This window comes from Tribolium madens, unplaced genomic scaffold (genome assembly GCF_015345945.1).
Source record: "Tribolium madens isolate multiple individuals breed KSU strain unplaced genomic scaffold, Tmad_KSU_1.1 Scaffold_19;HRSCAF=116;Tcas5.2_LG9, whole genome shotgun sequence".
Lineage (NCBI taxonomy): Eukaryota > Metazoa > Arthropoda > Insecta > Coleoptera > Tenebrionidae > Tribolium > Tribolium madens.
In genome coordinates, this window is record NW_025400983.1 from 16723719 (window position 1) to 16829580 (window position 105862).

The following is a 105862-nucleotide window of genomic DNA, read 5'->3' on the forward strand; positions in this document are numbered from 1 at the left end:
CTAGCGACTAAAAGATGAATTCCAAAATGTATTTTATGTTGGTTTTGAATTCTCCCATCGCAACCCAAATTGACATATTTTTTATTTAACTTAAATTAAGTTGAATCAAAGGCTACTTGGACTAAAAATTTCAAGAATTAAACCACCCCTAACTGAAAAACAAATCGCCAAAAATTTTTTTTTTGACATTTAGGTACGCTGACTTTTTCTCCTTCCAAAAACGTTTTAAAAAGTACGGGGTGCCATTTAAAATTTCAAAGTATTGGTGGCTAGCGACTAGGATGAAACTTACAATGTAACTAATGTTGGTTTTGAACTTCCCCCTCGCGATCCTAATCGACCTGTTTTTGCTGGAAAATTTATTTACTCAATGTCAAAAGTTATTGAGACTGGCTCCTTTTGAAATGAAAGCCCTGTATATACTACAAAGTTTGTTTAAAGTACCTACATTTCAGAATCCAAAATAAAATAATCTAATCTAGCTTGTAGCAGTTCAGAAAAATTGTATATAATATACAGAGAGATTCAGATAAGATAATGAGCCCGACGTTCTAGCGATGCAACTCAAAAAACAAATTTCATTTACGTCTTGATCTAAATTTAATTACGATTTGCATTTGCAATCCAAGTTTCCTTATGTTGGCTCTGACAGTGCTTTGACAAGCAATTTTTGATTTATAAAAACTTATAAAAACTGTTTGCCTACCTTTAATGTTTCATTCTTTCATACTTTTTGTATTGGTACTAATGATCGTTCTTTGCGCTGATAACTTGGATTCAACTTGCAAGTCTTAATTTAAATTGGATCAAAGGCGTAAATAAAATTGTTTTTTGGATTGCATCGCCAGATCGTCAGGCAAATTATAGCTCTGTATACAATTATTCACATATTATGTAAATATTTTTTTCTATTCCCACATCTAAAACTGGTATTATCGTATACAAGGTGATTCTTTTAGGGCATACATTAAAAACTTTTTATCCACAATCACCCTATAAAAAGACTTTAATCCACACTTTAGATACGTATCAACTATCAGTTTATCCACTAGTGGAATAAAGTAACTTTATTTCACTGTTAGTAACCAGCGCACCGCATAACAGCTTACTACGTTTAACCGAAATCACATTTGGCGTGACGTTTAAATGTCAGTTTAATTTTTAATTAAGTTTGGAATAATTTGGGCCTGTGATAGTGGATAAAATGTTATATTGCAGTCGTGTGTTAGTCGCGTTTTATCCATTTAAAAAAAACATTCTTGCTTGGATAAAACGCTACCTAACACACTCTTACCATAAATAACTATTAACTTCTAATGCAGATACGAATTTGAAATTTTGTACACAACCCAAATCGACCAGTCTGAGTTCAACTAAATTGTTTTCAAAATGGCTGAACTTCCGGAACTACGAGAAATTGGCGCCAACTTTGAAATTTTAAATGGTAACCACATATTTTTATTGCATTTTTGAATTCTCCTCTTTACACTGAGTAAAATGTACCTAATTGTTAGTACTTATCTGTCATAGTTTTTGATATACAAGGTGAATAAAAAGTATGGAACCAAGCGTTTCTTTCGTAAACTAAGCACTTTACAAAAAAAATAATTAGTGTAGCGTAAAGTCCAATTAAAATGTGACCATTTATCAAGAATAACATTTTTAGAAATTTCTTTTAGTTTTCGAGTTTGGAATTTTTTTTTTAATGGCAACCCACTATGGTAATTTTTTTAATTAAAGATTATGATCTAAAAATGACCTCTAATTAAACAGAATTGTTTTCTAATCAGTACTTTTTTTTAATAAATTGTTAAAGTTGCGTTCCGAGCCCATCACGAAGATTTTCCGAACTTGAACGAGAGAGTCGTTCATGACTTTGGTCGTTGGAGAGCCCGGTTTTTGGTGCAGGTGCTTTGGGGTGGTTCCGGATGGATCAAAAAATGTAAAAACAAATCATTTTCTTCTATTTTTAGTCCATTCGAAACCACCCCAAAGCACCTGCATAGAAATCAGCGCTCTCCCATGATGAAAAGCATGAAACAACCACTTCGGTTAAGTTCGGAAAATCTTCGTGATGAGCTCGGAACGCAACTTTAACAATTAATTAAAAAAAAGCACTGGCTAAAAAACAATTTTATTTAATTAGAGGTCATTTTTAGATCATAATCTTTAATTAAAAAAATTACCATGGTGGGTTGCCATTTAAAAAAAAAAAAAATTTCCAGAACTCGAAAACTAAAAAAAATTTCGAAAAATGTTATTCTTGATAAATGGTCACATTTTAATTGTACTTTACGCTACACTAATAATTTTTTTCGTAAAGTGCTTAATTTACGAAAAAAACCGCTTGGTTCCATACTTTTTATTCACCTGGTATGTCAATTTTTTGGTCGAAATTTTCGTTTGCAGAGGTTTATTTAAAACATCACAGCTTTTCAACCCTTTGCGATAAGTGAATATTTTTTTTACAATCGATAACCAAAGTTTCGAAAAGTTTTCTAGAATTTTCAAAATTGTCAACTGTGAAATTGCAAGGCTAGTATGATTTTTTGAAAATGATCATTAATAAACAGCTATAACTCAGTTTTTTTAGACACTGACAAAATTTACGGTTTGTCTTCTGTGTAAGGAAGTTTTGCATTTCTCAATACGAAACGTCAGATTATTTTTAACAGATTTAAAGCAAGTTTAAGACTTGTTGAGTCTAATTTGGAGAATAAAATGTTGTATTCAACTCGTATTCGTGTAAATCGGTTCATTTATTCCACCTCCTGGATGATAAACCACTCGTTAACACTTGTGGTTTAAAAATCCACTCGTGATATAAAGCGTACGATTTACACTCAAACTCATCGAACAAATAACTATTTGACTATGCATTTGCAAAACATACAGGCTGAACAAAAAGTGTAGAACTAAGCCTTCAGAAAATAATAATTAATAAAAATTTGTAATTATTATTAAGTGATATAACAAAATTTGTTATCACATTTAATGTGATCGTGTTTTGAAAATGAAATTTTGATTTTCTTTTTAAATTATGTAATTTTTTTAAATGGCAACTTATGTAAAGAAAAAATTGATAAAACTAAAATGGAGATTGTTGTAATCTTTAGATTGTAAATTCAAATACAAAAAAAAAAAACAAAAAAATTGTATTCCTAAGAAATGTCACATTTTCGTAATACTTTATCATTCATCCAATAATTAAAAAAACAAGAAATAAATAGTTTAAGCAAGCAAAAAATGTTTGTTCTCATATTGCCTGTTCACCTAGTATGAGTAATTTTTAAAGAGGTACATACAAATTAGCTCACTGTGCAAACAGACTAAAACTGCTAACAACAATCGCTACTAAAGAATAAAGTTTTGAGAAAAAGATAAATAGAAATTAAATACTTGATAAAGTGAAGGACATACATAGCAGGTTACTTATTAAATGCACTACACAGAACACACTTTCTAACCAAGTACTGGCAAGCAGCCTTTACTAATAACACAGATAAACATTGAACATATCGTAAAAGCTATTGTTTATCAAAGAGATGCATTAAATTTACTTTATCATAAAACTAAACTAAAGGTATAGTAAGTATGCCCGAATTCAGTGGTGAATTCCAAAACTCGTTTTAATTAAAAAAAAAATTAGCAGTGGATTCTTTAAAGGTTTTTGCGCTCTTTCGATCTGTAAAATTAAAAATGTAGCAAACTAAAAAGGCCAAACAATCAAAACTTGTTCGTTTGATATCTACTAGACCCAAAAATTCAAAACTTTTTCTTTTCACAAAAAAGTAGCAAAATTCGTTCTTTAGAAAATTCAAAAGATTTTGTTCTTTTAAAACTTAACAAAATTAGTGCATGTTTAGACTCTTTTTATGGTCATCACATGAAATAAAAAAGCAAAGCAGCAAAAATACATTTATATATTTACATCTTACTACTTTACAGGGTGAATAAAAAGTATGGAACTAAGCGTTTTTTTTTTTAATTAATTACCCCAAGAAAATAATGATTAATAAAAATTAAAGTACTATAAAAAATGTGATCGTGTTTTAAAAATGAAATTTTGTTTTGTTATTGAGTTTTGCCATTTTGCCAAAAAAACATATATTTTTTTTGAATAAAAAGTACATAGTTGTAATTCTTAAATTGTAGCCTTTATAAAAAAAAGGTTTTATAAAAAAAATTCTAAAAATTTTATTTTAAAAAACCTTACATTTTTATAATACATACTTACTTTATTTATTCATGAATTAGTTTTTCCAAAAAAATATACCGGGTGTCCCAGGCAGGTTTGGATATAGGAAATTAACATGGGAAATTAGTTTTTATTTTTTCCGACTGCAGGAGTAAAAAAATTAAAATCTGACTAATGGAGCTTGTAGTGCTCGAAAAGGACTATCTTATTGATATTTTTGTGGATTTTGTGGATTGCCGGGTTAGCGTTACCAAGAAACGAACTATCAAGTCAAATTGTGACAAATTCTCCTTTGGCAACAATGACTTGATAGTTCGTTTCTTAGTAACGCTAACCCGGCAAATTCAAATTTCGATTTTTCGACGGTCGTTTTCGCCCATATGGAGTTAATTGGAGAATCGACAAAAATATCGATAAGATAGCCCTCTTCAAGCACTACAAACTTCATCAGTCAGATTTTGATTTCTGTTACTCCTGCAGCCGGAAAAAAATTAAAACTAATTTTCCATGTTAATTTCCTATATCCAAGCCTGCCTGGGACACCCGGTATATTTTTATTCACCTGGTACCCGTAAAATTCTTAATAATATTACTGTTCACCAGTTACCTTACTTCTAACTTTCCTATTACTATTTTAAATGATTTTAACAAAAAAAATCTATTGCCAACATTAATTTACTACAAAGTAGTTAAATCATAATATTATAGACGACGACTCTGTCGCCGACAAAAATTACAATATTTTACAGTCACCTGGTATTTTCAAATGTTGCTGATGAAGTTGTAAATTTTTATAATCTTATTTTAAATTTTGCCTGACTTTTGTTTGTTTAAATTGCATGAAAAAACAGTAACATAAGTAGGTAATCTACAATACGCCAAAAATAAATCAAAAAATTCTTCCGTCTAGTTTTTTTACAAAAAAATAAAATGACCAAAAATAGAGGTTTTTTTTAAATTATTTTTAAACGGCACTGACAAAAAAAATTAAATTAATATTCAGGGTGCGCCAAAACTCGCGCCCCAGAAAAAAATTTCAAGTAAGATAATATAACCGGAACATGGAAAAAATCTTTAAAAAATTCTGTCAAAAAATTTTGACATTTATTTTTTGACATTTGACATTTTTTTATGTCTATTTAATGATACTGATGATCTTGTACATGTTTTTTTACAATTATTTAGTAAAGGTACAAAAATTTTGCCAATAAAAGCCACAAATAACATTAAACAGAGCTTCCTTGTAGGATACAGCTTCCTTGTTTGTAGCAAAAAAAACTTGGAAAATTCTTTTTTTAACAGAAATAAATAGAGTCAAAGTGAAAAGTTTAATTCATTTTATCTTTTAAATTTTTATAGATACAATTTTTTTAACATTTTTTCTATGTTCCTGGTATCCTACTTTATATGGCATTTTTATTTGGGGCGCGAGTTCTGGCGCATACTGTATATTGCTGCTACAGCCATCAAAAAGTTATATATATATATATTTTTTTTTCAGAATTTTTAAATACCTTAAGCTCTTACGTTGCCCTTAAAATACGCTTCATCTTAAAGTACGACGGCAATAGAAACGTATCTTATGAATTTATAAAATACGCTGATGTATATTTTTTGTCAATTTTGACATACTACTTCATAATAATTTCTGAATTTAATAAAATTTCTGATTCAATATTAGTGTTGCAAAAAATCTTGAAGACAATACGAGTTTTATAGTTTACAGCTGTAGTTGTCTTAATGGCTATATTATAGTGTCACGAACTTTTTTAAAATAAATTTAATTCTCTACAACTTTGTTCTTTACACTTCTTTTCTATCTTTAGTCGTATGTATAGCGTTTACAAAAAAAGTTAAAAACATGAGGCGAAGCAAAAATTTCTGTTCCGTTTATTATTATAAATTACGGTTTTCAGCAAAATTTTTGTTATATCATCTTTTCTTACTGTGAAGTATTTAATATTTAATATTTGCCTGTAATTTTTCTGTTTGTGTTGTCATCATCTTTATTTCAAATAAAACCATTTTTTTCGTTTGCTCCTAAATTGTAAACTCGCTACTGAGACTCTATCTATTTATCTGTGCTTTTTTAAACCAAACATAGGACTATGACCAAATTTAAAAAAAAAATCCCTGTATATTACAAAAACAAAGTGTTACAAACACTCTCATTGTGATGAGTAGTCGTCTGTAATGCACGAGTATAAACGTGTTTTTTATACTATTTTTTCTATTGAGTGCTTTTTAAATTGACGACATAAGACGTATGTTGTATCCAAGTCGCTTGAAAATAGCTCAAATTCGATAAAACATGTTGATCTACAATAATTTCTAACTAATAACAATTGTATGCAGTCAGGCCAAAACCAGTGTTACAAATTGCATTTTGTAGCGGAAGATTGGATTCATAACTCATAAGAATGTTAAAATTAGCAAACAGAAACAAATAAAGATTGTATTTTCGCATAATTTTATATTACGATAGTTGTCAAGTCCTTGAGTTGATTTCAACTTCACTTTTTGATTTCAATTTCTTGGTGACATTAATATTTAATAATTTTAATCCTCCAAAAGTCCTATCTCTCGATGAAAAAATTATAAACGAAAACCATATCATATTTAAAAAATTGTATTGATTAGGTGTTGTTTACAGATATGGACCTAAAGTCAAAATTCCACTTTAATAGTCTTTAAAGTACTTTTCACTTTACACATTTGGTAATTGCGTATAATAGTATCAACATCCTAAATTTGTTTTACTATATACCAAGCTTACAAACTAAAATTAGAAATTAAGTATGTTTAAATTTTACTTTACAAAATTGAGAAAAAAACTACTCCTATGACTTATTAATATTTTAATTCGTTTATTTTATTATACGAGTATATGCTTTTTCTGTTGCTATTTTTATCATTTGTTATTACTACAAAACCGACCACCTTCATAATCCATGCAGACTGGCGCAACAGGTACGCAACAAAGTAGATGCGAGCGACCACTCACCTTTTCCCTCAGTTTTTAGTGCTGATTGTTATTGCGAAACGGGAAGCCCATGTTGATGATAACACTTTTTGATTGTCCTTTTTTCTTAGATCTAAAATACTGAATTTAGAATTTTTAATCACACGTTTCACTCTCAAATTTCAGATCACGGAATATCACCATTACACCACGATGAGCTTCCACGATTCCCGATGAACGAAGCTACCGTTTCCCGGGAATATTTCCTGTGCGATACGCTTGCGTAGCAAATATACCAGAGCGTCCCCATTCCCGGATTTTCCCAAGCATGTAATACTAATTACCTGATGAAATAAGTAGGTAGGCAATCTTTATTAATTCCTTACTCTGTAATTGCTTGCAAGTAATAAGAGGTAACAGCAATCTTACTTCATATAACTAACTATTGATTACTACTTTTATTAAATTATAAATAAATAAAAATCAATACACAAGAAAAGTTTGTTTACGTTTTTTTTTTAGTATTTCGCTTGGATAAACTTTATTTCATTTAAACGGAAATTACCAAGTAAAAATTCTGATGAGAAAACTGGTAACATCTTATTTACATCGTTACAAATTTTGATTCTTCTTTGCTTGTTACCCTAAAAAATTTATTAAAAATTTATGCTTAGTCAAAATGTCAAAATTTTAGACGTTGTGGATTTTGTGAATACTTTTCGAAAAGCCAAATTATCGAATACCTGGAGATATACCAAGTGCCCACAAAAAACTATATCAAGTGTGCTGTGGAATTGTGTCGCTCTATATCAAATATCGTCGATTTGTCAATTCAAATATAAAATGTCAATTATTCTGGTTATTGAGTGTTGTCTTTGTTGTTTTAGATTCAGTTTTTCTTATTACATTTACTTTTCATCAACAGTCTTCATCAAGAATCAAACTATTTTCGCAAATATCACAGTTTGTCCACGAATAGGTGAAACGACTCTTGTAAAAAAATTCTCGATTTAAATTTTTATTTTCTTGGTTTCAGCCCTGCTTATTGGGTAAAAAGTAATTTCTAATACAGGCTAGGCTGTATTATAGAAATTTTACATGCCATTTCATTTACAATTTCATTTCTTTTAAAGACGTTATAATACTTTTTTGTTCAAAGTTGAACAGTTTTTCGTTATCAATCGTTTGCTTGTCTTAGATAAAATGAATAAATTTTTTTGATTCTTTTCACAGCCAACTTTATTTAATTCAATTTTCAAATTGCCTAAAATTAAAAGTTAGAGATAAATAATAGTAAGTGAGCTTGTTGAAAGACAATTTAATGAGAAATGTAAAAATAAAGAAATATACAGAGTGTTATATTTAAAAAAACTGAAATAAATGTCACTTCCGGTGAAACAGGAAGCAGCGCTGATTAAGGCTGTCCGGGAGTGAACGGGCAAGTCGGTTTTCAGCACTTATTATTCTTTTTCAAAAGCAACCAGCAATACACCCTAGGCAGGGTCCAAACTCAGTCTTTACCTGCGTTCAGGGGTTGGGTTAGAAGGGTAATAAATTGTATAATTATTCTATCTACCTGATAGGTTGTACATATTTACTAATTATAAAGCTCACAGGTTCCATTTCCAATGGAAATTAAATTTTTGTATGGGGTAACAAGACATATAATTCCATAAATTAAAATTTTTTCAATCGGAAAAATTACAAATTTATGCAATTGTGAACTCAAAATTTTGGACATCAAGTTATGTCAGTTCAAAAAATATCAACGTAAGCCACGCTTTAGTGTCATTATGATTGACGTTTGCATCTAAAACTTGAAAGTTTTAGTTGAAATTTATTTTTGGCGTCTATTTCCTAATACATACAATAATGCCAGCAGTTGCAGTACGTTTTTTACATAGTTATTGTTTTTTATTATTATTTTGATATATTGGCATTTTTATTTAGCAGTCAGCATAAAAACTACAAAAATCAAAAAAAAATTGCACATAAAGTCAGTTTTACCAAATGACAAATCGTCCAAAATTCCGTATCCATACATCTAAATATCAAATTTACAATGCGCACTATAGAATTCATATTCTTTGGAGGGGCATTTATGATTTTTTTTAGCTAGGTGTTTTTAATTTAAAAGTGTTCTTGTTTTCCATTACAATTTTTTACCATTGACCACATTTATGGGTACCACTAACCGTAGAAAAATGCGAAGTTTTCATTTATAGTGTTATGTCTTGTAAAAAAAAAAGATTGTGATAGGCCGAATCATTTTTTATGAAGAACAACGATAAATTAAAAAACAAAAACGATCTCTTCAATGATTTTTTTTCATAGTTGTCCCGCTAAAAAACTATATGTTTTAGACTTCTGGCGAGCATTCGCTTAAAAGTAATAATTTTTTTGTATGCGCCTCGAAACAAGCTGAGTCTTTGCTGGACCCAATAAAATAGTATGAAAAATGGTTATATTAATTTCAGAACGGATAAGTCAATTTAGTTACTATGGTGGCGAAATTTGTTTAAAGAATAATAGGTGTAAATTTGTTGTATAATAAATTATTTTGTCTGATTATTGTTGCACTTTATTAAAACTCTCATAGATAATAAATAATCTTAGATCCCCACAAGGCACACATTTTTTTCGAAAAAAAATGGTCAGGTCTACTAAACACGGGAGATTCGATAGAAGTACAATTCCAACAAAATTAGCTTGTTTTTTCATTTCACGTCAAATGTTTCTGCTTCTAATTTTCTAATAATAATAAGTGAACATTATTATGCTAATTACATGATAAAGATGACCATAATCCGTCCTTTGCTTGGGTTGGTACACCCGGGGAAAAAACTATTCACCAGTCTAACTTTTTGCTCACACTGCGCTTTGTTGCAATAGTGTTTCCGACTAACTAGTTGAGGAACAGGTAATATGTCGAAAGATCCTTATTTAGGAAGTTGATCCGGACTCGGAGATACACGTTTCTTCAAAACGTGAAAATTTCTTTAATGAGTATAAATTATTAAATGGTGATTATAATAATTTGCAAAATGACACTAACCAAATTTTAGAGAAAAAAATGCATGCCTATGTATTTCATTACCTTAACAAAATTTTTGTGATTTACTTTTAATTTTATTAACAAATAGCTAGTTTTTTCCCTTTTTTACATTTATTTTTATTACTTCTAAACAAAGCAAAAAACCCAAAGTGGTAAATTAAATGCCATAATAATAATAATAACTAATATTATACAGTATGTCCCCGGATTTTCTTATTTTACGCTAACACTGCAAAAGAAAAACATTTTTTGTTTCACCTGAAACCAGTAAGTCTGTCATTTTAAAAGTTCATTATTTTCACTCAGTGGAAAAATTTAATTTTTCTCTTGATTATGAGCTTGTAATAACTAATAACACTATAGTCTACAAACAATAACATGTTTAATATACCTTTAATCGAATTATTATTTTTATGTTAACTTACCTTTAATTAAACAAAAATAATTGTTAAATTTATCTATTACGTCACAATTTTTTTGTTACAGACGATAATTTTTCTGCTTTCTGCACAAATGCCTCCGATTTAAAATTTATTTAAATTCAAATTGTTGCTGAATTATTGCAAAATTATTACTATATAGGTCTAAATAGGTCTTAAAGACATTTCACTCGCATTTGGACTTCTTTTCTTAAAATTTAGGGAGCATGAGTGACAAACAAGACGAGCGTTTTCATCAAGATCTAAAGGGTTTTCAAAGATCGACACGAAGGTTTTTGAAAATACGAGTATGTTAGTTAGATATAAAGAATACTGATCCAAGAAGTATAATAAAACCAAGTAAAATAACTTACTTTTAATATGTTTTTTGGCGGTTTTTGTATTTTTGTTAATTACATATTTCTTAAACGTAACGTGGTGGATTTTTTTAAATAAGTTTTTTTGAACTCAGTGCCTTAAAATCTATAAGAAATTAAATTTCAGCTAAGGTATAAAAATCGTATAAACTAGTGTAATTTTTTCTCTGCGTTTTAAATCCCATCACATTGGCGTTTCATTTTTTTAACAACGATGTCGTTTTGACAAATGAGTTAACGCAAGTTAAATAACAAAAATGTTTGCAAAAAAACATAACTTTAATACATGGCAAGTCAAAAAAAACAGCTTCTAAAAAACAGTCATTTTTAACAAAAACAATCATTATTCAATTAATTAATTAATTGTCAAATTGACATCGTTGTCAAAAAAATAAAGTCGCCAATGTGATGGGACTTGAAAAGCAAAGAAAGATTATTTTTACAAGTCTGAAAGTAAGAAAAAAACTTTTTTTTTAACCCTTCTTTCCACTGAGTCAGAATAATGAAGTTTTGATTACAGATTTGCTCGTTTCAGATAAAGCAAAAATAACCCTTGCTGTTAAAGTGTTATTTTATCTACTCAAAAGAGTTTTTAAAGAAATAGTTTAACATCTGCTATAGAAAAAAAAAGTATTTATTTCCTTTGCTTTTTTGGCGTAAAATCAAAGGTAAAAATTTGTTTCTTTTTGACTGGCTATTATAAAATGTATTATTAAGTTCAGAATTTTGATTATAAAGAAATAACGTGATAGAAATTGGCAAAATTCACAGTTTATTAAAAAATTCTGGCATTTAAAACTAGTCCTACAATCTAGATTTTTGAAAGCTGTAGATAAAGAACCTTAAAAGTCAAGTCAACGGCAGGTAGAGACCCTCCATCCTCCAACGCCTCTAGTGGTAAAAGCAATGAACTAGGAGGCATTTTTGGGCAAAATATATTTAGTAATAATTTAAAAACAACAGTGTTTTATTACATGGTGTTTGTTGAATTTGTTAAGAATTAATATTTTGTAATAAATACCAAAACCCTAAAACGAATCTTTAGGTCTACCGTTAAATATTGTGACTTTTACATCAATCACAATATCTCAAAAACTAAACACTTTTTTAAAAAAAGGCCAACGTATCGGCCTATAGAATATTCTTTTAAATTATCTTACAAAAACCAAAATTCATTACTTGAAAAATGACTGAGTAAAGTTGTTTTCAAGTTCACCATTTATGCATTTTTGTTATTTTTTTAAAAGTATTGATTTTTTTTTTAAAAATCTCAACGTATTGGCCTGCAGATTTAAAAAAACCTTTATTCTGATGTATAATACATGAAATTCTGTTGCATATTAAGAGAGTAATCTTGTTTTCAATATACTATCGAATCGTTGGTCGCGTACACCCTAGCATATATGCATTATTTGGCAGATGACAAGAAACTGTTCAACTTTGTTTGAAGAAGTAATGTCATAAAATAAAATTAATGGAGTTATGGCTTGGGGCGTTTTTATAATACAGCCTGTATAATTTTAGTTTTAAAAAATAAGTACGAGGAGCACTAGAAAAGTTATCTACCTAGCCATGAAAGAAACAATTAAGGGCGAGAATCCGTCGAAGACGATCCTCGAAGTGAAAGTCTTTTTTCGGGACATCAGGGGCATCTTTCTCATTAAATGTATGCGAAAAAAGACAGCAATAAATGCGGACATCTATGCAAACACGTTGAAAATTTACGTAAAGCAATTTATCAGAAAAGACTAATTTTTTATAATTGAGAAGTGTTTGTTCTGCATGACAGTGCGAATGTGCATAGCTTCGTTAAGTAAGATAAATCATCCTTCCTATAGTCCGGACTTGGTTCTGTTTAACATTTATCTTTTTCGATAACAAAAAAAAAATTCGACGACGGCGTTTTGACTCTGATGATGGCCTAAAAGTAGCCGACGACGAATTTTTTGAGAGTCGAGAGAAAACATTTTTTATAAAGGTAAACGTTTACTGGAGGAGAAATAGCGCAAGTGTATTCATGTAGAGGGTAATTATATTGAAAAATAAAATTATCAAAAAAATTGTACGTCTTTTGTTTCATTTCTAGGTAGATTACTTTTCTAGTGTCTCTTGTATATGCCTTGGAGATTTTCAAAAAAATATATATTTCTGCAGAGTAAAGCGCCTTTTAAGTTGCAAATACGACAAAAAGTTGTTTAGAATCAATGTCTAGGGTCCTTACACGAAATTTCAAAATCATCGGCCAATAATGATTTTTCATTTTCTTTTATAAAAATTTGTAAAACTTTGGTGTTAGAAATTAGTCTTTAACCAAGCAAAGCTAAATCCCAAAAAATGAAAATTTACGAGGTCGCAAACTTTTATAAATATGAACTTTCAAAAAAAAATTACACTCTTATCCCTAAGGTAATTTAATCTTATAATCCATATTCACAGGATCAACTTAAATCGAGATTTTTTTTATCTTTTACAAGAATCGTTTCACCTATCCGGGACACATTATGTGTATGTAAATTTTTTTTATCAAAAATATATGAAAAAAGAATAGGGTGTGTGTTAAAATGTTTCGAACTAAAAATAAATAATAAATAATATTTTTATAAAAATCTTTAAAATTACACTTTTTAAATTTGTGTTCTTCGTCTATTTTTTAGATATGTCCTGTAATTGCACTTCCCTTGCAAAACATATTATGAGTTTAACTTACAATAATACATTATTGTGCCAAAAAAAAGTTCTCTTTTACCTGCCTGTCGTTTTATACAGAATGTTTGCAGTCTTGGATAGAGAGAGATAAAAGCAAATTGTCAGAATATTGTAGGTAACGAAGAAAAAACTCATTGAATTGTTATTATTTTAAGAATATTATTTAATTTAAAAATATTGGTACAGTTTCGGCCGTTGGAAACTAAGACTCTTCAAATCCAAAATTTTGTTGTAAAATGCCCTGAACCCGAAATTTCTAAAATGTTATTGAAATAAATCTCCATGAAATAAGCTACAGATCTTAGCCACAGATTCTTTACGTAGAAGAATATGAATATTCGTACAAAAATTTTTTAAATCAGTGTCGTAGAGTAGAAAACTTTACATCAAAATAATGACTTTTGTAGACAGAAATATTTTATTGCAACACCATTCAAATCCAAAAAATTGAAACTGACATATTCATTCTTGCTAAAAACATAATTTTTATTTTGTACACAATGTTAAAGGGTGCTTTTATCAACTAATTTTAGAATAATCTTTTATCGTCTAGTGAAATAAAGTAATTTTTATTTACTGTTTATATTCAAGAAATTCTGGTAGGTGATGAGCACAAAATAAAACGAAATATTATACACGACGATAAAGATAAGACATTTAATTTGTGCTTTAATTTTTATCAAAATTTAAATTCAAGATATTCTGTTTGTGATCACTTCAAAAAACGTTCTTGCTAGGTTTGATTTATTTTTTCTTCAAATTTATGGACATAGATCACAAATGTTAAAACAATAAATTGGTTGTCATCGTTATGATTTACGGTGACGCACAAAGTGATGGCCACGATCATTGTTGTAGCCGAAGCAGCAGAGCAAATAATTTAAAATGAATTATTTATTTTGATAACATGAAATTTTGCTTTCTATTCTACATCGTATTGGTTTTCTTCTACCGTGCACATCATCTTAAAATTTCAACTTCAAGACCCTAAACACCTAAATCCGTTTCCAATTTTTATTAGTATTTAATTGGTCAAGAACGTAAAATATACTAGGTTATTAACAAACACACTAAGAAACTGTTAATAGTGTTAATGCACCCAAACGAGTTCGTTAATAGTTACTACGTTTCCATGAGAAATTGAATTCGAATTGAAAACGGTATTGAGATTCAATACTGCCCTGGAAACACTTTAAAATCGATATTGAAATCGATTTGAATCTCAAGGTCGATACGACAAATTCTGGGATCGTATTGGGATTGAAAGTACAATTTTTGCATGGAAACAGTATCGTATATACTGGTACTTTGCAGGGCTTGTGTCAAAAAGTTGACGTTGAAAAGCTGTTGTTGTTGTGTGACGTCATTTCGGTTTCATTTTGCTTTAAAAAAAAAGATTCCAAACTAATTCATGGAAACACACACGGACTCAATTCCAATACCGTTTTCAATTCGAATTCAATTCCTCATGGAAACGTAGTAAGTGTTATTAAAAACGCAATATACAAGATGCGCCAGAGAAAAATGCCATATAAGGTAAGATACCAGGAACATGAAAAAAATGTTAAAAAAATTTTATCTGTAAAAATTTCGAGGTTATGAGGGTTTAAAGTTCTCAATTTAACTCTATTTATTCCTGTTGGAAAAATAATTTTCCAAGTTTTTTTGCTATAGGCTATTAAAAGAGGAAACAAGGAAGTTGTATCCTAAATTGTAACTCTGTTCAATGTTATWTGTGGCTTTTATTGGCAAAGTTTTTGTCCCTTTACTAAATAATTGTAAAACAACATATACAAGATCATCCAAATAGATATATAAAAAAAAATGTCAAATGTCAAAAAATAAATGTCAAAATTTTTTGACAGATAGAATTTTTTAAACATTTTTTCATGTTCCTGGTATCTTATCTTACTTGAAATTTTTCTCTCGGTGCTAGTTCTGACACATCCTGTATAATAGTCACGTGCTATAATTGGTTATAATAATATCAGTGAAAGAATTAAAAAAAAACTCCATAACTTTTTTTCTATCCAAGTTATCGACAAGATTTTTTTAGGCGATATATCCAACAATAAGGCACATTATGAAAATATTTTTGTTCATATACAGAATGTCCCAAAATAAGATACACAACTAAGTTCTGTTTTTTTAAATAAAAACCGCAAATTTTCGTTACATTTTTTATTTGCCACTAATAAAGTTACTTTATTCCACTAGTGGATAAACTGGTACTTGATACGCATCTAAAGTGTGGAATAAAATCTCTTTATAGAGTGATTGTGGATAAAAAAATATCAGTTTTTTTTACAGAATTCTGTTTTTTAACGTAATAATATGTTTGGTTGCATATCCTATTTTTGAACAACCACTCCAGTGACGTTACGTGATTGGTGCAAACATTGAACTCGTATTACAACGAGACGAGTTCAGTGGGTGCAAAGTTATGAGGCAACCTTTTTACTTTATAAATCTTGAGTTTAAAGAGTAAAATTATTTTAACTAAAAATAAATACTTTTTGGATTTACCCTTAATTTTTTTACAATTTCATTATATTAAGTTTTAATACTGTATAAAAACAAAGATTACTTTTAAATAAAAATTTGTTGGAAGAAAAAATTTTTAGCGTTTGTCGGAAGAGGCGCACGCGATCAAATCATTGTTTGACGTTTGACAGTTGAGACATAACCTATTTTTAATTGTTTACAAACCTTGTATTTAATAAAGTGGCATCGAAATTAGTTATACAAAGCTTTCAAAGACTTATAATTATGTCGTATTTGGGATCTCCGTACTCTAATTCGTATAACCAAGACTACGAATATGAAGATGATAATTTTGACGACGAAGATGATCGAGAAAACGAAGATCCTCATGATGATAGTGACGAAGGTATCAATTTTATAAAACTAATTTTGTCTTTTAATTGCTTTGGTTTAAACTTTTAGATACTGAAGATGCCAGTGAAACAGATACTGGTCGTCATGAAGAGCCCCTTGAAATTAAAGAACAAATGTATCAAATACAATTAGCTAGTCTTAAAAAGAAACTCCAACAGCTCAATGATGGTACTCATCACGACTATAACAGAAAAGTTAAGAAACTTGAGAGTCAGTACAGAGAACGAATAAGAGTCAATATCTTGTATAGAGACTACAGAATTGAATGTGTGGAGCGTGAATATATAGCTGAAAAAAAAGCTGCAGCTAAAGACTTTGAAGACAAAAAGATTGATTTGCGAGAAAATTTAATCTCAGATTTAGAAGACAAGAAAAGAACAATTGAAGCTGAACGTTATTCAATTGAATTAACTGGAGATTCCATGGAAGTAAAACCAGTAATGACAAGGAAATTACGTCGTAGACCAAACGATCCGATTCCTGTGCCTGAAAAACGACGAAAAGCGCCCACAGCACAAATAACCTATCTTTTAGATGAGAAAGAGATTGAAAATGACTTAAAAATAATCAATAGGGGGAAAGTCCTCGCCCCTGTAAGGAAACCGAGTATTGGTTGTTTCTTTTACTTTTTTTTGTATCTCTGATTATTGGCGATTTTTATTTTAGATGATAATATTTCACTATCTTCTGGCAATCTTCAGAATCCTTTGACTGTTTCACCAGGTCTTAATGATATACCTTTAATTGAGACGAGAATAGAGGACGGGAAACTCTTGTATGAAAAGCGTTGGTTTCATCGAGGTCAGAGTGTTTTTGTTGAAGGAAGGGATTTGCCCAAATTCCCTGCAAATATTTCTGCAATAGGCAACGATATGGTACGTACTCACCTAAAATTGATCATAATTTCGTTTAGTACAATAAAAAATTTAAATTATTAATGTAAATCTTTTATTTCCATCTTTACGAATTGACAGACTATTGATATTATTGTGTACTGTTTTGTTTCAGATTTGGGTGAAAAGATCGGATGGTAATAAAGTTAAAATCTACTTATCAAGTTTGTCTCGGGGCAAGATATCAGTCAAACGAAGAGCGTCGTAAATTGTTATACAAATATTTATAACTACAGTTAAATATCCCAATATTTTCACGCCAATGAGTGGAAGAAAATATTTTGCATTTAAATTATAACTATGTAGTCTGTAAACAATAAAAAAGTTAAAAAAGTCCAATGTTAATTAGTTAATTTTAATTTATCACATTGTATAGTTTCGAAGTTTTCCAAACCTAATGAATATGATTTGATTTTTAAGTTGGGTTGAGCTCTTTAAGGATTGTTTTTTAAACGCTTTTTGTTTTTTAAGCAAACATTACAAACAGATGTCTTTAAATGCTTTAGTGGATTTGCAATTATAAAAACAGCCTTTTTATTTTGTCTATAATTCGAACGTGAATTGTCATAAAAAGTCATTGCTGATTATGACAAAATTATGATTTTCTTGCTTTATACAGGGTGAGTCATATACATATGGTGTAGGAAATCTTCCAAGACACCTATAAAAAATTTATTAAGAAATTTATTGTTATATTCAACAAATTTATTAACCCAAAACTGTATGGTAAAATTGACAACATTGTAAATATTTCAGTATACAGATTTATGAACAATAAATTACCATCTAGGATTTGAACTTTTAGAAAAATTCCGTTTTTCATGTTGTTTGTAACGAAAACCGCGGTCAATTCATAGTAATTTATTGCAAAGTTGGCGGCCCTTAGCCCGCCACCTCTAGTGTGTGGGTTTTCTCTATGTTGGCAGCAGAAGTAACTAAATTATGTTAACAATTGTGACAGGTCCAATTTTTTCGATGCAATTTATACTTTTTGAGTAAAATATATGTTACAGGACCCTGCACAGCATAAAAATTTAAAATTACTCTAAACTCCTTTAATTTAGAACACCCCTGAATAATTATTTCGACATTTGATCTTTGAATTCGTTCAGGTGTATCAGCTGTACCAACTTTTGTAATTTTATCTATTCTTAAATAGTGGGAAAACCCCATTTAAAAACGCACCCCTTTCTGAGGGTGTAGGGTTATTCCCGCTATCCTCAACGTGATAGAAATTCACCCAAAATGTAATAACCCATAACCAATTTCCGTAATCCCAGTTTCAACTCATCGTTTACAGAGACTATTCAAAATTAAACAAATAATTAGTATACAAGTAAACTATATTGACGGTGATCGTTTGTAGTTTCACAGCCTTTGATAATACTTACCTTTAAAGCAGCGGTCGGCAACCTTTTAGTAGGCAAGGGCCACATAGTGGCAAAAAGAAATAAAGGCGGGCCGCACTTGTTCATACTTTTGTTAATAGGTATGTATGTACCTATATCGATGATATTAAAAATGCAAAAACACAAATATTTACTTTTACTTTATTCATCAACATTTTATATAAATTTTATTAATAAGTAGAAACAATAATAAGAAAATGAGAAAAAACAGACAAATTAAGTCAAAACTTCGAAATAAATATGCTATATATGCGAGTCGAATCAAAATTTAATGCGATTTTTGAGGCTGTATTTGACTGGCTATTTGTGGAATGTTTGCTTTCATGCCTGTCGTAGAAATTCGTAAAATGGCACTCAAATGCTCATTTGTGAGACGAGAACAATATTTATTCTTTCTGTAATTGAGGATTGAAAATGTTTGTTCGCATAAGTAGGTGCTGCCAAAAATTGTAATTAATTGCTGAGCAAACCTTTTCAATTCGTCAAAATTAGATGGCAAACTGCCATAAAATTTAATAATATCATTGATTTCATAGAAGGAGTTTTTGAAAGTGTCATTAGATTGAAGATCAATCACATTCATTTGTAAATTACTCGGTACGTCGTCAATATCACATGAAAAAGGGTTTGCAAAAATCTTCAGTTTGCCAGAAACCTTCTCGAAGTCACAAAATCTGTCGTTGAACTGATTTTGTAGCTGCATTAACATGCATTTCATTTTATCATTTTTCCAATGAAAATTCTTTCCAACTTCTTCGACAGCTTTTTTACAATTCGGAAAATGGTCCAGTTTTTTCTCGTCGATATGTTTTATAAAGAGCTTGTTTTTCATTTGGAATGCCTTTACATCTGTGTGCATATGAGAGACTAATTTGTTTTTTCCTTGAAGCTTCATGTTCAGTATATTTAACTCATGAGTTAAATCTGTCAAAAAACCAAGGTCTATTAACCATTGAGGATCTGTAAGTTCTGGAACAGATTTACTTTTTTCGATCAAAAAAGTGTTGATTTCTTTTCGTAGATCAAAAAATCTTTTCAGTACTGCACCTCTACTTAACCATCTCACTTCAGAATAATACAGGACATCTCGGTGATCAGCTTCCACATCCGACAGAAACTGTTGAAATTGGCGATGTGTCAGCCCATTTTTTCTGATGGAATTTACTGTCGATATTACGATGTCCATTACTTCTTTCCATGCAAGAACTTTGCAGCATAACGCTTCTTGGTGGACAATACAATGGAAAAATAATGGCATATCGCAACCTATCTCTGCCAGTTTTGTTTTAATCCTACCCACCAGGCCCTTGTTTTGTCCACTCATGTTTCTGCCTCCATCAGTTGTAACGCTTACCAATTTTGCCCATGGTAATTGCATTGACACTAACGCTTGTTCTAAGTGGCGAAATAAATCTTCCCCTGTAGTCGTTCCTTTCAAACTGCATAACTGTAAAAGCTCCTCAAAAACATTAATGTTCTCATCAATACCGCGCACAAATATTAGTAGCTGCACAGTATCCGAAACGTCATCACTTTCATCGGTGGCTAAAGAGAACCATTCAAACATTTGTGCCTTTTCCTGAAGTTGCTCGCATAAATTATTGCCCAAATCTTCAGTACGCCGGGTGCAGGTTCTGGCAGATAGACAAATATCATCAAATATTTTTTTTTTGCTCTGGACACACCTCCTCAGCCATAACTAAAGCACATTGTTTTACTAGTTCGCTGTCAGTAAACGGTCGGCCAGACTTCGCAAGTATTTCTGCTACCCTCAAACTCGCACGTACACCCGACTCGTTACTTTGAATTTGAACCTTAAAAACATTTTGTTGGTTCTTTACTGACGATTTCAATGCGTTAATTTTATTTTTCCGTAAATCACCCACAAGAAATGCAAATTTAGTTTTATGCTCGCTATCGTAATGGCGTTTGAGATTATATTCTTTTTTAACAGCAATAGTTTTTTGGCATATTAAACATAGGGGTTTTCCCTTACAATCAATAAAAAAGTATAAATCTGTCCATGCATCGTTAAATACTCTATTTTCTTCTAATAACTTCCTTTTTTTTGAAGCCATCACTGAAAGTTATTACGCACACAACCGGGAGTAAATGCTGCAACAATAGAAGTACTTATTATTGTATTGAATACGTATACACGCTATTTAGTTTTGTRAACTCAAGTGTGTCAAATAAAAAAAGAACTCTCACACTTACCGAAATTCAAAACAAAACAGGTAGTTGTTGGTTTCGTACGGCGCCGTGGATCCAATTATATATGTAACTATAACTCGTTTTACTCGATCAGCCAGCACAGTTGGTACACGGGCGGCAATCGTCATCGCACTGGACGTTTCTTTCGATTGCCACCAAAACGGCGAGGCGAGGGCGGGGACGAGTCATCACGTTCGCCGCTTGCTTTCGCGGATGTTGCAGATTTCAGTTTTGGCGCGCAATTAAAATAATTCCGAATGAAAAGACATTTATTTACAAAACAATCGCGGGCCGCAAGGTGGAGGCTCACGGGCCGCATGCGGCCCGCGGGCCGCGGCTTGCCGACCGCTGCTTTAAAGGGTTGGTTTAAGGTAAAATAAACCGCAAAGTTGAAGAAAAAATTAGAAGAATCAGTTAACACATAATTTCCATATGGTGCAAATATAGTTAGAGGAATTAGAGTAATAAGGTGTTGACGTAATACAAAAAAGAATATAAATGAAACAGACTATGTGGGTACTAAAATATGTATATACAATAAGATAGTAATTTATACAGGAAACAGAAATAATTCGGGTGCATGAAGCACTTTATATTTGTTATTTAAATACGTAAAAATTAATACAATATGTTGGTACAAATAAATAATACTCGTGTTTACGGATAGTACACGTTTTGATAAAAAAAATTTAAAACGATAAGTGTACATTTGTCTGAAAAACTAAATAATAAATTGATCTATAAATAAATATAAAAGGTATTGGTTATAGAGAATTTTTGCAAACTAACAGTACGAAAAGTCAGTTTATTTAAAATGAACTAAGAAAAAATTTGTTATTGTCCTGCTCTAACAGTCGATTCCTTTTACTATGACCTCTTTCATGTTTGTCAAGATTAACAAAACCAATTATGCCTACAGCTAATACGATACATAAAATTGTTGACAGAACACCAGCAAACTAAAAATGATTAAATAAAATTAACACAAAAAAATCTTCTCTACTTACCGTTAAAAGAAAAGTTTTATTGTCAGTTTTAGCACAAATACACCCAACAACAGCCATGATCAAACTTAATGATCCTAAAATTATCAATAAAATGGGAAACTCTATAAACTCTAAACCAACAAATCTTCTAGGCCACCATAATTCGTCAATGTAGATGGCGCCCAGTGTAATGAGAGATATACTTAAAATCTAAAAAAGATAATGACAATAATTTTATTAATTACGTTTTGGGGGTTGTACTTACTCCAAACAAAACACTGAATGCAGTTAAAGCAATTCTTAAAATATTGTCATTTGGTTTAAACTTCATTGTGTTCACTTGTTGGATGTCATATTTCAAGTACAAAAATTTATCTATATCTGATTATAAAAACCTGTTACACACAAACACATGACATCCTGTTATCAGCATCTTCAAAACCTAATAATACTTAACCGCAGTTTGTGTACATTCATCGCAAATGTAAACAAATAAATTAATTTACGCATTTATCCTAACATTATTTCAAGGCTACCAAGGTGCAAATTATAGCTTCAAATTCTTGAAAAAAAAGGCTGCAAGGAACAAATAAAAGACGTTTTTTAATGTCTTGTCTATTTGGAAGACATTTCTTGTTATTAAAACCAGTATAAATTGATTGAGTATGAATACAATTTCTTACAGTATACATAGAGCATATTGCCTTTAGAAGCGAAGGAAACTATGTTACAAGCTAGACCAACAGTTCCTCTTTTGCCAAGGTTTCTAATTTTACAACTTTGATTTGCTACTACAATAAAAATAATTTTTCCAACAATGTCCCACGTTTTGTCCAAACGAAATCAAACAATATTTAAAACGTGTCGTATGATATAAAATAATGTATGTCAATGTTACATAGTACGCTTCAAAAATATTAAATTACGTTGCAACTCAACAAAATTTCTACATTAACAAATACATCTATGGTTGCACACACTGTAATATCAGTGATGCAACTTTTAAATTAAAAACTGCACTATAATTACATAAAATATTTACAACTTGATCAAGTGCTTCAAACAAAAAATTTACACATATTATTTATAATAATTAATTATCGATAAAAACTTTGTGTATTAAAAAATCACGTATGTACAAAACAATTATACAGTTATAATCCTGTGCAATATCCTACACAAACTCAGCCAGATTTAACACCCTGACTCAATAAGCGAATACGGGAAAGTTAATTTCTACGGCTATGTCCATCACAGTTTTTAGTTTTTGTTTTAATAAACTCTGGAATTGTCAAGGCCTATGAAACCTAAAAAAAAAAAACACAATCATAAACAATTATAATAAGAGTAACTATACTAGCGCCGTTATAACATTTGATCTGCCCCATCAACATAAAATAACTTATCACAGTTTACACAACAAAAAAAATCGAAAATAAAATTTAATCCAAATCTTCAAAATTAATGTGAAAATCACTCTCATGATCACTTTCTCACAAATTTACAAATCAAATCTTCCAAGACATTTTATAAAACTATCAGAATGCAAACATCAAAAATTTATAAAATTTTTCAGATAAAATCTGACATATTTATTGGTTACTAAGAAAACCAAATGGGCGGGGCAGATAAAAAGTAATCGCGGGTTCAATATAGATCGCCAGTTTCTGATAATTAGCAATTAGATTATCGACGAGTACATGAACATTACATTTATGAAATTTTACAATATTATCTTTTTTAGATTATGGAAACTGACAATCAATATAAGATTAAAATACAAGATACAGAAGGCAAAAAATTTTGTTGTAAATTTTGTACCCACCTCGTTAAATGGCGGCTGCCTTCATGTACCGCCATCTCTGAACTTTTAAACTCATTTAATTCTTTCCTAATAGCAGCTTTGTCTTTTGGTGTTAACCTAGTCCAAGGTTTGTCTGCCCTACGATCATAATCATGTGCTTGCGTTACTTCAATGTAATCATTAAATCTGATAATCTTTTTTTCCTTTAATTCTTCAACAGTCGGCCGGAAACTTAATTTTCGCAACAAAAATCGTTTTTTCTCTTCTTTTTGTTTCTTTTCTTCGGCTGGACTTTGTTCTATAAAATATCAACAATTGTAATATTAGTAAAAAAAACAAAATGTTTAACATACTTTTCAGAATATTTCTCTCCTCCAACTCTTCTTGAGTTGGTCTCATACTTAACCTCCTTATCAATCTGGCGCCTATTGCTTCCTTGGCTTCTTGTCGCTCATTTTCTGATTGTATTTGTAAAATATTTCTATTAATCAACTCCTGACGGTCTGGTCTCAACGATAATTTCAACGAGAGACTTTCCTTTCGAGCAATCTTAAGAGCCAATCTGTTCTCTTCAGACAATTCGCCATCTTCATCTCTGTAATTGATTGGACCGTCATTAGAGTCGCTGTCACTATCGACCTCGTTGATTACATACGGTCTGGCATTTTCTTTGTTTTCTAAAGTACATGGCAAACCTATGCCAAACCTAACGGGCTTCGAGCTGAAAATAATATCATAATTTAATATTGAAGATTAAATATTACTATACAGGGTGCGCCAGAACTCGTGCCCGAGAAAAATTTCAAGTAAATAAGATACCAGGAACATGAAAAAAATGTTAAAAAAATGTTATTTGTCAAAAAAATTTTGACATTTATTTTTTGACATTTGACATTTTTTTATGTCTATTTAATGATACTGATGATCTTGTATATGTTTTTTTTACGATTATTTAATAAAAGTACAAAAATTTTGCCAATAAAAGCCAGAGATAAGCTTATACAGTTGCAATTTAGGATACAGCTTCCTTGTTTCCTCTTCTAATAGCCTGTAGCAAAAAAACTTGGAAAATTATTTTTCCAACAGAAATAAATAGAGTCAAAGTGAATAATTTAAACTCTCATAATTTCGAAATTATGACCTTATATGGCCTTTTTCTCTGGGGCGCGAGTTCTGGCGCACCCTGTATACTTGTTTTTTATACTACGTTTTCTCTTGAATTTATGTTACGCTCCCATTATTTTATGTATCAAGAGAATAAACAAATAAACAAAGAATGCTCGAGGGATTAACAATGTATATTCCAGAGATGAATACAAAACTTTCCTCCCAACAGGCTATATTAATTAATAATATAAGAATATTATATATTTGGCAAATATCAAATGTTTTGTCAAAATATTCAATTCATTAAATTACAATTTTAAGTGTAATCAATTCCAGTTTACTTTAAGTGTAAAAATAATTTTTTCATTTATTTTATTATTAGTCAAAAAACGGAGGAATAAAGCTTCACTTTATTCCCTATTGGGAGGAAAAGATGTGTATTCATCCGAAAATCAAAACATAAAGCAACCAACACTAAAATCTGTGTTTTTTCAAACGGAAATCTCAAATAGTGTTAACGTTGGTATTACTGCAAATTCATTCATAGTAATTTTAATAAAGGAAGTTGGCTGTACCGGTTTTTGATATAATTTGAAAACAATGACATTAATGTCACTGGAAAAATTGTCTAAGAAAGACTTGAGATAAAACACAATTTTATAATAATTTATTCAAACAAATATTATCTCGTATGAGAGCTAGGCTAAAATGAACGCGTTATCGTATTAATTTCGTAATAGTTCCGTTCCAAAAGGTCTTTGTTCGGGGCAGCGTATTCCCGCCATCCGCAATGTCACAGAAATAATTGTAATATGTACCATCCATTTTTTGTGCTCTTTACGTTGTACTTTTTATTTTAAATTTAAAAACCGCTGATATACAATTGACATTTTACGATGACAACGTAATAACATCAAATAACTAGTGGCTGATACCAACATGACAACACTTTGACAATTGTTTTTAAAAAAATGGACTGAAACAAAATTCATAAAGATCAAAATTTTGACAACTTCCAATATGAAAACATAATATAATTTTTAACAAAAAGTAAACAAAATTTGTGGCTATGGAGATAAGCTACCAATTTTGTCGCCACAATTTTGACTTGGTGATTTCTATTAAAAAAAAAACAGACTTTAATTGTCTCAAAACGAAAGTGTTTTTTTATAAACAATAATGTAAGTAAAAATTTGCTTTATACATTGTTTGGTTGCTTAACGTCAAGCAAAGCAAAGAAAATATTTATGATAAGAAATGATGATGAGATGAATTATGGTAACAATAATAATGTACACACTAATAATTACCATATTTTTATCCGAGGCCTCATATGGGGCCTTCTGAATGAACAAAGTAAAATGAAAAAAAAAAAGTTAGTTTAGACGCAAGACGATAACAAATTAGAAACATATTTATAACTTACTTAAAACTTGAATTATTTTCCATTTGAGCTTGTCGTATTGTTAATGGTCGATTTTCTTGTGTTGGTGTATTTTGCGGTGTTCCAGGACCACTACCACCACTGCTTTTCTTTTTCAAAGCTGATTTCAGAGGCATAGCATTAAATTTGGGCTCTTTAGCGGGAATCTCATCAATTCGACTTGTGTCGATAGTGGGATCCGGCTGAGGCATGCGAAACATGTATGAGTTTTCGTCCAAATTTTCAAAATCGACTTCTTCACCGTCATCGTCTTCGTTTTCTACCATTAGAGTTAAAGTTTAATTTACGTTTTTAATTTAGTTATGTGTGTGCATACCTTCGTATTCATAATCACCAATATGCGTCATTGGTGGCGATTGCCGATTCGGCACTGGACTAGGAGAGCTAAACATCGGCGGTGGAGGGATAGGCCCGATTTCTGATAAGGGAATAGGCGGCTCTGGCAAATCAGAGAGCATGAGACCAGTATCGGACATAGGGGGCGGAGGTACATTCTGGTTTTCTTTCTCAGATGGAGGAGGAGGTGGCGGTGTGTTACTGAGAAGACTTGGCTGTCCATCATTAACTGAAAATATTTTCGTAAATTGAAATATTTCAATACGGTTTAGTAACAACACTCACAATGTTCACTGTGATAGCACAATAGTCGTCTCGTCAACCTCCCATGACCCAAAGTGTTTGGTCTTTCCGGTTTTCCCGCTTCACTTCCGGGAGGAGGCTGGGTAACTTGTGAAGGTGTGTCTCCGTTTGGAGAAACAGCGCCGTTATGTGTCGCTCCATCAGTCTTTTCTTTTTTTGGCTCTGAAAAAATACTCCAATATAAGAAAAACATATTTTTTTAAGAAATATAAATAAACAACAAAAGGAATACTTATGTTATAATACAAATTTATAGGCAAGGAAAGGTTCGGTAAATCGCATCTACGGAGACAAAATGAGATACAAAAAACCCGATTTTCTATACCCAAAAAATATAGTACGGCAGAGTAAAAATAAAGGTACTTCGAGCGTTATACAATGCTACAATGCTTACAATGTTAAGCTCTATTTCATTCTTAATAGGCTGAGAAAAAATAACCACTAAATTTTTTACGAGAAAGATGAGAAAAAAATATTAAAAATGTAAAATTTGTGCTCTGTCCCATATTTTTGAAAATGCTATGAATATGGTTAAAGATACAAGAAAAATGTAAGAAAGAATGTTGTGGAAAATAAAATTTCCTTCTAAAAAAGTCTAACGGTCGCCGACTAACAGGTGGGTGCACCCATTGAAAATAATGTACTCTTGCTCAAGGTAAAAAAATTACAATAATAATATTTGAAACTTCGTATTTATTCTAATCTTTTTTAAGTAACGTTGCATTCTTTAAAATCACCTTTTATGCCAAGATGTTTATAACAAGATGTTTCTGACGATTAAAAAAAAATCACTCTCAATATTGATTTAAAGAAAAAAGTAACTTTTTTGTTGCTTTAGTAAATCTCCCACGTATTCACAAATTTGATGGGAAGATTAATGTGTCAAGTTTTTTTTACAGCTTAGTGTATCCCCAATAGCTCTGGAAAATGTTAAATCGATCCATCAAATCGTTTTTTCGGACCGATTAATCAAAGTTTTACAAAAGAATTGAAGGAATTAATTGTTTTTGAACATTGTGTAATCTTCATCAAAATGAAAAAAACATTTTTTTTTCAATTTTGCATCTAACTTGAAAATTTGTAAAAAAAAATCAAGAAAGAATACTGACTAATTTTTGGACACCATTTAGCTATTGCATACCCTAATTTTACTAATCCCAAATTAATTGCATTAATTAAAAGTTATATTTATTCCGCACTCGATTTACGAACATTCATGTAAATTTTCACAAAAAAGTCAAATTGTTTTCAATCTTTTTTCAAATTTAACAGTAGTGTATAATTTTTTAAAACTCAACAACACAAATGATTTTGCAACTTTGAACATGTAATATTTTCTTTACACTTTTTATTGTATACGTTAACATACATTAACCACTTTTGTATTTTTTTATTGTTGTTACTGATTGTTTTTTTTTGTACTTTACAAAAAATTATATTGTTTTTAAATGTTCTAACATTAAATACATGAATTCAGCAAAAATAGAGAAAAAGAAATTGATATATACCGGGTGTCCCACGCAGGTTTGTATATAGGAAATTAACATGGGAAATTAATTTTTATTTTTTTCAGGTTGCAGGAGCAACAGTAATCAAAATCTTATTGATTGAGCTTATAGTGCTCGAAAAGGGCTATCTTATCGATGTTTTTGTCAGTTCTCCAATTAACTCTATTTTAGCGAAAACGGCCCTCGAAAAATCGAAATTTGAATTTGCCGGGTTAGCGTTACTAAGAAACGAACTATCAAGTCATTGATAAAAACGTAAAATTTGAGAGACATATTCCTTAGAGGGTGTAGAGGTCCACTTAGAAATAATAATTTTTCAAAAACCAATCTCTAAAGACATGAAATAGGGTGTAAACGTTTACACAAAAATAGAAACAGAAAATGCGTCTTTTAGATAAATGATCAAACTAGAGTTAGACGATATTCCTGATTTGCAATGTTATCATTAAAAAAGTATAAGCAGTATTTTGGAAGTTACACAAAAAAGTTCCGGTTTATGCACGGCCTCATTTGAACCCTATTCCATAAAAATTTGGGAATTTCTTACGTGGTTGTCTCAAACTTCCCCCTTAACAATTAAATAACCAATATATCGGTTATGTTGAGAAAAAGCTTTGACTTGTATCCGGAAGAGGGCACGGCAAAATTTGGATTGTTAAATAAATTTAAGAAATAATAATATTATACTATAGAGGTATCCTTAAACAACAAACCTCGAGGTAAAAATTGTAAGTAAATAAATTTGTACACTTAACGCAGCACTTAGATTTCAAAAATGTGACAGCTGTCAATGAAATGAAATGAAATGACATGACACAAATGGTAAATAGGTTATCGATAAATGCATTTTTCTTCAATTTAAATGGCGCTACCTTTGTTTCAGTGGTACATAGAACAAAGCAAATTTGTTTTTTTTTGTTGAAAATTTTTTATAGCAAGTAGGGCCCCTCTTAACGGTTTAGATCCCAAAGACGTTTAAGTCGCTCAAACGATGGATTCGTTGAAAATAGATATGGTCTCGCAGACTTTTTTAAAAGAAATTTAACTCTTTCCAACTTTTTTTCTTCAACTGTATTCGCAGTGATTTAAAAAATATGTGCGCAAATTGGTAAAAGTAGAATTTTTTAAAATAGTTTTCTATGAAATTTTTGCGTTTTTATTGAAAATTAAATGCGCTATCTGTCTGTAATTTTTTCTTTGCGTTGTGGTCACTGTTATTAAATACAACCATTTTTTTAAATTTTATTGCTCTTAAAACTTAGACAGGAAAGAAACAACTGCACTATCTGGAGGCACTAACGGAACTATCGAAATGATCATTTTCATTGTATGTCGTGTCGTATCCTAATCTTTAGATATCCGTAAACACTAGGGAACATTTTTATGTAAACTTTATGTTTTCGAGATAGACAAAATTTTCATAATTAATGAAATTAAAACGTGTTCCAACTTCGCAATTAGCACCCCAAAAAAACATAAAGTAGGTACATTCCCTTATGTCTTAAATGTTATTCGAACAAAAAAAACTCAAGAAACCTTACTGTTGCACGATTTATAAATTAACAAGGAATGTGGTTTCTAAGAGTTGTAACAACTACTTTTCAGCTTAGATGTAGCACTTGAAGATTACTATTTATTACTTTTCCCTAAGTTGAAAATAATGTGAAAACTGCCACTAATGGTTATTTTGAGAAGTTAACGATGATGCAAGTGGTATAATCTTTAAAACATTTTTTTTTACTTATCTATCATATGAGCAACGGAATTTTGATCCTGATTCAGGGAGGGCCTTGAAAAATTTCTCGTATGTCTCCTATTAATTTTAAGTAACTGAACTACTCGCAGTTAGTAAACGTGAGACAACTTTTAAGCAATTTACGAGCACGAAAATTCCGTATGAGCTCAAAAATATTTGAAGTGTGGGTATAAATTACATTTCTGTTTAACTTGACAGTGATCGTTGCAGTATCCTAAAAAATCTTGTACCGTGCGATCAAAAAAAAATAAATAAATTAGAGTAGGCGATGGTTAATACTCTACAGTTGGCAACACATTGGCTGAGAATCTGGGCTGGAAATTTTCCACACAAACTGAAAGTGAAAATGACCAGTCACTGTTTTCGTCTTGTACAGCAAAAAAAATTTCCACTCTAAAGTGAATATTATTTCACTCAAAATGAATAAAACTTGTCAAAGTTTCCGCTGACATTTGATGTCAAAAATCAGGATTGCCATCTGAAGGACTTTTATCACAGCCTACACGAATTAATTTTTTTTTGATCGCACGGTACAATATACGACCGGTAACATTTTTATGGCCTTGGTAAACATACAGGTCTCGCCCTACGGATCGACCTGTAAAGTATTGGCGCGGCCATAGAAATGTTGCTACCGTTCTAATACCGTAAATAGCTATTTTGAGATAGTACAGTCAATTATAATAAACATAAAAGTTAAATACATTTATTGGGAGCTGAAAGCTAAAAATAAATGTGACATTTTTATTTCTACATAACCTAAAATACTTTTATTTTGCGTACAGGGTGATTTTAATAGTTATACAGAAATGTTCAGAGAGAACAAAAGATTCAAAAATAAATTACCTTGTGGAACGTTTTACTTTTTGGGATATAAAGGGTTTAGCCGCGGATTAAATTTAAATTTGGCACGCAACCTTAAACTTCACAAAAATTTAAACGAATATAATCTGTGAGGTTTAGTTATTCAAAATCTATAACAGTGTTCTAAAAAAATTGGGTTAAAATTAGCAAAAACAGCCACAGAAAAAGTGTTCTCGTATTGATACTTTACATAGTTTTAAATATCGTAAAAATACAATAATAAATAGTAAGAGATTCGTTCGTTCGTAAAAGCACTATTTTTCTGAGTTATTTATGGCCACTTTAATGTTGAAAAAAGCCCAATTACTGTAAGAGCTCTTTACCTGCTAAATCTGCTCTTAAGTTTGTTTTTTAATCCAATAATAATAAATCGTCATCAAAAAATACATAGTTAGTTTTAAAAAGTTGCTACGAAAACTCAAATTTATACAACAAACTTTGAATACATTTAAAAATAAACTCCACTGATGGATTTTCAACAATTTCATAGATACTTTTTGTTTAAGAAAAAGTAAACGTAAATTGCTTTATTTTTTCTTTAGTGTTGGAATATACCGAATACTTATTAATTGCAACAAATTCAATTCAATCAGAAATCTTCTAGGCGTTCTTTGTATCAACAACACCTTAGAAATAGTTTCAATATCGACTAGTTGATTCTCTCACCACGACCAGTTGATCTTTTATATCCCGGTGGAAGAAATGCTGCTGGCGGCGTAATAGGGGCGACGGTGTCCCAAAAAGGGACAACGTCAGGCTGACATTGAACGTATCCCGGGAGTTCCAATTTATGTTGTTGCTTTTCACATCTTTTCCTTCTTCGACCGCCAGGCGTAAACGTTTTCACCAAAAAGCCCACACCACTCATTTTACTGCTACATCACATTAAACGCTTTTGTTTCTTTAATTCTTTGTTTTATGTATATTTTCAACAACAAAAGAAAATCAACATTTCTCTACGGACGGTCAGCTATGACTGGCGTCGCGGTGCGCTGGTCAAACTAATGTGCGTGGGCGTCGGAACGCCCAGTCGGATCGTTACCATCCTGCAGCATCAGTGACGTCACAACGCCTTACACCAACATCCAGAGATTTTGGCTGGGGCGCTGTGACCTTGATTCTTATAAGAACGAACGATTGACACCTATATTAAAGAGGCACGAAAACGACAATTTTTCTTTTACTTATAATAGCTATAGGATAAAAAATTTAATACTCCTATACAAGATTTAAAAATGATAATATAGTATGTTTGCGAATTACGGGCAAATATTCTAACCACTAAAAGAATTCGTTATGAAAAGTCAATTTGAAAATATCAATAAAAATAATTTACATTAATCTTGACCGTGAAAGTTCTTATGCACAAAAAATGGATAACTGTGCACAAAAAAATTATCAGGTGTTTACACGTGTCAGTTTAGTCAGTCGTAAAAGCACTTTAGGGTGGACTGTATGTGCACATCGATTTGAAATCAAATTGTAACACAAGTCATTATGGCCAACTACTCAAACGCCGAATTGACTAGTGTATGGACATTACTTCCAAGACCGATTTGCACTAAATGTTTGGGCAGATTCATTGAAGATCACCTAATTAGACCTCATATTTTATGTCAACGAAGGACCACATTTTGAGCAACGACAAGTTGATCCATTAACAATGACATTGATCTACCTTAATGTTGCGATATTTTTTTGTCCTAAGCTGTTTACGTTCCATAGTTTTTTTCTTTTAAAACCAATGTAAATATGGTATTAAGAAATAGGCGGAAACGGGTTTTCAGCCTCAAACTATTTTTAATTTTAACTCAGACCTGACGTGTTTTCGGCATAAATTGAAAATAAAAAAGTTGTTTATCTTGAGGAGTTCTATTAGAGGTTAAAATATGTGCTCATAATCCGCAAACACCCTGTATAAATAGAGTCTTTGTTTTGATTTAAGAGTCAACTTCATCAACCCTTATACAGGGTGCGCCAGAACTCGCGCCCCAGAGAAAAATCCCATACAAGGTAAGATACCAGGAACATGGAAAAAATGTTAAAAAAAAAAATTATCTATAAAAATTTCGAAGTTATGAGGGTTTAAAGTTTGCACTTGGAAAAATAATTTTCCAAGTTTTTTTGCTATAGGCTATTAAAAGAGGAAACTAGGAAGCTGTATCCTAAATTGTAACTATGTTCAATGTTATTTGTGGCTTTTATTGTCAAAATTTTTGTCCCTTTACTAAATAATTGTAAAAAAACATATGCAAGATCATCAGCATCATTAAATAGAGAAAAAATTTCAAATGTCAAAAAGTAAATGTCAAAATTTTTAAACATTTTTTTCATGTTCCTGGTATCTTACCTTACTTGAAAATTTTCTCTGGGGCGCGAGTTCTGGCGCATCCTGTGTAAGCTTCTTAAACCAATAAAAAAAATTCTCTACTTACTTTAATTTACAAATTGTATTAAAAAATATACTCATAATATGAAACCAAAAAGAAAAGTAAGTCGGCTTCGGTTGGCTTCTTACGTTTTCAGTTTGACCTTACAAAAACTGAACGTGTCTCCACCTGTTATCAAATTTTATTTTTAAATTCTTTGTTGAGGAGAATTTTCACTTTTGGAAGTTGCTCGTCTAGAAATACACTGACCGAATTATCACATTACATGAGAAGTGATTTTTTATTGAACTAATGCTTAAAATCAAAAATAAATGAATCAAAAATTAATTAATTAACTCATTAACGTTAAGTTAAACTAAAATTACGAGTTAAACTTCAACAATTAAACAACAACTTAATGATTGTCAAAAGAAACACAAGTGCGGATCACTTCTTTAACTTTGATAAGTTTTTCTTACATTCGAAGGCAACCATAAATACCTAGTATTGCCTCCTCGAGCCTGAAAAGAAGCTCAGTTTTTTATTGTTGTCTCTCGGAAATTAGCGCTGATTTGATAATTTGACATTTATTCAGTAAACAATGAATCTACACAACTGTTTTTGAAAATTTTATAGTCGACTGAGTTACTTGATAATGCTACTATCCTATTTCATCAATTTTAGTACTATTTTCAACACCATTTATCCATTTTAAATCTTAAAATTTAAGTGATGCGATAATTATGCCGGTCAGTGTAGTATAAAAACATAAGTTGAAAAAACGCTTTTCTTCTTTTTTATGTCGAAAAGAGTTTCCTTAAAAGACTCTAGCTTTCTCATATTACTGTTGTTATGTATGTAGTGGTTGCGATCGATCCATAGATTTTACCCTTCACAGTTCAAAGAGAATATAGACTTTCAGGTTCATTAGAGCGACGTAATCAAAACTGTTGTCAAGAAGAGAAATTAGTTAAAGCGTAAACAAATTATAATCCTCTATTTTTATTTCGTTACAGTATTATGCGTATACAGGGTGTTTCACATAATTTTACGAGGCCTGCGCCTGTAAGATGCAATCAATAATACATATTTCGATACGAACTCGATTACAAATTTTGAAAATTTGGATAATCTTCTCTAGTTTGTTCACCCTTTCAAAATTACAACATTTTTAGTTAGTTAGTGATTAAGACAGATAAATTAGAATCATATTTATGCCGTCTCTTGATAGAACAAATGATAATTGTTTCTGAAAAACTGCAGTTTATGACTATTAATGAAACAGTGATTAGTTTGACAACTACTGTCATGGGTTTCCAAAAATTAAATAATCAAATGTGTATTTTTTGTATCTAGTGTTTTGTGAATTTTGTATATTTAGGTGCGTACATTAGGCGCAAGCCTCGTAAAGTTATGTGAAACACCCTGTATTAATAAAATATACCAGTTCAATTCTAATTTTTACACATTTAGTAATTGAAGTGCAAAATTACCTAAATGCTGGAAAGGACAAAACTGGTACTTGATACGCATCTAAAGTGTGGAATAGTCTCTTTATAGAGTGATTGTGGATAAAATATTTTTACTTTTCTCTAACATCCGGTACATGTACTTAAAGTGCGCCCATTAAAAATATTTTTTTTTATTTACAGGGTATTGTATACAGAGTGGTGAATCAAAATTATATTTTTAATAAATAATTAATTAATAAAGCACCCTATATGTTTTCACATTATTAGTTTCTACGTAAAAAAAATAATGGTACCTACTCTCGAGAAATATTCCAAATTTACTATACAAACCGCATATTGTTGAAAAACTTGTTAAGAATGCTATTAATACGTAAAAACAAATACAGGTTATTAAAAAATGAATTATTAAACTTTTTGCGTGTTCGTACTCTCTGTAAAGTGTCTGTTTGCTTGAGCTAAAAGTCGATGATTATCTAAAACTACAAGCTAGTTCTAAGTTTTTCTTTTGCAATTTAAGTAGATCTACCGGATGTTAAAAACGGTATGTCAATATATCAAGTAACTAAAAAGTTATGAACTGATAATACACCCCTGTCAAAAAATTATTTTATAAAAACTAAAATATTGATCTAAACAAATTGAATTACTATATGAAACGTCTTAAAAAACCCTAAAATGAGATGTAGTTGGAGTTTATTCATACAAATCGTTAACCACGATCTGTTGTTACATTTTACAAAAAAAAATATTTTGACATTTTCTATTTACCATTGTGACATTTTATCTTCCGCAGACACACGTTTTCAATTTCTAGGCTTGCTTGATAGATAAACTTTTTGATCGCACTGTATAATAACTATATTCTTTTTTATATTAATGTGCATCAAGTAGATTGTAGAAGTTTAAATGTAATTTTTTATTTAAAGGCCGATTCACACAAAAAGTGTCATTAATGTCAATCAGAACAAAGTCTACCCTTTGTTAATTAAGCAGTTAATTTTAATTATTTGTTTCTACCTGGGATACACATTTATTTGAAAAAATAATTTGTAGGAAAGATTGAGGTTAGGATTGTTTGAATTTTTGCATGGTTGCCAGCTTAAAATGATCCCTTTCAACGACTACTTCGATGCATATTAATATGAAAACGAGTAGCAGTCTAGTAGAATAAGGGTGTCCCAGCAAGTTGGTAAAGTCCTTCAATGGTAAAATTTAAAAAAATATATAGGACATTGATAGATACTAATCTAGTCCATCGTCGTAAATTATTTTCAGCTATACAGCGTGTCCCAAAAATTAGTTACAATACAGGGTGCGTCAGAACTCGCGCCCCAGAGAAAAATTTCAAGTAAGATAAGATACCAGGAACATGAAAAAAATGTTTAAAAAATTCTATCTGTCAAAAAATTTTGACATATATTCTTTGACATTTGACATTTTTTTATGTCTATTTAATGATACTGATGATCTTGTACATGTTTTTTACAATTATTTAATAAAGGTACAAAAATTTTGCCAATAAAAGCCACAAATAACATTGAACAGAGTTACAATTTAAGATACAGCTTCCTTGTTTCCTCTTCTAATCGCCTGTAGCAAAAAAACTTGGAAAATAATTTTTTCAACAGAAATAAATACAGTCAAAGTGCAAAATTTAAACTCTTATAACTTCGAAATTTTTATAGATAAAAAAACATAAAAACATTGTCTTAAAAGGCTACATTCAAAAATGCCAAGAAACATATTTAAAAAAGCACAAGTTTGTATTGTTTTGGGACATGCTGTATGGTTGAAAATAATTTTAGGTGATGCACTAAATTCATATCTATCAATTTTCTATATACATCTTTTAAAATTTTATAATTTAAAGGTCAATATTGGACTTTACCAACTCAATGGGACACCCTGTATAAATAAAGTTCGCTTTAAAGCTTTTGAAAATTTATAACAGTTACAAGGTTGGATAAACTGCCACAAAAATGACAACAGAAGAGTGACAAAAAATTTTTTTTAAGTAATTTCACAGATACCTACAACATTAGTATTATTTGATTCTTAATTTATTTGTGATTTTTTTGAATATGTAAAAAACTAAAATACGATAATTTTCATTATTGATCAATTCCTGTGGAACATTAAAATTTTTCTGAGGCGACTAGAATAATGAGAAAATAATTTTACAAAATTTAAAGATCACTGTAGTTGGCATTGTCGACTATGTCTTTGAGAAAATGCATCAACAGCTAAGTTAGTAAAAAAGAACATTTAATAACACTTAAATATTACAATGAAATGACATCCAACGGTAGGTGATTATGATCACGGTTCGTAATAAAGCGTTTTTCACAAAATGCATAACAAGAAAGACACAAATGGTGGATGCGCCAGGTTAACTTACAATTTGCATTTAGATATTGTAAACAAGGGAGGAACCAATAACTGGGTTAGTATAAATAGTGCACGCAAGGTTACGTTTTCAATATTAAATCTCGTACCTTTAAAGCAAGTAAGCATCACAAAAAAGTCCAAGATCACGTCGGCGATACCTGTATAATACACAAAATCAAAAAAGTAAAAAAAAAATACTATGAAAAGTCGTAATTCATTGAATTTAATTTGTAGAAGAATCAAGTATTTCATAAACCGACCCTGTTCTATTTGTTTTTTTTTACCTTTAAAGCAAGTACAGCCCATGATGTAGCCCATCATCGATAGCCGGGCGGCCTTGCCGCAACCACACCACACTTGCAGGACTTAAAACTTTGAGGGCCAAATAACAAACATAAGTGTCGCCACATACACAACACAGTCCGCTAGTAACACAAACATCCCCGAACCACTAAAATAGATAGGAAAAAAATCGACAGCAGAGGGAACTTGGAGCGCCACCACTAGTAGTATAACCGACGAATGAGTGAGACAGCAATGTTCGGCGCCTGGCGTCTACGTCGCCGTGTCCTTTCCTCATACCCGAACTTGCGTAATGTGGAAATGGTTTTCCAAGGTGCAACAAGACACACAAACGTTTAGAGCGAGTTTGAATTTGAATAGGGGAAGACAGAAAACTTGGAAGCCAAATAGAGAACTATGATTCCTTATCGAGCCACTCCGTTACTATTCGATTACAAACGGCCAGAATTTTAAATAAAGAAACCGGAAGTAAATACGGGTTATGCGAGTCGAAGTGAAGAAGTCGACGACTTACAATAACTTTAAAGTTGTTGCAAAATCTAGAGCTCCGACTCTTCAATCGAAATTCATTTTAGACAGATTAACTACTGATAACCTCATGACTGAAAAAATTGATCGGATTTGTCAGGTCGATGACTTATCAAAAAGTTAAAAATTAAGTAATACAATTTTCCAGGAAAACTAATTTTGTGAGGAGCAACCTTAAATTTTTATGAATAAAAATTATCTAAGCAGAATTATAATACAATTTTTTTCCAAAAAAATTTTCAAAGTTAAGCTCTGAGAACTAAACGAAGTTTTTCTATATCTGCTGGTAAATGCTAATACTACCAGACAATTAAAGAGTTGAAAGGTCTTGGAATGAGTTTTTTACTTATAAATGTCAATTGGAAAAAAAAACCTTTTTACAATAGTTCTAAATATTGCTGTTGGAAAATAATTTTCTAAGTTTTTTTGCTACAGGTTATTAGAAGAGGAAACAAGAAGACCGTATCATAAACTATGTTTAACGTTATTTGTGTCTTTTATAGGCAAAATTTTTGTACCTTTACAAAATGATTTAAAAAAAACATAAACATCAGTAACAGTAGATAGTCGCCTTGTAACTATTAAGACATCGCACATGATGACGTCGTGTTCTTTAATATGTCTATTAGAGAATCAAAATGGACTTATTCTAACACCGAAATAGAAAAAATCATTTCTAATACCGTAAAATACAGGGTACCCAGTTAGTTGGTAAAGTAAAAATTATTTCAAAAATTCACAGATATTAACGCCTTGTATTACATTCAAAAATACGTTGCCACACAAACTTATGTTTTTTTTTAATAAAACACTCTTTTTTTAATTGAAGTCACAAATGAGACTTCAGAGAAAACGACCTGTTTTTGTACAATCGACTGAATTTTGTGGTTGTAAATTGTCCGTATGGTACAAAAATGCAACAGATACTATTCTGAAATGAAAAGATATTTAACATTAACATAGCAAAAATAACTGTTGTTTCAGTAGCCAAAAAGTTCACAAGATATGAAAGAATCACATTTGACAAAAATATCGTAGACCGAAAGTTTAAAGTTTCTTCTTTAGAGTTGTGAAAATGTTGTTTTTCTCAGAATCTTAGTTTTTGTATATTAAGTCTTAAAACATACATAGTGTGTTTCTGTAAAAGTTTCAAAAACTAAGAAAAATCGACAAATAAAAGTTTATTTTAGAATCATTGAAATTAAAATCTACATTAAAAAATGCAAAAAAACTCGGAAACACGAAAAAAATTGTTCAGTGTAATTTTTGCCCAGATACGACTGGTTTGCTAGTTGTTAATAATTTAAAATAGGCGCAACATTCATCTTCTTACACTTTATAGACTATAACTGAAAAAAAAAGTTAATTCGATAATAGGTTCCACTGTAAAATAAAATCTTCGTCTGCAGTATCAACAATAAAGTTTAGAAACACTTTTGTTTCTTAATTTAGTGTTATTTCACACATTGCAAAAAACGCAAAAAACGAAATTAGAAACAATTGTATGTTGTTATTTTTATTTCGAAATTCATACTCGTGAGTGTTAATAAGCCTAAAAGTAATCGTAAGCAAAGATTTTGTATTTGAGATTCCAATGCCATCTCTGTTACAGTGACATAATAAAGCGTGTAGCATGAAAAGAAAACTGAACAGCTGTATCTTTTAGGAAAATTCTGTAAACACATACCGGCTTGATTATTGTTGGCATTGGCTTGGTTAAAGTGTGGATTTCGAAGAAGTTGTTGCTGTAGCAATGCCGGATTAATGGGCATATGCTGCATCTGTGGAAGCGTTGGATATAGGGGTGGTGGTCCCTGTGGTGTTTGTTTTTCTATCAATTGCTGACACCCGCTGGGAGGAAGTGGTGATGATACGGTTTCACCTAAACCCACCAAAGATATCTTCTATTAACAATAACGATGCATTGCCACTAGATGGCAATTCATTATAAGCCAACTAAATAATTACCTGGCTCGGATATAGGCGGAGTTAAAGGACTTTCTGGCGGAAGGATACCTTTCTGTACTAATTCGTCTCTATTAGCACGGACTGAAATTTTTCTTTCTAACGCTGATAATTTAAATGAGAATTAATAAATGTATAAATAATTACTATCAACTTACTTCTCGACACTGCTTCCAATTTATCCGACTTCTTTTTTCTTTTCCATTTCCATGGTCTAAGTAATTTTCCTATCGAGAATTTACTTTTTCGTTCTAAGGACGGAGTCCTAGTTCCACTACCCAAACTGTTTGTTCGAAATACAGAACCATTTTGTTTTTTCGCTGAAAATCAAATGGCATGTAAGTAATTTAAACTCGTTCAAGTCGAAAATATTATAGAAGGTGTTTTAGAACCCGCACCCCAGAGAAAAATGCCAAGTAAGACATCAGGATCATGAGAAAAAAACGTAGAAAATTATTTTTCCCACCCAAATAAACAGGATCAAAGTAAAATAGTAAAGGTACAAAAACTACATGTATAAAAGCCACAAAGTGCAAAACTTAAACCTCTATAATTCCGAAATTTTTATAGAAAGAACTGTTTTACCATTTTTTCCATGTACCTGGCATCTTATCTTACAGGCATTTTACTTTGAGGTGCGAGTTCTGAAACGCCCCATATAAACAAGGCATCAATGTTAAATGTTTTATCACGAATATAAAGTTAATTCACGGAAACGATAACCAAAAAGTTAAAAAAAAAACTTTGAATGCTGAGGTGAAGATTACATTTTTTCTGAAATCACAATTATTTGAGTTAGTTAGAAAAGTTAAAAAGATAGAATAGTTAGAAAAGATAAAAATTTGAAATTTTATGCAACTAACAATACACGCGTGCACACTTCACGAACTACTTGGTCGATTTTGAATAATGACATATGAGTTCTAAAAAGTAGTTCATTACGGACTAATTTTACTTTACGGATAATTTCGAAAAATTAATGTTTTACGTCCAAAATGTATCAAATGCTAAACTGTTTCATTATGTAAAGTTTAAGGTTAAAACGTTTATTAGTTAAAAACAAAATAAGAAAAAAACTGCTTCAAGCGTTAAAATCACAGATAATTAAAACGTGTCCTAGTTTATATAAATTATTACTGAATTTGCGCATAGAAGCATACAAAAAGTACGTATGTACAGTATGTATGTATGTAATGTACAGTAACGGACAGTAAATTTCGTCCGACGTTTTCCCGTGAATTCCTTAAGCAATGTAAGACAAAGCACAGGTAAAAAATAACAAAGAACCATCGAGCATTCTGTCAACATGACAAACGTTAATCAAAATTCTAAAACAAGGTTAGATAAACCTAAAGACTAATTTACACTTTTATAAGTCTATCATGGAAATTGGGCGGACAAAATTCACTGTCCGTCACTGTACATATTTATACTCAAAATATGAATAACTAATAATTTTTTTGATTTAAATACAATTTAAATACAGGGTGATTCAGCTTAAATGACCCACCTGACCCCTCTTGGCAGACAACACATAATACATTATGCACTTATTCCTTTATACAAAATTAAATTTTCAAAATATCGAGAATCAAAGAACGATATTTTTCGATTCATGAAACTTTCAAAATTCGAATATGAATCAAGGAATAATTACTTTGTGTATTATAGGTTGTCTGTCAAGAGGAGTCTAATGGGTCATTTAAGCTGAATCACCCTGTATAAAAAGAACAGAGTAACCTATTAAATGTTAAATCAAATAAAAGCTAGTGCCATTCAAATGAGGTGTGTCGTGATAAAGAGTGCTCTAAAAAATTTATGAATAAATAATAATGTCAATAAGTAGATACATCTTAAATAATTTGATATATTATTAAACATAACAATTTAAGCAAGACATACCATGAAAATTTCACAGCACTCTTGACCACATCATTCTTTAATTAGACACATGTTATAACATATAATGGGATGTTATTTAAAGTACCACAAATAAAATTAAAGCCTTCAAAATAAATAAAATCGTATCATTATAGACAATTTTGTTTTCAAACAAAGTTAGCATTTTATCAAAAAAATACAACAAATATTGTGATATTTTCAAACAAAATAATATCTCTCAATCAATTCGACTAGGAGAATTTTAGTGTTTATGACTAAAAAATCTACTGGCAACACAGAATTATTAGTAATCCTTTTAATTTGTTATATTAAGATGACGGCTAAGTTAGTAGGCGTTCGTCACAAATAAATGATAATTGCCTATAAAAGTTTGTCAAATTAATTTTGATACAAACTTGAGGAGAAAAATCACAGACACTTACAGTCACGTGGTAGTTTTAAGATACTACAAAAAATTGTCAAGACCGCCTAGTTATTATTCCACCTACGCACAATTGTGACTAATTGACCCACAAATGATGGCATTTGCACTCTAGAGTAATTAAAAGTACAACTCTACATTACAATTCATTTAATCACCTTGTCAAATGTTAATCAAGTTAGTGAGTAAGTATTAAACCTACTACTAATATCCAAAATGTTGTAAAAAATTAAATTTCGTGCCCATACGAGCATGTTCAGTAATTATTTTATTTTTCGAGCCACTCAACAAGAGAATCACTAAACATACTTGTACCAAATCAGAAAAATACTGTCGTAAAAAATGCTATTTAGTTTCACTTCTTATTTTGTAAAAAACTAAACCTATTTAAGATTAAAAAGTTAATACAATTATAGTATATTACAAACCACATGAGAAACGTGTCATTAACCCGAGAACTCAAGTGCGAGGGTGTATGACATTTCGTTTAAATAACAAAATTTCTATGTTTCTGTTAAACTGCCTTTTTGACATTTTATAGATTTGTAACCTTGGTAATCCTATATAAATTACTCCTTGACCAAAGGATGAAACGACATATTTTCCGAATACATACATATAGTAGAAATTGGAATATTCGTACAGGTCTAGTGAGTGTCTGTCTACAATATTACGATAATATGATATTTTATCGAAATGTTCGTAATAAGTGTTTTCGTCAAAATACACAGCAAAAAAAAACACAAATTGCAGATGTGCCACTTTACTTTAAATTTAGACGTATTTTAATGCCCAAAATTAGAAAAAAATTCATTGGTTGATCAATGCTATAAAAATGAAACCTTTCAGCGAGAAGATAATTGTTTTGTCTTCATGTAGCTTCTTGGTGTATTTAAATGTTTCATTCAAAGATTATTATAAATTACCTACGAGTACATTATTATAATTTTTTTTTAAAAAGCTTTGAAATACTCGGAGTTTTCCTCAAAAATCAATATTACCATTGAGGTAGATATGTAGTTATATAGAGTGGTTAAAAAGTAGTAGTAAGATAAAGTGAAATTTTAAAAAGAGTTTACCAGATTTATAACTTCTGTGATAGTTCTCAAATTTCTACTCTCATTTGTCTTAGAGATAAAAAACTAACTTGATTTTTTATTCTACAAAACATATTAGGAGAATTTTTGACAATTAATTTAGATACTTTCTAACAAATCTGTATACCTTTGTATCACATCCACTATTTCTAAATTGAATTAATATAATTTCTCAACATCTTGTATAATTCCCTTTCAGTTTTCCCACCAACTTTCTATTCAGTACGATTGTATTTGATTCGTCTAAAAATGTGCACTAGATAATAGAATCCGATTATTAAGCGTAAGTAGGAAGTACATGATTGACACAAACGGTAACCGTCTATTTATATCCACACAACTTGAATGACATTTAAATACTTAAACGATTTTTTTATTTCAATTTTCATTGTTTTGCTATCTATTTATTTGAAGTTTTTGCTGGAATTTACTTTCAAATATGTTTTTTTATAACCCCCTGACCTCACAATAGCCCTCCATGCTATAATTAAACGTCAAACAACGATATCTTGACCATAATAGTTATTTGTTTACTAAACGGATAATCAAAGCTTATAGTTGAGAGAATGTTTAGTCATAATCACTAATTATGTTCGTGATACATAGAATTTATACATATTTTATTTTAACCCCAATATAATTAAAATCTCTCAATTCAAATATGTTGACAGGATTTATAGTAATACATATACTGGGTGTGTCAGAACTCGCGCCCCAGAGAAAAATTTCAAATAAGATACCAGGAACATAAAAAAATCTTTAAAAAATTCGATCTGTCAAAATTTTTTTTAATGATACTGATGATCTTGTATATGATTTTCTTATAATTATTTAGCAAAGGTATAAAAATTTTACCAATAAAAGCCACAAATAACATTAAACAGAGTTAGAATTTAAGATACAGTTTCTTTGTTTCCTCTTCTAATAGCCTGTAACAAAAAAGCTTGGAAAATTATTTTTCCAACAGAAACAAATAGAGTCAAAATCAAAATTTAAACTCTTATAACTTTTTATAGATAGAATTTGTTTTCCATGTTCCTAGTATCTTACCTTACATGACATTTTTCTCTGAGGCGTGAGTTCTGGCGCACCTCTACAGTGAGCAGCATTATGAAATAAATTTATTAAAACTAAAAATATTTTGTTTTGGCAAAAATGCTCAAACAGGTCAATTTTGTTTTTAAAAAATACACAATTTTCAACTTAATTTAAAATTTTACACCTTTTGGTTTTTGAGTAATGACGTCATCGGCATTTTTAAAAAATAAAAACCCCCAATTTTTTTAGCCAATTCGATAGATCGTTTAATTGTCAAAATGATAACATCAAAATATTAAAATAGTACATAAACTTTTCAAAAAAAAATCATCCAAAAGGCAAAAAGTAAAATAAACAAAAAACAAACATACATAAGTTGAGAATTTTGTATTTTTTAAAAAGAAAATTGACCTGTTCAAGCATTTTTCTCAAAACAAAATATTTTTAATTCTAATAAGTAAATAAATTTGCCGCTTACTGTATAAGAAATGCACGAATTATTGCTTTTCTTCTAAAAATTTATGCTGTTTTAATGTAAAAATTTAGATTGTGAAATTAATTATTTTGCTTTTGGAAAGCGAAATTATCGAATACCTGAGGATATTCATCGTTATCCTCATTCCTTATCGTACTACTGATAAAAGAAACACGAGCTGAAATAAATACAAATTAGAGCTTGTCACTAAAAAAAAATTGAAAAAAAGAGTGCCCATACATAGTTATTCAAAAAATTGTACAATCACTCGGGTGGTTTTTAGAACCATCATATTACAACCTTTTCAGAAATGCAACTGTAATATTAATTCTCTATTAAATTTTAGAAGTAATTTTATTTTTAATTAATAAGAGACGTTAAACATGTATTTAATTCTAGAATATTAAAATATAAAAAAAGAACAATAAGTAAAACATAAGTAAAGTACAAAAGCAATTTTGAGCTTCAATGAACGTTTTCTATTACCAAATAAGAAATTGTCCTACTCCTTTGAATTACGGCGTATGTTTCGAGTTTGGTTTTTTAAATGCAACTGAGATCATTTATTTGGTCATACATGAATAATTAACATCACAATCTACTGACTGTAGAATATAAATAAAAATCTGTTTTAATTATTATGAATTTATTATTGTATACAGGGTGAATATAAAGAACCAAGCGTTTTTTTTAAATCATTTGGCTCCAGAAATAATAATTAATGTAAATTAAAGTAGTAATATAAAAAATGTGATCGTATTTTAAAAACAAATTTTGTATTGTCTTTAAGTTATGTATTTTTTTTTGTCAAAATTGCAATTTATGTAAAAATTTTGTTTTTGAAAAAATTAAATATAAAGTAGATAGTTGTAATCCTTAGATCATAAACTTCATGAGAAAAATATTTTTATAGAGGGTTGCCGTTTTAAAAATATTAAATCTTGCAGAACTCCAAAACAAAAGAAAATTTCGAAAATTTTTATTCTTAATAAAACATCACACTTTTATAGTACTTTATCATTCCACAATTAGTTTTTCCAAAAAATAAATAGTTTAAGCACAAAACGTTTGGTTCCATACTTTTTATTCACCTGGTATGTTTGGTTCAATATTATGCCAAGTACATCAAATTGTGCCGAAATAAAAATGGTATTGATTCAGACACTTGATCATAAATTAGTTACGACGGGCATGTAACAGTTACCTACTTTTACGAAATTACATCATATGTATGCAAATTAGAAAAAACTTTCGTTGAAATACTTGATCAGGTTTTTATTACGAGTAATTACTCTCTTCTCTTTTAACATGTTTGTAACAGTTATTTATTTACCAAAAACATAATTATGCCACATTATACAGGGTATTCAGTTTTTATTGTTACAAACTTAAACAGGTGATATTCAATTTTAAGACAAAAGTTTCCTATGAACTTGCATCAAAAACACATCCCCTGAAAGAGATGCGTTTTTAATGGGGTTTTCCCACTATTGCAGAATAGATAAAATTACAAGAGTTGGTACAGCTGATTACTTTTAAACACCTGAACTAATTTAAAGGTGATAAACGGTGATACAAATTTAATTTTTAATTTTTATCCTCTTTATGGTCTGTAAGACAAATTGTAAACTGATTTTACTCAAAAAAAAAAAACTATGAAATTTAGAATTTTGTGGCTGAAAGTGGCAAAAACCAACCGCCAAAACAGTTTGGGTACTTTTTACCCTTAACCCCCCCAGTTTAGAACGCCCCTGAGTAAAAATTTCGACATTTTATCTTTGAATTCATTTGGGTGTATATTTGGGTTATCAGTTGTACCAAATTTTGTAATTTTATCCACGATGGTTTCTGAAATATTGGAAAAAATCTATTAAAAGATGCACCCCTTTCAGGGGATGTGGCTCCCTTATATAAAATTTTTCGATAAATGTTTATAGGAAACTTTTATCTTAAAATTGAATATTCTGTCACCTGGTTAAATTTGTAACAATAAAAAAAGAACACCCTCTATAATTTTATTCAATTTTAACTCAAATTGTAATAAATTCATAATAAGATATAAAAAATTCTTTTCAACTATTTTTGTTTATTGTTCAGTGACTTGTAGTATTTAAAATTTCATTGTTTTAGAAACGGTGGTGTTATTTTAAATTAGATATTTTTATTTTTATAAATAAACACTAATAAGCGAATTCTGTATTAAAAATAGAAAACTATTTGCTGAGAACTATTTTCATATGTAATGTATTATGTATGCCGAGACATTTTTCTAACATTATCCTGACGTTATTTTTAACAATTTTTACCAATTATACCACAAATGCCAAGCAAGATGATTCAAATAAATTCATTTCATTTTCAAAGTCATGTCCTCAAGACACACTATCGACCCAAATAACAAACGTTTATTTAACAAATAAGCGAAATGGTCATTCTTAGGATCATAGGTAAGAATTAAAACTAATTCTTGTGTATGTTATTTAATTCGTGGCGGCATAACACCAAGAAATCCAGATTTTAGAATTGCAAGTTTCATTTATATTTCAACTATTAGTTAAATTCTAAATATTATCTCGACTATATAAAACAAAAAAATTATCACATCAAATAAAACAATTGAAGAAAACTTTCTCAGATTTATTTATTTTAATTTAAATTTTGCTTCATGCGTTATAATCTAAAAGGGGGGTGATACAATTACGCACATAAAATTTTGAACGATTTGTCATTCGACTGACATAAAAATGTAAAACAGGCCTTATGCAACTAACCTCACTTTCGGTTTTGTAATTTATATCCTGACAGCTAGAGAAAAACTAACAAATCAAAATAATTTATTGAACTTAAATAAAAACACGTATTGCTGGCATTATTGTTTCGGAAAATCCACGCCAAAAATAAATTTCTACTAAAACCTTAATTATATTGACAATAAAGCGTGGCTTACAAAGACATTTTTTGAACTGTAATAAATTTGTTGTCTAAAATTCCGTGTCCGGTACGAATATGTAAGCACAGAATTAAACAAAAATAACTTTTTATGATTAACCATCTCGAATCATGGGAAAATCTAAGAATTACTTGTCACCAGCACAATCGAGTGCCCTTGCCAGAAGCGGAGGCACTGCCTTTAATATTTCTAATCCTAGGTTAGTTATGCAACCGATAACACCACCATGTTTGTGTTGTAACTAATTTTTGAGACACGATGTATACATACAGTGGGTGTTCTCTAAGGCTTTTGTATACTAATTTCTAGATATTTTAACATTCAAAGGTCAATAATAGGTTTACCAATAATAATAATATCTTCAACTTATAAACCTCCACATTCAAAACAAAATGTCAATCGCACACATTTCATATTAAAAATACCCTTATTTGAAGTTTCAAGGTTACATTCCTGAAGTAGGGATTGGTATGCGACTCGTTAACAAACATTTGAGCACGTGCTTTGTGTCATAGTCATACGTTGTTATTAGAAAATGAAGTCACTCTATGCTCACCAGTAACAACCTCCTTGACCTCTTTAGTGGTATTATTTCCTGCATTAAGAAAATCCGAAAGGGATAAAGAGGATGCAATCAAACGCCTTTTTTCCTCAAAATTAAGATAATCCAAACTATTACTCCTCTGAGGCGCCACTATGGCGACAGTCCTCGTCTTGGTGGTGGTGATCGTATTTCCATTCTTTTCAGGCTTGGTCTGCGACGGCGCCAACATCACTTCACTCACCACGACACAACAATAACCAAAACAACTTGGAGCAGGTCCGACACAATTCACCACATACCTGTACTCCAGGTAGGGTCATTATTATTATTACTACACGTTTGGCCCTTAACAGGTAGTTTCCCCGTTAAACTGTAGCAACGTTGCATGTTCTCTCATTTACAACGTTTAATTTCATTTGGATTCACTGGAAATCCAACTAATAGTACACCAAAAAAACTCTCTCACACACACACACATGCAAACGTGTTACACACAACACCACACTCACTGCTCTGCCACTGGCATTCATGTTCCCGAACAGAAACGAAACGATCGCCCACCAAACGAATATTGATCTCTCTCGCTTTGTTCAACACACTTTAAATGACAAAGACAAAAGATGAATTGAGATGGGGAGAACCAGACGGAGCGTGGAGTAACTATGGTGATATGCACCGGCTCGATGACTTACTCGGACAACCTGCAGAATAAAGGGTCCAAGAGAGAGGCCTCAAATAACTAAACAGACTGGTGAAACTCACATCAATTACATGGAATGTGTTACAAAATTATTAGAATTGTTTTATTAAAAATATATACTATACAGGTGTGTTTGAACTCGCACCAAGTAAGATAAGATACCAGGAACATGGAAAAATTATTTTTCTACTTTGCGTTCGTACATACTAAGGCCCAGTATGAAACTGTTTTGGGTTTCGTACTGAACAAAAACAGTGCTATAAAAATTATACTAAAAAGAAGGAAATTTAGTCTTATAATGTTGGCGACCTAACCATTTTTTTAACGAACTGTCATTGTCAATCAGCCTAACGCAAATCAAAATATAAAATACGAAATTTTTGCTGTGTTTAGTTTAATTAATCATCGCAAAAAATATTTAGAATGAACATTATGATTATGGTGGTGCTTACGCATTCCTTTAGGACATAGGACAAAGGTTTTGCCGTCAACTTACTGAACAAACAATATTGACGTGATTTCACAGAGAGTAAATTTTTCATTGTATTTGCCGTCAAGGCCCGTATTTCTGCAAAACGTCTTCGTTTGGAGAAAAGATTAAAAAAAATTATCTATAAAAATTTCGAAGTTATGTGAGTTTAAATTTTGCACTTTGACACTATTTATTTTTGTTCGAAAAATAATTTTACAAGTTTTTTTGCTACAGGCTATTAGCAGAGGATCCTTGTTTCCTCTTGTATACTAAATTGTAACTCTGTTTAATGTTATTTGTGGCTTTTATTGGCAAAATTTGTGTACCTTTACTAAATAATTTTAAAAAACATATACAAAATAATCAGTTTCATTAAATAGACATCAAAAATTGTCAAAAGTCAAAAAAAACTCAAAGTTTTTTGACAGATGGAATTTTTTAATAGTATATTATGATACGAGTTTTATGGTCGCACGCACGGGTTTAGGACACGACGAGCGCAGCGAGGAGTGCCATCAAGCAGTAAGTGGGACAAAATGCCTCATAAAATAAATTAATTTGAAACGTCATTATTTTATTCGTAAAAATGAATTTCGAAGGTGTCGAAGACGTTTTGCAATGTACGCCTCTAGAAATACGGACCTTAGCGGCAAATACGATAAAAAATTTACTCCCAGTGAAATCACGCCAATATTGTTCAGTAAGTTGACGGCAAAGCCTACCTAACCACAAAAGTCTCAAAAGTAACAGTAATTATTTTACTTTGTCCCATGACCTAAAGGTATGCATGCGTAAGCATTAATTAATTAATCATAATGTTCATTCTAAATATTTTTTGCTATGATTAATTAAACCAAACACAGCAAAAATTTCGTATTTGAATAATTTGATTTGCCTTAGGCCGATTGACACTGACAGTTCGTTAGAAAAATGGTTAGGTCGCCAACATTACAAGACTAAATTTCCCTCTTTTTAGTATAATTATTAAAGCACTGTTTTTGTTCAGTACGAAACCCAAAACAGTTTCGTACTGGGTCTTAGTACGAACGCAAAGTAGAAAATAGTATATTATGATACGAGTTTTATAAGAAGCATTTTGTCGCACGCACGTGTTTAGAACACGACGAGCGCAGCGAGGAGTGTCATAAAGCAGTAAGTGCGACAAAATGCCTTATAAACGAGATATCATACAGTATTTTTTCTACTTTGCACTTTTTTAAAGAAAAAAAATAAAAATTTTGGAATGTAGGGAATTTTGCGGCAGTTGTCGACATTGCGTGGTGGCTAGGTGGCTATGAAATAAATTAATTTGAAACATCATTATTTTATTCGTAAAAATGAATTTCGAAGGTGTCGATGACGTTTTGTAATGTACGGCGTTAAAAGTACCGACCTTGACGGCAAATACGATGAACAGTTTACTCCCTGTGAGATCACACGCCAATATTGTTCAGTAAGTTGACGGCGAAACCTAGCTAACCACAAAAGTCTCAAAAGTAACAGGAAGTACCTTTTATTTTACTTTGTCCTATGATCTAAAGGTATGCGTAAGCACCACTATAATCATGTTCATTCGGAATATTTTTTGCGATGATTAATTAAACCAAACACAGCAAAAATTTCGTATTTGAATAATTTCATTTACGTTAGACCGATTGACACTGACAGTTCGATGGGAAAACGGTTAGTTAGGTCGCCAACATTATAAGACTAAATTTCCCTCTTTTTAGTATAATTTTTATAGCACTGTTTTCATTACATAATCTAAGAAAATGTATATCTTCGTTGTTTAGGAGATATGGATTTGAAATATACAGGATGTTCCGTTTTTATTGTTACAAATTTAAACACGTGATAGAAAATTCAATTTTACGACAAAAGTTTCCTATGAACATGTATCAAAAACTGTTACACGTAAGCGAGTTACACCCCCTGAAAGAGATGCGTTTCTTAATAGGGTTTTCCAACTATTGCAGAATAGATAAAATTACAAAAGTTGGTACAGCTGATAACTTTTAAACACCTGAACAAATTCAAAGATCAGTTGTCGAAATGTTTAATCACGGGCGTCTTAAACGGTCAAACAAAGTTTTTTTTTTGTTTTTAGCCTCTTAATTGTCTGTAAGACAAATTGTAAACTGATTTTACTCAAAAACGGTAAGTTGTATCGAAAAAACGCAAAAGACTCCTTTTTTTGTGAAAAACTATGGAATTTAGAATTTTGTGGCTGAAAGTTGCAAGAACCCAATGATGGTAGACATAGAGGATTGCTCAGGCCCTATGCTGCAATGTTAGCAGTATTTCATCATCCCCACCACATTGCGTGACGTCACAACTGGCCAACATTGTTTGTTTACATCAGCTGTGCTTCGTGTTTTTTGGTGTTTTAATGATATTAGAGCATATTAAGATCCTACAAAAGAAAATTGTAGTATGAAATAATGCAAATTTTAGTATATTTAAAGTAATTCCAATAATTTTAAATAGGTAGTGCATACATCTTCACTATATGCCTGGTAGATGGTATGCTGTATATGGTTGTAACAGCAGCCAAATAAAACCAAAACAAATGGGTGACAATCTCATTTTTTATTCTTATCGGCAACAATATGGTCTCATCAACGATGAGAAAGGAATGGGTCAACAGGTGCAGACGAGCGGATAAGTTCAACTCGATTCATAGCTCAATTTGCTCCATTTCACAAACAATGATTATCAACGTGATCTAAGGAACAAATTGTTATAATGCATTCATTTTTAGTTTAGACTAGAGTAAGCTATTTTATTGTCATACAGCTACAGTCGCCAAATTTCCATAGCCTATTCTCATCTAAAACAGAAATGAATGTATTATAAGTAGATACATATTTTATAAACTTGCATCGCTAACATTACACCAGATACAATGTGTTTCAGTATAATTTCCCAAGCATATTTCTGATCTTGTAACCCCCAGAAATTCTGTAGTGTTTGTATTAAAATTATAAACGTGGTGTGTTATAAAATTCTTAATTGATTTTTAATTTATGTGATCTCTTTATTTTTCAATAATTTTAGAATTACAAAATTATTTTATTACTATTGTATTATTTTTATAATCTCTAAGTCATGTGGACAAATAGAGAAAGCAAATATTATTAATTTAATCTTTGTTTAATTTTTGGGATATCATTTAACTGAATTTTGATTGAACCTACGCTGGTTTCAAAATTCAAGTTTAGTGCAGCTACCAAATGTTTTTATTTGAAGAAATAAAATTTATATTGTGTTGAAAGTCGTTTTGCTCATTTCTTTCTTCTTTAAAGTCTTAAAGTTATTATAAAAATGGTTTATTTTGTTTTACATTTTTTTACCTATTATCCATTATTAAATTTTGTATTATTATTTATCAACAAAATTTATTGCATATAAAATTGTCAAAAATAAAACCCGTTTCTATTTTGTATGTATACCTAGGAATATTATTGATATTTTCACGAGTTTTGTGACCAAAAAATTTCAATGGCAATTTATTTATTACCTAAATCATTTTTGTTTGAGCATTTTAAAACGTAAAGAATACTCGTCAATATAAAAAGTAAAAAATTTGTTCCTATTCTTAATGTCTTATATATCATTAAAATGGAGAACAATGAATTATTGGAATTATTGCGTCTGATTACCCCGATTAGAAAACAGATTTACTCAATTTTTGGACACAAATAAACAGAAAATTCTATTTTGTATTACCTCAAATTATAACTACAATAATTTCATTATAAATTCAAAAGCGATTTTAACAAATTAATGTCATAATTCACTTTTATTTGCATTATTTGGTATTTGCTCCTATTAACTCCCATGTATTTGACGCGATTAAAGACCAGTTGTGACGTCACAGCATGTCTATGGACCACGTGACGCCGGCTGACAGATTCGTGAGCCTGAGCAATCCTTTACCACAGATTAGCTCGCAAGCAACTAATCTGTGCCTTTACGTCTACCATCCTTCGCAAGAACCAACAGCCAAAATAGTTAGGGTACTTTTAACCTAAACATGTCAAATGTCAAAAAAATAAATGTCAAAATTTTTTGACAGATAGAATTTTTTAAACATTCTTTTCATGTTCCTGGTATCTTACCTTACTTGAAAATTTTCTCTGGGGCGCGAGTTCTGGCGCACCCTGTATGTGGAAGTCGAATTAAATATTTGGTTGCAATTAAATTTAATTTGTTACGTGATTGGTTGACTTTTGATGAACAACCAATCAGATTTCAGGATTTTGATTACCTTAATTTTGATTTAATTCACTATCTGTAAACCCACCCATAAACTTTTAAATGTCTAGAATTAATTAAGAAAAAGATATTTAACTTTAAAAGTTAATTGTATCAACAATGCCTACCAATTACTACCGTTAAAGTTGAGACCTAATTTTGTAATGCAGGTTTGCTAATCACTCTATTTTTTTACAACGCTAGACTGGGTTTTTCAAATGTTAAAAAAAGACCTTCTTGGTCATGTTGGCTTCATACATCATACATCATTTGTAAACATCCTCCGATTTCGCGCTCTTTCATTTTTTCCATTTACTTATAATTTATGTTCAAATTGTGTTCCGCATAAACCTATGAAACAAGACCAATGAAGAAGGTGGTGTCTGATTCCACCATAATGGATTGAAAGAAAATCAATTTTAGGTAAATTTTGAAATTGAAGCTAAAGAATAGCTCAGTTTCCCCCTGTTCAAAAAATAATAATAAATAAAAAATAATAAATAAATAAACTATCAGTAGCACAAAGTCTATCTGTTTTTGGACCCGAGGTACATACTCAATACACTAAACACATTAAACTAAAATTTTGATACAACCATAAATTTCTGATTTATTTTCTTCTGGAACTCTTGGTGTCGTGTGTTTATTTTCTCCTGCTTATCTTAATTTTAACGGGCTTTCAAATAAAAATGCAACAAATATCAATAAATTACTTGAATCTCACTTATGTGATCCATCAACTTTATTTTTTGACAATTTCTCCAGTTTTAATTGAATGAAATAATGTCAGAATGTCTCTTAAAGCTTCATCACTTATTTAATCAACATAATTAGATCATACGTGTACGTAGTATTTGCCACTTACCGTTTTCAGAATGTTCTTCGTGATCGTGAGTACCTGTAAAAGACAAACATACAGTCAGTTAATTGTTATTGCTATTCCTGTAACTTGTGCAACTATGTTCTCCTTCTCATTACAATTTGTCATCATTTTCTATCTATACAATTTTTTTTAGATGAAATAATTCAAAAAAATGATTTCTGTTAAAAAAGTATCTGAATCTGGATTGGACTCTTGAGCCAAGAAACGACATTGTACAGAAAAAAATATGAAAAGCAACGATTTTTTTTCATAGAAATGTTATTAATTATATAGAAAATACTGCCAGCATAATGAAAAATGTCTTTATTTATACAGGGTGTTAAAAAAGATTGTAAAATATTTCAGGAGGTAACAGTATAAACCAAAGTAAACAAAAAAGTCGTAATAAACATAAGTCTGCAAAGTAAGGGTTTCGGAGATATGAAATGTGAATATTTTTAGAATTTTCCCAAGAAGCTTCTTTTTTTTTTGTTTTTTACAGATTGAAAAAACGAATAAGTAATCTTCGATATCTCCGAAACCGTTACTTTGCGAACCCATGTTTATTAAGACTTTTTTGTTTGTTTTGGTCCATACTGTTTCCTAAAATATTTTACAATCTTTATTTAACACCCTGTATTTATTTATATTTATTTTGTCGGGATTTACTTTAGTAACAGTGATACATAATCATCTCAGACATTAAAACACTAACAAAATTTTTGATAAATGCTTAGGGCAATCTCAAACATAATTTGCAATTTCTAAAACTGACCTTTTATATCCATTTTAAAAAACATTCCATATAACGTAAAAACTTTAAAAATTCTCACAAAATTTACAACTAAAATGTCAGAAACCCAAAAAATTTCGCAACTACGTAACAATTTACGAGTACATCTCAGACTGCGATAAATTCGGTCAAGATTTTACTTTTAAAGAGCTTGAAATATTTTGTGGCCAAAGTTAAATAAACTGTTGTATGAATCACAGGCATAATTAAAGATTATGGGTTATGCCCTTGATACTACACAAATAGTTATTATAAGACTAAATTTGAAAACACCAATTTTTCTAGTAGGTTGCACCTTGTATTGTAAGTACCGTGCGATCAAAAAATAATAATAAATTAAAGTAGGCGGTGATTAAAGTCCTTCAGATGGCAATCCTGATTTTTTACAAGTTATTATTACAAAAATGCGAAAACTGTGACTGGTCATTTTCCTTTCAGTTTGTGTGGAAAATTTCCAGCCCAAATTCTCAGCCAATGTGTTGCCAACTGTAGAGTATTAAACATCGCCTACTCTAATTTATTTATTTTTTTTTGATCGCACGGTACCTATTATATACAGGTTGATTCAAAAGTGTCGGACCATCTCTCTAGCAACATCGGAAACAAAAAAAATTAAGATGCCTACATGATAACATGAAAATTGCCAGTTGTTTTTTTCCAAAAAAAGCTTGAAACAAAAATCTGAATTCATTTTTATGCTTAGCTGAAAGTCTTCTATCACCGTTCAAGAGTTCGTCCGACACTTTTGAATCATCCTGTATGTATACAAAGCGATAAATTGATCAATTCGGTATTTTCTAAGGATTTCTAAGAATCTTCATTTGTTATATCCCATGGTTAATTTTTAGTTAAAATAAACAGACATTGATTATTTGTTTAAAACTGTTTTGATATCTGTAAAAACTTAATGAATAATGTGACACAGTAATATCGCTGTGAATGATAACACAAAAAATACCGTGCGATCAAATAAAAAATAAATTAGAGTAGACGTCGAATAAATTCTACAATTGGCAATACATTGGCTGAGAAACTGGGCTGGAAATTTTCCACACAAACTAAAAGTGAAAATGACCATCCACCGTTTTCCTCTTGTACAGCAGTAAAAATTTTCTGTTCTAAAGTGAACATTATTTCACACAAAAGGAATAAAACGCAAACTTGTCAAAGTTTCCGCTGACATTTGATGTCAAAAATCAGGATTGCCATCTGAAGGACTTTAATCACTTTTTTTTGATCGCACGGTATAAGAAAACACGACAATTTAGTCCAATGGAATAGCAAATACCACTCAAAACGAAAACTGATAATTGTAAAATTTCAACTATAAATGATTAAGAACAAAATAATTACCTCCATCATCTGCATTCTCCACATCTTTCGAACTTTTACTATTTTTCTTGCTTTTACTTTTCGAAAATTTTCTTATAAGAGACATTTTAGTTCACATCACAAAAATAATTAACGACGGGGAATAACAACGAGCCCACACCTTACGCGAAAACTTCTACACCAATATAATCTTATCTTATCTAAGTAGATGTGATATATTAGTAGTGTAACAAATTTTAACTAAAAAAAGATTTGATCAATGTTTGTATTACGACTGTAAGTAGGTTGATGCACATTACTTATTGTAGGGCTTCTTTTTATTAAAGGTGATGTACAAATACAACAAATGTAAATTAATAATCCTTTGAGTCACTCATAAAGTCTGCAAAGATATTAATTTCGATTACAAAATAGTAAAAATAAATGTCTCATTTCATATCGGATTCTCTTTATGACAACTATTAATTGGAATTTTATTTTAAAACCGATGTAATGAAGTTAAAGTTAGCGTAATTAAAAAAAATGTGTAAAATAAATACTCGTACTCACCGAAATCATTGGAATTTCTACCTATGATATCAAAATGTTTCGTTTCAGTTGTAGGGGATGGTTCTGAAAGTCCACTTTCTGAAACTAAAAAGAACATTATTTATGTCATTAAATCTAAAATATTTTAAGAGCTTTAAATTCCAAAACGAGCCACGTAGCGGCGAGTTGATGAACAAACGATAGCTTGAATGGCTATATACTATTCAATACTATTTTTGTATTTGTGTTTTTATACTGTTTAAAAAAAAAGGAAAATTTTTAAATTGAGGGCATTTTGTGTCAGTTATTGGTGACTTATAGCAGCCAACTCGAACGACTCGAATTAACATTTGTCAATGTGTGTAATCTGAAACTGAATTCTCAAGATTTTACACGTTCGTTTATTGATAGTAATTTACTTCCAACGGCATTGTCACCAACATTAAAAAAATAAATACACTAGGCTAGTAACACACCCAAACGAGTTTGATACTAGCCTTCTTAAAGGCATAAATTAGATAAATAGTTATTTACATTCGCGTATGATAACTGACATTTTACAAGGCGAAATTAATTTGACAGCTACGCGTCGTGTGTTAATAATTGAACCCTTTAATATGATTAACACACAAGACATGTGTTAAAGTTTTTGGCCACAGAGTTTTATTAAAAATTAAAATAAAAAAATGTCAGTGACAAGGACACGTCAGAATAATCGTAATGGCTAACACGCACCACTAAAAGGCGCTATTCCAATTAGAATTAAATATATTTCAGTCATTCAGTAATTAAAAAGTTGTATAAAATGGAATTTCAATAAATAAAGTTTCGTTATGCAAAAGGATATATTTTATAAATGTGCCTAAACGCTGATGTTTTTTGAAAGTTTTTACTGCATACTATGCGTCAAACACGAATTTGACGTTTACAAGTTAGGAGACAAAAAGATCTTTAAAGGCATGTCCAGGAAAAAACAAAGAGGCGACAATTTGAAACAATTTTCCAACTTTTTTCTTTTTCCCAATGAATTGATAAATTGGCCGAAAATATACACTGTGTCAATTTTAAAACTTGCAATCGGCAATTTCTCTTAACTGAAAAAGTTATTAATAATCACTCAAAACCGTTTTGGTGGTTCCTAGGGGGAATTAAAATGACATGATAAGTGACACACCTCCACCCACCCTTGAATATAAAAAAAAATGAAAATTTAACGTCTTGGTTTTTGAATAATTGGAAAAATGGCTTTATCAAATAGGCTGTTGTATGACATTTTTGAAAAGCMCTTGTTATGGGCTTTCCAACGATGTATCACAAGTAGGGTCGTGCCATTTCATTTTCAACTTAAGGTGGCTGTGGCTTGAAGGGTGGGGGAGGAGCGTCACTTGCCATGCCATTTTGATTCCCCCTAAAAACCACCGAAACGGTTTTCAGTGATTCTGAATAACTTTTATAGTTCTAGAGATATTGCCGATTGCAAGTTTTAAAATTGACACCCAGTATATAAAATATTGGAATTTTTTTTGTCTATTAAAAAATAAAAATGCCAAAAATTTTCGTAAAATGAATAACCATTACTTGTTTTGAATTCAATTAAAAAGATGAAAAAAAAACTAGGTTGAGCGCAATACACAAGACAAAAAAGCGACAAAAATGAAATACTTAATCAAATCTAAAATTTAATGCAACTTTGAAAATGTAACTAAAAATAATTTAGGTTAAGTACACACTGTATTCTCCGAAATTCATACCATACCAACAGTGGCAAATTTAGATACAGACCGACTAGGCTAAAGCCTACACCAGTAAATCAACATTAAAAACGCAGAAAAACAGACATAGAAAATAATATAAAAGAAAAAAAGGTTTTTTTGTTGTTGCGTTGTTATATTTAGGTAAGGATAGTTTAACTGTAACCGGTCTAAGAGAAATGAATTATTTTACTACTTTTTCTTTTCCTATTATGAACCTGAGATGACAGTGTTGCCAATAGATTTTTAGTAACAATCATTTACAGTCACCTGATATTAGTGCATTTAAAAAAGCGTAAGTTTTGTATCAAGTTCGTTTTAATTACTCTATTGATGTAAAATTCACTGTTTTGAGATCATTTCATTATAAGAATTAGACATTTTTAGACCATCCTCTCTAGAACACATTACCAAGTACAAGCAAATGAAAACTAAGTAATTTTTTTGGTAAATAAAAGGGCATGTTCTAATTATACACCAATATCAAATGTTCTAAAATTCGTTTAAAACTTAGCACTTAAAGACTGTCAAAACAACAAATCGGCCTTAAAAATAAATGTAGAAGAGTTTTGTACAAAAATATCGTTTATTCTTTAAAATTGGAGATTTTAAGTATTTTGACAGTCAAATCAGGTATAAACTAATAAAAACACCTCTTCCATTATTAACATATATTTTGATAACAGAATGATTACACAAAAAATTATAAATTACTCGTATTTAAGTCAATAGGTCCCTGAACCATAATTTTACTTAATTCTCTAGCGTACTTAATTTCATACAAGAACTTTAATTCTTCGTAGGTTTTAACAATATTCTTCTTTTTAAAATCACAGTCAAGGAGTTTAACCCATAATGCAGAATCTTGTGATTTTTGACATAAACTTATACTCGTTTTAGCTAAAGCCAATACATCAGAAATTTTCAAATAAGACATAATTCTAATTAGAATTTCATATGGCAAATGTTGCAAACAAATGCATATTCCTCCAGTTGTCTCAATGACAGCGACTTTTGCAGGAAAAGCCACCGAGTCTTTAAAACTACGAGACAAGTGGTCCAAATTTTGAAATAAAAAATCTTTGAATTGTACTTTTGACGTTATGAAATACATTAAAGGATCTACAAGAAAGCTAAAATTGCCTACATCTTTTATTGTACAATTAATCAAAAGATCATCTGACACCGACATGCAAGTGAGTCTACACACCAGATAAGGATTTGATTTCAAAATAAAATTCAACTGATAACTACTATCTTTCTTCCAAGCTTCAGGAAGTGTTTTAGAATGTTGTAGCAGTCTCTTGTAGTTAAAATTGTAATCCTCGATTATTTCCGTACAGTTCATTTCGACAAATCCACATTCTAGCATTAATATATAGAGAAATCCAACAATTATATCGTTTTTATCAGGTGCCAATTTATTTCGGTCAAAAAACTCCAAAATGTTAACAATACTCCTGGGCGTTTGTCCATATTTATACTCCTCCAAGAGCATGGGGTCCATAACTGAAATAAAACTCGTGTCACTGTCTTGACTTGCGTGAATTAAACCAATAATAAACAGAAGCCTGTTGATTCACTTTATAGGAATCACAAAAATTTCAAAACTGAACTTGAGTCAAAAATAAATTTCTCGTAACTGGTGTTGGCGTTAGCAAACATAATTTAAAACATTTTATCTCTGATACTAATCAAAGAATGTCAACAATCAACATTGATGAGTGACCACAACATAACCTATAAACTTTCTAAACTTTAGTTTCTCGCTATAATATTTGTTCAATAAGCATTTCATACATACTGATGTGTTATTTCAATTCCGAATTATTTAATTCTCGATAGGAGTGTAATTTAAAGCCACCACATGTTTCGTTACGTCAAATACATACATCTGGATATTTGAATTTTGAGGTTATGTTCCTACCTTGATGGGTCTCGTCTTCTTCCTCGTTTTTGTCAATGGTCATCTGCACAACACTAACATGATTATGAGTACTCGGACTGTTTGACTTAACACTACATCCACTTTCGGCCATTTTACATGATTAACTTCCTTATTTAGCTACCGTTTGTCCCATGTTTAAATGGGTTTATTCGTTTATTTGAGGCACATCATAGAGTGCAGCACCTGTCGGAATTACAACCAACAAACCCATTAGCCAACCCACTACTAATAAAGAAAAATGGACCACCGACTCGCTCTACAGACCATGGTTTTTTCAATATCTACAATTCAATCTCTCACACCTTTAATTGAGAAGAATAATACATCAAGACTACCAGTAGGTAGCATATTTGCTACAATTTTTAACAATTATAAATTCACTAAATTAAATCAATTATGAAAAATAAAAACCAAAAATTAACATGTTAATTTAACATTTTATAAAAACTTTGTTGATTATATAATTTTGAATTCTAATACCAAGCATCGACTCAGTTTTTACCTAAACGAAACACGTGAAAACTTATTTACCTAATTGTCTACTTGTATGAGACTTTCAGAGAATACTTGTCTCCAACAAAAAATTCTTTACTTTTTTTCAAAGACACTCATTTTTAATCATAACTGATAGTACGGTCACTATTATTAGATACAAACTTAATCTTAATATCAATGTTTGTAATTTAATTATATTTTTCATCTAAATAAAAAAAATCTTGTATAAAATATGGTGTAACAATTTTTACGCTTTGTGGTAAAAACACCAAGGTTTTATAACTTTTTGGACGTACAAAAATATTACAAAGTTCATCAATGAATGTTTTCTGCAAGATTATCCATTGTAGATGTTTTCCTGGAATAAATGGAGATGTCGTTTAAAACCACAGTTGGAGACAAATGATAATGACTTTATTTAATTTTTAAAATCAAAATAAATTTAGTTATTTAAAATGGAAACATCAAACAAAGAAAGCACTACTATAAATGACAATTTATTTAACCAAAAAAGTACAAGAAAGTAGGGGCTTCATTCGTGTTTGAACAAATCCCGTTAGAAGTTCCTGTAACAAAACAAAAACAGAACATTAGAACAGATTCAACGATTTTAAAAAAACATGTACATTGTAATAATGACCTACACTAAACCAAAAGGATCTTTAAAATAATCACAATGTTCTTCGTATGTATATTTATTCTAACATCAGAAAATTGGATAAAATATGCTTTAAAAGATATTCTGTCTCGACGGTATAGATTTTTTAAGTACATACCAATATTTTATAAAAAATAAATATAAACAAGTTATTAGAAATTATTTTACTTAGAATCTACAAACTATACTTTTTTAGTGGTAGTAATACAAAAAGTGATTTCTATTTCGATAAAAACGTTACCTACACTAACGCTTTTTTTCAAAACGTTTGCTTTTAAACTTGTAAGAGGACATACTATTCTGTAAAAAAAGTATCGGGAATTTTCGATTTAAAGAGTTCACGTAGAAGATATCTTAATAATTCTTGTCTATTATATTGGTACAACCATACTCTCTTACCAAGCCAAAATTTACCGCTATAGGTCAAGTGGTTTGTTTAAAATTGTTTTTACCATAACTTGTGGTTAAGTCAGATTTGCGCTTTTTGTCATGACTTCCATTAGCGACCTGAGAATTTGTTTGAAATTTTGTGTTGCTAACGAAAATTCGTGTAGTGAATCTCTGTTTTGCGAAAAACCTTTGGGGACTCAAAAACACAAGCATATGAGTGGTACAAAACATTTCAACTGGGCCAGAAAGAGGTTACCAACTTTCCTCGTTCTGGACGATCGTCAACAGCAAAGACGGTAGAAAATGTTACTTATGTTTGAGAGTAAAATTATTTAGCCGTGTTGGAAATCATTTTAAGTAACTGTACATTTAATTTTTATATAAATAAAAACCGTAAATTTGATAAATTATTTGACATTTCTTACCGGCCGTGGTGTAAAATAAAACTGTCTAGGCCATAAACATGTGGCTACCGGACTCGTCATCAAGACTGTAGACACGTGTTATCAGTACAGTATACTAAAAAGTTTTTATAATTTTTTGAGAATGTTATAAATCTGCGTAGATGTTTGTATTTTTTAAAACAATATCATTTCAAATTACATGTTTCAAATTCTTAGAACACATGTAATTTACGTCCATAGTGCACCTATTTGTAACGATTATTTAAAAAACAATTCGTTTTAATATGATGATTTATTTTTGAGATACAATTTTTTCTTATTACGAAGTAGTTAACTTTGTACAGTGATGGACAGTGAATTTCGTCCACCCAATTTTCATGAATTCACAAAAATTCACTGTACTCTGTGCTTTATTGTCGTGATAACTGACCTTCAAATACGTATTGTCAAATTTAATCAAATTTGAACATGTCAGCAGTAAGTGCGTTATGTGTTTAATAAAATAAAAGTTATCTCCTTGGTACAAGAAGGTATGTCTCAAAGACGTGTCTCTATACTTTTTTCAAAGGACAAAGGTAAAAAGTAGCAAGGAGCATCGGGCATTCTGTCAACATGACAAACGTTAATCAAAATTCTGAAACAAGGTTAGAAAAACCTAAAGAATAATCTTTTAATCTGTCAGGGAAATTGGGTGGACGAAATTCACTGTCCATCACTGTCCTGCTTCTCTACCATACATCAAAAAAACAGTGAAATACTCGCATTATTTCACTTTTACACGTCCTTTAACATTTATCTCAACTTTACAAAAATTTAAAGACAAGTTTGACATTTACCATGGACGTTTGAATCAAGACTGCCAAATTAAGATTTCAAATTTGATGTTAACCGGAGAATGAGAGGAAGTAATATTTTCCTCTTAACACTGTACTAGGGTTTTTTTAAACAGAAATGTCAAACAGTCTTAACGTTGACACCACTAGCAAATTCATTTATGGTAATTTTAATAAAGAAAGTTGACAGTTCCAGTTTTTGATTCACGTTTACTTAGCGTCATCAAAATAAATCGTCTAAGAAAAATTGTAGACGAAAAAAGTGCAAACAGAAATCAGAAAAAGACCAATGTCAAGATTTAGATGCAATTTATAATGCAGGCTTGCTTAACATTTTCCAATTTTTAGCAAAAAATTGACGAAAACATTAAATAAACATAAATGAAAAAGAACACAATTAAATTAGTGTCAGTTTTTTGAGGAACGAGTTGAAAAAGTAACAATTTTAAAATTAAAGCTGAAGAAAAATTTAGAAAATTACATAAAATTTATTGCCAGTCTTCATAATACCTGCTTGTAACTTTTGCACAATAATTAAATAATAAATAATAACCTGGACATTGATAAGGTACATTTCATAATTTTTCATTTACAAAGCCAAAAAAAAAAATAATAAAAAGTAATTTTCTCCCAAAAAGTTAAATTCTAATTTTTATACTGACACACAGATTCACTTCCTGTAATTGTTTACAAAATCAGAAGAAAAAAAAACAATTAGATTCTGAATTAAACGCAATTTTCCATCTTTTTTATTTATGACCTGCTACTTAGGCCATCGTAAATTTAGGTGACAAATGGGAAGTAAGATTTCAAGATTTACTACAACAGGAGACTTCAAACTGGTCGGCTACTAGTAAATCATTCTTTTGTTAGCAAATTATACCATTTAGTCCTAAATCAACCAAATCTGGTTTGTGTTTAAGTAAAAAAAAGCGATTATTTAGCTAACCAAGTCAAAAGTAATTGTGATATTAAAGTTTGATGCCTGCCCTAGCAGGTTAAGATTCATTTAGTGTAAAAACTTTATAGGTAAATTAATAAAAAGTATTCATAAAACACACAAAACTGTTATGATTAACAAAAAAAATTAGAAAAACTCTCAAATAAACCCTATCAATAATTACTCAGGTGTATGAAATATCGAAAGTTTTAATTAATTAGAAGTCGCAATTTATCAAGTATGCGTAACCTATGTCCCTCCCGGTATAGAATCAGTTTTCAGAAACGAATTTGCTTTGTCATGGGCTGCCCATTTAACTCTGAATCTCTGTTTCGTCCAGAAAATGAGCCAGAGAGTTTCAGGAAACGTTATAATATAATTTTTAATAGGTAATCTTTTTCTGAAAATGAAATTTTGTCCAAAACATGTATTTTGATTTTAACAAAAATAAAGAAAGAAGACTCAAAATTGCGGTTCATTCTAGTTTTTGGTCCGGTTGAAGAATGATGCCACACAGAAACTTTTAAAAACCATTGAGTAGGCGTTCTGTGCACTTTATTACTTACTTTGCAAGAATCCCATCTTTCTTCGTTAATCTAACGATACAGTCGTCAGATTCCCCCATTCTTCGGATAGCCCCACACAAAGCGTAACTTTTAGTGGTGTCAGTCATCCTTCCTGTCTGAGGATCAACCTCAGCAATGCTCAATTGGATCGAAGCATGATCCTTGGCATGAATAATTCGGTTACTTGCTGAACTGAAACATCAGAACCAAATTAAATCGGGTCACAAAGCGGAAGCCACACAGCAAGTGAGGTTACAGGTTAACAAACACGTGGCCATAAAAACATACCATTTCCTTGGGCAATACAAGTCAACGAATTCACCTGCGTCGTTTTCCATTTTGAGTTGCCTAAAATTAACAAAAATACTCCAAAAGCAATAACAAACTCGTAAAACTTACAAAGAATACCACTCGGTAGATCAATGTCAATGAAAAGGAAGCTTTAGAAAATGACCGTAAGTGGCGCTATAATTGTTTGACATAAGGTGGCGCCAAATTTAAAATAATTAAAATGGCGCGTGCGCTTATTGATTTAAAAACAAGTGTGTTCAATATTTGAGCAAATTCTCCAAGTTCAAGTAAAACACGTCAACGTATAACCAACAATGTTTTCTCACCTGAACGATTACGTAACCGTAACACGAGGATATAACACACTTATACGAATTCCGACGCAGTCTGTCTTGGAAAGTTGAACTGGTTAGAACGTACGAGAGTAAACACGGTGATTTTTGGATACGATTTTGGGTCAGCATGTCGTTGAAGGTTGGTGATTGTTGTCTTAAAACTAGGTATTTTCTTATTTACATTAATTAATTTTAAGACGACTGCGATTGTATATTTTTTAGGTGATATAAATAACCACAGGCGTGCTAGTTTTCTAAAAAGCATCGTCGAATATTCTCAAACTTTAATATTTTGCTCTCTGCTTTATAAATAAACATTATTTCTGTTTATTTACAGAAAGAATCGTTGTCAGATGTTCAACTACATCTAGCGGCCCTAAATGGAGATTTGCCTTTACTCAAAAAAATTCTAGATAGCGGCAAGGTTCATGTAGATTCCAGAGACAAGGTAGTGAAAATTTTGGTATAAATATTACTGTATTAATATTTGTGACTAGACGTTCATATAAAAATCGTTTGTCAAGTGGAGCGTGGAAGTAGGTCAATTCTACTATAAAAAAAGGCGTGCAGAAATTGTTCAGTTACCACTATTAATTTTTTAACAAAAAAATTTTAAGATGTTTTTGTTTTATCTCTATTATTATAATTTTTTGGTAGGAAGGGACAACTCCTCTCATTTTAGCCTCAGCCAATGGTCACTTGGACTGTGTCCATGAACTTTTAGAGCAAGGCGCCGATCCTAGATCTAAACGAATTGTAAGAAACAATAATTTGTTATTTTTCTTAAAAGTAAAATTGCAGACGGGAACAACTCCACTGTTTTTTGCTGCTCAAGGAGGTCATTTAGATGTTGTTAACATTCTACTGGACAAAGGAGCACCTTTGGATTCAACCAGTGTTGTAAGTGTACCGCTACAACTGTAATAAAAAGACAGTTGTTGCAGAGATGAAATTTACGTAAATAGAAGCAGTAAATGAATGTAATTAAGAACCGTATGATTGTATAGGATGGAGGAAGTGCGTTGTTTGTGGCATGCCAGTGTGGACATATGGATGTGGTTAAAGAATTGGTTAAAAGAGGTGCTAAAATTAATACACATATGAAGGTAAGTAAGACTTTTTCTACGAATTTCATGATGCAGTTTTATCTAATTGCAGGATAAAGCAACACCACTTTTTATTGCTGCTCAAAATGGACATTATAAAGTTCTGGTATTTTTGTTAGCACAAGGAGCCAATGTGGATGCAAGTAGAACAGACGGTGCGACGCCTTTGTGGATTGCAGCCCAAATGGGCCATGATCATATTGTAGCACAATTATTAAAAGCTGGAGCTAAAGTAGACGCAGCTCGATATGTAAAAGACATTTTTTTATCAATACATTTTTTACCATGATTTTTACAGGATGGAGCTACAGCCATATTTAAAGCTTCTCACAAAGGCCATTCTGCGGTTATTGGGGAATTACTGAAATATAAGCCCTCACTTGCTCTTTTATCGGTAAGTGAATTTCATAATAAAATTTTACAAAACTGTCAAAAGGAAAAAAATTTCGATTAAAAACTTGTGCTGTTTTGTCTAAATTTAATCAATTTCTTCCTAAATTCGCTTGAGTTATTTACATTGATCTTGATTTATTTTTTCCACAGAATGGCGAAAGCGCCTTACATGCTGCTGCTTTATCCGGAAGCCTTCCAGTTTGTAAACAACTCATCGCTGCAGGCGCTGATCCTTCCTTGAAAAACCAAGAGGGTTTTACTCCTCTAGAAGTGGCACAAAAACATAAACATAATATCGTCAGTGATTATCTAAGAAATTGTGCAAATCGACAGTTATTACCGAATAAATGATAATTCTAGAGTCTAGTATTTGTTATTATAATTTAATACCTATGTTAAGCAAAGTTTGTTATTTTTGTTGTTTTTTTATAATACATAATTATATGGCCATTTACATAAAAAATATATTTTTGCGTTTTCTTTTTTGTAAATTTAAACAGACAACCTGACTACCATGCAGTAATTTACTTAGATGTTTATAGTAGTACTAAAAGAGGCAGAGACCAATAATTAGAAAAAAACGTTTGGTTCTATAGGGTGCGCCAGAACTCGCGCCCCAGAGAAAAATGTCATATAAGATAAGATACCAGGAACATGGAAAAAATGTTATTTATAAAAATTTCGAAGGGTTTAAAGTTTGCACTTTGACGCTATTTATTTCTATTGGAAAAATAATTTTCCAAGTTTTTTTGCTACAGGCTATTAAAAGAGGAAACAAGGAAGCTGTATCCTAAATTGTAACTCTGTTAAATGTTATTTGTGGCTTTTATTGGCAAATTTTTTGTCCCTTTACTAAATAATTGTAAAAAAAACATATACAAGATCATCAGTATCATTAAATAGATATAAAAAAAAATTAAATGTCAAAAAATAAATGTCAAAATTTTTTGACTAGATAGAATTTTTTAAACATTTTTTTCATGTTCCTGGTATCTTACCTTACTTGAAAATTTTCTCTGGGGCGCGAGTTCTGGCGCATCCTGTATACTTTTTATTCACCTGGTATGTCTTTTTATTTTCACTTATTTCAACGTTTTTGATAATTTTCCAAACTTTATTAGCTTTGGCCATCTTAGAGTCGTGCAGCAGTAAGCAAAATATGTAATTGAATAGCTAAGTGGAAAACGGTAACAATTACTTACAAAATCTTACATTAAAATTAAAAGTTTATTACTTTTACCTAATCACTAATACAAGCTGGATTATAAAAAAACGCCCCAAGTCAAAATTTCATTATTTGATCAAAATTGAACAGTTTTTTGTTATCAGTCGATTGCTTGTCTTAAAATGAAAAAAAAATGTTTTTGTTTTTCCAAAACTTTAAAGAACTTTTAACAACTCTTTTAAATTTTTCGATTTTTTTTTCTTTTTCAAAAGTACTATTTTTTGCATTTTACTCATTATCAATTATAACTTTTTTTTTCATTGTCACTTTCGAATGTTAAATTAAGTAAGTCGAATACCACGCTAGGTCAAAATAATGATAGCCTTGGTAGGTATTATTTAAAGCTTAAAAGTTGAGTAGTGCTTTTTCAGACAATATCTGGGTAACTAAAAAACTTTTATCCGCAAACGTCACAAAAGTGATGACTTTTATTACTAAATGTTACAAATAAAAATTGAGTGGTGTAAAAATTCTAATTTTACGCTTAAGCAAACTTGTGGAATATTGTAGATCATCAGCATTCCACATTTTGCACTACTAACTGCACTAGTCATCCACTAATTAAATTAATAAACACTTTCAAAAATCTCAACACACATTTTGATACTGACGCGTGATGTTTGTTTATAAGCGTTGATTTCATTAGTTGCAAAGCGTCCTGATTATTTTGTTCATTTACTTGCTGATTATAAAGTTGCTCTTTACTCTCGATCTGAAATCGTTTGCGAATAAAATAATATGTCTTATTCAAAATAGAAGTCAATTTATGTGGCTCAGCTAAAATAAATGTTTAGCTTCGCCACATAAAATATCCACTACTTTTACTCCTAATAACATAATGTGCTATGTACTATCCGTTATTATTGAGCAAAGATTATCATTCTCTATTTTTCTGTATGTGTATCAATAAGGCTGACCCTGTATTATAAATTATAAGTTATAAGTACGGATACCTAAAGACTAGGATACGACACGATGTAAAACAAAACGTCCCCGTTCTCGTTAGTTCCGTTAGCGAGGCCAGATAGCGCAGTTGTTCCTTTCCCGTTTAAGTTTTAAGAGCAATGAAATAAAAAAATGGCTGTATTTACATAATGGTGAGCAAAACGCAAATAAAAAAATATAGACATATAGAGCATTTAATTCTTAATAAAAAGATATAAAGGCAATGCAAAAATTTTATTGAAAACTATATTTAAAAAAATTTCAAACATTTAGCAATTTGCGCCTTTTCTCATATTTTTGAAAATGCTGCGAATACGGTTAAAGATACAAGAAAAATATAAAAAAGAAAGTTGTAGACAATCAAATTTTCAAGAAAAAAGACCGCGAGATGATGCCTTTATCTTCAATGGTTTAGGTCCTAAAGGCGTTCAAAGATGCTCGGGTCATTTTTACATGTGGTCAAGAGACAGAAAATTAATTTAAATCTAAACGGTTGAAGATAGAGATATGGTCTCGCGGACTTTTTTGTGGGAAATTTAATTCTCTACAACTTTGTTCCCTACGCTTTTTTGTTTCTTCAACCGTATTCGCAGCGTTCTCAAAAATATCGAAAACAGTGTTAAAAATAAATTATAAACAATTATCAGATTGCGTTCCGCCCAATATTTTTAAGAACGCTGCGAATGTGGTTAAAGATACAAAAGAAGTGTAAGAAACAAAATTGAAGAGAATAAAACTTGCTATAAAAAAGTCCGCGACACCAGATTTCTATCTTCAACAGTTTAGGTTTAAATTGCTTTAAAATGTTCCTCTGGCACTGAATCACCAGTAAAAATGCAACGAATCCGTCGCTTGAGCGGCTTTGAAAGTCTTTGAGGCCTAAACCATTAAAGATAGAAGTATGGTGTCGCGGACTTTTTACTAGAAAATTTTATTTTCTACAACTTTTATTCTTACATTTTTCTTGTATCTTTAACCGTATTCGCAGCATTTTGAAAAACATGAAGCGGAGCACAGATTTTAAATTTTAAATATTTTTTTTCTCATATTTCCCGTGACAAATTTAATCGTTTGATTTTCACAGCTTATTAAGAATATAAATATCAACAGTTTTGCCTTTTTTCCAAGCAATCAGTAAAGTGGTTGAATTTAAATTAATTAAAAACGATTTGAAACTGAGACGGTAAAACGCTCTAAGCGCCCTCATTTTTACTCCGCCGTACTACTTTTTTTGGGTCCAGAAAATCAAGCAATTCTGTATCTCGTTTCGTCTCCTAATATGTAGTTATAAGCAATTTTATAATTCGTACAAATGTTTTTCTTGCATGTCTCAAAACTTGGTTATAAAAAGTCGTTTTTTTTCATACCTATAACTTTTGCTCTTTTGTCTTGGATAATTACATACATATTGTCGAATTATACAAGATATTTTTATCCGGATAAAAGTGAATGTTTTTACGAGAATTTGGTTGCTTGGTAAATTGACGACACAAACCGTCTGCGATAAAAAACGAGTGCGAATCACGAGTTTTTTTGTCTGGTGGTTTGTGGAGTCAATTTACTCAAAAGAAATTAAATTAGAGTTAAAAAAAATAAATGAATAAAAAATGTTAGAAAAATATCGTTGTTAAAACTCCCAGTACTTCTAACGTGCGGTTTAGTTGGAACACTCTGTATGTTATGTACTAAAATTCTATTCTTCTTAATAAACTAAATAAAAAAAACACACCGCAAAATGCGTGATCAAGAATAGACTATAGCTTGGAAGCTTTTGTTCCAGATGTGTTTTCTGCTTTTATTCAATTTTTATGTCATTCGGTATATAGAGTGAAATTTATAACTGGGATAAAATTTATAATTTGAATATAAACAATTTTTGTAAAATTTTTTGAAACAGGTCGATTTTTTTTGCGCATCATTTGTCACATATGGTTTTTGTTTATCTGCTCTCTGAAATGCACAGCCACCTATAACTTTTTTTTTAATGTAATGGTATGACAAGTGATACCTCATTTGAGAGCCCACATCACAAGCAACACAACGCACTATTTGTTTTCTGAATATGTTCAAAGCCTAGGTAAGAAAAAAATAAGAACAAATTCTTAAGTAGAATACTATTGATGCAATAAATGTTCAAAATGGGCACCGTTTCTTTCCGGGCAAATTGCAAATCAAAAGTAACATGCATTTCTTATCTTTTGCAACATTTCGGGTGATTTGCCTAATTTTATTCCTAATACGTTCCTTAAAATCTTCAAGGTTATTCGATTTTGTCGCAAATCACATTCGAAATGTTGCAAAACGTAAGGAATACATGTTACGATCGTTTTACAGTTTGTCAGGAAAGAAACAATATCCATTTTAAATATTATTAGATTGGTTTTATTTATTATTGCGAAGCTTTTGAAAATATTTAGAAAATAAATAGTACATTGTATTCCATGCAAAACGATTTTTCAAACGAGGTGCCATTTATCATACCATTTCATTTGAAAAAAAAAGTTATAGGTGGCTGTGTATTTCAGAAAGCAGATAAACAATAACTATATGCGTCAAATGATGCGCTAAGAAAAATCTTTTTTTTACAAAAATCGCTTATATTCAAATTATGAATTTTATTCCAGTTAAAAATTCCACTCTGTATGTAAGATGTTTCCAATTAAAAAATAAAATAAGTGTTGAGTTGTAATAACTGATGACTAAAAAAAACTAAAAAACAAGAACCTCTCATTAATTTTACTATAAAAAGATTTTGAAATTTTTGAACTATTGACACTTGATTTTTTAAAGACAATATTAGCAATTTCTTAGCTCTAATTTCGTGTCAGCGGAATAAGTAATTATGCGTTCATTGAGCCGAAATTTTTCGGCGAAACTAAATAAATGGTACTGTGAGGCGGAAGTGATAGGGGATCGTAGCAGAATTCCTTCAAGGATATGCTGATGTGGAATTCAAGGCAATTATCCCTTTCGGCGAGCGAGCTGTATTAGCATTAAGGAATGTAATTACCAAGTGTCTATTCTACTTAACCCTTCACCCTTAACGTGAATGTGTTTCAAGTTGCTTTTCAATAGCCAGAGTAAAAAATTAATAATAAGCAAAATATAAAACATTTGCTCTTTTAAGGAAAAAAATTAAGTAAGGTTTAGCTGATTTTTAATTGAAATGAAGAAAAGTTTTGACTCAATAAAAAATAAACATATTGCTCCTTGGCTGTAACAATGGCTAAATTCAAACTTTTTGAAAAAAAATGTTTAACCGCATATTACTTTTAACGTTTTCTGTTTATGTTAATGTTGTGTTGTGTTGTTTAAATCAACTGACATAAAAAACTTACGTCATTTTTAATTTTTATTTTTTTTTGAGATTTGGGAACTATAAATAATGTGCTATATTTTTTCTGAATCATCTAACTACGTATTAAGAGAAATTATTAAACTCTATTTTAATGGCTATATTACACAAATTATTTTAATATACCTACGATGTGTAAGCTAATAATATAAGTGGTTACGTTTTATGTAATTCTAAACAAGAAACTATCTTTATTTTGTACTCAATGTTAAAGAATGCTTTTATCAACTAATTTTAGTAGAAAAAGTAGTTTTTTATCGTCTAGTGAAATAAAGTAGTTTTTATTTAATTTTTATAATTTATCAACTAATTTCAGTAGATAAAGTAGTTTTTTATCGTTTAGTGAAATAAAGTAGTTTTTATTTAATTTTTATAATTTATCAACTAATTTCAGTAGATAAAGTAGTCTTTTATCACCCAGTGAAATTTAGTAATTTTTATCTACAGTTTATATTTAAGAAATTCTGATACGTGAGTACAAAATAAAACGACGATAAAGATTGTTTATCTACTTGTGAAAAAAGTCCACTCGTTTTAACCTTTTCACTCGTAGGTAAACAATTTCTTTATCGTGTTGTATAGTAAATAACTATTTCATGTTGTTCAAACAATTTTTTTTTTATTTTTAATAATTTTTAACGATATTTTTTGCAATTTTGCAACAGTTTAACGTTACAAAAGAGTGCAATCTATCAATAATATTCACTACTTCCTTTCATTCCGCAAGCAGTCATTAAAACACCGGACATCAGCAAAATTATTCGACTGATTAGTGTTCTGATCAGAGACCACAACAATTGTCACAATTATCTTTACAGTTCCTCAATAAAAGCGTTAAGAAGTTTGATAGTCTGCTTCGCCAAACACGAAATTTAAACATCAAGATACTTATTAAAAAACCATTGAAAAATTGCGGTGTAATTTTTATTTTAACACTGAGACTCTGGTCTAATCGCTTGTTAAATATCCAGTTTTGAATGCAAAAGTTATGCTAATGTGATACAAGATAAGATAGATCTAAAAGATAAGATGTGCTACTCGTATACAGGGTGCACCAGAACTCGCGCCCCAGAGAAAAATGCTATGTAAGGAAACATGGAAAAAATGTTAAAAAAATTTTATCTATAAAAATTTCAAAGTTATGAGGGTTTAAAGTTTGCACTATAACTATTTATTTCTGTTGGAAAAATAATTTTTCAAGTTTTTTTGCTATAGGCTATTAAAAGAAGAAACAAGGAAGCTTTATCCTAAATTGTAACTCTGTTCAATGTTATTTGTGGCTTTTATTGGCAAAATTTTGATCCCTTTACTAAATAATTGTAAAAAAACATACACAAGATCATTAGTGTCATTAAATAGCTATAAAAAAAATGTCAAATGTCAAAAAATAAATATCAAAATTTTTTGACAGATAAAATTTTTGAAATATTTTTTTCATGTTTCTGGTATCTTACCTTACTTGAAAATTTTCTCTGGGGCGCAAGTTCTGGCGCACCCTGTATACATAAAATAAAAAATATGAATTTCTGTTGCAAAAATTTGTAAAATCTGAGTTTCCTAAATGATTGCATTTTTTAAATATACAACAAGTTATTATAATATTTTCTGTAAATACTATTTTCAATTCAAACGTTCTCAAACGCAAAATTTCATTATACGATTCTTGATGCAATGAAGCAATTATCAACTTAACTGACAGTTGTTTTTATATATTACAAAAAAAAATCAAAAAGCAATAAAGTTGTACTCGTAGTCATCAATAAATATTTTTGTATTTAAACAATTGCCGATATTACATAACTTTAAACAGTTTTGCCTAAGCTTCTTTTGTGGAAATATAAATTATTTGTTTTAATATACAGGGAGTTTGCACTAAAATAATTTGTTATGAGAAGGCAATTTGAAGACCAAACAAATATTCTATCTAATTTTTTTTGTATTTTTTTCTTTCCTCCTCATGATTTTCACGAGCCGTTCAGTGTGTCTGTGTGACTATTATCTAAGACTATTACAGGGGGTATGCCAGAACTCGCGCCCCAGAGAAAAATGCCATGTAAGGTAAGATACCAGAAACATGGAATAAATGTTAAATTCTATCTTTTTAAAGTTATGAGATTTTCAATTTTGCACTTTGACTTTGTTTATTTTTATTGAAATAGTTATTTTTGTTACAAGTACCTAAAACACAGTTCTTGCGGACGAAATGTTGCTGTTTCCGGACGAGGTGAAACAGAGTCTGGAATAGTAGATGAGTCCGCACTTCACATCACTTACTAATTAAAGAAAATTTCGTTACCATAGTAACTAATTTTATTTTTTAGTCCAGAAAAACTGTTTTTGAGGATTGAGTACCTAAAATAACCATTTTACGTACTATTTTATAGAGTGCGGAAAAGACTTATTTTAGGGACTCAAATGAGTCACTAAAACAGCTATTTTCGGGAGCGTATATAAAAAAGGGCATTATCAAATTTCAAAATTGTTGGCTATTGATTTTGCCATGCTCAATATAAAAATTAAACTTTTGCTACGATAAAATGTTTTTTTTGTATACGGTTCCAAAAATAGCTATTTTACGAACCCTTTGAGTCCCCAAAATGAATTTTTTGTATACGCTGTTTTCGGGAGCGTATTATAGAAAAAAAATAATTTTCCAGGATTTTTTTGCTACAGGATACTAGAAGAGAAAACAAGGAAGCTGTATTGTAACTCTGTTTAAGGTTTTTGTGGTTTTTATTGGGAAAATTTCTGTACCTTTACTACATAATTATAAAAAACATATACAGGATGTTCCGTGTAAACCACACATTAAAAGTACTGTGACTTCGAATAATCATATTAATTTGAAAATTGATACATAGCCATAATTCATTAAGTTCAGGCCCGTGGTAAGATAGATGGCCGCCTTTGTAAAAATTTGAAATTGCCGCCCCTAAACATAATAGTATATTATAATACTAGTTTATAAGCAAGCCTTTAAAACACGCACGACGGGTTTAAGAGCACGACGCGTGAGCGGAGTGTAAGTGTTTTAAAGGCGCTTATAAACGAGTGTTATACGCTATTTTTTATTATACCTGCCCATTTACGATCTTTTATGACCATTGAAAAAATGTGAATTCACACAATAAAATTATCAAAGGTTGTTTGTGAATCGTTTTCGTAGAGACGGTTACTAGTTTACGTTGTTATGTACATTTTTCGACGTTTGTAAAAATCAGTTCAGAAAATGAGTGAAGATATTAAAAGGCTAGCAGAACAAGCAGAACTGCGATTAATTCCGGAAAAATCAAAATTTGCGTAGTGCAAGTACGTAGTGGCTAGTGGCAAGTGGCGTAGTGGCTATATTGAAGAATCCATTTCAATCAAAATAGTTGTTTGGTCAATGTCCGTCTTTTGTTGCGACCTATCTAAAGCTTCCAGATGCTAAAAAATACACAGGCCACGCGTTTCGACGGACTTCTGCAACAATCATCTCAAATATTGGAATGAGTGTGGATGAACTTAAACGACAAGTTGGGTGGAAGCCTTCAACGGTGGCAAATTCGTATGTTGAAGAGTCTACCACGAATAAACTTTGTGTGTCAAGGCGCATTATTGGGGCAGTAAGTGGAAGTAATACTATTACATCTGTGGCTCCAAGAAGGAATGTATGTGAAACAGCGCAATGGGAGGAGTCTTCTACTAGTTTAAATAATAACGATGTAATTAAACGTTCCGGGTTACAATTTTCAAACAACAGTAATTGTACGATTCATGTGTATTTCAATAAATAAATAAATTCGTTCGTGTTAGCATTATCTAAATTTCTAAATTTATTGTTACCATGGCCACTTTAAAGCACTAGAGCTTTAAAGGAAGGCCCCTTTATGCACGCTTTTGCGTGTTTTAATCAGTGATTATGATGCAGGTATAATAAAAACGAGTTTTTTTTTTGTAATACATGGTGATTCACGAGGAATAATGAGCCTGACCAAACTCTCGATGCAACCACCATTACTTTTCACAAGTTGCTTTGCGACAAATGTAATGTTGGTTGCATCGAGAATTTGTTCAGGCTCATTATTCCTCGTGAATCACCCCGTATGTACGTATGTACCTTATTTCTATTTATACCTAAATCTATATACACGGTGAATAAAAAGCCGGAGACTAGAGGTTTTTTTTTTCGTAAACTAACCACTCCCGTGATTAAATGCATGAAACAACCACTTCGGTTTAGTTAGGAAAATCTTCTTGATGAGCTCGAAACGCAACATCAAAAATTTATTTAAAAAAACTACTTGTTAAAAAATAATTAGAAGTTATTTTGGATAATACTCTTTAATTAGATTTTTTTTTGATTTTTTTTGATTTTTTTTTCTTTTTAACACCTAGCAGAAAATAATATTTAATACGTAATTAAAAAAAAATATAGAGTATGTCCCCGGATTTAGTTTACAAGAGGAGAAAAAAATCTTTGATTTATGTCAAAACTGAAAAGGAAAAACATTTTTTGCTTCATCTGAAACGAGCAAATATGTAATTGAAACTTTATTATTCTAATTAAGTAGGAACAATAATTATTTATTCGACGAGTTTGAGTGTAAATCGGACGCTTTATTTAACGATAACGAGTGGTTTATAGTCAACGAGGTGGAATAAATAAACCGATTTACACAAAGACGAGTTGAAAATATCCGGCGTAACCGGAAATGCTGCCATCTTGAAAATATTGAGCAGGATCTAAACGATTATGCCTATAATCAAAATTTCTGATAAATATGATTGTTAGAACTTCCAATACTTCTAATGTGGGTTTAGCCGGAACAGCCTGTATACAGACTGCGCCAGAACTCGCGCCCCAGAGAAAAATGCCATATAAGGTAAGATCCCAGGAACATGGAAAAACTGTTAAAAAAATTTTATCTATAAAAATTTTGAAAAGTTTTAAAATAAATAGTTAAAGTGCAAAATTTAAACTCTCGTAACTTCGGAAATTTTATAGATAAAATTCTTTTAACATATTTTTCATGTTCTTGGTATGTAATGCACACATGGCATTTTTCTCTGAAGCGTGAATTCTGGCGCACCTGTATAGTAAAAAGTGAAGTACCTAGTTTTCGACAGATTAGTCTCAAAAAAATACTTGATAAAATACCGATCATTGCACTAATTTGAATTATAATTTTTGATTAAAGATTTTATTTTAAATTTTTTACTCAATGTTTTATGGTCTTGGAATGACAACAATGTTTTTGAAAAAAGGTGTACCTAGTTTGTAAAGTAGTCGATTAAGTATTTCCAAAACTCTTTATTTAAACATTTAACGTCAAATAGCAAATTTGTTGTTAATCTCATTTTATACAGATTTTAAATAAAAAAGCCTCATTTTTCTTACAAATCTAGCAAAAAAATCGTAGAACTAAGTTGCCTCAAAGAAGTAATAGTACAGTACAGATCTAAAGAAGTTAAAATAACTAAATTTGCCTTATTCGAAAATTTACAGTTTCTGAGATATAAAAAGTGCAATCTCTATTTTAACGTCAAAAAATTTCTCAAAAAATACAATACAAATAAAATTTACATTTTTTGAGTATTTTTTTTTAAATTGACATTGCTAATAAGAGGTGACATATAATGGTAGTCATGCTGAATGTTAAATTTATAATTTTCAAATAACTAGGATATTTCAATTGTTTTTATTTTATTTAATTTGTGTTATTACTGTATTTTGCAAGAGTGGCGAGCAATTTTATCAAAATGTTAGGAAATTTTTTTTTTCAAATAATGTAATCGATTTTGAGATTAGAGATTGTGTCCGATTTTTGTAAGTGATTGGTTTAAGGCTGCGCGCCAAATTTAAATTTATTAAACTAAATTAAACCCTCTATAATTCCGAAACTATGAACATTCGGATGAGGCAAGTTGAGTTATTCTTGCATCTTTTGTCTTCCACTATTAGACTATTACCTACCTCTTAAAATTTCTTTCTGTACAACTATCTAAATGTTAATAAAGGATATCCATTTACTTGATTTGAGTAGTTTTACAATACCTATTTCTTAATCACTTTTTCTCTTAATTTAAAGAAAAGKTGKGGTAGGTATTTCTCTAATTCCTACTCTATTTCCCCCTCTTCAAAAAAACATCTCAGCGATGAGTTGCGGGGAGAGTGTTCGCGAAGTTTGAAAGTTTCGAAGCGCGCCATTATGATTGGTTTATTTTTAGTATTCACGTTTTCATAATAATTGTTAAAGAAGGGTAGGAATTAATATGGAGTGTGGTTTTTAAATAGTACATTATTGAATTGCATCATACAACAACCAATTCATTGTAAGTATGAAGAAAATTATAAGCAAGTCGGTGGATTATTGATTTTGTAGCGCGCTGCGCACTGACACTTTTATAACTAAAGTACTACCATATTGGATCATGCCCGTAAGAGTCCGGGACTAAAAGTTTTTTCCACGCGTTTAACTACCCCTTCTCTCGGACAACTTCTTATCAACTTATTAAAAGTCTGATGATTTTTGTCAAGTGCTTATGTAACAAGTTTCAGTGATTTTTCAGCATACGTCGGTTCTAAAATCGCAGGTTAGTCCAAGTTTCAAACTTGTAACTTGCATGCGTGTTTACTTGCTGTGTTTATGATTCATGTTAGGTTAGGTCTGTGACGTGTGCCGACGTAGAGAACATCAATTTCTGTCTCTTAGACTTTTCTTTACATAATTCAATGGATCTCAGATTTGTTCCGCACCAGAGATATAACTTCCGTTTCGATCACAAGTGATAGTCTTTACGAGCCAAATCCCCGATCGAAATAAATGTTTCAAAGCAATAAAAGCGAAAACTTTGCGTCTGTCTTTTTTCAGACACCTGTTAATAAGTGTAGAACAGAGAACGGTATAATGAAATCCTATTTTCGTTTTATTGTGTTCAAGTTTGTTACTTTTACGACATCCTGAACTTGGAAAAAGTTACAAAGTTTTTCGTATATATTAATTAAATCGTAACTTTTCAAACGGTGAAGATTATTAATCATAGATAGACAAAGTTTACAATAGCGTAAACCACTGTGAGACGAAACTAAGAAGAAAACAGAGTTACCTCGTCGGTTCGAAGGTAAACACGGTAAGAAAAATGGCTGGAGAAAGTTTGGCGGCGCCGTTCAGACGGAGAAAGTTTTGAAGTTACGCGTGGGGAAAATAGAAGTCTATAAGAAGAAGTATTAAAAGGTGTTTTTAAACTCGATCAATAAGAAGTACACGCAAAATATACCTATAAAAGAAAAAATAAATTCTCTTCTTTACGGTTACTGAGAACGATGAGTTGGCTAATACCACCAAACTTATGGAGTTTATTTGAAATATTAGTAGCTAATTGTTCTTTAAGTACGGTAGGTATAATTTTACAGCGTAAAGTCTTCATATTGACGCACAAACTAAAACTGAGTGCGTTAAATGCTGTAAAATACCTAACTAACAAAAATTTTGACTCAAGTTAGTTCATCAATTAATTCGTATTTCGATTTGTCAACACTGAATAGATATGACGGGTCTATGCGTTTACAACTTTCATTACAAGAAGGCATTGAATAGAATTCTGTTTTTTTTTTGGTATTAATTAATCATAAAGTATTGTTATTTTTTCGGGGTCTCTAAACACATGAAGTGATCATGTTCATGTTAATTATCATCTGAAATAATTTTTTGGCGCTGAATTTACTAATTCAAAATTGTGTACCTTAATTAAGAAGCACAGTGATCAACCTATTTAAGACAAAAAAAAATTGTTTTGGATTAACCTTCTTGTATTACTTTTGTATGACTCACCGTTTTCGTTAAAAACGAGGTTTTCTTAAACCCTACATTTTTGTATAAGGTAGAGTTTCTTAGGAAGCACTTTTGGACATAGATCTATAATAAATTTTTTTCTGTATTGATTTAAAAAATTACTTTTCAAAATTCTTTAAAGTTTTTTGCAAAAATCCTTTATTTAACACGAAAAAAAAAACATTTTTGTATTTTTTTTTATAAAGTGTATTGTCAAAAAGAGAACTTACAATTTATTTTAAATTAATCAACAAAATTATATGCATACCAGATTGTTGAGACAACAGAAATTTGATTACATTTAAATCAAGAGAATGTTATTTTTTTTTCAGCCAAATTAAAATATGTCAATTTTAATGTTACTTATGAAAGATAAAATTATCGTTTTTATAATTAGGAAAAAAAATTGATACCATGAAGACAAGTCTCACTTTTTAATCCTACCTTTACAAATTTAGTATGTTGTTTTAATTTCAATTTTGATGCAGAGGGTTTTCTGATAAAGATGCTAATGATGATATAGGCGTAAAAGTAAAATTAATATCAATTAGTTTACATCTTTTATGCATGCATAAAAATATAGCTATTAAAAATTAATAAACCATTGTTAAGAGTTTAAATTTTTGTGACGAGCACGTATCCTCTGATCAGTATTCAGTTGTTTACTGCGATATCAAACTCCCATTGTTTATAAAACTTTCCAAACTACTCCGAAAGTTCTCTAATAAGATATCGATTTTGTCCAACACATCGTACAAAGTTCTGTCTGCTACCGACTTAAAAGCGTATATTTTGTTTCTTGCAGTGAAACTATGGCTGGCAAACAGAAGAAAGGCAGTCACTGCATTGAGAATCTTCTTGAAATTGCGTCCACGTCGAAAACATCGGCCAGAAGGACACATTCAGGACCTCCGAAAAAGGTGAGTTTTTAAAGACGACATCTTGCTTCGCTTTGCGCTAAATATAACATGTTTATTACAATTCCTAATGTATTGAATGCGCAAGCAGATTCCGATTATCGCTCACTATTAGTTTGGCTACTGTAAACCAGAGGGCTCATGAGTTCTAATAGCTTTTTTAAATAACTGTAAAAAAATTAGTTACTTTATTAAGAGCTGCGAGCTGATTTTCAATTTTTGTATAAATTTATTTTGGGAATAAATATGACATACGCATTGAGACAATAGTAATTATATTAAATATAAATTATATTATTAATAACTTTTTGGAGGTTTATAGAGCAATTCTACCCTAATGTTATACTATAATAATTATATCCCTAAATGCAAATAAGTAGATATGGATACAGCTGAATCTAATTACTACCTGTTCCTAAAATTTTTGTTTATTTACATAATTTTGTTTAACATATTTGTTATTCCTAAACAGCGGTGCCCTAGACAACAAGAAAAATGTTTAAAAAATCTAGCCATAAAAATTTAGAAGTTATGAGAGTTTAAATTTTGCACTTTGACTCTATTTATTTCTGTTGGAAAAATAATTTTCCAAGTTTTTTTGCCACAGGCTATTGGAAGAGGAAACAAAGAAGCTGTATCCTAAATTGTAACTCTGTTTAATGTTATTTGTGGCTTTTATTGACAAAATTCTTACACCTTTAGTAAATAAAAATCATAAAAAAAGAACATACATAAATAAGATCATTAAGTAGACTTAAAAAAATCTCAAATGTAAAAAATAAGTCAAAATTTTTTAACATAGAATTTTTAAAAAATTTTTTTAGTACTCTGGGGGACTACCCAATTACTCCCTTTCACCGAAGTGCGCGACTTTGCAGACACTTGGTTGCAAAAAATCGGAAAATGTCAAAGCATTAAAATCTCAGATTTTTATATTTATTCATAGTTTGAACATGGCTTAATTCTAAAAGGTTAAGTTAGAACTGACAGTTAATCTGTAGTACTCACTACTCATTGGGTTTTCACGTAAGTACTCAACTAATTGATTATCTTGATTTGCATTTGATGCTCTCGGCATTTAAATGCGGCTTACAGAAAAAAATATTTGGATGCGACAGATGAAACTAAATTGACAAGGGTAAAACCTGATTCAATCTAAAGAAAATTCTATTTTCCGTTTTTATTGCAACCAACTGTACTAAATTTGACTATTATTACTAGCTTTGTATCTGTTAATCTCCAAAAAACCACATAAATGTGAAAATTTGAAAAATATTTTACATTACAGATTTTTGAAAGGTACATTTAACCATGTACCAAATTTCAAATTAATTTGGTAAACCGTCTTTAAAATAATGGACTAATGTCTATTTTTTCAGTTATAATACCACGAATAGTCAAAAATATTCGACAATCGTTGACTACGAATGGTATTCAACAGATTATTCAATTTACCTCTCTTTTTTTAAATTTTAACCAACAAAATAGCAGAGATTTACTTTCGTATCCTAGCACCAGCAAATTCCAGCGTGGTAAAATATAACTGGATATTCCACGAGTGGTTGTAGTGAATATTTTGAACCAACTTGATTATTATTTTTATTACTTTTTTACAAAATTAACTGAATAATTTGAAATATAAACATTTCTGCAATTTTTCGAAATTCCTCCTTCTTAGAACGAATGTTCAACATCACAAATTTCATCTTTTCCACTGTTGCTCAATTTAGTCGCCACTGTTGTCGATGTAGTAGTTTTTTTTCAACAATTGTCCTGTGGTGTTTGTTGTCCATTTGCAAATAAGGATAAATAACTCTGCGGATGAGGTAGATGATGTCAAAGAGTAGCCTTTTTCTTCCAAAAACTGAGAAAACTGACGCCATACCGACTTTCGTGACTTCCGTGTATTTTCCTGGACCTTTCTTTCAATATCTACATTGATTTCTGCGTCAAATGTCTCTCCAAATCTTTTGCACACACTTTTCATTGCAAATAACACGTAAATAGCAAATGGTAATAATTATTACCTGTAAATTAAGTTGTGAAACTCATTTTCAAATAACAAAAATTTATTTACCGGGTGCTAAAAATGAAATCATGTGTAATGCAAATTTGCCAACTACCTTTTGATATTTTATGGGAGTATTTTTTTAATCATTGATTTGGTTCATTGAATAGTTTGTTGAATACCATTTGTAGTCAAAAATTGTAGCATATTTTTATTCATGGTCATTATGCTTGCGAACACCATTCGTGCTACGCACTCATGGTGTTCATAAGCGAATATCCAAATATATTTTTTCTATTTCAAGTCGTTGGCGTTAATTTAATTTTAGTGACGGACTTTCTTCACAATTCATTTACAAATGTGAAAATAAAAATTATTTTAATTTTTTACAGCCGCCTAAAATTATTCCACATAAATGTCGCCAACCGCCACAAAATTCTCTAGAAAAAAAAATAATTAAAATTTTCGTTTTTTAATTTATAAAATGATATAAAGCGGCAAAATAGAAAAAATAGTATAAAGCACTTGTTGCAGAAGGTTCTTCAAGCACTTACTTGTTCCTCAACTCGCCGCTAGGCGGCTCGTTTCGAAATTTCAAATTTGTGCTTGAATAGATACCTTCTGCAACTTGTACGTTAATATACTATTCCAGCACCCAAATGACATCATTTGAGTGCTGGAATAAGTCGTTCGCGGTAATTTCATTTTAGTGACGGACTTTCTTCACAATTCATTTTCAAATGTGAAAATAAGAATAATTTTTATTTTTTACAGTCGCCTAAAATTATTCCACACATAAATGTCGCCAACCATCGCAAAATTCTCTAGAAAAAAAAATTAAATTTTCGTTTTTTAATTTATAAAATGATATAAAGCGGCGAAATAGAAAAAAATAGTATAAAGCACTTGTTGCAGAAGGTTCTTCAAGCACTCATTTGTTCCTCAACTCGCCGCTAGGCGGCTCGTTTCGAAATTTCAAATTTCTGCAACTTGTACTTTAATATACAGAGTGGTTATAAATGATTTTCATCTAGCCAGCTTTGGAATTTTTTTGCATGTAACTTTATTTGTGCCGCTCTACTTTTTTGAAAGCTCTAGTTCTGTCATTAGTGTCACTTATTAATTAATAATAAATTGTTGTTAATTAAATTTTTATTGTTTCAACTAGTTTCCAATAATAATTGATAATAATGTATACTTTGGAAAAAAACAAGTTTATAATTGAAGTCTATTTTCAAAGTAGACGCTTAGTAAACGGCGAGTTTTTAATTTTGAGTTACAACAAGTAGGTACCCCTATTTTCGTAAGGCGGCATTTTTTATTTTACATGGAAAATTCACAGCTGGCTAGATGAAAATCATTTATAACCACTCTATACTATTACCACGAGTGAAATATTCGCTGGAATTTGCTGTTGCTAGGATACGAAAGTAAATCTCTGCTATTTTATTGGTTAATATTTTAAAAAAGAGAGGTGAATTGAATAGTCTTTTATATTTTACAGCTAATTAATTAATTTATTTTGCATAATTATAAATTTGTGACATTTAAATTGTTTAAAATTATTTGGTACCTACTTAGATTTAACAATTAATTAATTTTGTCTAGAATAGTGCTAAACTTGTTTGACAAAGAAAATTTGATTTTTTGGTAAATCCACAAAACCTTTTATTATTATTAGGTACTACTTTTCAAATTAAACTTAACTTTGATTTATTAAAGTTAAAACATTTAGTTTTTTTGTTTTTTCCAAATTTTGAAATGATTATGTACAGTCGAACAAAATGAAAATGACGCCTCAATAAACCAGCCCCTGCTATATGCCGACCCTTCTAACTACAAGCAGACAGGGTCGTAAATTATCGGATTGCAGTTTTAACATAAATTCCTCTTGGAGCTGGTTTACAAAAAGCCAAATTAATTTAATTATTTAATTCAGAATTAAACTAATTCGAATTAATTTGCCATTTACTTTGCATTGACAAACGTCAAATTAATTAAATGAAAATATTGAATTTTTTTAATGAAAAATTTAACAAACCATTTCTTAAAGAAAATTATGCATTAATAATGACATTGACGAAAAAACAAATCCTTCTTAACTTAATATTTTTTTAACTGTTTTTTCAAAATAAAATTAATTAACATAATTTTTGAACGAAATAGGTTTTCTCTATTTTAAACTGGATTTTATGTAAAACAACAAATGAATTAAACTATTGTTTATTTGCGGGAAGAAAAATTAATTCCATGTGTGCCTTTACCACGAGTGGTGTAATTCTTTGAGTAGAAGCGAAATTAAAATTTAATTCAGAATTAGGTAAACTAATTCGAATTAAGTTGCCATTTATTTTGCATTGACAAACGTCAACTTTAAAATTTAATTGCGATTAACACGTTCTGTAAACCGGCCCTAAGTTTTCTATTAGTTTTGCAATTGTCATTGAAAAACGAATAAAAATTATTTATTTAATTAAACCAGGAAATAAACGGCAAAATTATTTCAAATATTTTAGTTCTGCTTTTATTTTTTGATAATTGTAATACTTTTAAATCAAATAAAAACGTTTAATTTTATAAAAACAGAATTTAACAAAAACCAGTTCTTAAAGAAAATTATGCATTAAAAACAAAATTAAATTAAGTAACATAATTTTTGTACGAAATAGGCTTTCTCTTTTTTAAACTTGATTTTATGTAAAATAAATAATTTATAAAATAATTTTATTTTGAAACAGTTAAAAAAATATTAAATAAATAATGATTTGTTTTTTCGTCAATGTCATCATTAATGTATAATTTTCTTCAAGAAATGGTTTGTTAAATTTTTCATTAAAAAAATTACATTTTTATTTAACTTGACGTTTGTCAATGCAAAATAAATGGCGACTTAATTCGAATTAGTTTGATAATTGTGAACTAAATTTTCATTTCGCTTTCTGTAAACCGGCTCCTAAAGGAATTTATTTTGAAACTACGTCAAGTTTGCAATCTGATAATTTACGATCCTGCCTGCTTGCGGTTAAAAGGGTCGGCATCCACAGCAGGGGCTGGTTTATTGAAGCGTCATTTTCACTTTGTTCGACTGTACCTTTCATTTCACTTTATACAAATACTGTTTTACGAGTAAATTTTTACACTTTCAAAAATTTGAACCCAAAAACTGTCATTTTGCATTTTTGAGACAATTCTGAATCAGATATAAATAATTCCTGTGATTTTGAAAAAATTACATATTTCTTATTTTTTTAAATTTAAGTCTGGAACCACAGGTCGAAGTTATTTGATTTTGAATCCATTTTTTATTTCTCCTTTACAGAAAGAAATATTTTCATTCTGCAACTAATATAGTTACCTAGAAAGGGGCAGATATAGGCAAAAATAGACTTTACTTATTAGTTAATAACTAAACTAGTCGGAATTTTCCGATTATGATTTTTCGTCAAGTCAAAATTTTCGTATTAAATAGTTATGTATTTTTGTTGCAAGATCTAAAATACAGTACAAAAATTGGTAAAAAAATGTATAGACGAACCAACAAAAACGGAAACAAATTGGCTAACAGTTTGTGGAAATTTGGAGACGAAAACTATGCTAGCAGAAGTTAGAAAAAACCACCATTTAATTTTTGGACGCAATTTGTAATGCAGGTTTGTTAAACATTTTTATTATCTCACCGAGTGGTTTATCATCCACGAGGTGGAATAAAGCGTCCGATTTACACTCAAACGAGTTGAATACAACATTTTATTTTTCATTTTAGACTCAATAAGGCTTAAACTTACTTTAAATCTGTTAAAAATAATCTGACATTTCGTATTGAGAAATGCCAAACAGTTGTCAAAACTTCCTTACACGGGAGAAAAACCGTAAATTTTGACAGTGTCGAAGAATAAATTATTTTTTCTTGTATAGACATTATTTTTTATCAAAGATTTTTCAACAAAAAGCTTATTTCTGTCTTTAGACATTACGTTTGGCTAGTAGTTTTCTTCAAATTGACAAAATAAAAAGTTTAAATTTTTGTACATTTTTTTCATGTTAGTAGGGCATTTTTAACATTTCAGAAATACTATTAAAAAATTTATTTCACTTTTGAGAGGCCAAAACTTCGCAAGTTTTTTTTTGAAATTTATTTCTCACATCCAATTAAAATTTTAATCAATCAATCAATGAAAGAACGGGCTATGAAGGGTCATAATTAGTGATATTTTTTTCTATTTTTTTTGGAATATTTTGTATAGTGGCTGTGAAATTATCCAAATTATAACGGGTGTTTTTTAAATTGGGCGTCATAGTTGGCAGTAATGATTGTGTTGTGAACGGACCACAATTTTTATATGTATAACTTTCAATACGATGGTTTGTTTACAATAAAATTTTCGTGAATAGCTTTGAGGCCAAATTGAAAAAAATTGAATTTTACTATTGACTAAAATAAGTAATTATGCTTAAAACACCGCTTTATTTATAATAAAATGTGATTAATAAGTTAAAACATTTTTTGGTTTAGTGCTTACAGAGATATCTTTCTTAAAGATCTAAGGACTCTGAGATAGATATCGTTTGCGTGGTATTATGATAACTTAATTTATTTGTTCGCATTTCGAAGGAAACAGGAAATTGTTCTTCAAATTCATTTGAATGATGTTAATTATATTCCCGCGACTGGAATTAAAGCAGTAATAAGTGGGTCCAACGTCTATTAATCACGAACGGGATTCAAATGGCTTACTCCAGGGTATAAATCTCAAGATGTCCGTACCATAATGTAAACAATAGAGGTGAAGAACCCAGGCCACGGAGACTATCATAAATATCTTGAATTTGTAATCTGGCACTTTGCTTAGTTCGCCTTCCGCTCGAGCGCCTACATTCCTTCTATTATCATCTCTTGCACGAAACTTTATACTGTTTCAATAACGGTGATCATTGGCATCGAAAGGTATGCATAGACACCAACTGCTAATATTTCGATCAAAACTTCCATTTTTTTCTTTTATTTAATAGAATGTTTTGTTATGTCTGAGAAAACCGGCTTATAGAATCCTGTAGCGGATTTAGAGAATTGAAATTTATCAATGGTGTGTGTCAGCTTAGGTGGTAAAACATGATCTTTTTGGCTAATTGAGAATTGGAACAATAGCAGTTTGGGTAAACCCTTCGGTAGGCATCCTCAAATAGCGTCTTGCGTTAAATCCTCAGGAATGTACTCTGTGACTATTAAGTGCAACCAACGTGAGGGGAACATTTGTACAGTCAGGTTAGGACCTCTCCAGTGTGAATTGCTAGCTAATTCCCGCTGACTTATTATCTTGGCCTGTCTCTCCGCTCCTGGCACCAAGCAGCACTCGTGTCTTCAGTGAAGCTTGCATTTTATACCGCCCTCCAGCGATGCTAACTAACCCTTACTTTACAGCCTACATCTCTGCTCCTCTACCTCTACCACCGTGGCCACTCTAATGAACAAGCCACCGGAAACACTACGAGGTAGCCGTGACGGGAATTAAATTATTAAATATTTACCCCGTTAAAAACTACTTAATTAACGGGCTTTTGTTCAGAGAAAATTGCCTTTTAATATTCATTTTATTTTGTTGTAGAATAGACGCGTCGCGAATTTCTCAAATGCAGACAACGAACGACGATTTCGATTTATTTTCGGTATTATACACAATAATCCTGTTATTCCTTACTAAAACGTGATAGCTTGAACACTCTTACACCCGTGTAAAACGTTAATTTAACTATCTTTGTCGCGCGATAGCAATTGTTTTTTCCTGAAGATTGCTGGGAAATTTGGAAGCACCAAAAGTAGAAAACGGTAAAAGATGGAGATTGAGTGGAGGTAAGAAACACATATTTCTACAAAGTAGTAGAGTTTCATAGCGAAAAAAAATCTAAAAGCGCCTAAATTAACGTTTTAAAGAAAAATATCACTAAGAGTGCGTTGGATTCCAATCATTCTGACAATTGTTAATATTTTCGTCAACGTGGCTCACAGTTTTTAAGAAAATCAAACGAAAACGATAGAAAAATGGAAGTATACGTTACTGGTGATTTGAAAAAAGCAAAACGGTGACGTAAATAGTCTTTGTGCAAAGATCGGTGTTTTTTTTAAGTGCGAGTTGATGCAATTGGTGCACATCGCGACTGTGCGAGCCGTCGAAATGCCGTTGTTTCTATAAAATAACACATATCCTAAATTTACAGAGGTAGGTAATCAATCGTGAACTTTTAATTGAGGTCTAAAAATTATTTCCAGTGTTTTGATGAAATATAAACATTGCGCATGTTTTCGAAATCTGATAATTGAGAAATTTGTGTCTCTCGAAAAAATCAAATGACGAAAAGACGGTGATAAAAATGATTTAAAAGTACAAAGGGGGGATGTATGGGACGTACGAAAATATATATTCTAGTCCATTTAAGGAAAATGTAAAAATTCAGGTTATAGTTTCCAAGTCAGACAAATATTCCTACAAAGTACAGCGGCTGTCCCAATGACTACTTTACAAAACATTTGCGAATTCGATCAAAATTGTTCTAAAAAAAAACTAAATTACTAATTTTAGTGTTTTATTATTTTGTTAGCTTCGAGTTTTCTGTTCGTTATGGCCCAGAGTAAATTTAATTAAAATAACGTTAGCAATTCGTTGAAAATGTCGCCGTAGATCAAAGAAAAATCGGGAATGAAGCGGTGAGTACACGTATTAAGTAAGAGAACGCGTCCTGGTTTAATATTAACTTGATCCGCCTGTGAAGGCTTAAAGGCGAAACCAGAGAAAAACATAAAGTCGAAAGCCTCACACGTTTTAACCTTATTAACTGTACACACACACATCTGAAGAACAAAAAGGGAATCAAATCTCTCTCAGAGGCAAAAACAAATCCCTGAATTTAATTAATGACGTTTTGAGAAGGAATGCTTTGTGCTGGGCCGAGTCCGAGTTGCTGCTACTGCTTTCTGCCTTTGAGAGCGTTTGTCTAAGCAATCAATTCAATTACAACGAAGAATGATTGTGAAACGATTCGTTTGACATAGACTCACATACCTCGGACTCTGGTCTTTTGCTAAGCATTCCTCTCGAAGCGTTGCTTGCATATTTTATACCAAAAGGCTTATGTGTATGTGTGGGGTAAGTTTGCAAGAAAAGCAAACAACCCTCGTTTTAACTTGCGGGATGCCAATATTCTCACGCTTTAATCGCGTGACAATATTACCGTTTCCAGTATAAAAATCGGGAGAGGATGATGAACTGGATGAATTTTTTCATAACTTCACCGCTGATTATAGCTTTGTGAAATATAAAAATTTCTGCCACTTTGTCAATATTACAGTGTTTTGTGAAACAACGTTGTTTTAACGAAATAACTAAATTATATGTTATACACAGTAAGACTTCCCACACCGAAATTATTCTATTCCACCCACAAAGTTATATCTCTTTATTTACCTATAATTTAATCGAAGAAAATAAGTGTTTTATATTAACTATTTATAGTATATTAAATCAGAATAAAAACAAAGCAAAGTGATTTGTTTTTTATTTCATCTAATCTAACTTTTATAATTGACCTACCTATTACTGTTTTTTCTGCTGTTTTTAGGGATACTTTGTATATATAGTTTTCAACTGGTTGCTAGGAGCTTACGATTTGAAATTCTGTCTAAGAAGCTTTTCGAAATTGTCGATTTAATTTTCATTTGTTGGGGTTTAGCCTAAAAGTCATAGTTGGCCGATGATTTTGAAATTTGGCGGTCAAAAATTGCGTCTTTGAGTATGCCTTTAAAAACGGTTGAACTGACCTGACCGGAATTGAAATACTTCAAGTCAGAGAGGCGATTCGACCGGGTCGAATATGAGGTCATAAGAAGGACTTTACATGATGAAATTATGATTTTTTATCAACAGTTATTTATTAATTATTTAATAATTAAATTATCTCTATTAAAAAAAAAAAACTCTAAAAAATCGAGATTACAAAATTATTACTCACTATTTAACCGGTGCTACTTATGTGCTTGGATGTCATATGTCAAAACTAACATTGCAAGATGGTCGTTAAAACATAAAAATCTATTTGTAAAAATTTCGAAGTTATGAGAGATTAAGTTTTAACATTGTTTCAGTACGCTGGAAGACTACCTAATTACTCAATTACTCTCTTTCAAGGAGGTGCGCAACTTTCCGGACATTCTGTATATCATTCAGAGAGTCTTTTTGTGCTTCGCCCAGTTGCCGGCATCTCTTTGCTCGACCTTTAATCTCTGGACTTAACACAAAAATACGCACTTCTATTCTTTTCTATGATATACAATCTACTTTTCTTAATAACCTTTTGTCGTATTTGTCACATTATTTTACAATTTACTTCTTAATCAAGCAGGGCTGAACCCCAAAGAATGAAAATTTAAATCAAATTTTTTTTTATCTTTTACAAATGCCGTTTTACCTATTCGGGGACATACTGTACATTTTTGAACAGTTTCTAGATGAACCAAAAATGAACGTTTTATACATGTACTTTTGCCCAGAATATTATTGTTATTTTTTTTCTACCAAACGGTGTTAAAAATAGTGAAAATAAACTTGTCATTAACAAGAGTAAACAGGCGTATTTTTTTGAAACCGTTATCTTTAACTATAAAAATTTGAAAAACTATGGAATTAACATTACACAACATTCACACTTTACGAATTATTTTGTGTTACTTTATGAACTATTTCAAAAGTTACTTTTTAGTAAGTTTCAAAGTGTATATGGACAAACCACTTGAAGAATAAATATTGTTTACAATTGACTGACGTGATGACTTTTGTTCGTATTAAGAAAATTAAATTCAAATTTTAAATTTGTATCTTTTTTATTGATGAAAGTGCGAATGAGCACTGAAATAATTTATAATTAGTTTTTACATTTAACTAAAAAATATCTTAATCGAAGATTTTGATCTACAAAGCATTTAGTGGTCTAATCAAAGATATCTGGGTACGCCGAAGAAATTCGTTTAACCGCACTGAGAACACTTTTTATATATTCCGTGCGCATATTTAATTATGTATAGATATTCGCGGGCCATCAATATCTTAATAATGCAGGGCATCTATATTCAGAGGAAGCGGCATACTTTACTTTTGTTTTTGTTTAACCGCGCCGTCGAGGTTTGTAAGTTGCACGTCAGATTAAAACTTTAAGTTGATCCAAGGTTTTGGAGTTTGAAATCAATGGGTTTTAAATTTAAAGTTGACGGAACATTAATCAATGTGGAACGCATAATATTGTGATAAAAAGTTTGGATTTACCTAAAAATTAATACCACATCCAATAAAATAAAATTGTTATTTTTCAGCAATACCGGCTTTTATTCAAATTAATATTCATTTTACATAAATGGGACATAAATTAAATATTGACAACGTATTTAATTTTTTTGTTTACTTTTTGGACTCTTTTCTATGATATACGATGTGTTTTTTTAACATCGGTAGACAGGAATTTGTAAATATTTTATATATATTTCGTCCCATATACAGTATGTCCTTGGATTGAGTTTACAAGAGGAAAATATTTTTTATCTTTGACTTTACACCAAAACTGGAAAGGAAAAACATTTTTTGCTTCACCTGAAACGAGCAAATTTGTAATTAAAACTTTATTATTCTGATTCAAATCGGTTTGTTCTAATTTACAAACGAAAGACCATAAATTTGTTTTTTTAATTTCTAAAAATAAAGAATTCGAATTAAAATCACAACGTATTAGTTCACTTTTTTTGTAATGTACAAGTGTGCCAAAAATAGTTCAAGAAACTTTAAAAATTAGTGCAACCATGAAAAACACAAAATGTCTTGTAATAAGACTGTGGTTAAGAGCAGGTGACGAAATTTTTACCTAAAAATATTACAAAGTTTACGTATATAAATCTTTTATCACAACACAATTTTGCCTTTGAGATGTAACTCAAACGAATGAACAGACTTTTATCTTTAGTTGAAACCTGGAGGTCACCTAGTTTGCTCGACACACCATGGGTAGTATGTATAAAATGTAGCAAAAGCTTTTGCTATAGTTTCATCTCTTTCTTTCTTATAAAATCTAAATTACGTCTATCTTTTACTATTACAAGTAGAAGCATTTACTTACGGCCCCATGATTCCTGAGGTATTGCAGTACTGCACTGTACATTTCTTGACACCGATGTCCTCATACTCGTTCTCAAATATGTTTTAAAAAACGTTGTTTCTATTGCGGTATAATTGTCTAGTATTAAATATTTGTATAATTTAATTATTCCATGTGACAGCTGTTGCAAACTGAGAGTCGTGGCCGGTATAAGCGTAATCTTCTACTATTCTTTTGTAGGTGCGGGGGTTTTGAAGTAGATGGCAAAATAGTGCTAGCTTATTGTAGTAGGGAAAGGGGTTGTAAATAGCCAATAGGACCGAAGTACTCTCTTCGTGCCATTGTACTACCATCTAATAGATATTTGATTACGTTTCAAAAAAATATATTCACATTTAGTCGACCGCAGCGCTACGGAATTTTTAACAAGCTACTTCAAGGCTCTATGTTTGATTCCGCGCTCTTAATATAGATATAAAGTTTAATATTACTGATATTAGTTAACGATATTGTGATTATGAATAATTCTGCGAAATACTGAAACTTTGGTTTCACAAAACCAGCATTCGGCTGATAATTTGGGTCTCGGCTGACGTCTTGTCAAACTCAGTAATGCATTATTTTGTCTTGCTACCAGTTGTATTTTTTTAGAAACTAAAGTGGCTCAGTCGGTAGGATTTACAGAAGTATATATTTTGTGATAGCACTTTGGTTTTAACGTTCAATGTGCAACTGCGAGAAATTTTAAAGACATTAGCCTGTTAGAAATAGTTTTATTTTTTGAGTCTTTCAGGCGACAGTGTTAATAATACTTTATTCTACTGATTGGAAGCAAAAAAGTGCCGGTTAGATGCGTCACTGATTTAAGTTTTCATAGAGCCAACTCATTCAATAAAAAATTTAGTATCACTTGGTGAAAAAAATTAGAAAACATTAAACAGTTTGTAATAAATTGATTAGTAATCAAATATTTATTTGTGTAAATGGATTTTTTTTTTGTAATGTGAATGATGTTGGTTTGGTTTCAAGCATATATTATTAAATGTGGTGGTTGGGTTTGAATTATTACTTTCCATTGAAAGCGTCGGTCTCCTTAGAGATACACAAAATGCGTCGTCCACGTACGGTCGAGGGGTCCTTCATCCAGCAAACGGCCACCCGGAGCCGCATATGCTTTCGTTTGCTTCGCATTTAATCACTCCCAACTCCGGCGAGTGCCCGGAAGTCAAGTAGCCATTGTCGGACCGGCACAAAGCCGCTATTTGTCACCAAAGCCACGGCTGTTCGATGAAGAGGGATGACGGATGAGGTTTCGGCACCCGTCTCTACTTGGTTTGTTTTCCTTTTCTAATTATCACAGATGCATGTAGACATTTTTATCACGAAAAGACATTTAACAGTAATAAAAAGGCAAGTCAGGTGTTTGAATCCAATTGAAATGTCACCTGGTGAGACGCACAGCACTGCAATAACTTTGGGGCGATGGCCAGAATAGCTCTATATATTACCTTCGTTTCTCCATAAATCCAGAAAATGATCGCATTCTTACCAACTGCAAAGTGAAACTTCCAAGCAATTTGCGGAAATGTTTTCATTGAAACGTCTCATGAGACTTGGAAGATACGTGAGACTGCAGTGCTTTGTAACTAGTTTCATTAACACTATTTAATTGTGTCCAAAACTTTTACTTTAAGTATATTTTTAATTAATACAATTTCACATTCAAATGTTGTGGATGTAAAAAATTCATTTAGAAATCAGTCATGAATAAGATTGCGTTAATAATCACTTCATAAAGACGCAGCCAGACATCGTGACAAATGGGGCAAAAACAATGCCATCCGCTTAACGAATGATCAAAACATCTTATTATGCGTCTTCTAACTGACTCCGACACGACCAGACAATACCCTAAAATCTTTTCCTCAACTGCTTACACAAGTCCACTATTACCTCCCATAGCCTAAACTTCCTATATAAATCATCTTTTGTGTAATTTTACAAAATAATTTATTACAACTACCGATTTGTAGATACGCGATGAAGGAAGTGATTTTATCGCTCGCTTTAATTTGAGAGATTCGGATGGAACGTTTAAAAATAATTGGACGAAATAACTGAACAAGTGGGATTGATTCATTGAATGCAGCTAGACGACTTCCATTACTTCCAATAATTAAACGTTTTAACCCGAGGTATTGTGTATTTATCAGTTCCAAACAGACATTTTCTCTTTTATACTACCTCGACATCTTCGAAAATTAAAACGACTTAAATGAGAATGCACAGGCATACTTAAAAAGTGACATTGAGGACTCGGTAGTGTAACAGAGAAGAGATTATTATTAACCATGCTTGACAAATTTCTACTTTTTATTTCTTTTTGACGAAAAAAGGCGTTCTTGATGTTTTTTAGTGTGAAACTTGTTTTAATTTTTATTGAAAGATTTTTGTAAAAATTGCACACAAAATTTTGGAATTGTTTTTTTTTGTATTTTTTTTTTAATTTTCTGTTTTGAAAAAAAGCAAAAGGAGGTTGTTTCTAATTTATTTTCTTTTCATGCTCACGCAGAAACCTTTGTAACTGTTTGTTTTATACAGGTGAACCAAAAGTAACGTACAAAATTCATAATTTTATGGGTCATTTTTTAAAAAAGTTCCTGAACAGGTCGATTTTAGTTTGTATACAGGTGAACCGAAAGTAGCGTACAAAATTAATAATTTTATGAGTCATTTTTTGAAAAAGTTTCTGAACAGGTCGATTTACAAAACTAAGTAAATGATACATTTTTATTTAACTATTATTTATAATTTTTATTTTTAAGTAATAAAGTTATCAATATTTTTTTAAATAGCAAACAACATTTTTTTTACTGTTTTTGGTAATATTTTTTTTTAAAGATAGAAGAATGTACCTATTACCAAAAAAACAGTCAACAAATTGTTGGTGCCATTCAAAAAAAAAGATGATGTCATTACTCAAAATCCAATGACGTCATAAATGTTACAATACTGACAAAATGTAGCATGCGTTACTACTTGCTTCACTCTGTAATCACTTTTCTTCAAGTACTATATTTCAAAGGTTTGATCTGTTTAAAGTTCTAGGTGCTCTGGTCCTAATATACAATATTGATCTCAAATGGTGTTTAAATAACTTGTTGCTGGATATAAAATATGACAATTAACTTGTGTATGTTATGACAGTTTAGTTGTTTTAATCGGGTTTTCGAAAATATCTTATAAGCTATATATTTACAATCTAAAGTTCGTTTTTTTACTTTATGCGCATGGATTAATTAATGATTCGAAAGACGTACCAAATCGTTATTTCTTTTTAACATTTGTAAACAACCTTGTTGGTCTCTTGCTATGTATTTGCGTAAGGTCGGCCACGCTATTTATCTCACTTTAACAAATGTGTTATTTTTAACGCAGAGCTAGTGAAGTACGTCAAAAGTGTGTCTTACCGTTACATAGGTTATTTGTAATTTAATTTTTAGTGGGGAAAACTGTTCTGAGGCTAATATTTATACCCTTTACATCATCGTAACAATCGTAATTCAAGCCCTATAAAAATCCTAATGCCAGAGAGAAACTTTAATTTTTGACTTTATTACCAAAATTTTAAAAGCTGTCAAAAGTCAAAAGCAGGCGGAGGTCATGTCATTTTCTCGATTCACACTACCCCCACCAGCAGTTTGTTGAAAAATAAACTTTAGTTGGGCGAATACAGCAAATTGTTGCAATTTATAGAGATCAAAATATTTCTGTAACAACAATTTATTGGACTATAAAGGAATTTGAAGAGGGGGATCTTGTGTTAATTCGTTCAAAAGTCGTTGACTTAAAATTAATTATTAATTGATAATTAAAATATTAAAAAGTTGGGGCCACAGATAAAATTTTTGAAGACGCTACTTGAAAAATGTGATTATACAAAAGGGTGAAACTAATAGAATCGAATTGGTTCTAAATTTTAGTTCTGCATGAATAAATCAATACAAACCTTTTACTTCTAATCTTTTTTCTGAACAATAAGGTGCCAATAAAAACACTTGAAAATAGACGAAAAATGCTACTTTCAGAACAGATTTTTTTAACATTTTTCTAATAAAATGTTTTTAAAATTTTTATTTAATATTCTAAAAAACCAAAAGTACTTTTTATGGCGTGGGACAGTGTAATTTGCTTAGGATATAAATAATTTTTTAAAACTCTTCACATAAATAAATAATTATTACAAGCACTTCTGTTTTTTTAATTGAAGAAATTTTAACAATTGGTGCATAACATTACAAAATCAGATCATAAGAATGTTAATTATCCCGGCGCATTCACCAATTTTCAAAAAAAAAGTAACATAACGCACCAGCTAAATAGGTTTTTTTATTGAGAAAATTTGAGTTTAGTTACATTATAAGTTTGGAATGTGAATCTTTAGTTTGGATTGTATTTTTATTGTTAAAAAAAATTGTAATTCTGTGATAGACCAGTGCGGTGGGAGATGTTATTAAGATGAAAATGTCTACTAAATAAATAAACATGAGAGCATTGTTTCATACTATTTGCTTAAACTAATATAAAAAAATTTAATATATAAAAATGAACGATTATTATTTATTTTTAAGTGAATTACGTATTTATTATAAATATGTTTATCTTCAACCGGTCGAAAATTGCACTTTTGTGTATTTTTATAGAAAAAGCTGAGGTGGCTTATTTTTTTGTAACCAGTGTTGAAAAGTCAAGTCCTAGGAGTTGAAGTGTCCACAGGGGCGGCTCAATCAAGTCAAATATGAGGTTATTTGAAGCATTTCCCTCGACGAAATGACGATTTATTTGTCAAAATTTACACAAATTATTTAATAATAAAATTATCTTTATTAAAAAAGCTTCGAAAAAAAGTGAAAAACAAAATTTTTATATATCATTCAGAATAGAAGGTTTTTTGTGCTTCGCCCAGTTGCTGGCGTCGTTTCACTCGGCTTTCAATCTTTGTACTTAGCACAAAAAGACTCACTTCTCTTCTTAATGATATAATAATCTCCTGTTTTTTTAACTTGATACTAGAAACTAGAACTTAAATCAAATTTTTAATGAAATTTTACTTAAAGCTTATTGTTTTTCTAATTTATCTTAATGGTATTGTCTAACACCAAACACACTGCAATGCATTTTTGATTTAAGTGAAAAACATTTTGAAACACTTATATGGAATGTCGTTTAACTTAAGGGCCATTTTCGGGATTTGAAGATACGAAAACTACAATTAAATATGGATTTAATTTGAAGAATTTTGTTTCATAAATAATAAAGTTGGTAATGTGTTGTAATAGTGCACAATAATACGAGAATAAATTGAATTAATAAATATCGTTTCGTTAGCCATACCTCATTAATATGTTTCTCACGGGCCTTTTTGTAGAAATAGTGTCGTCTCAGTTGTAGATCGTCGTCTCATATTCCCGACATGCGTTGATGTTGTCCACGTATAAGAAATCAGGGGCCGCTGAAATACACAAACTTGGTTAAGACGTTCGTTGGTCGGGCGGGCGGGCGTCGGCAACTTGTTCAAAGGAAGAGTTTTACTTAAGAGAAGACGTTACCTGATCACAATTCCGACCGCAGCTCCTTTGGCCGCCGTCTTAACTCGCTAAGACGGTGGTTTGCGGCGGCTGCGGAGGCCGCGCAAGACGTGCCTCGACATACTGCATAAATACATTCGGGATGTGCCCTTCTATTCTCAACCCTTCGGGCCGCAACAAGCATTAACAACTTCCTCTTAAGAACACTGCCAAATGACTTATTCACAGGGCAAGAGTTTAGACTCGCAAAGTGGTCCTTATTAAATTGCGAACAACGTGCGTTTTTTCTGTTAGTATTCATAGAGTTGGTAAGTGGTTTCTTTAAAATGCAAATGTTGGGGCTAATAAATGAAAACACGGAAAACGGAATATTCGCAGACTATATTAACTCATTACAAATTGCATTTTGTAATACAAAACATTTCTTATTTATATTATTGGGAAGATAGAATGGCAATGTACTTTTAAAGAAATGATAGTACAGGGTATTCCAAGTTTTTGGGCCGGCGCAAAAATAAATATTTAATTTGATGCTTTAATATTGTTCAAAATTTTTACTGAGAACTTAAAAACCAGATTTGGAAAAAAAATAATTAATATCAAGCTTTTCTACATGTTAAAATTATTTGATTTTTTCTATGGCAAATTTTCTATGAAAATTGAATAATGTAAAAGTTGATAGATTTTGAGTAATTAACATTTCAAAATTAAAAACTAAATGTCATTGCGGACGTTTTTCTTTTATCAAGAAATTCTGGTCTGAACACCAATTACCGCAAACCCCCTATAAATTATTCCAAGTTTCAGATTTTCAATATTAAAATGTTAATTATTCAAAACCTATCAACTTTTTTATTATTTTATTTTCATAAATACTATATAAAAAAAATCAAAGAATTTTATCATGTAGAAAAGATTCCAGTTAATTGTTTTTTTTTTTCTCCAAATTGTACAATATCAAAACATCAAATTAAAATGTATTTACACTATCAAAATTCTCTTTTAATCAATTACAAATAATCTATTTTTGCGCCGCCCCTAAAACTTGAGACATCCTGTACAATACAATACAGGATGTTCCAATGAATACGAGCCACCTCGAATATCTCAGGAACTAAAAAGATTTTGCAAAAACGCCGAAACAGGTCGATTTTGTTTTCCAGGGGGACATTTCTTGACGTAATTTTTAAAGCACCCCCCAGTGACCCCCTAACCTTACACTCCCCAACTTTAAACATTTAAATAGCATTACTCTACTTGAGACACATCAAATGAATGCTATTTTAACAAGCTTTTCAAAACTAAAATTGAATCAGACCATCCATTCATAGGATACAGGGTGTTCTAATAAAAACGAATGAGAAAAAATTTGCAAAAAAAACATAACATATTTTTGATTTTTAAAAAAGACATTTTTTGACTCAATTTTAAAAGCACCCTCATTAACCCTTTAACTTTTCCCACCTCAATTTCGGAATTTCATATAACATATTTTTGATTTTTAAAAAAGACATTTTTTGACTCAATTTTAAAAGCACCCTCATTAACCCTTTAACTTTTCCCACCTCAATTTCGGAATTTCAAATGACACCGACTCACTTGCGACAGATCAAATAAAAGTGTTTTTAAAATGTTCTTTGAACCTCTTTTCTAAAGTTGAATGGGATTATCTACTCATAAGATATTCGCAATTATTATATATTCTAATTAGTAAAACTATTAAAATAAATTACAAGAAACACACTAATATTGTTATAAGTATTATTGAAGCTGTAACAAACTTATTTTTATTTCTTTATTTTATTGTCAAACTAATCGGACTAAAGGACAGGGGGTAATAAAGTTTCTTATAATTTAATGTAAGTATTTAAAAAATAGCAATATGTATAGTTCTTAAGTTCCTTTATATAGACTGACTGCTGAAAGATTAATTTTTTGCCGATATTTTATGAATGTATAAAAATCATTTAATTTTGGAAAAAAAGCTTTTAAAGAGCATTTTAAAAGTGTTTTCATTTTTGTATTACTAGTGGTTGGTGCTATTTGACATTTTACAAAAATGTCCTTTTTAAAAACAAAATTAATCTGTTTCGGTTGTTTTTTGCAAATTTTTTTCTGAGATGGTTCGTTTTTATTAGAACACTCTGTATTTCATGAATGGATGGTCTCATTAAATTTTGGTAAAAAGTTTTGGAAACCTTGCTAAAATAGCTTTTATTTGATGTGCCACAAGTAGGGTAATGCCATTTAAATTTTTAAATTTGGGGTGTGTGGGGGTTAAGGGGTTGCTGGGGTGCTTTAAAAATTACGTCAAAAATTGTCCCCCTGGAAAACAAAATCGACCTGTTTCGGCGTTTTTACAAAGTCCTTTTAATTTCTGAGATATTTGGGGTGGCTCGTTTTCATTGGAACACTCTTTATAATATAAAAGCTTTGTTTACCAAATGCATTTTATTTTTTCAATAGTTTTTTTAGTCTTCTAACCAGTAAACGTCAAATTAACATATGTTTGACAACTAAGAAAGAACGTTTTTCACGCACGGTGTGCGAAAAAGCCTCTTAAAAAACACTAGCCTTCAGACACATTTATAAAATTTGTTTTTTCGTATATCAAAAACTAGCACAACTTTTTAATTACTGAATGACTCAAATATTTTTTTGAGTATTTAAGTCTAATTGGAATAGCGCTATTCAGTGGAGTGTTGTAGCCGTCATGATACTTTTGACGTGTCCTTATCATTGTCATTGAAGTCTAATGAAAAATTTGTTTCTAATTTTTTAATAAAAACCTTTGGATAAAACATTTAATACAAATCTTGTGTACAAAGCTCAATTATTTTAAGACACTCAGTTACGCGTCGTGTGTCAAATTAATTTTGCCATGTAATATGTCAATTACTACACTCCTAACAAGTTTTATTTATTCACATTCTTATCGCCTTTCAAAAACTTTGCAAATTAATTTAAATTGTTAAAAAATGTTCTATAATCGAGCTATGTACTATTATGCATTTTAGTGGGAGTAGTAAAGGCCCATTTGCTATTGTGCGACCGTACACATAAAGGGGTTCCGTAGGGTGCTTTTCTTATATAACATAGTCAACATTGCAATAGCTAAATTCAAAGGGGTGTGCGTTCCATGTCGCTTCAATTTTCGGTGATCTAACTTGTGCAGCTTGGTTAAATGTTGAAGGTAAAGGACAGAAAGTGTTGTCGTGTAGGAAGTTATAATTGGATATGCGAAATTTTTGCAACTTAGTCTTAACCCTACGATGTCCTAGCGGGGTCATTCATTAATTATAAGAAAAGGGGTTGTCGCCCATGCAAGTTGCTATTCAAAAGCGGTCGTTACGCTGTTAAATTCCACACCAGTCTTATTCTTATTCGTATTGAAAGGAAACCCTCGATCTATTGACACAGTTTTTCTAGGGGAAATCGAGTAAGGGAACACATTTACCCTTTGCTTATCTGAGTTTTTTTGTTTATTGGTGATAATTTGGATTTCTCAAATATAAATTTTACTTAAAGATATCCCGTTGCACGATGGAGTTTATAAAAAAGCACCATCGAAAAGATAAATTGTCAATGCTAGTAAAAAAAGGCAATAAAAAATATAAACTGCCCTCAAATAGAAGCAGACGACATTATTATGTAGTTATTATAATAATAAATCTCGGTTTCAACAACTAAAAAAAGGATAATACGCTTCACGAAACATTTGACCTTCCCTCGCATGTTATCTACTTTTATATCAAGTTTTATCCAGACTTCCTCTGAATCATCCATAAATTTCTCGCTTCTTGGGGTCCTTCGTAGATTTTTAAGTGTACAAGGATATAACTTTACTTTTTGCAACGTATCGTTTTGTGCTGTAAAAAGATCAAAGTGATGATCTATCAGCTTTAGAGAAACTAGTCATGAACTATGTTTCATTACTCCGCGATAATTTGAACATAAATTAATAAGTTTTTCTTAGTTAGTGTTATAAGCATGCTATCTTTAGTTCTTATTCAGTTTTTTGGGTTGACTAACAGTGATTAATTTGATTATTAAATTTTCAATAATTTCCTATTATTGCTAAAATATAATATGAAGATATACAATGTTTTGAATCGTGTCGCATAATACGATCATCAGAGTTTTAGTATTCAAATAAATTAGGCTGCAAACCACAATAGGCAGGATGAAAGTTTGTAATGAAGGTATTCGACCGTGGGTAACGTCAGCAACAGAGCATACTCTACCAACCTGTCAAACAACGCCAAAGGCGCACTTACCTATCCTCTCCCTATTCCGTCCACTCCCATGCTATAGACCAATATTTATAAATATTTATTTTAAGTTTGGTTTTTTCCTTTTAAATGAACGATATTGTTCCCATGACAAACAATTGCTTGAGCCTTTTTTTACGAGATATATGAAGGTAGGTAGCTTTTTAAAGGTTTGATTTTTGGGTTAAGTTTTTAACCGTTCAGATCATGTATTCTTTCTTGAATTTAGTTAGCTGAAATCGCAGATCTTGCAACATTAAATAGATATCTGTTGACAAAAATTACCAATTGAGGTTTTATGGTGTACAAAACAGTTAACTAATTAGCAAATTTAACAATAAATTAAATTTGACAACATCGGAAGCAAAAAAGTTAAGGTGCCTACATGATAATATGGAAGTTGTCAGTTCTGTTTAATCTCTGAAACCAAAGCTTGAAAAAAAATCTACATTAATGTTTATGCTTAAATGAAAGTCTTTCATCATCATTCGAGAGTTGGTGCGACACTTTTGAATCACGCTGTATACAGGCTGTGTTCTAGATAAAATCGAAATAAAAGTCTCATTACTACCAATACGTAAGAATTCAAAATGTTAAATAAATTTGAAATACAGGATATTTAAAAAATTATACGGAAAACTTAACTATAGATATTCAGTGAATATCCTGACTGAATGCCAAATACTAGTGCATCAGTAAAAATATTCAAGGATGGCATACAAGAAGGATATGTTGAGGACTATTTCCCGAAAAAAAATTCCTAGGAATTTTACAATACAAATAATAAAAAACAAAAAAATAATTATTTTTGCATGAATTACGATCTAAAATTTAAAATTGTACTTTCAATAATAACTGTAAACAGCTTTCAACACTTTCTTGGGATTTTGTGGTAAATATTTGGTTACCAAAACAAACTAAATAATGACCTCAATGTCTGGTTTAAACAGGTCGGTTTGAAATAATAGACAACATTTTACAATATTATAACGTACAGTCACTCGATTTGAAAATGACGTGTCCATAGAACGAATCCCTGCGGTTGTCTTTCCAACCGCAACCATCTCTAATAAACATTCACAACGAAATGTGATGGTTTGCATTCCCCAAAAATTTTATTTTTTTGTACTTGACTAAAGATAACAATGTGTAGGTATATTAAACTAAAATTTGGTCAATTCATCCACTGAGAAAAATTAATCATTTTAATCCGAATCCGAATTTTTCATTTCGTGGCAAATGTTCTTAAAGGATCTTCAACTTTTTGATGCAAAGATCTTTTATTGGGGATGGTTGCGGTCGGAGGAACGATAGCAAGGTTTATTTTATAGACACGTTATTTTAAAATCCACCGACTGTACATAACAGCAAAGCCTTAATAGACTTAGCGGCAAAAAATATGCAACTTTTGTTTAGTTGTTGATATAAAGTTTCTGATTAGATCTATACTTACTACTCCAAAAAATTAAAGGAACAAAAAATTTTCCCAATTTTTGAAAGGCTGTAACTTATCAAAATTTTTTAGTAAATCTACCGCGTATTTACTAATATTGATAGGGAAACTAATGTTTTTAGGTGCTTAAAGTATCCCCCACAGCCTTGCTAGTTTTTAAATCGATCGAAGTTTTGCAAAAGAATTAAAGGAACAATTGCACATATTGTTTCTGAACATTGACTAATCTTCATCAAAATGAAAAAAACAATTTTTTTCGATTTGTTTACAATTTTGCATTAGTTATTTGCTGAGAATAAAAAAATAAACAAAATTTGTTTTTTGATTATTTTTTTGAAAATTTGTAAAAACATTTATGAAACAGTAAACTGCTTAATCTTTGAAAGGCAAATTCAAAAAATATTTAGAAAATG

General features: G+C 30.6%; 9 protein-coding genes across 18 annotated transcripts in view; 3 read left to right on the forward strand and 6 right to left on the reverse strand.

The window, feature by feature from the left end:
• Window positions 1-7403, reverse strand: part of LOC123015472 (potassium voltage-gated channel subfamily H member 8) — a 34928-nt gene extending 27525 nt beyond the window's left edge. For both annotated transcript variants that reach the window (XM_044415210.1, XM_044415209.1), the window contains exon 1: window positions 7203-7403. The gene's annotated coding sequence lies outside the window, so the exon portion shown is untranslated. The remainder of the gene's footprint in view (window positions 1-7202) is intronic.
• An 8610-nt stretch (window positions 7404-16013) lies between these two features.
• LOC123015473 (sin3 histone deacetylase corepressor complex component SDS3) lies at window positions 16014-17861 on the forward strand. Its single transcript, XM_044415211.1, has 4 exons — window positions 16014-16607; window positions 16664-17227; window positions 17282-17490; window positions 17624-17861. The coding sequence occupies exons 1-4, from the start codon at window positions 16487-16489 to the stop codon at window positions 17714-17716; spliced, it is 987 nt and encodes a 328-aa protein (XP_044271146.1). The 5' UTR covers window positions 16014-16486; the 3' UTR covers window positions 17717-17861.
• A 1177-nt stretch (window positions 17862-19038) lies between these two features.
• LOC123011687 (general transcription factor II-I repeat domain-containing protein 2A-like) lies at window positions 19039-21407 on the reverse strand. Its single transcript, XM_044409270.1, has 2 exons — window positions 21135-21407; window positions 19039-21032 (listed from the first exon to the last, which is right to left on the reverse strand). Exon 2 carries the CDS (start codon window positions 20482-20484, stop codon window positions 19186-19188), a length of 1299 nt encoding a protein of 432 aa, XP_044265205.1. The 5' UTR covers window positions 20485-21032; window positions 21135-21407; the 3' UTR covers window positions 19039-19185.
• A 265-nt stretch (window positions 21408-21672) lies between these two features.
• On the reverse strand, window positions 21673-22596 carry LOC123016027 (leukocyte surface antigen CD53-like). Its single transcript, XM_044416201.1, has 3 exons — window positions 22383-22596; window positions 22139-22327; window positions 21673-22090 (listed from the first exon to the last, which is right to left on the reverse strand). The coding sequence occupies exons 1-3, from the start codon at window positions 22446-22448 to the stop codon at window positions 21941-21943; spliced, it is 405 nt and encodes a 134-aa protein (XP_044272136.1). The 5' UTR covers window positions 22449-22596; the 3' UTR covers window positions 21673-21940.
• Window positions 22597-23214: 618 nt separating this feature from the next.
• LOC123016023 (phosphatase and actin regulator 4) lies at window positions 23215-61516 on the reverse strand. 6 transcript variants are annotated; one of them, XM_044416195.1, is made up of 14 exons: window positions 61314-61516; window positions 57657-57740; window positions 54986-55018; window positions 40423-40584; window positions 40268-40369; window positions 39987-40181; window positions 27094-27273; window positions 26789-27037; window positions 26455-26731; window positions 26339-26371; window positions 24577-24642; window positions 24275-24516; window positions 23943-24219; window positions 23215-23424 (listed from the first exon to the last, which is right to left on the reverse strand). In XM_044416195.1, the coding sequence occupies exons 1-14, from the start codon at window positions 61423-61425 to the stop codon at window positions 23409-23411; spliced, it is 2028 nt and encodes a 675-aa protein (XP_044272130.1). In that variant the 5' UTR covers window positions 61426-61516; the 3' UTR covers window positions 23215-23408. The 6 variants fall into 6 exon arrangements, with proteins under 6 accessions (XP_044272130.1, XP_044272127.1, XP_044272131.1 ...); XM_044416192.1 differs by having other exon boundaries at window positions 24275-24642; XM_044416196.1 differs by lacking the exon at window positions 26339-26371 and having other exon boundaries at window positions 61314-61515.
• On the reverse strand, window positions 60046-61298 carry LOC123016026. Its single transcript, XM_044416200.1, has 2 exons — window positions 61191-61298; window positions 60046-60895 (listed from the first exon to the last, which is right to left on the reverse strand). Exon 2 carries the CDS (start codon window positions 60891-60893, stop codon window positions 60090-60092), a length of 804 nt encoding a protein of 267 aa, XP_044272135.1. The 5' UTR covers window positions 60894-60895; window positions 61191-61298; the 3' UTR covers window positions 60046-60089.
• Window positions 61517-62310: 794 nt separating the features above from the next.
• Window positions 62311-66120, reverse strand: LOC123016028 (40S ribosomal protein S21). The gene is made up of 4 exons (XM_044416202.1): window positions 66020-66120; window positions 65909-65968; window positions 65621-65812; window positions 62311-62395 (listed from the first exon to the last, which is right to left on the reverse strand). Exons 2-4 carry the CDS (start codon window positions 65956-65958, stop codon window positions 62386-62388), a joined length of 252 nt encoding a protein of 83 aa, XP_044272137.1. The 5' UTR covers window positions 65959-65968; window positions 66020-66120; the 3' UTR covers window positions 62311-62385.
• A 47-nt stretch (window positions 66121-66167) lies between these two features.
• LOC123016025 (ankyrin repeat domain-containing protein 29) lies at window positions 66168-68212 on the forward strand. Its single transcript, XM_044416198.1, has 8 exons — window positions 66168-66385; window positions 66584-66694; window positions 66904-67002; window positions 67048-67146; window positions 67254-67352; window positions 67405-67602; window positions 67651-67746; window positions 67896-68212. Exons 1-8 carry the CDS (start codon window positions 66374-66376, stop codon window positions 68094-68096), a joined length of 915 nt encoding a protein of 304 aa, XP_044272133.1. The 5' UTR covers window positions 66168-66373; the 3' UTR covers window positions 68097-68212.
• Window positions 68213-79707: 11495 nt separating this feature from the next.
• LOC123015504 (myelin transcription factor 1) overlaps window positions 79708-105862 on the forward strand; it is a 241221-nt gene continuing 215066 nt past the window's right edge. For all 4 annotated transcript variants that reach the window (XM_044415265.1, XM_044415267.1, XM_044415266.1 and 1 more), the window contains exons 1-2: window positions 79708-79846; window positions 81890-82004. In XM_044415265.1, coding sequence (XP_044271200.1) covers window positions 81897-82004 — 108 coding nt within the window. In that variant the 5' untranslated portion in view covers window positions 79708-79846; window positions 81890-81896. The remainder of the gene's footprint in view (window positions 79847-81889; window positions 82005-105862) is intronic.

Bases quoted from the DNA above. Each gene is read 5' to 3' on its own strand.
- LOC123015473 (XM_044415211.1), top strand. From the start codon at position 16,487: ATGTCGTATTTGGGATCTCCGTACTCTAATTCGTATAACCAAGACTAC. The intron at 17,228-17,281 runs GTTGTTTCTTTT...TTTTTATTTTAG, and splicing joins TGTAAGGAAACCGAGTATTG to ATGATAATATTTCACTATCT. The intron at 17,491-17,623 runs GTACGTACTCAC...GTTTTGTTTCAG, and splicing joins CTGCAATAGGCAACGATATG to ATTTGGGTGAAAAGATCGGA.
- LOC123011687 (XM_044409270.1), bottom strand. From the start codon at position 20,484: ATGTTTGAATGGTTCTCTTTAGCCACCGATGAAAGTGATGACGTTTCG.
- LOC123016027 (XM_044416201.1), bottom strand. From the start codon at position 22,448: ATGAAGTTTAAACCAAATGACAATATTTTAAGAATTGCTTTAACTGCA. The intron at 22,328-22,382 runs GTAAGTACAACC...TATCTTTTTTAG, and splicing joins CATTCAGTGTTTTGTTTGGA to ATTTTAAGTATATCTCTCAT. The intron at 22,091-22,138 runs GTAAGTAGAGAA...AATCATTTTTAG, and splicing joins ATAAAACTTTTCTTTTAACG to TTTGCTGGTGTTCTGTCAAC.
- LOC123016026 (XM_044416200.1), bottom strand. From the start codon at position 60,893: ATGGACCCCATGCTCTTGGAGGAGTATAAATATGGACAAACGCCCAGG.
- LOC123016023 (XM_044416192.1), bottom strand. From the start codon at position 61,425: ATGGCCGAAAGTGGATGTAGTGTTAAGTCAAACAGTCCGAGTACTCAT. The intron at 40,585-54,985 runs GTAAGTGGCAAA...TTTGATTTTCAG, and splicing joins CGAAGAACATTCTGAAAACG to CGAAAAAACAAAATGGTTCT. The intron at 24,643-26,338 runs GTAATTATTAGT...TATTATTTTCAG, and splicing joins AGGCCTCGGATAAAAATATG to CTCGAAGCCCGTTAGGTTTG.
- LOC123016028 (XM_044416202.1), bottom strand. From the start codon at position 65,958: ATGGAAAACGACGCAGGTGAATTCGTTGACTTGTATTGCCCAAGGAAA. The intron at 65,813-65,908 runs GTATGTTTTTAT...CTGATGTTTCAG, and splicing joins TTGTATTGCCCAAGGAAATG to TTCAGCAAGTAACCGAATTA.
- LOC123016025 (XM_044416198.1), top strand. The intron at 67,353-67,404 runs GTAAGTAAGACT...ATCTAATTGCAG, and splicing joins AAATTAATACACATATGAAG to GATAAAGCAACACCACTTTT. The intron at 67,603-67,650 runs GTAAAAGACATT...TGATTTTTACAG, and splicing joins AAGTAGACGCAGCTCGATAT to GATGGAGCTACAGCCATATT.